General features: G+C 34.7%; 1 protein-coding gene across 2 annotated transcripts; it reads right to left on the reverse strand.

Moving 5' to 3' along the window:
• Positions 1-41,913: 41,913 nt before the first annotated feature.
• Plod2 (procollagen-lysine,2-oxoglutarate 5-dioxygenase 2) lies at positions 41,914-120,444 on the reverse strand. 2 transcript variants are annotated; one of them, XM_063249144.1, is made up of 20 exons: positions 120,012-120,444; positions 89,346-89,437; positions 87,345-87,481; positions 76,492-76,655; positions 73,395-73,507; positions 71,921-71,984; positions 70,464-70,561; positions 65,412-65,513; positions 61,248-61,373; positions 59,451-59,572; positions 57,898-58,002; positions 54,042-54,167; positions 51,216-51,357; positions 49,974-50,036; positions 48,755-48,868; positions 45,737-45,802; positions 44,970-45,074; positions 43,699-43,845; positions 43,469-43,594; positions 41,914-43,334 (listed from the first exon to the last, which is right to left on the reverse strand). In XM_063249144.1, the coding sequence occupies exons 1-20, from the start codon at positions 120,121-120,123 to the stop codon at positions 43,179-43,181; spliced, it is 2,280 nt and encodes a 759-aa protein (XP_063105214.1). In that variant the 5' UTR covers positions 120,124-120,444; the 3' UTR covers positions 41,914-43,178. The 2 variants fall into 2 exon arrangements, with proteins under 2 accessions (XP_063105214.1, XP_063105215.1); XM_063249145.1 differs by lacking the exon at positions 49,974-50,036.
• Positions 120,445-136,314: the final 15,870 nt, after the last annotated feature.

Raw genomic sequence — 136,314 nt, forward strand, 5'->3', positions numbered from 1 at the left:
TCTCAGAGAAACTCTCTGAGCCATCGCACCCCTACTGATTGGCAGGGCTGTGGCAGACCCCACTGGAAGTTTCCTGGAATAGGTCAGCCTTCTACATCATCTTTGGCCTTGTACTCATTTTCCCAATGATACCCTTGTTGACAATTTATACAGATAATAGAAGGTTCTGTTGAAGGGACAGATAATGGCTGTGCTGTACTTAGAGGTGCAGCAGAACAATCTCAGGAAAATTTCCCTCCCATCCACAGTTGAAACAAGTAACTTTCTTTCTTTCTTTCTTTCTTTCTTTCTTTCTTTCTTTCTTTCTTTCTTTCTTTCTGGCTGTGGATGAGTAACCTGGGAGATAGTTGTTTCCAAGTTCAAGAGCTCCTTGTGCTTATGAGAGGCCAATGTCCACATGCTGGATGGAAGTGCAGCTTCTCCACATGGCTTGCCTTGGGCACTCTTTGTTATTACACCAGGCTTGCCTCATCCCACCACATGTGATCAATTTCCAGCTTCATTCACTCCCAGAAAGACTGGGCAAAGCTACCTTAAAATCATAGTTATGGCTTTACCATTAAGCATGGTGGAAATTGGTCAGGAAAACACACAAGGAACTTTCCTCATTGATGGAAATTTTGTTTGCCCTTACTGTTGCAGAAATTCATCAAAATAAACAGAACCATTTATTTAATATTTAAGAATTTTATTCTGTGTTAATCAGATCTTCAGTTTTAAAATTTAGTAAACCTCCAAAGGACATTTTATTCACACCATTTTTAATAGCACTTTATTGGACAGACCTACTACCATATGCTAACTATTTCGGTATATTCAGGTTCCGTATGACGCAAATTTTAAAGGTAGTATTTTACTTTATCCAAGATATTTGGGGACACAATAATGTTTTAACAAAAAGAATAATATGAAATGTATCGACATTATTTGACAGTATTCCAAAAGACCAGAAGAGTCTTATGCCATATTTTAAAGTCTATAAAATTCAATGCATTTTACAATATTATGGCTGTTTATTCAAATTGTACTTTAAAAAAACACATGACATCAGGTAGATGCTGACATCTGGTGGGCATTTTCCTCCTTAATTACAGCAGGTATAAACCTATTAGCTTTTTGTGTGCATTACTTAGGTGAAAGCTTGTGTTTTAGATTTTATCTGAGAATGTTATCTAACTATACAATGACAGGCCAAATGAGTCTTACTCTTTTTTTCTCACTTAAGTAATACCAAAGCATTTAGAACACAATACAAAGGTAATGAGCGTCTGTTTCATTCTTATATGTGGAGGATCCTTAATAAACACATCTTTTTCCTTCTCTGCTCTTTTACTTTCTTCATCTTGCTTCTGATTCTGCTTGGCTCCTTCTTCTCTTATTTTTACCGTCTACCCATAACAAGTAGTGAGAAAGTGGAGGAAAAGATTATCTATGTTTACACACTGTCTTTTTGGATTGGCTCCTAATCTGTTTCTAAAGTGTTTTAGTTTTGAAAATAGCAACAAAAATGGAAATTATGAAAAATATATTACTGTTACAGAGTCAAAGCTAAATAATTTTAAGCACACAAATTTAAACCTAGGAGATTTTTTTCATTTGGATATAGCTTGCTTTCTTTCTGCAAATACAACATTTCAGATATTAAATTTCTTGACTGGGGAAGGAACAAGTTAGACTCTTTAGGCAGCTGTGGGCAACACACTGGGAAAAATCTGCACCCTCTACCCATTAAATCCAACCTGACGTGTTTCTTGCTCTTGTCCTTCAGCAAACAAAGGTCCTAAAGTACAAGTCCTTTACAACTTTCTTCTGCTTTGTTTTCCAAGTGACTGGATCCAAGGAAAATTATAACTGGCATCTAATCCTTTCATTCTATATTTTTTAAATGCACCGCACTTTGATTTTGTCTGCCCATCTGATATGGTTTCATAACAACAGTGCACCAAACATTTTGGGAAAGACCTTCAAGAAGAAATGCTATGTTGTCATCTTATTAAGTCATACATGACTGAACTTTACAATTGCTAGTAAATAGTTACTTTTATTTTTTAAACTTTATGTTCATTCTTTTGTCATTTAAACTTAACTGGTGAAATATATTGGGATTTATTGAATTTTCACCCATAGTTTTAGTATTCACCAATATATCTTGGCTGAATTAATCATTATTATGATTGTTATCTATTTGTGATTTTTTTCTGTCCCTTTTACTCTTATATATATTTTAGTTAACTTTGTAAGAAAGCAAACTCTATATCTTTTTCTTTATTATATTAGGATTCACTAACAATCACTTAATTTCACTAAGTATAATCCACTTTATCAATCTTATCCCAAAACTGTTTCAAACTTGGTCAGCTGGAATCTGATTGGCTTCTTCATCCTTTAGAAATGGCCCTGTCATTCTTTGAAATTTTCTTACTTTCTGACAAAAAATAACACTTAAGACAGCTTTCCTTTTTCCAGTTCTAGAAGCGGCCTCAAAGAGCCTTCTTCCTTTAATGAACAATATTTAAGAGGAAGTAACCTACACAATGCATATTTATTGGGGTATCATTATAGAGGTATTCTCAGGCACTCTGTTTTACATGAAAACATTCATAGCTACATGTTTCACACTGAAAACTCTCAGTTTTCACTAAAAATCCCAGCACCACAAATTTTATATAACATACTCCTTCTCTACATTTTAAATCCCTGCTTCTGACAGAAGCAGCTGGATTCTCACTGTTATGGATTGAGAACTGGTGGTCAACTTAACACCAGCTGGATTACATCAGCATGCATTGAGAGAAGATGCTCCACCTGAGGAGGGTTGCCAGGATAAATAGGTGGAGAAGAAGGGAGGTGTTGAGGGTTGAGGTGTTAAGGAGGCATTGTGGGTTCTCCTACGAGCTGTTGTCTGAGCTGTTGTTTTTCCTGGAGAAGCTTTGGTCCTCACATCCAGCATTGCTTCCTGGCTCCGGAGGGGAAGACATGTGCTGCTTGGTCTCCCAGATGAACTCGTCACACTGCTTCCTGGCACGTACCCGACTGTGCTTGTCGTCGGAGGAGCTCGGGGCCTCTGTGTCACTGAGGACAGCTGTGGTGCCTTTCAGGATAGCCCTGGTCTTTGTTGTGAGTATGACTTCTCTGCTCCAACATAGAACCCTCCTCCCACTAACAGAGCTCCTTCATCCTGCTGGCATGGACTTTCTGGCTTCCACCGCTGACCCTTGGGTCTTCCCGGCATGGATCCGTAAAAGAGACTGGCGTGAGTCCTTCTTGTGGGCTCTGGACTTCCAGTTGGACTCGTGGGAGGTATTATCCTGAGCTCTGGGTTTTTATCTGGACTCATGTGGGACATTGCCATGGGGTTTAGGCTCTTGACTAAATAATCTATGTCTTTGGTGTTGCAGACAGATTTCCTGCATTTTCCTGTGTTAACTTCCAGTGACCATTATAAAAATATTATAAACTCCATGTCCTAATCCTAATTGTTCTCTGTGTACAACACCCACTGTCCTTAGTTTATCTATCAGTTCAAATCCAACTCTAAGTAAGACATCTCTCATTAACCAACTGTCCTCCTTCCCCAGGGCCCTCTACTCCAGGCTGAACTGCCACTTCATTGTGCTCCTCTGCTAATGATCACTGAGCCCTGCTCTGACTCCAAAGCTATGCACCTGTGGAGCTTACCAGTCCCACAGGGTTCCCCAAACACACACACTGCTGTACCACTCTGCTGTGATGAGGGCATATTCCCTATCAAAAGTCCAAGACAGCCAAGTGATTCCAAGTCACTTGTATTAGTTCACCTGCTTACAAACAAGCAGGTGTTAAAAGTGGATTAAATCCATAAGGATTTTTTCTTTTTCAGGAAAACAGGAAAGAGCCAGATGACCACAGGGATACAAACAAGCCTGAGTCTAAATGAAAAAAAAAAAAAAATATGAGTAAAGTTGCATAGAAGGATAGAAAATGTTGGGCAAAACCTTCAGGAGTTCACAAGCCAAAAAGGCTTTTAGAAGAGTTCCATGATTTCCCGAACTCACTCTCGCTTAGTAAACATCCCTGACAAGATCACCTAATCACTGGGGGCAAATAGCCTGTCGGAAGTGTGGGATGATCACAAAGTTGCAAAGCTGCAGTTACACTCCCTGTAGCTGGAAAAGCGTAAGCTACATTCTTGTGGCTTCCCCAAAACTAATATGATTTTTCCCTGATTACAGTTTAATATTACAACTCAGAATAAAGTCATCACCACAATAAAATAAGCATTCTCATATAAATAAGACTTTAGGGACATACCAAATACAAAGGCATAATTTGCAAACCACAGCACCTTTTTTTAAAATCAAAATTCAGATACAAAAACAGTACCACTTAAAATCCTTTTCACATAAAAATTCCTGGAGTTATGCTCTTTAGGTTTGTGGAAAAGAGTTGTTGTTGAATTAGAAAATATTATTTATCAACTCATTAAGCCATCTGTTTAGTGTTAGGAGCCAATTCTAAACATGATGTCTTAGTCAGTTTCTCATTACTGGAATAAAATACTTGACACCCACAAAGGAGGAGAGGTTTATTTTTGTTTGTGATTTCAGTCTACAGTCCACAGTCTGTTGTCTGCAAGGCAAGAACAGGACATCAGAAGGGCATGGTTTAAAAAAAAAAGTCCTCAATCCATGGCAATCCAGAAACAAAGAGAAAAGCAAGGAGTAGCATCAAAAACATTCATAACATTCAGGCCCCCAAAACCCCAGCTCCTTACAACTCAAAACGGCTACTGAACATATTCAATATACTAACCTGCAGATGCTATAGCACCCTCCATGATCCAATTACACCTTCCAAATACAGGATTCTGCAAGACATTTCAGATCTAAACAACAACACATGGTCAACATGTGTTGGAGATAGAATAAAGACTTTTTGTGGAGAAAAGTATATTCATTATCAGTGAGCTGTATCATTTCAGAACCCTGATATTTCACTTAGAATCTTCTTTTTCTTGAATATTGTTTCAAACTCTCTCAAATAGCACAAAGGCAAGCTATTTACATTTTGGAAAATGTAAAATAAGGCATATGCAGTGACAATGCAGAACTAGTTTACACAGCAGAGTTTCATTGACAATTGTAACCCAGACCCTTGAGCAACAGTCCAGCACTCCATAGTTTCCTGTATACTACCTTTGGATTTAATCCTCACATTTCAACATCAACTTAGATGAAGGTCATATGTTTAAATGCTGTAAACACAGTTTAAAATTGGTGTAATTGTGTAAAGGCTTAAACCTTCAAAATACTAGACAAGATATATAGCAAGAAATGTTAGGTATATATATAAAACTAAATACAATGAACAGATAAATATGTAAAACTATAGGACATTTGTAAAGATTTTCAGGTGACAGTCTTGAAATCTAGTTTCAGAAATATCCCTGAAATTCAAGTAGAAAAAATACACAGAAGGAGACAATTGGAGAAAGAACAATCTTCACATGATAAAGGGAGTAAAACTTTCAATAATATTTATGGTTTATAATCAGTCAACACTTTACACATATTTACTGAGCACCTATGTGGCAGATATTGTTGGTATAGGATCTATTTGAAGAGAACTGTCTTTAGTCTCCTACATTTATTGAGCAGTTGAAATGTGGCTCATTCAAACTGAAGACAGTGGTCCAAGTAAAATTTCAGAAGCTGAAAAAAAAACCGAATGCAAAATATTCATTGACAATTTTACACTGATCATATACTAAAATGAAGTATTCTCAATATAACCAGTTAAATATTCTTAATGTTAATTTAACCTATTATCACTGTGCTTTCCTAATGTGATATGTACTAGATAATTTTAAATTACACAGGTACAAATTGCATCATATTTCTATTAGAAAAATATAATAAAATATGCATGATTTCACCAAGTAAATCTGACCTTCTTAGTGCCCTTCTTAGTGCCTAAGATGGCACTCCCTCCCCACTTTGAAGTTACGTATGGCAAAGAAGATTCCTTTAATCAAAGAATTAGAGGGAGAAGTTTTGATTCCCAGAAGAAGTGATGCAAGGCATTGTGCAATTCATGTCCCTCAGTTTTTGTTACATAGAGTTCTCTTTGTTCATTGCTGTCAAGTGATTCAGATCACTTCCACCTCCACTGTGGACATGTAGCTTGAGGGAAACATAAACTTTAATGACTACTTCTCCAGAAATGTCCAACAAAAATTAATTACCAGCATCCAAGTAAAAATAACTGTTCAAAAATTACTTGTGCCCTGATATTGGCTTATTTAATTTTAAAGTTAATTTTATTGGTAAACTTCAAATACACAAAATAATCATATTATTATAGGGAATTTGTTCCTGTACATGATTTTTCCCAGCTCCCTCTCCCTGCCCCCATCTATAAATCTTCGTTTCCATTTTCTCCATCTATTTGCTGTTTTTTCTTGTCCTTTCCTTCTTTCCTCCTCTACCCTCCTTTGCTCCCTTCCCATTTGAACACTTTCTTCCTATTTCCCAATATCTATTATACATTTTGGTCCTTAATTACCCTTCCATTTCTCCTACCAGAAAAATAATGAAACATTTAAATATGTATGTCCCGTTTATTTCACTTAAGAAATATTTGTTATAATAATGTTCCCCAATTTCTCATTGGGAAAAGGACCGATTCTGTGGATGCAGCAATATAAGCTTGCATCATCTTGCAGTGTCATAAAGCAAGAAATTGAGCAAAAGACAAAGCAATGGTAGGATCTCAAAGGGACACAAGAAAAAGTGCTCCAAACAGCACAGTTGAAGCAACTGGAACAAAAAATGATGTGGCATTTTATTATATGCCAAAGTATACATTGCATGTCCATGAATCCATATTTATATAAATAGATAAATACATGAATATAAACATAATATACAATGAAAGAGACATGCCAAATTTCCCTTATGGAAGAGTTCAAATAACTTACATTAGATGCTGTGCTCATCACTTTCATCAAAAAGGTGAAACTACATTTTTTACTGTTGAAGTATATGTCATCCTGGGCCAGGATTTAGTGAGCGGCATGAGTGCCTGCCTGGCAAGCACTGGAGTGTGAGTTCAATTCCTTTTACCAATAAATAATCAATAAAATTTAAAAAATTTATGTCATCCTTAATGATTTACTTCCAATTAGTACATGGAAAGGCAAGTGGTAAGAACAAATGACCTTCAGTAAAGAGCCTGGCAAATACTACTTTATGCACATGGTCAAAAGTTATCACCAAAGGTAAATCATATTGATAGCAGTATCATTGATATATGTAGGCAATGGCACTTTATACTGTGGTCTCCCTCCCCCCAAAAAACATATCTTGCCTAATCTGAGAAAACTTTTAGGGAAAAACAAATTGAAGGTATTTCTAAAGAATGTCTTACTAGGACTCCTCCAAACTATTGAGTTCATGAAAAATCAAGGGAAGCAGAAAAGCCATCACAGCCCCAAGTTATCTGAGGAAACACAAATAAATTTAATCTGATATCTTAAATATAATCTACAAACAGAAAAAAATAGAGGAAATAATAACACCTAAAGAACATAGGGAGTACATCCATGTTAGTTCATGAGTTGTGACCAGAGAGCCATAGTTATATAAGATGTTAACAATGGGAAATGAGTGTGATGTATATGGGAATTCACTGTACTCTGTGAGAGTTTTCAGTAAGTCTACCTACTGTAAAATAAAATATTCATTCACATTTTTAAAAAAATAGATTGTAAGCAGTTTGAAAATATCCTGTTTCTTAAGTGTAAAATAGCTAAGTCAAAATTCAGGTCTTTCAATTCCTGAATAACCTTTCCCTAACCTCAGAGAGTAACTATCAGTGAGAAGCTTCAGTCTCAAAGACAGCTGGAATTCTTTAATGCTCATATTGGAACTGACTGTGTCAGTTAGACCTGAAAAATCATTGAAGTTCTGAGTTTTTTTTTTTTTTAATTAGTAAAGCATAACTATGTTTATTACCCTTACTCTTTTGGTTGAACTGACCCTTTTAGTTTTGAATGGTTCTGGATCTAATCAAGTTTGGGTGAAAATTTTGCTGATTTCTGCATATAAAAATGAATTTTAGTTTATGTCTCTGGGGATAAATCAAAAGATGGGAGCAACTTCACTTGAATTAAATTACGAATTTGTACAAACATACATTATGTAAAGAGCTTGAATGAAAATCATTTTATATTATGAGAATAGGGATTTTTATGTACTTTTGAATCACTAATCATTCTCATAAAATTCAAATTTCAATCTAATAATGTTAGGACAATGTTCACTGTATCTTTTTTTTTTTAATTTGGTTTATTTCTCTATCCCCATCTCTTCCTTCACAAAATTTGTTCTTTTCTCCATATTTTACTCCACTTCCATATTTTACTCCACTTCTTAGTATTATGCTTTAGTTGAATAATATTCCTTAGATCCTCCTGTCTCTGAGGTGGGGCTTTGGGAAGATAATTAGATAAGGGATTCACATCAGAATGTGCTTTTAGGAGGCAGGGTGTGGTCTGACTAGGTAGTCACTGAAGGTGTGACTTGGAAAGGTATAGCTCCTTTTTTGACTCCCTCTTCCCCTCCCCCTTGCCTCTGTCTCTCTGTCTCTCTGTCTCTGTCTCTGTCTCTGTCTCTCTCTGTCTCTCTCTCTCTCTCTCTCTGGGCTGGGCTGGGCTGGGCTGACTGAGTAGTTTTTCTCTGCCAGACCCATTAATTATGCTGCTCCTTGTTTAAACCTGTGGATCAGAGACTGTAGTTTCTGAAACTAAGAGCCAAAGTAAATTTCTGGTGCTCTAAACTGAGGAGCTATGAGGTAACTGAAACACCTGATGAGACACTTCAGATAGGAGATCCCCTATTCCCTTGAGATAGGAGATTTCTAAGGAAATCAAGGTACCAATCACTGGGTAGACTGAAATTGATGGCAAACATACCCGCTACATTTCAGTGTAATGCAGGGTCTGCTTGGGATAGCATTTACCTGCACTGTGTATTCACCCAACTGCAGGGTCATTGAAATCTCCTACAGGGTCTGTAACTACATATCCTCAATCACGATTCTTTATAAATGATCCAAGAACGAACTAGCAAATGGGAAAATTACTTTACAAATGTCTTCTGTCCATCGTCTTTCTTCCTTTTACATTTAATAATTAGTCTCAGAATAGTTTTCTTTCCTAGCACTTTCTCTGTCAAATTAATGGCACTTAATGTTCTATTGTATTTTAATTGTCCCTTCCTCATTATGTCCAAACACACACACACACACACACACACACACACACACAAAGCAGAACTGCACCAATGATGCTTTCTCTGTGAAATGTTTCTTTGTTATAGACTCTTCCCTGTGTGAAATTTCTTTAAACAGTATTATGTTAGGAGCTGAGGTTGTAGCTTATTGGAAGAATATACATGAGACCCTGGACAATTCCCAGTACTACAAGAAAAAAGAATTATTTATGCAGCATTTTTAGATTTTATAAGATAAATAATTATACACTTAATATGAACATTTAGTGTTTGACTAATTTTTTAAGAATTATGTTTATGTTATTTATTTCTAGATAAGACCTAATAAATTAAAATCCCTGGGCCAGTCAGACCTTTCTACATACTAGTCAACAATGTCCACTTTGAAAATTACATGAGGTTCAAATTAATATATCATTTTAGAGTTCAGAATAGAAACATAGACACTGTCCAAAAATCAAATAATTAGAAAGAAAACAAACCAGCTGAAAATGATCTATTTTTGTCTGTCAAAGTCAGAGAGAATCATCCATACGGAAGTTCAGAGACAAATTATTTTTCCTGTTTGTAAATAAGTGGAATAAATCCCCAAAGTTACTACTCATGTATAAAGTCTGAACTCAAATATTTGGTATGTCAGTAGTTTTATCACTTAAATTTATAATACTTGCATCTTACCTGTCCTTGCGGGGGGGTGGGGGGGTTGTCATCAAAAATTTGTTTTCTCAAATCTAACATATCCACACATCCATTATTGGATTAGGTATAATTTAGGATACAGAAAATTTTAAGATACAATACATAGCTTTCAGAAGGTGACAATTCATTTATTGTATTATTGTAATCTCAAAACGGTAAAAAACAGAAAACCTACTATCATAAATGTTAACAGAGAAATACAGATAGATCGATAGAGCAAATTCTCTAGTATTTTTCCTTAAGAACACCCTTATCTATTCCCACCCTCAGTGACTCAGAAGCATCACAATATGAGGAAATATTCACTTATTTTCTTCTCCTTTACTCTGAAGCACAACATATATCCCTCTTCTTGTCTTTGTTCTGGAACTGGTAATGGGCCTCATGTTCCCTGAAATGTGCTTGGCTCTCTGTCTCAGGAAACTTTGTGACTTTAAGCAAGTTAATTCCTCCCTCTTAAGTTCAGCTTATCTAGATACTTACATCTAGATGCTAATAATAAATGTGTAGCTTTATCATAAAGGTTAATAGCGATTTAGATAACAGTGTTCAGAGTAACATCTAAGAAACATTGGCTCTTGTCATTTCTGATCCAGTGGTTAATTGCTTCAATGGACTCAGGAATGAACCTTGGGCAAGCTGCAGTACACTTCTGCAACCAGCATGCTTTTACAGAGCAGCAGCAAATAAACCTACGTAACTATGATCTGGTAAATAGGATGTACAGAACTTCAGGTGAGGTAGAATGACTTTTTAACCTAGAAGGGTCAGATAAGTGTTTACAGAAGTACAGAATGGGTTACTTTCCCAGATAAACACATAATTATATTTAAATTCTACTTATAATTCTTGCTACAAAAATTTAATATAAACTTGATGGGAGGAGGATAACTGGAATCCAACTCAGGACCTTGCACTTGCCAGGAAGGAGCTTGCTGCTGAGCTATATCCCTGGCCTGAAATAGACTTGCTTTAGCGATAGATCAAAATAATAGTCTGATTTATTGTTCCATGATTACTTTTACGAAAATAGTTCTTATAGATGATCAAGCTTAATACCTAAAATTTTGGCTGAAATTTAGTTTTGGCCATTTTTTTTTTTTTTAGTAACTTGCTTTAAATACTACATTTGTCTGTCTTTTTGCTCTAAGAGCTGTATGATGGCACTAGCTAAAGGCATCTTTAAATTCTAATCTAATGCTAGGAATCACGGAAGATGTGAATTTTAAACTTATCTCTTTATAAAGCAAAGCCATGATCATCAGCCACGAATGATGATACAAAAGAATATTCTATTTGTAAAGAACAGAAGCTCTTTAAACATCTAAAATCAAGAAAAGCTACACAAAGTAGAAGGCAGACTTCGCTAAAAAAGACATGCTTTGCTTTGAATGACAAAGGTAATTTATATCAGTTTACAAATTAACTACCAGTATGACAAACTTGAAGCTAGTCAGTATGTGACATGGGGTATTATTAAATAAGTGTTATCTTGCAGAATGTTTAAATTAGTGTCAATTGATTAATTTTTAAATTAATCAGTTCTATATGTTCTTTGGCAGGAAAAAAAGAAAGGCTTTCCTACAGCTCAACATTGCCCTCCTATGGACTAACGGCCATAATGTGGCATTTCCTGTATTTGAAAATAAGTAGGAAAATTACACTACTGTAGCGTAAGTTTGAGCTCTCAGTATCCTGAATAGTAGCACATATACCTGTCTCCAACATCCTTAACTTCATTATATCATATTTGATCCCTTCCTTCAATGGGTCAGTCAACCCTGGAAAGAGTTGTTAACTTTAGATTAGCCCATGGTCTTGTAAATGGACAATTATTACACAAAAATGCACAAAATCATGACAGGTCAGTAGTTATTTCACAGAGTCTGTCCAATACTCAAACATTCCAAGGTGATTTTCTTTGCAGGCCACTGGATATAATCTAAGCTAAATAGTTACAAAACCTGTTAGATCTTTGAGTGGTATGACATTTAATAATAAAGGAATTTCCCATTGATGAGAAAGGGAATACAGTGGTTGGTAGCTTTATAGACAAGGTTGCCAGATATAAATAAGCCAGATTTCTGGTATGAATGCATTTGGACCTCTGGACAGACTTGTACAGATGAACATCATAGCTGTTATGAGGGTTAGAAATAATTGAGACCACTTGCTGCAAGATGGTATTGAGTCAAGGCAAGTAAAAACAAAAGGGGATCAAAGATTTATTTTTTAAAGGGCCATTATTTTTTGAAATTACAACAAAGATAAGGAAAGGTGATACCACTGGTGAAGAATATATGCCCTTTGTAGCAGTCTTTTTGCCTAACGTGCATGGAAAGAATTTTATTCAACCAGCATAAACTAAATAAATAATTTGTCTGAAAAGTTTTTTTTACCTCTCTGAGATTCAGTTTCCTAATATTTAAAAAGATATTTTTACTCTTATTTTGTAAGTGTGACTATACCGATAAGAAATAACATGAGTAAAATCTGTAATTCAGCATACATCTTACTATATTAGTAGTTTAATTAAAAAGTGGATGATATATAAATTATAGTCATAATTACCACCTTGGATTTTAGAGTTTGTGATGCCCTTTCACATGTATTATTTAAAGTTACTTTATTAAGTGGGGAAAATCTCAAATAACTTTATGAAAGTAGATGACAAACTCTCACCATTTCAAGGCCAACTCACCAGAGCAAAAACTTTCATCAAAGGTTTATGAATTAAAATGCACAACCACAGTGGAACACACTTTCAATTGTCCCTCATTTTAAGTCTTTTTTAGACCATAAAAATTTGCATTCCAGGAAAACAAAATGAGAATCATTTGTAAAACAAGCTGAAAAGATGATTCCAAAAGTTTTAATTTTTGGTCAAAGCACATATTCGTTCCAAAGAGTATTTTCAGTAACTCCGTTATTTTTCTCCCTGTGGGTTTTTGGTATGCACAGCCTCCCTTTGGCCTACCAGGATTCATTCACTTTGATTTCAAATATATCATTTATGTCCATCTGTGTCCTCTTCATCATCTATCCTGTTTAGGTAAATCAAACATCAGCTACAATCAAAGAAGGGAAGCTAGTGATTCCAATCACTTAATTATTTTGCAGTTATAGAAAAGATGTCAGAGTCAAAAGAGAATTTAGCTTGTTGCCTGTGGCATTCACCAGAAATAAATTCAAAATGTTAGTGTATATGTTAGATTAGAGAATACTACACAAGAAAACAAAAGGAGCCAGGTGGTGTGCTCAAAGTTACAATCTGGGAGGCTGAGGCAGGATTTTGAGTTGTACCTCAGCCTGGGCAATTTAGGGACTCACTCAGATTTTAAGTTAAGTAATGATATGAGGATGCAGCTCATTGCAGAGTGTGGATTCAAGTCTAAGTAAAGGTAAAAAAGAGGAGAGAGAGAGAGAGAGAGAGAGAATGCTGCTTAAGGACTGAAATGTAGTCCATTATTGTTTTGAGACCAAAAAAAAAAAAAAAGTAATCATGTGTTATTCAGTGATGGCAAGGGACAGACACTGTCAGCACCTACAGAAATCACACTTTCCAATGGGAAGAACACTAGCACCATTAGATTACCTGTGCTAGGCTCAAGGTGGAAACAGTGAGATCTTACTTGACATGACTTTCTTGTTTGTGTGATATACACTAATAGGCCTCTTTTCCTAAAGCAGAAGTCATGTGTAATAATAAAAAAGAACAAAGAGAAACAGTAATTTACTTCAGATGGGGAAATGATTTATCTCAAATAGAGAAATGATGTTTCTTCAAAGAATCAGCATTCAGAAACAAAGAAAAGTCATCATTTCGAACATGTAAGCCTCAGACACAGAAGCAGAGAAACTCCCACAAGATTCGAGCTCTAAACAGTAATCTTGCTTCCAGAAATAAGCTTTACGCCACAAAGGATTTCTTCTATAAAAATGTATTTGAAAAATGATAACAAAAAAATCTCACCTTCAGAAATACTTTTCATAACTTCAATTAAAATTGTAACATTGCAGGGAATATTGTCTAAGCAGAAAGCATTTTTAAAATGTTTAACATTCCTGTGTCCTTGAATTTAACAAGAAACAAGGAAAACTACTGGAAATTAGGCTCCTTGTAACTGCTTTTTGTTTCTTCTTTGACCTTTCTGTGATTTAGGAAGATGAGAAGCTAAACTAAATAAAGGGAAGACAGGTCATCAGAAGAGGAGGAATGGAGCATACAGACTTTAATAGACATTTGGAAATAAAAAAAGAAGACAAAGAAAGAAAGAATGAAGAGTGTATTCAAATGAAGACTAGGGGAGAAGTAGGTGACAAATAGATTTAAAAAAAGAAGAAGTAAGGGGAAAACCTAATGACTTTTTTCATTCATTCATTTCTTTTTCCCTTACAAGATTTGGATATAATATTGGGGTTATAAGAGCTATAGTTAGCTGAATTTTCATGCTATAGCATTTGTAAGTTGCAAAAGTTGCATATCTTGTCAGTTCCAAAGAAGAATTAGTTCTAACGGAGGGCAAGAGGCCAGTATTTTTTAAGTAAATCTTCTGATTCTGAGTATATGATGGTTAAAAGGGAAAGCCAGCACTTAAGATGTGGAAAGATACATATATAGGAAGTCTGCCATTTACAAGAAAAATCTGAAGGAGAAGAAAATTGTGGTTATGCTAATTAAGTCTGGTCTTGTCCTAAGGTTTTTCCAGATTATTTTCCAGGCTGCTGAAAAAGCACAGAAATAAGATGTAATTACTAGTTTGCCCATTGAGAATTATAGACCCACTGAGATGAGTATCTTCACGATCACAAGGCTAACACCAGTAAGTCACAAATCTAAAGAGCTTACTGAGTTCAGGGACAAGTATACTCCAGGCTGCCCTGTGGCTACTGTGACAACTGAAAGAGTGCACCCCATGTAAAAAAGGACAGTATCATGGTCCCTTAAGGTCTGCTTTTGCTGCAAATGTACCTAGACTCTATACTGCCAGATTTTTTAATATCTGATGAGAAGTAGAAAATATAAAGGATATGTAAAATTATCTAATTTTTAAGTATTCAAGTTTATTGATCACAACAAAAGGAGGAAGAAAGAAAGGGAGGGTACCTGACTGCACTGTGAATCAAACTACAGCTTTGGGCTAGCAGAGAGAGCTCTGATATTACATGCTTCACAGGTGAGTTTAGCCCTAGGAAAAGAAAGGACATGGCTAAGGTCACACAGTGAGCTAATGCAAGGGCTCAGTGTGTTATGATGAATTTCCCATACTCCTAATTCATCCCAGCCTGACTTGAGCAGATTCCACTATTCTCCCAAATTCTCACTAAAATTCATATTGCTCTTAGAGCTTAGCAGTTGCCTAGTTTGTGTGCCTCCTGATCTTTAGTAGCATGGTTGAAAAATCTCAAGATAAACTCCAGCCCCGCAGACAACACTGCTCTGGTCCATCAAGTAAATCTTGATTTGGGAGGCCAATTGGAAGAGAAGACTTGACACTTTAATGTTTTACGGCCATCCAAGAGCTGGAGTCAGCTCAACTGAAATGTTTACTACATGCTGAGCCTAATGTTTTGTAATCTACATCTTTTCTTTCCATTAAACACGTCCAAAGTGATGGTGCTGAGCTAAATATAAAAGCAGACCCAGGAATGTAAAGCTTATGTATTCTGCCTTAACTTCTACACTGTCAGCAAGGAACTAAAGATTCTTGAAAAGAAGCCAAGTGCTAATAGTTGGACTGTCTAATAGAGATGCTGTATGAAATGAAGTGTATAAAAGGCAAAAGGGACAGAAAGGGTATGAAAAATGAAAGGAAAATGGCATATACCCAAATAAACAGAAATTTCACACTATTATGAAGTTGCATTATTTTATTGTATTATAAATAACCGTTGAAAGGTATTGTTTAGTAAGAAATTCCTCCAATACCTTTGATCATACAGAAGAAAAAAGTTTTCTGATAGTATTTGAAAAATAATAATGTAAAACAAATGGAAAAATATTTATAGCTTTTGCTTATTCAATGTCAAAACTCACAATCACCCAGCTCCACATATGTGTATTTATACTCTAAAAATACCTTCTACAAAATAGTTGGTTTGGTGATTTTTTCAGAGACATTATGCTTTCTCTGAGAATCACAACTGTGATTAAGAATGATGACAAAAGTTGAAAACAAATATTTATATTATATTTGCTTTTATACCAAAGATGTTTATGTTGGGGGCTGCAGAAGCTGGAAACTGAACCCACAGGGCTGCAGCATGCCAGGTATGGCCTACCCAGGAACAAAGAGATGCCTCAAAGGGCAAGATAAGGCCACAGCTGAAGATACCTGGCTCCAACCCCAGTTAACAAGATATAGCTGCAGGCATTTCACTCCTGTAGTCTAAGACAATTTGGAGACTTTTTCCTAAAATAGTTCTCCTAAATTAACATAAGATACTTCTCCTAAATTAACATAAGACAGTTCTCCTAAATCAAGATAGTTTCTTACTTGGAAAAGGCCTTGAACCACTCCCAAGGTCCTGCTCAGTTTCCTGGGCTTTCCACTCTAACCCCATCTTTGCTTGGAAACCTAATAAATATGGGCCACCTAGATGTTATACTATAGCACTACCATACTGTTCTTTATGCGCCATCACCCTGGTAACCTGTCTGCTGCGTTAACCTTTGTTCCCTTTGTTAAGGAAAATTGTTCCTGGAATTAGTCAACCTCAAATTACCTATATTCCTCTCTGCCTTTGTTCCCCTTTTGTAAAAGATAGTTGATCCTAAAATTAGTAGACAAAGGGCTGTAAATTTTTGTAAAGAAGAAAATGGCTGACCAACAACTGCGAAACTTCTCTGCCCTCAAGCAAAGGGAAACAGTTTTCTTCATTCTTGTTCCCCCACCCAATATTTACTTTGTTACTGTTCCTTCTATAAAAGTCTGTCAAAATTTTAAGCCAGTTACATAGCTTTCCAAACTCCAACTGCACTGTGTCACTGGTGCCAGCTTAAATAAAGAGCTCCTTTTTCTTTACCAAAAGATGTCTTGCCCTGTTTTTTTGGACAACCTTTGTGGTCTCGTTTTTGGGGTACAACACTTAGAGAAGCTCTCTGTCTCAGCCCTTAGAGTCTCAAACTCTGCTTAAGGGTTTTGATCCTTCTGGAGCCCTAAAATCATACCACTTGTCTCATTTATTTAAGCCTTCACTGTACACCCATTTGGGAGACTGGGGATCTTGGCCGAGTCCCTGATATATTTAATATTTTATAACATAAAAAAACAAGGAGGAAAATGGTTGGTAATACTGAAAAAGAATTGATGACCCTTGGAACCATACAGCACTATTTTCTTCTTGGAATCTGATGTGGTTATTGCCACCAGCAATCTCCTTCAGAAGTTTAAAAATTCAATAAAAGCAATAAGGAGCTGAACTTAAATGTGAAAATTTTTCATTTGCTTTCATGTAATAGAGTTTAATTAAATATGATTCATATGTCAGGTAGTTGTTACAGCTTCTAACTTGTCAGCAGTTATTGATAGCTTCAGTAACAAGACCAGAAAGCTTTGGGAAGAAGACATTTGAGTAGTGTTCATTATTAAAATAGAGGAAAAGAAAAGTCAAAATAATAATGAATGGGCTTTCAATTGTTGTGCTCTATCACTATTAGTAAACCTTATGGTTTTTGTTACTCAAATTCATTTCAAGGAATTTCATGATCACAGAATGAATATAATCAGTGAATGCACTTCAAAACTCAGAGTAATGTTTCTCATTCTTCTTTAGTGAAGTGTGTTCCTCCTGTCTTGTTTTCGTGTTAAAGAGCCTTGAGGCATAAAGATGCTGTACCCAGCATCTCCTGAGGTGTGGAAGGCATATGACCTCCCAATGTGACTGACAAGCAAAAGACTCTCCCATAGCTGCTACATTATTGAGAAACTTATTTCTCCCTCCTATAATTCCTGAACTCTATCATTACATCAGAACCTTTGGAGATACTACATATATGTATTTTACTAATATATGGAATTATTTTTTAAAATGCAGATGGGAGAAAAGGAAAGAAGAGGAAGGGAATAAGGCAGGAAATGGAGTGAGGGTTAATGGAGGAACATATCTGGTCAAAACGTATGTGTGCACAAAAATACCATGAAGAAAACCAATGCTTTGTAAAAATCAGCATGCACTGATTTTACATATGTATCTGCAAAGTGGTACCACAGGTACTTGGCAAAGGAAAAACATATAAGTGGCCACTGGACATATATAAAAATACACCAATCCTTTGGTTATCAGAAAAATGAAAATTAAAGACACAATGAGATACAATTACATATCAACTAGATTGGCTGAAATAAAAAAGGCAATAAATGTTGGCAAGGAAAAAGAGTCCGCCAATTAGACTTGCCAATTTGAAAAGAATAAAAGAATCTTAGATTGCACTGTTGTAGCACTAATCTCATCAATGAGTTAATTCATTGATTAATCCAAGTACAGAGCTTGATGGGCTACTGGAAGTAAATTGAGTTTTATAACAAAATAATATTCAGCAGAGAAAAATACTATCAATATCCAGTGATAGCATGTAAAAAAATCTTAGAAATAGTACACTGAATGAAAGAGACCTAAGAGATCAAGGGAATTAAGCAATAGTGAATGAAACTAAGAGTATTTGCTCTGAGATAGAAGACAGGCAGAGATTAAAAAAGAAGTGTTTCTAAAATGATGAAAATATTTTATATGTTGATATAATTATATCTATATACCTTGTATATAGATAGATGTCTATCCAAACTACTAATTCTATATTTCAAATGTATATATTTCTCTTCATGTTAGTTACACTTGTTATATTTTTTCTATTGACAAAATTATACCTTAACAAAGTTAAAAGCAATTATTTCTACCAAGCACCAAATAAAATACAAATATTCATTAGAAAACTTGAAAATACTAGTCATGTTTTTTGTTATCATCTCAGTTATCAGTTTATATTAATAAACCAGTGAATTTTTGTTAAGTCACTATGCTATTTTCATGAGCCTATACTCTGTCTTAACTGACTACAAGAAAGACAACAAAAATTCTGATGATTCAAGGGGATACTGCAGCCTGCACAGCTTCAAAGAAGATCCAAGGACCAAATGGTATCACAAACTTCTGCTGAAGACCAGAAGTTCTTCTTTCACTATTTCTAGTTTTCTACTCCTACAGCTCCTCTTGCTGATTGGCAAAGACTGACAGAAGAGATCATTCTGTGACAAAAAGCACACACATACAACGCCAACTTCTTCCAAGTACAGATTTCTTTTCTTGAAATTTTGTTGCTGCTTTGTAAAAAGGCCGCTGCTTACGTCAGTTTTAGGTCTCAGATTTCATAGGAAACTTCTGAAATAAACTCAACTTGAAGTGCAAAGCACTCCTCTTCTGCCACCCCAGAGTAAATTTCACAACCTGCAATGCAAATCTTGTCAGTTTGCTTTCTGATGCAAGCACTTTCCAAACAGCTGGTGTTTCTTACCACAGATGATTACTCTTGGAAGGACAGTTTAAAATTAAAACTGAAAGAGATATTAAAAACAAATAGGAAATGATTTATATACAAGTGTAAAGTTGACTGTCCAAAAGAAATAACCTTTTGTTTGATTAATCCTGATAATTTAAACACTGTTCCACAATACATAGAAGTAGAGAATCCAGGGCACCTCTATAATGTCTTAAAATTTCATTTTTTCCATACTAATAAGGTTTTAACCCAAGGCTGACATGGAACCTCTTCTAGGGAAGACTGGAAATTGAATATTTCCACATCCCAGTTCCAGCACAGGAAGATGAGAAATTTGAGCCTACATCTGCACACAAGCATTGACATTTTGATGACTTGATGCAACACATCTCCAAAACTCACTAGCTTTTATAATGGTAGCTTTCACAAAAATTTTGACCATAAAAAAATCAAAGTAAAATGTTTAGACAAAAATAAACTGGGTTGTTTGCAAAATGTCTGAACATAGTTCTCATAAAACATTCAGAAAGTACAGTTGAGCTCTAAATAATATAGGCCAGCTGCTGGTGAGATGCTGGATGTATCCAGACTGACCCCAAGTGTGACTGTACTGTTACCATAGGTAAGCTTGAATTGCTGTCCTCTGTGCTGTATTTAACCTAGGTGTAAACATTTTCAAATAGTGGTACTGTACTATTTAAAATGCTCAGACTGATTGTTTTGGACAGCCTACAAGCGTATGTGGGCTGATAAATTTCTCCAGGGAGAAGAAGAGTTAGACCCATAACTATAAGTTGGTTACAAATGTGATAAAATCTATAATGGCTATGTTTAAAAGTTGGTTCTTGGTCAAAGATCAAGATTTCGTGTATATAAATTATTTGACTTGTTTACTACCTCACAGAAAACGTGTATCTCAAGATATTGCCAGTTCAGTAATTCAATTGAGAATCATTTATTTATGTTAGTGAATTTGAGATTCTAATTTGTCAGCCAATATCTATACTTCATTATCAAGTTGTCAAAGTCTTCATTATATAAATCTTTATTCTTTCATTTCCTCTTTTAAGCAACACAAATTTTTCTGAATAGGCTTTGTTAAATATGAACTTAACTACACGAAAGTCTAAAGAAGAATGCAAAGTTATTTCAAATTATGCCCAATTGGAATAATTAAGCAGTAATTAAGATTCTAACAAAAGTTGAGTGTTCCCACTGAGCCCAGGAGTTTTAGATCCTTGCTCCTGGCTGGCCAGGGAACTTCATGGCTTTCTGCCACATTCTACCAGTTCAGCAGATGTTGGGCCTACCTGCACCAACTTCCCAGCTTCCTGCGGTGCTCAGCTAGCTCCAGGGATCTCTTGGGCCTGCCTGCTCCCTCAATTTTGGAAACTTGTGGCCAGAGGTGAGGTTCCCTGCACCATCCCAAACCCTGGGAGTTTGGGATCATTGCTCTCACCAACCAAGAAACTTCTCAGCTTCCTGCCACACTTGACCAACCCCTCAGGGTTTGGGCCTGCTGGCCCCAACCCCAATAACCCTCTCTCAATCTGGGGGACTGGGCAGCCAGAGTCCCAGGAGCTGAGGGCATACAAGAGTATTTCCAACAGGCCCAGGGGAAGCCTTGAAATACCATTTGAAACACAAAAATATAGGAAAATGACAAAGGAAAAGACCAAAATAAAATATCAAACCTCAAGTCCATCCCAAAACCTTAGGAGTTATGTACATAAAAGAAAATATATGCCGAACACCTGACATAATAGCAACTGAAATAAAGAAGCAACTCCGGGAGGCTTTAAAGGAATTCAAACTACAAATAATCTCCCAGGTAAAACAAGAAATGATAAAAGAAATGAAAGAGATGGTGAACATATCTAAAGAAGACACAGTTAAAAAATTGGAGAAACTAAACAAAAAGATAGAATCCCTGGATGAACAATGTAAGAAACAAACAGAATACATGAAGCAGATGCAAAGAGATATACAGGAAATCAAAAATTCCATTGAAAGCTGTAAAAATCACATCAACAAAAGTGCAGATAGAATTTCAAACATTGAGGACAAGATTGCAGCTAGTGAAGAGGAAAGATCTTTTCAAAATAACAAGGAATCAGGAAATAAGAAATCAACAACAGCAAGATGATACAAAGAAAAACAACATAAGATTGATAGGGATAAATGAAAAAGAAGGGGACAACATAAAGGATGTCAAGAGGATATTTAGAGAAGTAATAGCTGAAAATTTTCCAAACATGAGAATGGAAACTGACACCAGGATCAGTGAAGCTTATAGAACTCCAAATAGCAATAACCAAAATAAAACCACACCCAGACATATAATAATCACCATCCCAAAAATCCAATGTAAGAATAGAATATTAAAAGCTGTCAGAGAGAAAAGACAGATAACCTATAAAGGAAAGCCTATCAGAATCACAGCAGACTTCTCAGCACAAACAATAAAGCCAAGAAGAGCATGGAGTGAAGTATTTGAGGTCCTAAAGTGTACCCTGAAAAACTGTCCTTCAAAATTGATAGAGAAATAAGATACTTCCATAACAAAGAAAAGCTGAAGAACTTCATGATCACCAAGCCACCCCTGCAAAGAATACTGAAAGACAGTTTAGATACACTTAGGAAAAAATCACTAAGCAAAGCAGACAATTAAACAGAATGGAAAGATAAAGATGCAGCAGCAGAAAAATAACATGTCAACAATAAACCAATATACAACAGTTATAACCACTAATGTAAATGGTCTCAATGCACCAATTAAAAGAAACAGACTGGCAGAATGGATCAAGAAACAACATCCAGCCATAGATGCCTAAAAGAAACCCATCCAGCCCAAAAAGAACCCACAGATTGAAAGTCAAAGGATGGAAAACAATACTTAATGCATCAGGACACACCCACCCAAAAAAAGGCGGGAGTAGCTATTCTGTTTGTAGACAATGTTAATTTCAAAGCAAGAATGATCAGAAGAGATAAAGGATGTCATTACATACTGGTTAAAGAAAACTTCAAGAGGAAGAGATAACAATCTTAAATATACATGCACCAAATTCCAGAGCACCCAGTAATACAGAGCAAGTATTAATAGAAATGAAAAACTAAATCAGCAATAATTATTAGTAGAAATGAAAAACTAAATCAGCAATAACACAATTACAACAAGAGACTTTAACACACCATTGACACCAAGGGACAGATCAACTGAACAGAAAATCAGTAAAGAAATAACAGAACTGAATCACACCTGTGAATAAATGGTCTTGATAGATATATACAGAGTGTTCCATCCAACAACATCAAAATACACATTCCTCTTAAGAGTACATGGGACATTCTCTAAAATAGACCATATACTAGCCCACAGAACATATTTAAATAAATGCAAAAGAGTTGAAATTATCCCATGCATGTTATCAGATAATAGCACCATGAAATTAGAAATTAATGATAAAAGAAACTGCCAAAATCCCACAAACACATGGAAACTGAATAACACACTCTTGATCAATCAGTATGTCACAGGGGAAATTAAAGAAGAAATTAAACAATACCTACAAGCAACGGAAAATACAAATACAACTTACCAGAATATGTGGGATGCAATGAAAACTGTCCTCAGAGTAAAATTTATTGCAATGAGTTCCCAAATCAGGAAAACAGAATGAACACAAATAAACAACCTGATGCTATCCCTCAAACATCTAGAAAAAGAAGAGCAAGTCAAGCCCAAAGCCAAAAGAAGGGAGGAAATTATAAAATTCAGAGCACAAATTAATGCAATAGAGACTAAGAAAACAATTCAAGGAATCAATGAATCAAAGAGTTAGTTCTTGGAAAGAAGAAATAAAATTGATAAGCCCCTAGCCAACCTTATTTTTAAAGGGGGAAAAAAAGCTCAAATTCGTGCATTAAGAAATGAAAAAAGCGAAATCACTACAAACTCTGTAGAACTACAGAAGATCATCAATAGCTATTTCAAAAACCTCTACTCTCATAGTTTTGATAACACAGAAGAAATAGACAGATTCCTAGAAACATATGAAGTACCAAAGGTAGGATAAGAAGAAGTAACACTGAAGAATAACCCAATCTCTATTAATGAAATTGAAAATGTAATTAAGTCTTTACCTACAAAGAAGAGCACAGGCCCAAACGGATTCACTGCAGAATTCTACAAGAAATACAAACAAGACTTAATGCTGACACTCTTCAAAATTTTCAATGAAATTGAAAGGGAACAAATCATTCCTAAATCATTTCTGGAATCAAATATTAAGAAAACCCCAACTAAAATAGAGAACTATAAACCGATCTCCCTAATGAACACAGATGCAAAAACCCTCAATAAAATATTGGCAAATAGGATGCAGCAAATCATCAAGAAGATTATACACCATGACCAAGTGGGAATTATTCCAGGCATGCAGGTATGGTTCAACATATGTAAATCAATAAATGTAATACATCATATAAGTAAAGCCAAAAGTAAGAATCACATGATCATTTCTTTAGATGCAGAAAGTTTTGTAAGGTCCAACATTCATTCATGGTAAGAACCTTACAGAAAACTGGAATAGATTATCTTTATTTCAATATGATAAAGGCCATCTAGGACAAACCAACAGCCAGTATCTTACCAAATGGCCCCAAACTGAAGGCCTTTACCTTAAAATCAGGCACAAGACAAGACAAGGATGTCCCTTATCACTGCTCCTACTTAGTATAGTACTGGAAATACTAGCCAGAGCAATTAGACAAGAGAGAGAAATAAAAGGGTTAAAGATAGGAAAAGAGGAAGTTAAACTATCATTATTTGCAGATTACATGATACTCTACATAGAAGACCCCCAAAACTCAATTGAAAGACTCCTAGATATAATAAAGAAATTCAGCAATGTAGCTGGATACAAAATAAATACTCAATAATTAATAGCACTCATAACACTAACAACAAATCACAGAGAGAGAAATAAGAGAAGCCACACCATTCACACTAGCAATCAAAAAAATGAAATATTTAGGAATTATTCTCACGAAAGAAGTGAAAGATCTATATATGGAAAATTATAATACACTGAAAAAAGAAATTGAAGAGGATCTCAGAAAATGGAATGACATCCATTGCTCATGGATAGGAAGAATAAATATTGTGAAAATGGCTACTGTCCCAAAACTGTTATACAGATTCAATGCAATCCCAATAAAAATACCATCAACATACCTCATAAATCTAGAGAAATTACTCGTAAAATTTATCTGGAGCGAGAAGGGACCTGGACTAGCAAAGACAGTTCTAAGCAGCATCACAATCCCTGACTTGAAGTTATACTACAAAGCAACTGTAGTAAAATCAACATGGTACTGGAGTCAAAACAGATCTGAAGACCAATGGAATAGATTAGAACATACAACCACAACTACAAACACATTCAACCACTTTATCTTTGATAAAGGGTCCAAACATGTTCACTGGAAGGACAATCTCTTTAATAAATAGTGTTGGAAAAACCGGCTCTCTATATGCCAAAAACTAAAACTAGACCCGTGCCTATCACCATGTACTAAATTAAAATCTAAATGGATCAAAGATCTGAATATTAAAACAGAAACACTAAATTTACTGGAAGACAAATTGGGTAAAAACCTTGAAGACATAGGGGTAGGTAAAGAATTCATAAACAGGAATCAAACCTCATGGGAAATATTTCCCAGAATCAATAACTGGGATCACCTCTTATTAAAAAGTTTCTGAATGTCAAAAGAAATCTCCAGCATAGTGAAAAGAAAACCCACAAACTGGGAAAAAATCTTAGTGAACTGTCCTTCAGGCAAAGGATTTCTGTCTAAAACATATAAAGAATTTTAAAAAATCAGAACCCCAAAATTCAAAGATCCAATCCAAAAATGGGCATCGAGATGAATACATAATTCTCAGATGAAGAAATACAAATGGCAAGTAAATATATGTTGATCATCATTAGTCATTAGAGAAATGCAAATTAAAACCACACTGAGATTTCATCTCACTCCTGAAAGAATGGCCAGGATCAAGAAAACCAACAACAACAAATGCTGGAGAGGCTGTGGGGAAAAAGGAACTCTCCTGCACTGTTGGTGGGAGTGTAGTCTGGTGCAACCATTGTGGAGGTCAGTCTGGAGATTTCTCAGAAAGCTGGAATTGGAAGTCCCATTTCTTCTAGCTATTTCACTTCTACGCATATTCCCAGAAGATATGAAAACATACCACAGTGATGTATGTGCACCCATGTTTATAGCAGAACAATTTGTAATAGCCAGGTCTTGGAAACAACCTAAGTGTCCGTCAACTGAGGAATGAACAAAAAAGGTGTGGTATTTTTATACAATGGAGTACTACTCAGTTATAAAGAATGACCACATTGAGATATTTATAAATAAGTGGGCGCAGCTCGAGACCATACTCATAAGTGAAATAAATTCACATGTATAAATACCGGTTTCCCTAGTATAAGAAATAGTAACAATACATAAAAGTATGTGGTAATCATGATTCACCATTATATTGCTTTGAAGCCTTATAATGCTTTCATTTATTAGATGAAATGGTTTTATTCTGGGTTGTTTGATTTTATTGTGTTTGATGGTATGAACAGCTATTTTGAAGAAAACAAGACATTATAATAGCTAGTCCTGATTTAATATCATCTTGTTTTGAAGTCCCACCAAAACTTTGTTCTTCCGTCTCCATCAGTTTTATCATGTTGTATCTTATTGGATTTTATTATATGTGATAGTATAAACAATTTTTTTTATGGACAAGGAGATAATATAGTAATCATTGTTTGTTTTCTGTTAGTTGGTTCTGAATACCCTGTAATACTTTCATTTTCGTGAATGGTTTTACACTGTCTTGTTATGTTTGATACTATAGTATATGAAGGTATACTCAAATATTGCAAAGAAAGAGACACTATGGTAACTACTATTAAGTCGGGTTATCTTGTGGTGAAACACTATGTTGCTTAAATTGTTCTGTTCTGACCTGTGTTATGTTCTCTTTTATCTTAATCTGTTTTTTAAATAAAGAAAAAATGAGAAAAAATGTTTTTTAAATAAAGAAAAAATTCTGACAAAAATGAGGATATATAAAGGGATATATTAGGAGGATATTATGGGATGCCTCTAAATTATAAAATTATTTTTTACCTAAAAGCAGGAAATATAAAAGGATTCAAATAAAACTTTTCTAAAGATAAATTCTGTCTCTAATTTAACTTTTTTGTGCAAGATTATAGCCTAAATTCTATTAGAGATAGCGGGAGGCATTATGGTAACCATTGTTGATCACCTTGTATTATGCTTTTACATTATCTATTATGTCCACCCTTTTGATTTGATTGACTCTGTTCTGTTCTGTCACATTTGGTTCTACTCCCTTCCAAAAAAGTAGTAAGAACTGTGGGAGCAGCAAAACCCAAAATGTGTAATTGTCATTGTACAAAAGAGAGGAAAAGAAAGTGCTCTAAACGATATAACTGCATGTATATTTAAGTGTATAAGATAATGATATCACTGAGTTTTGTTGGATCATTGAACAGAACTGTTTGCAGTCTCACTATTGGAATGTCCACTTTACAAGCTTTAATTTTGTAACTTGAACAATTATTTCTAAAATGACAATATGTAATCCATTAACTAATGATTTCCTACTGTTTATTTTTTTCTGTAAATCTGTATAACTTGTACCCTTTCTCTGCTTTTTTTCTCCTTAAATAAAATTTTTAAAAAAGATTATAGCCTAGATTTTCATGTTGATACCAGATTCTGAGAATGTATCTTAACTATTCTTACACTAATAGACATTTTACCCGAATAAAACTTTAGAAAAGATATAGAGTACAATATTTTGTCTGTGTCTATATGTCACTTTAAAAGTTCTTGTTTCTCCAAAGTGTCTCTTCTTTCTATAGCCATGTCTATTTGTGAGCAAATCTTATAGATATTGAAAGGGTTAAGATTGGATCAAAGTTTACAATACTCTTACTTATATGAAAGATGCCACAGATGATTTTCTAGATACTTTACAATCCTAATTTGTATTTTGAAAACCAGCAGCAGATATAACAGTTGATACGTAAATCACTGTCTATTGAATTATCTTCTGAGAATTAAAATGTAGATTAGTCTACAGGAAGCTTCAGGAAGTCTTTACAAAACTCTTTTGGGTTTTACAGATAACAAGGTTTCCTAATTTTCAAGACAGTGGACTACTTATTAGTGTGTCAGTGCATACTTGGGGAATTGGTGAAAACCATGATATTAAAATCGTAAAAATTGTTTTCAAATTGTGTGTATTGAGAGTTCAGGATGCTACTGCCTTTGTTCAATCAGACACTTTATAACTGATGGAACACTTTCATATATACCATTTCACTTTATCTTCCTTAATATCCTGTGAATTATAGAGGGTGCATAGTAAATGTACATATTTTGAAGATGAGCAGCTACAGTGCACAGAAGTTACATGACTATTCCAGATCCAGTGAAAACAAAGCAAAGAACTCCATCCTGTCACTCTGACTAACTGGGATCAAAAGGTCTTTGCAAAATGCATGAAGTTATTGAAAAAGAATTCTAAAATAAATGATACTGAGATAGGAGAATAGGATGCAGCAAAGCTGGCTGAGATAGTGGCCTGACCTATTAATTACAAACATCTGGGACAAATGCGCAAAACAATTCCTAAAACCCTGCACCTGCATTTCTTGGGAAAACTCCAAGTTTTCAATAGGATGGGCTAGTTCTGATGTCACCCAGAGACATGGAATCCCAGCACTCAGGACCCAAATATAGTTCCGGTGGGTATCCTTGAGATTTGGACATCATACAAGGAGAGCCGAGCCATGCTGAGCTTGTTATGACTTCCCAGCCCACACTGCACTTCTGAGGCACAACATGTATTCTTATTTTCATCGGTATCTTTTCTCCTGTTCTGTCTAGGTTCGCTCTGCAGAGCTTTCTTCCATACATCTTTACTCTTTAATTTTCAAATAAACTTTTGACATGGCTTTTGACCTGTCTCATCCAAGACTTTTATAAGACTAGAAAAACCTGGAACCCCAGAAAGACAAGTGTGCAACCTAGAAAAGCAAACCAGCACCCAGTATCATTTAGTTGTCAAGTTACTTTTAGAAGCAGGCTAACTGGGAATAGTACCAAGAGGCTTGAGAAAGAAAACAAAGTGTAAGAAGTCCAGTGGAAAGCTTCCTTTTTTCTTGTTCTTTTTCCACCTTGTTTCCTTGCCTTTGAGTCAGAAGATATTCCAGAGCAGTAAATCAGGCATGAATAAAAATCCCCCAAGAGCACTTCACTTGTTCTGTCCTTGTACTGGGGAATGGAGTCTATATATGTTTGGGATCATAGGGGAGTCTCCATGGGTTTACTTGTTTGTCCTTCAGTTTTGCCTCTAGTAAGTCCTCCCAAATCCACAGTGGCAGAAGCAGCCAGGCAGGTTCTGGGGAAGGAGAAGCTTTGTTGTCCGCCAGAACTTGTGTGGCCTAAAAGAACATAAAATAAAATACCACTTTTTGTCCTTCTTATCCGTCACTTAGATCTGGAAGCAGAATGAGTCCCAAGATGTGTATGGCACTGTGAGACTTAACAAAAACAAACAAACCAAAACAGAAGGAAACATTAGAGTAAGTCAGTTTGGGGAGACTATTTGGAAAATGACCCTCAAGAAAAGAGATCCCAGAAAGTTTTATGTGAAAGATGAAATTTGAAGCAAATCCAGGATCAATACTAATTCGTTACCTGACTATCTAAGAAGGTACTGTAATGCACAGAGAGAATAGAACTCAGAGTTGAAAGTAAGATTAAATCTCTAAGTGAAAATCTAACAAGTTCCAAAAAAGCAAAAGAGTATCTGGGGAAAGAGGAATGGATATGAGGCAATATCAAAAGGTCTTTGAGTAGATAGCTTTATGTTTAAGTTGGTGATAAAGTTAGTATGTTTTGTGCAACATTACAGTAAGGTTTCTACGATTTCTAAGTATATTGACACTTATCTTCATTTTACAAGTATTAACATTATTCCTTTGGATTATATAATTCATTTAAAGTGAGCTTCACCAATGTTGTAAATATCAGTACATGACACTTTTACCCTATGAAAAAGTGTCTCAATAATTGTATGTTAACGTTATCATCAATAATGTGCTCAATATTCCAATCATGGTGGGTTTCACTTGAGGATTACTGCTTGTTTTTAAATAATGGGCTAATACATTGTCTTTTATGAAATTATATTCACTATGTTGCAACACTGACAATATTAACAGTTCTGAAACACCATGATCTTTCCAAATGACTCACAGATGAAAATTTAAATGATTGCTCCCACTTACTCTTACCCTCCCAGACTATACAAGACCTATGTGATGTGGTGAAATGAGACGAACGCTGAGTTTTCAAAGTCTATGGTTATAACTTTCAGTTGAAGATGTGACAGCAAAGCTCCACAAATTTCAGTTTCTATCTTCACAATTTCACAAAAGATGATTCATTATTTTATATATTCATAAGCTCATTATATAGTTTAAATTTGCAGTTTCACCTTTATTCTTGAAGGAAGCACTGTACTGTTACTCACTGCAATATTCAAATGGCCAACACCACTATAGACTCTTGTGTCTTGAGATCATTATTAAAAATACATAAATAGGTGTTGCTGGAAGACAAGCATTATAATACCAAGACCACTAATTTGATAGCAAAGATACCTAGCAAGTAACTAATTGGTAAGTAGTGTATATGCTATGAGATGGTTCACACCGAGGGACTGAGCAGCAAAGCCAGGTTTATATGAGGCTACTCAGAATGATACACAATTTAAAATGCATGTGTTATTTAATTTCTAATTTAATATTTTAAAGTCCACAAAGTGAATATGAGTGATTAAAACTAAAGAGGGCAAAACTGGGGGAACTCTGTAATCACTAACTCTGAAGGGTTTAGATGAGAGCATCCCAACTTTTGCTACGTATTAGAAGCACGTGGGGAATGTTTGAAATAAGTGATGGCTGGGGCTCATACTGGAGAAAATGCCAAAAGTTTTTTTAAAAAAGTCCAACACACTTCTATCAGAAGGCTAATGTTGAAACCACTAAACCACTTAATCTAGAATGTATAACATCGAGATTCTGTTTTATTTTATTTGACAGCAAATAAGTATACATCTTATTGAAATAACTTCTTAAAGATGTAATCATAATTAGGATACTGATTAGAAAGCTATGCAGAACAAGTAAACTATTCCAATTGGGTTGGTCTTTCTGGAAAATTTTATAATTTACAAAGATACAGTTATCAAATATTTGTTCACTATTTGGGTGACATAAGTGAGTAAAAAATGTTGGCTTTCGCAGAGAATCCAATAGCCTAAAGCTTTCATTTAAAACCAAGGTAAAATTTAATTTAATAGCTTCTAATATTTGGCTTGGAGAAAGAACACATTATAATAAGTACAATAAAGTGAACAGGTTTTAACATAAAGAAAAACAAAATTTAACTTACTCCATTATTATCAACAATAAAATACATCTCCCAGAAATAAAATGCCCATCTCCCACCAAAAGCAATTTGACATTAACAAAAACATAAAATTACAAATAATGTGTTTCAATACTATTTCTCCCTAGCTTTATCTAGCATATTGAATTCAGATTTGACCACCACACTTTCATGAACAAAGCACTCCAAATTGGTAAAAGAACATGCCTGAAATGAAATAAACATTTCATAAAATCAGCAAGGTACACTCAGCTGGGAAAAGAACTTCCAAAGGCTGTCATCCAAGGAGTAGCAAAGAATCAGATGTGTTTAAGGGTGGAAAAGATATTGGAGAGAATAGAAGAAATGATTCTGACTTCTACTGTTAAATACTTAATAAGCCATATTAAAGGCATTATTTCTTTCACATCATTCTCAAATGTACAACTATAAATTTTAAGAAGTTATGAAGTGGGTCACTGGGGGAACACTCAGATGACAGCCTTTTCCTGTGAGCCAGTGCCATTTGAAGACTGTGGGGGAGACAGAACAAGAAGTGAACAAGAAGCAAACCCTTCCTGTAAATCGTTGCCATGCACAGGCCATTGAGGGGACAGCCAGATGTGAGCCTTTTTCCATGAATCTGCACCATTTTCAGACTCTAGGGGAAGAGAACAAGAAGTGAACAAGACACAAGCCCTCCCTGTGAATCAGCACCATGCACGGGACACTGCGTGGAGAGTCAGATGCCTGCAGGCTGAAAAACAAGAGCTAACCCTCAACCCCCATCCCACTTAAGCCACTGGCTGATCAGAGAAACAGGCTGCGATGATAGCTACTGAGGTAAATACAATTAAATACTTGTAGTGTTTAGTGTTTCACTGATTTTGCAGGTCTAAAACTTGTAGTCTGATCTATTTATCTATTCAAAAGGTAACAATACACAGCATAGCATCTATGGGGGATCTCCTTCTGAAGGTGGTAGCCATTCTTAATTCCTTATTATCTTGTTTTTAAGTTCAGTATCATTTCATTGTTGAGTTGGGCTTTATTGCTTGATTTTGTTGTGTCCAGTGGCATGGGCAATTATTTCAAAGATTACAAGATATGGTAGCCATTTTGGATTTACTATTACCTTATTTTGAAGTCCTTTATTGAACTCATTATTTTGTTTTTATTGGTTCTATTTTGTTTCATTTTGTTTGATTTTTACTATGTCTGAAGTTACGGGCAGCTATTTTGAAGACAACAAGAGGCAATGGTAACCATTACTGATTTCTTCTTGTCTTGAAATCCTGTGTCACCAACACTGTTTGTTTTAATTGGCTTTATTCTGTTTTGTTTGGGTTGGTTTTATCTCTTTAAAATAAAAAAGGACTGGAAACCTTAAGAAGTTACAGAAGTCATATTTCAAGTTATAAAAACAAGTTTGCTGTTGGTCTGTCACTGGATTGCAATGCAGGATGGTGTTTTAAGTCATGCTTATAATTTTAGGTACACTGATAAGCATGAAATACACAGTACTAACAAGTTTTCAATTACAATCCAAATGGTCAACAGCCAAGGCAACCTGACAGGGGATTTGTTTAAGGTCAGGGGGAGGACCAAGCTTGGACTGTCTTACTTTTTCATACCACTTCCAGTATTCGGTGTCTTGTTACATGATACTAAATCATTATACCCTATGATTACTGTAGTATTTTATTTAGAACATATCTAATAACATCTTCTGCAAAAATAAAATACTTGTTCCAATAACAATGGAATTATATCCAAGCCCACCATAAAGCTGAAAATATCCTAAGTTAAAAATTCACCAAATACACAACACACTCACATCTACTATAGCAACACTGTTCACTGCAGTGTTAGTTGTTTGCCTTTATGATCACATGGTTGACTGGGACTTGCAGCACCCTCCTGCTGTTTGGCATAGGAAGTAGTATACATTGTGTCATTAGTTCAGGGAAGGATAAAAACTCAAAAATATAAAGTACAGTTTCTACAGATTACGTATTACTTTCATACCAGGTAGAACATGAAAATCCTTAAGACAAACTATTAAACATTAGGGACTCTATTTCTCATACCTATGATTGTGATGTTAGGTCAACATAAGCTGTCTTGGAAACTTTGAAACTTCAGGGCCTTAATAAAACTTCACTTATCAAACAAATTTGTTATGGGTCTAGAAGCTCTTAAGGGCAGCTCTCTTCCAAACAGATCCAAGTACCTCTATATGCTTGCTTTGGGAGTCTCTAAAATGGGTTTTGTCCTTGGCTCTGGGAATGATCCTATCACTTCTGTTGATTGGCCACTAGCCAAAGAAAGTCATATGGGTCCACCTAAATGTACAGGGTAAGAAAGCTGGAAAGCATATGTGACCTCAGAACATATAAAAATTACAAAGGCAACCATCCTTGAATATTCATATCCAGGACTACAAACATCTGAGAGTGGATGCATAATTAACTATGTCAGGAAGACAAGTACATATTTTGTAATTTGTGTTCCATCTTCATTTACATCACAGAAAACAGTGTAATACTGGACTGAATATTTGCAAGAAAATCTGTAGAAGGATGAAATCATCTAAAATGTAGTATAAACACTGCACTGTCCAAAAGTAATAGAATATTCTGAAACCAGTGCCAAAACAAATGTCTCAAATTAGATGAAACCATTATAACCAATGGCAAGTTAGATGTGGGCTTATTATTTCCACCTTACTATAAAACATAATTATTCTAACACATAAATCTCCTTTGATTATCATATTTTTGTTATTACTTTACACATGTTAACTTGCTGTTTGTAACCTCTTAACTGCTTTAAATTAGCCTATTTGCTTACCAACTTTGAAAGTTAAAAAATCTCTTCTCCCTGGATATGGTGGCATATGGCTGCAATTGCAAGCACTCAGGAGTGTAAGACAGAAGTACCCAAGTTTGAGGCCAAACTAGGCAATAGGGAGACCCTAACTCAACATAAAATGAAAGAAAGTAAAATAAAATAAAATAGTTAAGTGGTAAAGTAGTTATCTAGCAGGTGTGAGTCCTGGCTTTAATCTTTGGTATCAGAAACACAACAGCAACAACAACAACAATAAAAAAATTATATACTTTCGCAAGTCTATATTATTCATCATATTTAACTATAGTTAAAAAGCTTTAGTTTTTTCCTAATATCACATCAGTTGTAACTTTTAAATAACTTACTTTTGAATAGATTCACAAAATCCATATTTCTGATATTATAAAATTTAAACTCTATTCTTAATCCTATTTTCAGACCATACTGAACAGATGTTAAAATGGTATTTGGTCAAAGGAACAAGCCACGCCTAGTGAGCAATACAGTGTGTCACCAGGGTAACAGCAGTAGTTTCAGTGTAAATATGTATCAAGACTGCATTTTTCCTAGGCACTTCAAATTGAGACTTCACAAGTAAAATACTTCACAAGTATTTTATTTTTATTTTAGTTTAAAACTGGGAAATAAAATATGCAGTTTTAAAGTCAGTATATACACATAACAATTTTTAAACACATTTTTAAAGCTTTTAAAATGAATAAAACCAATTCCTTTAATTCTAAATACTGATTCAAAGTCTCTAATACACTTACAGTCCTGAGGAGGTTACCCATAAATTGAACAAAATGATGAGGATAATAGCAGTTTCTTCCTGTAATTTCAATTCGTACCTTTATCCAATTCAGAGCCACCTACATATCCATTGATTTACTGAGGAACAAACTGTACTGTCTTCCTCAAATCTTTCACATTATAAATATTTTTTTATTTTTCTGTCCACCTGTCAAATTTAGAATTTCTGCTCTCTCTCAGGGAACATTTTGTCTCAGACATAAAACCAATTCCCAATTATTCATGACCACATATGTACACAGCACATGCCAGACTGATGCTAGGTGTGTTGATTACTTTTCTCTTTCCTGAGACAAAATACCTGAAACCCAATAATTTAAGGAAGGAAAGGTTTATTTAGCTCATAGTTTGTGGAGGTTTCGGTCTATACTCGGCTAGCTTCAAGGCACAGTGGCACAGAGCACAGGGCAACAATTTAGAGCAATGGAAAACCGCAAGAGCAACAAGGAGCAGGGAGACAAGACTTATTTCTGTCCTTTATATTGCATGTAGGCTACCCAATCTGGAGTGAGTGTAGCACTCACACCCACAATCTTAGTAATGGACCAGGAATCAATCACAAATTCTAGAACCCTGCCCCTGTGACTGTATGAAGCTTTGGGGGAATATCCAGACCAAATTATAACGTTCTTCTCCTGGATCCCCAAAGACTCATGCACATCCTTTATGCAAAAGTATTTAGTCCACCTCCAAGAGTGGACTAAAATTATAACAGTTTCACACTGCTGAAAAGTCCGAGTCCAAAGTCTCCTGTGAGACTTAAGACAAACTCTTGACTGTCAGCCCCTGTACAAGTGGAAAGTTAAACACTTTCAACATACAATGGTGCAAGATAAACATTTCCATTCCAAAAGTTACAAACAGGAATACAAAGAATGGGACCAAAATGAGTGTAAAATCTAGCAGGGCAAAGTCCTGTACTTTCATATGGAACACTCAAAGCAATCTACAGTAGACTGTGAGATCCACAAGGGCTTGCATGGCTCTGACCCTATGGCACTTCCAGTGGTTGTAGCTCCCATGGCTTCTGTCTTGGGCCTACTTTGCTTCCTCCTTGCAGGTTTCCTCAAATGATCCACATACCTGGCTCCTCCAAACTTCTGGGATCTCCACTGAACCTCTACCTCACCCTCATAACTTCACACACTGCCCTCTCAGTGTCACACTGTCACACCATCTGGCCTCCCTGGTCTTAAGTCTCAAATTTCGGTAAAGGCCTTTTTAACCTCAAAACTTGCATTCTTCATGCACCTAAAAGCCGTGCCATGTGGATGATGTCACGGTCTGCTGTCTACTAGAGCAGTAGCCAGTAGACAGGGATCAAGTGCTTGAATTATACTCAATTAAAAGAGGAAATGTTTTAGACTGCCTCCATTCTGGAACACAGTGTGGCTGCTGCCATTCTGGAACACGGTGCTCTGTGGCTTTCTCCTCCGAGTCTTTCACTTTTGCAGGTGTGAGGCTATAAAGGGTGAAGAACTGCTGCTGCTTATGATGGCCCCAGGCTACCTTTCAATTTTCTTGTTCCTTCTCAACAATCAAGTCTCCTCAGCTCTATCTTTGCAGTCCAAAGCTTTACTGGAGGCCAAACTCACAAAATTTTAAATCATTCTGCTGTGGTCAGTGATCTTGATTTTCAACATAAACCTCGCTAAAAGCCCCCGACAGCCATGCCATACTCAACATTCGACTGCCTTAAAAATTGTTCTGCCAGATTAATTAATCTGCCGTCTTTTATCTTAAGTCTTAGGCAAATTTTCTGGACACAAGTAAAATGCAGATTAAATTTTCACCAAACCATAACACACATCATCTGAAATCCAACAACCAATGCAGTCCTTCTTCCCAGCAGAAACTTCCTGAGCCTAGCCTTTACCAGCAGGATTTCTGTTAGCCTTCTGGTCTTCTGAGCTTTGACTAGAATCTCCCATAAACAGTCTAAGATGTTCCAATGCTACTTTTTCAGGTGATACCTCTAAACCTCTCCAAACTCTTCTCATAAGGTATAGTCATAGCAACAACACTTCTCTGGTACCAACCTGTGTTGGTTACTTTTGTCTTCTTGCTGGGAGGAGTGCTGGAGAGAAGATTCTCTCCATCCTTACATTGTATGTAGGCTGCCCACTATAGTGTCAGTATAGCATTTACACCCATAATCCCAGTTTTGGACCATGGATCAATTACAAACTCCAGAAACATGCCCCCATGACTGTACAAGGCTTTGGGGCGACCTCCAGATATAAACCGTAACACTAGGCTTTAAGACCTGAGACTGAAAAGGTTTAGCTCCAGCCCTCAAGGAGAACATGGCATTCTATGTGCTAAATGCTTGGGGAAGGAGACCTATTAGAGCTTTGGTGTAGCCAATTATTTTCTGTGATAATTCCTGGTTTCTGTGTAGGAAACCACTGTAAAATGTAGTGACTTCATACAATGTGGTCACTCTCAATTCTATAGGGTTGAGGGGCTCACCTTGGCGGTTCCCACTTTGAGGTTCCACAGAGGGGCAGGTAGCTGTTTACAGAGACCGTATTCATCTGAAGGTCTGGGTGGACTTTCTGCTCACATTCACTCGCAAGGGAGACCTAGCATCAGCTGTTGGCCAGAGTGCTTGAACATAGCCTTCCCCTGTGGTACTATCTTTTAGTAGTATGGCACCTAGATTCTTTAAGGACAGTCCTAAGGGTGAATGTCCCAAAAGTTCACACCACAAAATCTCTCATAACTCAATTTGGATGCCACGCAATCACATGTATTGCATTCCTTTGGTAACAAAGAGATCACATGAATTCACTGTGGGAGAGGAAACACCCAAGAGTATGAATGACTGACAATGATCCCTTAAGATTTGTTATCAACAACATAAAATCATTTCAGTATTTTTTAAAAAAATTCCCTCTCCTATAGCTAATAGATTAGGGAGAAAGTTGCTCTTGCACAATATGAAAATCAGTGATACCACTCTAAAATTAGTTGAAGATCCCCTTGATTCAGTCAAGCAACCAGGTCAAAGGCATCCCTAATGACAGTAAGTGTAACCAAGAAGGATATGCAGACAAAACGAGAATACAGAGTGGCATCAATTAGAGCTACCTTAGTGTACTTGTCTTCAGTAACATCACCAAAAATAAAACTTCATCAACTCTCAAAAATAAATTATAATTTTTAGTTTCTGAATCACCCCAAACATTTTTCTACACAGGAATCTTGTGGCAGAATTGAAATGCCAATGCCAACTCTGCATTACAAACAAAAATTATTTTCGTTTACTTCCTGACACAAAAATAAAAAAATTTTACAATAGAACTCTATGGAATTGTTCTTCTGTAAGTTATTGTTATAACTCAGTCTCCTTTAACACTAACTTTATTAATTCATGTATTTCCCTGAACTGGACACATGTTAAAACTTTACAGAATAGATGTGAATAAAAAATCAGTTCATCAGTACGAATTGGAACTGTATCATCTATTCTTCTCTGAAATGTTGCAATTCCTTTTAATAACTACATTATCCCTTGCAACAAAAATTCAAAATGAATTTCTAAAAGTATTCCAATTGTTATCATTTTTATTTGTATTAGATTTCAAAACTTTTTTTTTTTTTTTTTTTGGTACAGAGAATCAAACTCACAATCTCACACTTTTCAGGCAGACACTGACACTGCTGAGCTAAATCCCAGTACTCTCAAAACAATTTTGAAGCACAACAAACAAAAAATGCTCTTGAAATTTTGCTTAAAATTTAGACTTTATTCAAACAGTTTTGACCACAAGGTGGGGCTGTGATGTCATGATTTGGAAATATTTATAAAATTATGTAAATATAAATGACAGCTTAATAAAACAAAGTTTGATACACTTATTTTTCAAATATGCATTATTGTAATCAATTAACTAATCATTAATGCTCAGGAGAAAAAATGATGCTTTAACTTGTCCAATTCTCATGCAGAAGTTACCTGTCAAATATAGAACTGTCCTGAGTAGTGACACAATTACATATCATTATGTAATTTCTCGTGAGTCTGACAGTTCCCACTGCATTGCTAATGAGACTTACTGAATTTTTAAACTGTTAAGAATGTCTTTAATTTTAAAAAATTATTCATATTTAAACACAGAATAATTCACTATCATGTAAAATTTTCTCCTTCATGCATTAATTCTATTTTGTAATCTAACATTTCCTTTAGGATGACGATTTGGAAGAAATTATGTAACTTTTTCTTTATGGCTTGTATGATCTTTTCCATTTCTTATGTTAAAATTAATTTTAAATTGATTTGTGTTGTATACTGTTAAATAGGCAGAGCATTTGTAATTTTGTAACTTTCAAAGAGTATCAATATTTAGTTTTTAACAGTCAACCATTTATCAGGGATGAGAAGACCATGCAAAACTAATCAGTTTCTTGATCTATCAAATAACTATTAATATCTCAACAATTTCTATCAGCAATAAAATCAATTTTACAAGTGTTTTCTAAATCATTTAAATACAATAAAAATTTATAATAAATCATATCCAATGAAATCAATTCCATAAATTAAACAAAGAGCTCCTAGGAAAATAAGTTCTATGAAACCCGAAATCCCAAACCTGTACTTTTGCCTGCACAATTTTTCTAGTTTATCAAAATAATTTTTATATACTTTGCAGTTTAAGTATATTCACATGTACAGTTTTGAATCTCTTAATTGTAATCCAAAACTCACTTCCTTTAAAAAGATTCATGTTCTCCTTTATTTTTCACTCTAATGACCTCTTTGACAAGTCTATACCTGATATTTTGTAAAACACGATGAAAGAGTGCTGTTTATCAAACGCTGCTCTCATGAAGTCTTAAAGATCTTAATTTTGTAAAACAGCAGACGTGGTCAAATACAGTTACTTACACAGTCTGTAAATTATGAACAGAATTTAAAAATTCTGTTGACCATTTCTGCAACTCAAAATTTGAATATATTATTCCCTATCTGGATGAATGAGAAGTCCAAAAAGTATCATAGAAAATTGGCTTCAATGCTAAGCAAGCAGGGAAATTTAAAAGTATACACACAGAAAAATATGAAGTGATTCTATCACTAAGATAAGCCATTCCTCTCATGTATGTGTTTTGTTCATTTTTATTCCAAAGAGGATGTACTTCCCAAGTAAATTACCAACACAGTAAATCCTAGTATTTTTCAAAAACAGTAGAATGGGTATTAAAAATTGGACTATTACTGAAGTATCTCTGGTGGGCAAACAGTCACAGTAATAGAATTCTATGTACATTAGTAATTAGGAAAAGCAAAAGATCAGTATGCTTAGCATGTGGGAGGCCCTGGGTTTAATCTCCAGCACGAGAGAGAGAGACAGAATGTAAAGCCCTCTAATAATACATATGCTACCATGAAGCACTTAAAGTCCTCTGATAATACACATGCATTTATACACATAATACACATACCTGGTTACTACTGACACCAACAAATTTTCATTTACTCAAATTCCCTAAGGGAACTTCCTCTTTAAATAACCAAATGTTTCCAAAGTAAAAGTTTCAGTAACAAGGAAAGTATAAAATATAAAATGCATAAATTGCATTTACTGCTCTACAACTTCATAACACTATTCAGAGAACATCCCTCTCTGGAGAATTCTTGGTAAATGCATCACACGTATCTTTTTGTACATAGCACAGGATAACATAATATTCTAAATAAACATAATATTCTAAATAAATGACTTTTATCAGGCTTGCCTCTCATGCAGACACCTGGTTATTGGTTTCATGCGTGTAATTCATTTGAAAAGTTTTTTTTTTTAATATTCCACAAAAGTGAATGAATCACACCAGTGCTTCCTGGACCAGGCTACTGAGCCTGCAGTTTTCTGTATTCATCCAATTGTTTTCCATGTTTCCAATTTTCTAACATACTTACGGGAATTTTCCTAACTATGAATCTTTCTTTTTAAAAGTATGTCATGGAATCTGAGATAAGAGGGAACATGGAAAATTGTGCTAAGTTAAATACTTGATCCAACTTCTAGAAACACAGTATTAACAGGTAACCACCTGTGTATGAATGACCAAAGAAGAGTATGTTTAAAGCTTAAATAAAAAATTACAGTAAGAGACACTGCGATTATTCTCCTTCAAAGTATTCCCCCCACATCAAAATTACTTTTCTCACTGTTCTTGCCACTTTCTGAACCGTTCCACTAGTCCTCTTTAACGACTGTCTCAATAAGGTATGATCAGAAAACACGGTGACTGCAACTGCCACCTGCCGTCCAATAACGTGTGAAAACATTATTATGTATCTTTATCTACCTTATGCCACCATATGACATCCAGATATTTCACGAAGTAAAAATGACCGTAAAAGTTAAAACACTTTGAATTGATTTGGGACACTGAGAGAGCCCATACAGCACAAGAAAGTCATGAAAATAAATTTGCAGAACTGCTTCAGAAAGTGCCAAGAATGACAGGATAAGCATATTCCAAGAAAGAGGGAGTATCTTGAGACAATGTGTTTTACCATTAAGTTTTTAAAATTTAAACACTCACCTGTATCTTTTAGGGACACCTCCAATGCTACAAATAACTAGCATCTGGTAGATACTTTTCCTCTGAACTCTATCACAAAGGCAATTGAGTGGCTTGCACTGGTATGTTTTATAGCCAGGCCATATCAGTTGCAACATATTTTGAACACTATCCCTGAAGGACAATAATATAACTAACAAATTATAACTAAAAGTTTCCCTCATCCTATTTGATGGATGCAAATTTACTCTGGATATTAAGTCCACCAAAGAAGAAAGAGAACTAGAACTCAACTTCCTTGTTTATTGATTACATTTCCCGATACCATCATTTTTTCCATCACTACATCTTCAGTACTTGGAACAACACCGGTTCCTTAGCAGACACAAAAAGAACCACAAAAGAAATGTACAATACATATATGTGACAAAGAAATGTGTGGCCTCTATTTCCCTACTTAAAAAAATGAGTTAGATCAAATCACCTTTAGCTTTAAATTTATAATTAAATTTATAATTTTATAGAATTTGTTACATTATGGTATTAATAGATCTAATACACAAAATGAAAAAAATTATACTTTAAATCCAGATTTTCTTTCAGCAACTCCATCATTCATTTACCTCTAAAAATAAATTAGTAAAGCAGTTAATACTTAGTAAATAAATTAATAAATTAATAAAGAAATGACAATTTTTTATTTTAAATTATTTTATTTTTATCAAAATTTCCTAACACACAGTGTTAGAAAAATGAATTTTGGCACCATGATCAAGAATTTCAAGTTTAACCTTTAAATTAAAAACAGTAGCTACAATAAGGACATTTAGATCTCACTACAGTAAGGACATTTAGATCTCACTCAGAGAAACAGAAACACTGAAGTCTATGATTTTCTTTTTGGTGGGAAGTTTTTTAAAAGTAGGATAGATGAAAAATAATAAAGAGCCTAAGAAGGATAAAATAGAATTTCCAGAAGAAAAAAAATGAATAACCCTCCCACAAAAATAAAGGAGGGAGACAAAAGGTAAAGAAACAAGGCTCAACAACTTTATCTTCCTGATATAAAATTCAAGTACTTACGAGGTTTTTCAAAGTCATAAAATGCACTACTAGTCTCAAAGAAATTTTTCTTTTCCTTATTTTCTACAATTAAAAAAAAGTAAAGAAAGAAAAATCCTATTTTGATTTAAGGACACTTGCTTTGAGGAACGAAAAAGGCTGGTAAGCTTTCCTCCATCTAATATCAACTAGTGAGTAATTCACTGTGAAAAGTTCATCTGAAGGAACATAAGGTTTAATATCTAATACAAATGAAGAACTCATCTCTAACACTCTAGTGAAAAATTCTTCACTGATAAAGCTCCATGATTGTATTGATATTGCATCTCTTGGGGGAAAACAATGTGTAAAATAATCTTTTCTTTATGTTCCCTTAGTAATTACTATAAAAGAGACTGTATAGGTGGTACTGACACAGTCACATACAAATTAGGTTAGAATCAGATTTCCAAGCTTTCAAAACTTGCCAGTCTTCATTTATATCTATTTTTCTACATTTACCTTACATGTTGATAAATAAAACTCTTCTCAGCTTTCTTAAATAAAAAAATATTAGGCTAATCACTTTATATTTGTACCTGAATATTTTATCAATTTGAAACACAAACTCAGAAAACTAGCACTATTCTCAGAGATAGTGAAGCGTAGAAATAAATATTTTCTTGTATTGCTTGTCTTTCTTTCCTTCTTCAAATTGTTTTAAGGCTCAGAGCAGACATTAAGAAACATCAAACAATTTTTTTTATAAAATCTTTTTCAAATGTTTGGTCCAAAGAGAATCTGTTGCATTCTGTTGCAGTTATTTATATATTCTTCCCATCTTCTTGAGCACAACTTCAAGACATGTTCATGTCAGTCATCCATTCCAAAAGAAAATTCAATAAAAAGCAAGTAACTTAGGGATCTATAAATGATACTGCAATATATCTTGTTCCATTTTTAACAGGAAGTCCTTCGTGCAAATGTGTAAGTCTCCCAGGATGCATGAAGCTCCAGCCTTTTCTTGGTGACTCAATAGAGCAATTGTACCTTAGAAATTTACATCCACCTCCCTAAAAAAGTTAAACAAATACATCAGCTTACGATTTTCAACTTTTAATAAATTAGGCCATCTGAGCAGAATCTAAAAAGGAAAGTTGGCAAAGCCCTTTCATTCATACCATATTTCTTCATGAGTTGTAATTACCTGAAAATCCTCTCCCACATTGTTGAGGGCAATGTTGATGGTAAATGTGGAAGCGTCATGATGAGGACGAAGTGACCGTTGCCTCTCTGGGGAGTATTTTACTACAAAATTCAACAATGCAAACCCCTAAAAAAATGTGAAAAGTTAAGCCAGTAGATTTGCTTAAAACCCCTATACTTATGCAGAAATTGGTAGAGAACAGGCAGGAGGGGTGGGAGAAATATAACTACCTTTGTGTAATAGCCTGCAAAGACCTTCAGCGTAACTGGAGCAATAAACTCCCGGATAAAATGAAGCCATACATTCTCCAGGCCAATTTGCTTCATGTGGATATCATCAGTTGGGACATTTTCATAACCACCAGATATACGGCTGTCCTGGAAATAGCATTAATGCATCATAAAATCTAGTCCTTGTGTAATTCACATCCCCATTACTTGGCACTTTTTCAACCACAGTTCATAATACACAATAAAAATAACAGTTGTTCAATTATGGTATATCATCTGCTTTATTATAAAATGATCAAAATAGATTAACACAGCTTTTCAAATTTATCAATGAAGAGACAAAGTGTTGCAGTCAGTGGCCTCCTTCACTTCTGAAGCATATATGAGAGGCTTAACTTTAAATAAAACTGACCTTCTAAGCCCTCATCTCCCACTCATCTACAAAGTGGCTTTTTTTAAACATGACCCTCTGGTCTTAGCTGTTCTGTGAACACAGACTTCACTTATTTGTCCTTTATATAATCAATTACTGAAAACAAGCTTTTCCTGTGATGTCCTCACTATTACTCTTTGAAAACTGAATTTTTTCACAGGCTGTTTGTGTTATCCTGCAACATACTGTCTTCAAGTTCTTCCTTGTACTTTTAACTTCCCTCTCCCAGATCAACTAATTAGCATGGGGCAGTGGTCATTAGCTGGGCATCCTGCAGCAATGTTCCTGTGTATTTTACTAAACTCCTTAGTGCTGTTAAGCAGTTGGTATCTATGGGCTCAAAGGAAAACAAACACACTGAACCAACAGAAGCAGCTGCTTCCTGCCAACTCTTTGTAGCTGAATTACAACGAAGTCATTCTAAATAGATCCCTCTTGCCTATGTTTACCAAAAAACAGTTCTGACAGTCAATTAGATAAAGTCTGTCTTATTTTCACAACTTACTGTGACATACAAAAAATAAAATGTGGATTGAAGAAGAGCTGGCATTAATCTGGCATGTTTAACTGAACTACCTCTAATCCCAGGCACTGGCACTTAGGTAGCACTGTATAACCCCACAGATAAACGAAACTGGAGTCCAGACAGATAACTGACTTATGTGTTAAAAATTAGCTAGCAATAAAATTAGACAATGGCATTAGGTAGTTAGATGAAGGACTCAAGAATGTCTGACAAAAAGTCATACTCTCTGATAGCCACCCCTACCTAAAGTACGCATGAGCACACACACACACACACGCACATTTTAGTTCTTTGTGTAAAATTGCAACTTACATGATGTTTTCCCCCAGACCACTGGCCATAATTCTCCATTTCTTCCACCAATTCATCACAGGCTTTTTCAGAAAATATAGGAAACCAAAAGACATCTGGACAAGGCTATAAGAGTGGTATCATGAGAAGGCATAACACATTTGAATCTTAGAGCAAAATGACTTTTGAGGCACATAAAAATTTAAAATAAATAACATTATCATAGTTTATTTGGGAATATTTTTTCTTCTTCATGGTACACTAAAAATATGCAACTCAGAATTCAAGATACCTTATATTTTGTGCAAGGTTTTGGAAGATATATAAGAGTTTATATTTTGGGGCCGGGGATTTAGCTCAGCGGCATAAGCGCCTGCCTGGCAAGTGAGAGGTCGGGAGTTCGATTCCCAGTACCGCAAAAAAAAAAAAAAAAAAAAAAGAGAGTTTATATTTTATAAGATCTATCTAAAACAAAGACCCTGTACCCTCAAAGAGAAATTTTCTTTGAAAGAGATCTACATCAGAAATCTGTCAATGGCTCCTTATTTTTAGTGCTTTTAGAAAACCATAACATGTAGGAGCAGTTTTTAAGAAAAGTATGATCCTAAATTGTTATTCTCCATTTTAATACTGTGTGGTTCTATAAGACCATATAATCAGCAAGTAACCCATATAAATTTTACCTATAGTTTCTCTAATTTCACATTTTCCACTAACATAGATGGAATAACAACATTTCCTTCTGAAACATCAAAAATGTCCAAGAGAGCTCAATAATTAATACAAACCTGCTCAACTAGGTTTTCAGTGAAAATTTTTGAGTAATCACGGTTTATATATTGCTCCTTCCAGTCCTACCAAAGAAAGAGGTGCATATATTAAAGCAAATACATTCTAGTATACACTGGGGCAAGTATACAGTACAAATATTTTTCAGAAATTAAACAATTTGTAAGTGACTATGTGCAGCAGACAAGGTAGTAATTTTATAACTAGTTTATATTTTATTCTTTGCCTGACTCTGTACACTCACATCATTCTAGGAAACATATTCTTTTTCAGTACTGAACTCAGGACCTTGAGTATGCCAGGAAAGCACTCTACCACTGAGCTGCATCACTTAGTCTCACAAAATGTTTATTTACAACATATCTGGAGGTATAACCTCTAGATACTGTACTTCAAGCAACTTACAATGTCTACATCTAGCTGCTTTATTTTATGAATTACTCAAGAATAATTTAAGTGAAAATATTTTAAAGTGAAAAATAAGGAAGAAAATCCTAACAAATAATAGTAAAAATAATAATAAACTAAAGTCTTGTTTAAATTTCTAAAATGACACACTAAACTTTTTTGATTTTTAAAATAAATTTAAAATTTTTGTCCTTTTTTTTTTTTTTTTTTCTTTTTCCTTTTTTATCGGTAGCAGGGATCGAACTCACGACTGCCCGCTTGCAAGGCAGGAGCTTGTGCCGCTGAGCTAAATCTCCAGCCCCTTGTCTTCTCTTTAAATTTCAATATTTATCAAAGCTTCATGTTAGGGTTAGAAACACTTTTACACTTATTAATCAGCAAAATTAAGGACTGGAGATTACAGTGAAAATGATTCCTCTTCATGCTAATTTATGAATCTTGCTCTCTTTGTCCAGTGTCTGGCTCATAAACCACAGATGAAGATGCCTCATTTTTTTTTCTCAACATTAGCTAAGAAATCCTTTTTCTAGGTCAAGTGCTTTATTTAAAATCCCTATATTAAGAAGGCATATATTAAAATTTAGAGTAATTTAAATGACTTCCAGTATCTTATTACATGCTTAACAAAACAATAATAGAAAATACAGGCCCAGGTTTTAGCTCAGCAGCACATGCCTGCCTGGCAAGCACAAGGTCCTGAGTTCAACTCCCAGAACTCCCTTGCAAAAAGATAACAGACAGACACACAGAAAGAAAGAATGAATGAAAATATAGGAATGGGGCTGGGGATTTAGCTCAGAGGCATAAGCGCCTGCCTTGCAAGCAGGCAGTCGTGAGTTCGATCCCTGGTACCGATAAAAACAAAAAACACACACAAAAAAAAGAAAGAAAATATAGGAAGCGAAAAAGAATGAGATGAGGCATGGACTCAAAATAACCCGAATCCAAGTGTTTGTCAAAAAAAATAATCTGAAATATATCTTTGAGGCTCAATTTCAGAAGGGCTGATGATTATAGCATGTTAATTTATAATTTATTATGTTTAAATTTTCATGTTTATAATTTTAGTGCATAGGACTCAAACAATTAATGCTAAGTAAACACTCTATCATTAAGTCACACTCCCAGTTGCTGAAATCTATTTTTGATGTGGAAAATCAAACCTATCATCAGATTCTTTAAGGAGTACCACTTAAATACAGTATCTAATTATGAAGGGTAGATTTCTAAGTTATTTATTTCCTCTGTTCATTAGTTTTATTCTAATATGTAAGAAAAAATAAAATTAAATATCCATAAGGTTAATCTTATAACTTTTTCATTTCAGACTGCATTTCAGGTCACTGAACAAACTGAACTCACGACCTCGTGCTTGCCAGGCAGGCATTTGTGCCACTGATGAGCTAAATCCCCAGCCTTTACAAATACCTTACAAATTCGGATAATGGGAAAATCTTTAAGCATTTTGGCATGGGACATCCATAAACATATAGATGAGACTAATTTGTCAAAGAATGAATTTCTCAAATTTATGGAGAAAAAAGTACTTTCTACCCAATTTTTATGTTTTATCTCATACTTTTTATTTCAAAGACCTGAATTTTATCTCACACTCTTGAATCTAAAGGCTTGAATTTTTCCCTAAATGTCTAAAATTCAGAATATAACTTGCCAGGAATCTGATATTATTGAAGAAGACAAATAATTCTGTCCCTTAAAATAGGAAGAGCTCCACTACCAAAGTAAAATACATAATTCTCCTTGACCACACAAAAGCTTTGTTTTAATTCTACTCCTGTCCAAGATGAAGATATGTAGGTAAAATAGGATGGAAGTATCTTTAAGATACCAAAATATAAAAAGATAATCTTCTAGTCAACAAAAGTATTCAGAGTATTACATTTATTATTCTGGAATATGCTGTCCCTGTAAAATAAAAAACAAATTTCATCAGTAACTGATTCTTTATAACTGAAAAGTTTTACTGTTGGAAGGGGGAAAATCTTAAGTAGCACTGTAGCAGTTTATTAAAAGAAGTATATTCCCATGTAAAAATGCCAGCTTTACTAAGGAAAGTGATCTATGCACAAGAAAAAAAATGAGCTAATTATTATTTGACTCACATTGAAAAAAGAATTTACGACTTTAAAAACAGGCTGTTTAAAGACTTTCCTATTATCCCACATTAGTTTACCCTGAAATTTTCTTTGTTTTTATATAATTGAGGGGAAAAAGGAAGAAATATATATAAAATGATAAAATAGTGTTTCCCTAACTCCTTGAATTTTCTTAATGAAATCAAAATATCAACATATATGATCTATTTGCTAATATTTTTCTGAAACTGTGACGAAAATTTAGATGTTACTTTTGAATACACTAGACAAAAATAGAGAAACCAAAAAAATAAAAATTTCCTTATTCACACCTAATACATATCTTAATACAAAGTAATCTCAGACAAGTTCAGATCTACCCTATCCAACATAAAGTACAACTGTTATTTTTAAAAGCCCCTAATCACATTTTCATGTTAACACTCATCTGATTTACAGCCTTACAATTTTAAGAAAATAAGTAAAAAATAAAGCTGAACATGAAACACATACCACAGGATTTTCAAATATCTGCCAGAGGTCATTGTTATAATGAGAAGTATTGTAATTAGCAGTTGATAACAGTCGTCCAAATTCATGCCTATTGGAAATGTACATAAACACACCCTATATGCCAAAAAACAATGTATTAATCTTACAGGAAAGTATAAAAAATAAATCTAGCCAGAGGAAAATGTATTACTTTCAACTTTTATATTTCAGTTATGAACATGCATATTTATTTTCATATAAAATGTGCATGATTATAAATTTTTAATTATTATGAATTTACACACCACACATATTAATAGATAGCACTGACACTCAACTGAAAAAGAGAAGAGGAAGAATGGGATTTTTTGTCCCTTTTTCACTGATTATAGGTGTAAACTTCTAGAAAAAAAATTCCTGTTTGAAAGCAGAAATATTTTTGAGACACCAAAATGCAATAAATTGTATCTTCTTGTGGCTTCTTTTCCTTTCAAAGAAGACAACATTTTTTAAAAACATGAATCCAAAATACATTATTTCCTCAGTATACTTCACCCTTTTATTGTTCTATGGTAAGCACAGAATTCAGTCATATATTTTAAAGGCAGCTAAAAAAGAAAAATCAGTCCCGATCTTTAATCCAAATAAAGTAAATGTGGCAAACAAAATTAAAGCAAAAAATGTTTCTTGTACCTGTTTTAATGAGAAAAGTTAATAAAACATAGTACCCATACCTATTTACTGCTTTTATATTTTTTGCCTGTGTGTATGTGTGTATGTGTGTTTGTGTGTGCGCAGGTGCATGCATGTGTGTTTGTGGGAGTAAGGACTGAACCACAGGCCTCTTTTTCTTGTTTTGGGACAAGGACTCAGTAAATGGCCTGAAATGCCTGGGGCTCACAATGCTGATGCTTCACTTTCTCCCTCTCTCAGTAGGAATACCTAACCCCATTTCTTTAATCAAGATGCACTTTATACCTACCCTTGTTTTTGCTCCCCCCCCAAACCCTATAAAATATGAGCAAAAGTGACTTAGTTGTAACTTCCTTATCTGTCAACCACAAAATGTACATTAGCTCCATCTCCCCCTCCAAAACCATAAAAAAACAGACTGGAAAATATACAGATTGCTCACCTATGAATACCAACATTTTACCAAGCTAAATGCAGAGACTTACATTAGATCAGGCAGTATACCATTAGTATTAATTACATAAGTAAAAATAAATAAAAATAACACCTTTGGGGGGCTGAGCATTTGGAATGTTTCCGGAGTAGGGGAGTCTTTTTCCCTTTGTAAAGTCTAAAATGAAGAGAAGCACTAGTTAAGTTGACCTGCACACCCACTTTCTCAGGTATTCTTTGATTAAACAAACAATAGCAGCTCTTGGTGAAAAGCTAATGCTGTAAAATATCCTTCACAGACCACATGCAGAACAAGCAAAGCTTATAGCGCACACAAAGAAATATCTCCAGCCTTTCAGCCTCTTTTTCCCTTTTATTTTCTTGGGGGAGTGAGGGAGCAGATCAGACACATCAAGCTCATTCCTTAGCAAAACGATTAGACATATAATTTAGACAAAGAAAAAAAAAATGTGTGTAACAGGCCATTCCAGGATGCACTGTAGAGTGAAATTAGCCAAACATGAGCACATAATACAATCACAGGTACTGAGACTATACAATAATGACAATGCACATAGAGTTATAGAAAAAACAAACATATTCAAATACATGCCTTGTTAAACTAAGAAGAAAATACTTGCCAACTTTTCTGATTTCAACAAAAACCACAATAGCTTATATAAACTTATAATTTTAAAAATATTCCTCAATCACTCACAAACCAAAAAATCATATAAATATGCTTTAAGAAATATATTTATTCATTTGAAGAAAAAACTATATTCTGTAGTCATTTATATTTTACACTGAAAGTATATTTGTAAAATGGGAATGTCTCATTACTTCTCACATAGATTAAATAGACTTCATATCTCAATTTTTCTCTTAATTTTGTGGTAAGGAACCTGCTTTTCAAGAATGCCAGGTTAATAATGTCATAAGGTACACACAAGTTAAGAGAAATATGGATATTGATTTCAGAACAAAGTATGTATTTCTTTATGTGCAATGACCATTTCATTCACACTTTAAAAGTAAATTTAATTAGGATGAGTTTTCACTATAGATTCAAGAGGAAGTAAAATGTATTCTTAAAAGAGCCAGCTTGAAAGAGTAAACAATTCCATCTTTATTATTCAAATCTAACTATATTGCTATTAGTCATCCTAATGTCCAAACATTTTTACAGTAAATGTTGACAAATCATTCACCAAAACTTCTTCAAATTTTTCAATACAGAACCAAAAAAATTGGCTAGTACTTAAAAATTAGAAAAAAAAAGGCATCAAAATATAATAACTATAAAGCAAGCCATCTTATAAAAAACATTTAATCAAGCCCACAATGTATATCTTACCATTTCTCTAGCATTTCGACAAAGAGCCATATCAGGATCCAATCTGTCGCGAACAAAATAGTTCCTTTCATTCATCTCTGAGCGAAGTGTTTTCCCTTTAATTAAATATACGTTAGCCATGTATGGAACATTCCATATGCCTCTGAAAGTAAAAAAAAAAAAAATTCCAAAATAATAGAAATACAATTTTTTTGTTTTTAAAAAATACAGTTTAAATTATATATATTACTGAATCAGAACAGGCATTTGACATATTTATGAGATTATTTCATATATATTCATGAGATTTAAGAGATTTATCTGTTGATTAAATTCAATAGAGTTGGTATGTGCTTATCATCTTTGGCTACCATGTTACAGTTGTTGTAGTTAGAGCATAATATTCCATTATACAAAGTATGTTTTCATTTAAGGTTAAAATTTTGATAGCAATAATAACAACATACAACCAGCAATGTCCTGCTGCTGGCTTACAGTGCTTCTTAGAGCTGAAATCAAGTGCTGTGTCTCACTGAGGCCTAACTCCACACAGGAAACTTGCCACAGATACTAGTAAACATTATTAAGTCAAGGGATTTCCCTGTTCTCAAGAGCCAGCTGTTACTAGCATACCAAGGAATACAGCATAAAAAGCCCTTAAATCATATGCTCTTTAAATGAAACCATATCAAATACTTTGTAGATAAAGTAAGATATGAAGAAATACAGCTGTTAAGTACTTGAGTGTTGGGAGAAATTTATCCTCATTTTTCCCATATCTACCTCCTCCTCTGAACATGACTCATTTCCTGAGAATGGCAAAAGTTATTCATGATGAATATACACACTGCTTTTAGAAAACAGAAAGGAAAGAATGAAATGTACCAAACATTATTGAGAGAATAGGGCATCGCCACTTTATTTGATGACACCAGTCTAAAACAAAACTACCTTAAAAACATGGGATGAGTCAGCTGAACTCAGGAAAGAATCACTGTTGGTGTCTGTGATGTTTAAATTTTTAAAGGGAAACATACGTGTAGGTCATAAGCTATCATTTCTTATATTAACTATTAGATCAAAGGCCTCTACCATATTTACTCTTAAGACAAAAATATAGGAAATTAGTATTGCTCATTCCTAAAGCAAAATCAGTAACATAAAACCATAAATCTATTTTAAAAGTTTTCAAAGCAATCAAAACAATACTTTATCATAGGCATATGTACATTCACAAATGTGAATTCTGTGGTCTGTATCCAATATTTGTAAATCTTCATTTCTGTGTGGCCACAGATAGTATCAGACTTATGGTCTCATCTCAGAATAACAGTCCTTTGAAATATAAGTATTTTCTTAATAATGTTTCAACTATATATTTTAATTACAGCCCACAAACATTTACAACACATATATTTAAAATCTATATACCAATTACTATTTTCATAAGGAAAACACCTTTTACCTATTTAAAGAAACTTTGTAATGTTTTGTAAGCTGAAGGGAAGATCCTTTTACGTAAGAAGGGTCTCCTTTTGAGTTAGGCTAACACATTTGAAAAGCCAAGGGGAAGCATGTAATGGCTCAGTCACTCTGATCTCTCATCACATTCTTCCCTTGAATTAGCAAAACTATTTCAATGTGACTACTTTTCAGCTTTGAAAAACACACATTATTGTCTCCAAATTAAATATCACTCATTCATGTACACCCTATGTAACATGTGTATTCTTTCTAAAAATTAGAACTAGAAATCAGGTATCAGTGGAAAAACTTTCCTTAAACCAAAAGATGAGCTACTGTTTTATAAAAGTATATGTATACATTATTTTTCTGTGTTATTACTTATTTATTTTATTTTTTGGTTTATAATAATTTAATTTTTTCATTTAAAAATAATTTAATTTTAATAATAAATATAATAATTTTACTTTAACAATTTCATTTTATAATTCTAGTAAGTTTGGAGCTCTTCCATGACAGAGCATCAGATTAGCAGTGTACCAGGATCCGTTACTACTCCTCATTGGCCAAGCTCATTACTGTAAGAACAGTCTATCTCTTTTTGTTTCTTGGATCAAACTAGTGGTGTCAGGAGGTAAGGAAGAAGGGAATAGACATGAAAGAAATAGTTTTCTGATTTTTCACAAATGGAAATTATAAAACAAAACTTACTTAATTGGCTCTAGACAGAGACCAATTTTATTCACTTATTAAAAATCCATGAATTTAGATTTTAAAATATTGCATTCAGTAAATATCCTAGGAACAATATATATGTCCCTCTTCTTCCCTTTCTGTTTCTTTTGTAAAATGTCACTCTGTAATCATCTACAGAGCTACATTCTAAAGAGGAAAACATATTTCCATTAAAATATACTCTTTTTCAATTTATTTTATATTTGGCTGGAAGATGTTCATCTTTTTTTATCCCAGTTACAAGTTCTTCAAAATAACTATAGCAAAGAAGAGCCCTGGAAGTATTACTTATTAATTTTAAAAGTTACCCAAACAACCCTTTATTTATTACAGTTACTAAAGAAATGTGCTAAAATAAATTCCTTGCTCAGAGTTTTAACTAGATTACTCTTCAGCCAACTGTAAGATGGGTACATCTGGAAACAGCATATTCTCTCTTAGTATTTCCCACAATATGCCTGTTAAAGATTTAGAAATTATTAAACAATATTTTTAAAATATTAGCTTTACACTTGTATTTCAGGTTCTAAGTGATCTCCAAGTACTGAAACTGCCTTCAAATATACATAGGAAAGAGACACATGTCAAATAAAACTATATCCTTGGATTATGGTGTTTTACATTAAAAGATTAAATTACATGACTTACACTCTCTTCCCTTGAACAATATCCACATAATCTTCAGATCTAGCGTAATATCCATCAGGACTCAGTGCTCCCCAGAAGTTGGACCACAACTTTCCATGACGAGTTACAAGAGGAGCAATGATCTTTCTACAGAAAGAAATTCACATCATCATTCTAAAATTACCACAGAGTTATTACTGTTTTTGGACACAGCATGGCCCCTCATTAATAAATTTCATTTAGAATATATGATTATCTAAAAACCAGAATAAAATGAGAAATTATTTCATCTTTTCATCTTTTCTCAAAATGGCACACTGCTAATTTTCCATGTTCCATTATGCTTTTTTTTTTTTTTTGATCTTTTGAGACAGGGTCTCGCTATGCAGTTCAGGCTGGTCTTGGGCTCACTTTGTAGCCCAGGCTGGTCTCCAACTCGCATCGATCCTCTTGTCTCAGTCTCCCGAGTGCTGGGATTACAGGAGTGAGCCACCACACTCGGCTTCCATTATATTTTTTAAAAACAGAAATTAACAGAAAAAAATTACAGAAAACGTTGATAAAAATATAAGAACTCAGCAATGGAACTGATATCCAATAAAGTGAAACTACCTTAATTATGACATTATACTTAAATGTTATTCATATTTCAGAAATAATAAAAAATAAAAAAAGTATTTTCCTTATTAGTGGGTAGATATAACTGGCTCTCATCTATTAAAGCACCAATAAGCACTTACTGAATAAATAAAAATAAAGATGAGTTCAAAGACTTATAAATAGAACAATTTTCCTAAAATTAAGTCACAAACTAATTTAAAGTATTTTCACCTTTTAGGAATTTTAAACTGGCCTAGCTAGTCCCAGTGGTGTATTATTCAGTCCCTGCCCTCTGGGAGGCCATGGTAGAGGACTGCAAGTTTGAGCCCAGCCTGGGAAATTTACTGAGATCCCATTTTAAAATAGAAAGTTAGAAAAAGATGGGTGATGCAGCTCAATTACAAGGCTCTGGGTTCAAGTCTCAGTACCACAAACACTAATAATAAAAATTAGAACTGGAAACACTGAACTTTTTTTGGTTCTTTAACCATTTTAGAAAAAAAAAAAAAATAAGAGGTTAACTGAAACCCTGAACGTCCCTTACAATCTAATTGAAACTTAATTGTCATTGTGACAGTATTGAGGGGTGGAACTTTGAAGAAGTGATCAGGGCACGTGGACATCACCCTTAAGGATGAATTTCATCTCAGGAAGTTGGTGTCTCTTCTTTTTCTCCTTCCTGTCCCCTTTCTCAGTCTCTCAAGTAGTAGCTCTCACCAAGTTATGAAGAAGCAAGAAGGCCCTCATCAGATTCAACAAGTGAACCCCAAGCTTCCCAGCACCCAGGGCTGTAACGGAATAAACTCCCATTGTTTATAGTTACCCAGTCTGTGGGATTTTGTTAGAGGAGCAGAAAACAGACTGCAGCACTGCCACTGTCCCTGAGTGACAGTACATTACAAGCATGGGGGAACAAACTGAAAACATGCCAGACTTTCCCAATGGAAATACAATTAACAGGGTCACCATTTTCCACATGAGAAAAGGAAATATGAGGTCTCTGGCATTACTTTAAAAAACAGTGATGCCACACAGGTTTTAAGAAAAGCTAATACAAACGTTCAAGATATATCACGTAGAGTATAAATTCTCTATAATGAATGTGATCATTATGTATATCTAAAATGCACCAATATAATCTGATTGAAGAAAATAAATAAATAAATAATAAAAAAGCTTACACAACCCCTCCAAGAAGTCCATGGACCAAACATTCCCCGCACAAAATCTTACTTCACAATACATTAATCTTATGAAGACCAACTCTGTTTCTTTTATATAAATAAAAGTGAAGTCAAAGAAATCATATACAATTAACATATACAAATAAATCATATACAATCAAATCATATACAATTAAAATTTTTTTGTTTTATTTTTCCCAGTTCCTGTTTTTTTTTCCCCCTTTTTTGTATCAGAAATTTAACTCAGGACCTTGTGCTTCTCAGGCAGATGCTTATGCCACTGGACTATACCCCTGGCTTTTCCTAGGTCCTATAAAACTAAAATATTAGCCAGAAAGCTGGATGTGGTGACTCACACCTGCCTCAGGAGGCTGAGGCAGGAAGATCACCATAGGTTCAAGGCCAGTGGACTATATAGAATGAGTTCAAAGCCATTGTAAATTGTAAAAGAAGACCTTGTCTCAAAAAAAAAAAAAAAAAAAAAAAAAAAAGCCAAAAACATTTCATATTGTTCAGAATACCTATGATACTAAAAAGAACATTATAAATTATAATCTGTATTAATTTAGAGAATGTTATGAATAACTGATAAGACCAAATAGAAAAAATTCTTATCATTTACAATCTCAGCTGCCTCCTAAAAAAGGATGGATCAAGAAATTGAGAGAGGGCTGAGGACATAGCTCAGCGGCCTGCCTGGCAAGCATGAGGTTGTGAGTTCGATCCCTGGTTCCAGAAAGAAAAAAGAAAAAGAAATTGAAAGAACCAAAATCTCTCTGCTATATAAAATCTCAGTGTTTTTGAGAATGAAATCTATGGCTATCAGCTGATGAGGAATGAAGAGTATTATGTAACTGAAAGAGTAAAATCTGGAGCCAGGCAGAGATGGAAAGAGGAGAAGGAAAAGGGAGCCAAAGATATGCTGAAAAGCACACATGGTAAAGATATATCACAATATTGGTCCCTTCAACCTTCACTCATGCCTTCTATGACTAACAATAGTTCAGTCTGTGTAAATTTCTGTATAACTACACATTTAGATACAGAAACTAGCACCATGATATTGCATGAACTTGAACCTTTGGTGACTAACAAGAATCCATGACAATGAAGACAAAAGCTGTTTTACTGGCTACTTCAAAAGGTTTAAAATGATAACATTAATGAGAATATATGTTAAATACAAGTTTTTAATATACAAGTATATTCTTTAAGTAACTAAGAAAACTACTAAGTATCATAAAATTAAAAATTATAAATATTATTAAATGTATTACTGCATTTCAATTAAAGTAAGAAAACTGAAAATGAAAATTCAAGAAAACATCATTGAATTTTAGTAGGTTTTAAGACTTACAAACCATACCCTTTATCTCTAGGATGGCCCACCTGCTATTTCTTATAACATTTCATCTGTTAAATATTGTATTATTTAATTTTGTAAATGCAGAAAAACATATTTAAAAATAGTTGGCACTTAATTAATGTTCATTAAACGTGAGCTATTAGCAACAATAGCTTCTGGGCCTCGGCTAAGATTAAGTATATTAGTAGTAGCAATAATGATATTAGTAGTAATATTAATAAATGCAGATTAATATTATAAATGGCTTTCTTTATTCCATTTCAATTCAATTAAAACACTCTGTGCCAGTTGATAATTAGTTCAACAGTAAATGAAATTACAAATTTTGCTGCAAAATAGTTTCTACCTCTGAAATTTCTTCCAGATTGTTAGAACTACAGCTCTTTAACTTTTTCAGTCAGAAGTTTTATGCAGTAAAAATCTACGAATAAAAATATTTCAAATTACAATTGTATCAGATATATCAGAACTCTACTTGCTTTATATAGAAACATAGACCAAAATAACACATCACACAACCGAATATTATATGCTTCTATCTTAAGATCTTTGTCAAAAAAGAATTTGTCTATATGACTACTTTAAACAAAAGTTAATTAGAATTAAAAATTAGCAAGTTGTAGAAAATAATTTAATATGATCTAACTCAATTCACTACGTATATGTAAGTACAGTGACAATTAATATGGAAATAATAATAAAATTTTTATGAAAACTCAGACAATACCTGTTTTGTTCAATCAAAAGTTTTAAAGTTCTTGGGTTTGTCAAAACAACATCTGCATCCAGACTAAAATAATAATCACACTTTTCATCCTGACGGCAAAAATCCCTAACATTAAAAAAAATGAAATGAGTTAGATAAAGTAAGTATCTCTTGATTGAAAATGTTAACATAAAATATATGTATAGTTTAGGTTTCTCTCAAACATTTTTCAATTAAGACTGCATTTCAAAACGGTCAATTTATCAACATGTTTATAGATAGTTCAACACTAAAACTTCTTTAGGCCAAGAAAAATATATTTAAGCCACTAAATATTTCAAGGCATAAAACAGTCAAAATAGTACTTATCAAGTTAGTAGCTGATGTTTTCTAAGCCTGGAAGATATTTTACTTCAATGCATTTATTATTTTTTTTATTTTTTATCTTTTTTCACATTTAAAATTTTTTGCATATACAAAGGTAGAATATGAAATGATATACTGTCAACAACTCAGTCCTAAGAGACTCTTGGAGATACCAAGTGTATGACTTTAGGTACTATTTTTTAAACTTGATTTGCACGGCTTAGCAGGGGCCACTGAGTAGGGTAGAGGAGTACTAGCAGCAGGCATACCAAGGAGTGAGTCACTGCTGATGCCATGATGCCCTGGAAATGGTCCATACATCACAGCTTGGGGTTATCGCTTAGTTCTGAGCTGCTTCCCTCTCTGCTGGTCCAATTTACCACTTTCTGCCTTTGTCTCTGTGAATCTCTATACTGTATTTCTTTCCTAAACCATGGCCAAACAATATGCCAGACAGAAAAACTTGTTACAACTGTGCCAGAAACTAGAGAAAATGAGTTTTGAATGTATACCCAAGGAATTCTCCATCTCTTAGCTTTCTCAGAGGCTTTTTTTCGAAGTACCCCAACAGCTCTACCCCAGGCAGCACTCACTGCTTTACCCTTAACCTTCCACAGCCAGCACAAGGCATGGGTCAGAAGTAGACAAGAAAATCTAGTGATCTGAGGGCACCCATGTCCTCCTTTTTACCTGAATAAGTGATAGTTTTTAATATTACCAAAGTTGTACTAGCAATCTACACTACTAAAGGAGCTACACAAAGAACCCAAAATATCTGCTCTATACTATTACATCAGCAGGCAACAAGAAAGTGGCAGCACCCCTTCCTCCCTACAGTCTAAAATTGTGTGGTTTTACCTGTACAACCAGAAGACAGCGGACTTGTTACTGGATTTTATTTTTTCCATCTTGATATGTAATTAGATTCATGGTTTAATTAACTATGCCAAGTCTTTATTTAAAGAAAAGCTATCAAAAGCTTCCAGGACCCTTCATAAGCAGACACAAATGAATACACAGTCTGCAAAAGGCTCTTGCCCCTATGTATCCACAGAGCGGGTACACAGTACACACACACACACACACACACACACACACACACACACACCCGTAGTAGAGACAAGTGCAGCAGACTATTTTGGGAAAAGTTTGCTTGCTCTTGAATCTTGTTTAATAGGATAAGTTAATTTACATTCATTAAAACATACATTCCCATGTTTCTGGCTTTAGCTTGACTTAGATCTTCTTCTGGTCCAACTATTTTTATAGTACTGATCTCATGTTTTGCTTTATCAAAAAATGCCTTGATATCTTTTTCATGATAAACTTCCTGTAACATATTTTAAAAGTTAAAAAATTAGGAAATAAGACAAAAATGAACAAAGTTTATATATTTAAAGCATATTACATTCAAAGTCAAATTCCACAACTCACACATTCAATTAAACAAAAATAATATGAAAATTTTATAAATAAAAATTGTATGAAGAATCTAAACCATATACACATCAACATTCTTAGAAAATACTTCAAAATTATTTCAACATCTACTCATAGACAAGTTCATGCAGTTAAGCCCACCACAGCTCCTTGTGGTAATATTTAAATCCTGATTACTAAAAATATTCCTACCTCAAAGGGAAAACAATGGCTTAAAGCCTGAGAATTTTAGATGTGTGCTGTATTCAAAAAAAAGGTCAATAAAATGTAACAGCTTTTTATCTGAGTAATAATGAGTTATCACATTTTATAAAATAAAATGTTACAATATTCTTTGAAGGCAGAATAATACAATTGATCATATTAAAAAGTCATTAATAAAAAAGATGAAAAATTAACAAAATTTTATGGTCATAATGTTACCAATTCAGTGTTAAACTATGCTAAAATTGAGACAAGAATATCCATCTTCATTACAAGAGCACTTCTGAACTTTTATATTATGTCATTACATTTTCTAAGAAGCCAGTTTTATTCACATCTTATTAAAAATTACTTATGAAAAAGGTGCAGTCAGCCTTAAAAAGATGAAAAGATAAGAAATTCCTCACCAACAAAGCCTTATAAAGACAGAGAAAATAACAATAAAAGCCACCCTACATAAAATGTAATTTTTATGTAAATATTACATAATGATAAATTTTATATTTCACTGTTCCAAACTTAACTAGGCAGTTTTACTTTTCTTGCTTTTTCTTTTTGGCATCGGGGATTGAACTCAGGATCTTACACTTGCCAGGCAGGCACTTACATCACAGAGTTAAATGCCCGGCCCCATTAGGTTGCTTTTCTAAAAATTTACAATATTTTCTGGAAAATTTTAGATACTAGCTGGCATGAACATGAGGAGAAAAAAATGATATACTAAAAGCACTAGGTAAAAAAGAGACAAATGAAGTATTTCACATTTTCTAGGTTTTTCAATATGATGTTAAATGCAAACTTTTAAAAAGAAAAAGATAAATAAATACAAACATATTGATTAATAATGTCTTTAAGTTTAACTTATATGTAGGGAAGCGCATGTAGAGGCTTTGAATATTTTTGAAGGAAACAACAATTACAAACTTCTTTGCAGAAGAGCATGCCATTGAAATTTATCAAAACAATATCTAGAAGCGATTTCAAATTCTAATATTATGGTATCATTAGAAATAACAAAAATTTAAATGGCAGCTCTATTAAAGAAAGTACCAAACTAACTCAAACACAAAGAAACATAAAGCTCTTTGACACACCCTTCATATATACTGAGCTACCTAAAAATCACTAATATTTAGCAATTTTTGATCTATAAAAATTGGTAGCTCGTGGGTTTCTTGCTTCTATTGTGATATTTCCTAGATCCAAAATCTTTAGTTCTTAAAAAGGTAGAGCAATAATTATTCCAAAACTCAGCTGATGAATTTAGACCAATAGATTTCTTTTTAGAAACAGCAAGTAGTCCCCCACAAGAAACATCAAAAATAGTTTTCACATAAAACAGTCATTTCTCAAATGCTTACTTTGTTATGAATGAAGAGTTTAAGTGCTTCTTTTGGGTAATCCAGTGTCAACAGCCTGTCCAGAAATTGAGGTAGGAAGGGGGTTGGTTGCTCAATAAAAACACCTATTGTGACATTTGGATAGACCTTTGTTTTATAGCAAACATAAAAATAAATTATCATTAGTGTGGCTTTATTTGAAATTCTATTCAAATCTTAATCTGTACAACAGAAAAAAAATAAATACTAGAATCTCGGTTTTAACATAATCTACTAAAACCTGAATTGCCCTATGACAGTTCTCTGTAACAGTTTTCTACTGCCCTATGTCAATAGAAATAAAGTTTTGAATCTAATTTAGGCTTTGCAAGGAAACTATCATATTTACCATATTTTATAGATGTAACTAAGAATAAAGTTTACTCTTCTAATCAGTTCTTCCTTCTTAATAGCCCTTAAAATATCCTTTCAGACTTCAATGCTATTTTGAAAGTTTCATTTGTGAAATTTGGGAAAACAGAAACACAATTACCAGTAACACTGTTAATATCAGAATTATATGAAGATTTCCTTACACTGTCTTTCATAGAACACAGAACATGTAAGGACTGTAGTATTAAGGGGGGTTAATAATGGAGATCAGACCTAGGATCTATCCCCTATTAGGCAAAGGTTCTAATTCTGAACTATAAGTGAAGCGTAAAGAATACAATTTTAAAAAAAATACATATGTTTAAAGTATTGAATCACGTATCATTCCTATCTTTTCAAACATAGTATCTCACATATTCCTTCATTATCTAAAGTTTATCAGTCTTTATTTGTATAGAAGTATTGTTTGTACAGTGTTGTACTTCTTTATCAATTCATTCACTCACTCAAATATTTACTATTAAATGAATAACCAAATTCAAACAGGTAAAAACAAAATACCCAGTAGGAGTTCTCAATTAAACATAGGAAATAAGTAAGAGCAGATCACAAGCCTCCCTTATCCACAGTAGATCACATTATCCTATCTGCATTTCACTTACATTACTTAAATGCTTACAAATTTTTTATTATTATAAATTTACACATATGTAACAATGAAATTTAAAGAAAGTTATACAGAATCTATAACTGGTCAATAAACAACTGGGCTTTTACTTATGACATCTCATCATTAATTTAAGATTATTAAAGATAAGAATATAGCAATTCACATTTATTAAATACTAAAATTATGTAAAGTGCATAGATAGATACAGATAGAGTGTAAAATTTCACTTACCCCTCTTTGCAACACTCTGAGGCATCCACTACTATTTTTACCTATAAAGAAGTTGCCTGCAGCCTACATTTAAATTATGGTACCTATTATGGTTTGTATGTAGATGTCCCCACGAAGCCTCACGGCAATCACAGATAAAGCTTTTCAAAGGTGAGTGGTTCTAGGATGTATGATTATGGGATTAAAGATGTGATGATGGAATTAATGGTGCAATATGGGTAGTCTGGATAGACTATAAGGGACAGAAGGGAACTGCTGCCTTCATTTGCTGCTCCTGTTCTGCTATTTTGCTGCTTTGCTGCCTTCTGCCCACCATGAACTGTTTCTCCGCCTCAGTGCCCCCATGTCAAGCCACCCTGCATTGGAGCTAGCTAGCTAGGAATTGAAACCTCTACTAACTGTCAGCTACAATAAATCTGTTCTCCTTTAACTTTGAGCAACAAGAAAAAGTAACTATGACACAACTCTTGGAAAATCAACTACTACTCACTCACCTCTACTCTTCACACCCCTATTGCATAATTACTAAATACATAGAAAACACAGAATTTTATTTTGCACTTAAGACAGAGTCTATTTCCTAGCATATTTAACAGGCTATTAAAAATCAAGTGATTTTGAATGCAAATAAATAAATATTTTAATACAAGTATTTTTTTCTATCTTTGGACTAAAAAGTTTATATAAAACGAAACTTTAAAAGTGGAAACTATTACTTCTCCCTCCAGAGAATGACAACCACTGTCTGTAAAAAATATCAAGAGGAATTTTTAAACATCTTCATCATGCAACTTCATTCAGAAACATTCTGGCATTCTTTCCAGATAGGAAACATTAGTTGTTATTTAACGGGCTTGCCAAAAAGTCTTATTTGCAAGTAATATAAGGCTTTACTCAGAAGCTCCTGAATATAAACAAGTCATTTTTTATCCTCTCTTTAAACAGTGATTAAGTATAGAAAGTATTTCAGGAGTTTGAGTGGGCTAAACTGAAAATATTTTGCATGTGTATGGTTTTAGGACTTAACATAATTATAGTATTTGGAGTTACATATTTGTCAATATTGCTTTTACTTTATCTAGCAAGCTGTAGGTGCTCAATAAAGCTTAAGGTCAAGGAGGGAAAAACTTAGCTTCAATGACAAAACTGTTCCTTGGAATCTCATTGAATACAGTCACAGGCTGGAAATGTAGCTCAGTGGTACTGCAGACAGTACCTATCTAGCAAGTGTAAGCTCCTGAGTTCAACTCCCAGTACAAAAAAAAAAGAATACTCCAAATTACAAGAGCAATTTTATAAACGAATAATATTACTACAGGACATTGTAAAACTGCTCAGATGACAGAACAACCAAAAAACTGTTTCATTACTAAATAACAGTCATCCCAACTGCTTATTCAGCTTCAAAGTATACGTAGTTTTATTTCTCTATGAAATACATGTAACACCATACATGATGTATAGTACATACACACTACGAAGATAAACCACCAGTGATCAAGAGCACAGGGGTTGGAGCTAGATTACCTAAATTCAAGTCCCTACTTTGAAGATTAAAAATTGTGTGGCCTTGAGCAAGTGACTTAACTTTAGGTACCCATATCGTCTCATCTGTAAAAACAAGTCAAAAGTGCCATCTACTTTAGGAGATTTTTGAAATGGATTAGGTGGTAAAGAACTTAGTATCAGGCAGTAAGTTAGACATTAACAGGTCTGCAGATAGGCAGCTGGGGATGCATAAAAACCAAAGAAAGCATAATGTTTCCATTCCTTTGATTTTTTTTCCCTTCATTTTCTTAATCCTTAGCTACAGATAATATACAATTGTATATTGTATATTACACTTGTGGTTTCAAACTTTAGCCCAAGAGAATTTAACATTCTCTGAGCAGGGGGACAAGGTACAGGCCTGTACAAAGTTTATACTATGACTGAGGTGTTGGTAAAAACTAGTGTACTCAGTAAACAAGAACTTTCCTCTCTGAAGTATGTCAACATAGAGACCATTTTCCTTTAAGAGAACAATGAACTTTCTTTGAGAAAAAAAGAAAGAAAGAAAGAAAGAAAGAAAGAAAGAAAGAAAGAAAGAAAGAAAGAAAGAAAAAAAGAAAGAGGATATTCCTTGAAAGGCCCAGTTAATATAATGTAACCAGAGATCTTACTAGGTAGAACTACCACCTTTGCCTTGTGCATTTCAACCCTGAAGGTGTATTCTCTCTCACGCACTTTGAAAAATCTATTATTCTGCAATAAAATCTACCTATATATTAGCCTATGTGTCTTGTCGGAAATCTTTTATAAAAGACACAAAGAACCAAGGTATAGTATGGCTGATTCTTGCTATATAAAGGCATCATGGTAGTAGTAACCAACTTCTCAAAAGTATTTAATCATATATTACTCTTGCCAGGCATGATGACACAAACCTCTAATCCCAGCATTCAAGAGGCTAACACAGGAGGAGGCTAGCCTGAGCTACATAGTGAGCTCAAGGCCAACCTGAACTACAGAGTGAAGTCATGTCTCAAACAATAAAATAAAAGTTATTCTAAAATCATCAACTTCAAAAACTGAGCATGAATAATATTAATCAATAAAAATACTGAAGCAATATAATTATTTTTCTCAATGTTCTGACAAAGCCAACACTAAAATAATAAAAGATCACCCAATCACATTAAACAGTTGCCACCCAAACTTCTTTTACTGAGTACCAGTATTAGTTGGTTTTGCCTTCAAAAAGTTTAGAAACACACAAATCCAGCAATTTTCTAAATCACTCTTTTAACACCATAAATCCATTATCTAACATACAGTCAAAATGTAAAATATGGCTTTTTCCTATGAATAGCTGCATTTTAGGACAGTGTGTTTTCTATTACTACATTTCACACATGTTTAATGCCACTTACATCTACTGCAGACAAGTCAATGGTATCAAATTCACACAAAGTGCATCCATTATCCTGGGTCCATGAATTAGGTACATAGTTTCCAAAATAATTTAGGAGAATCTAGTAAATGAAGGAAATTTTTATGAGCAAAAATAAGCCTCTTTCAGTAATATACTTTCATTCTATAATCACCTAATTGTGTTGAAAGCATATCTTTGGCACTAGGTACATTTACTTACCACTCAGTATTTACCATTTAGAACTACACACTGAACAACATTTTCTGTAGACTTTAAATCATTAAGCAGGGTAAATCATGTCTAGTAATGCCAAAATGTGTTATAAACCCTTAACGTCACTTTATTTCATAAAAAGAGTAATCTTGGTAAAGACAGTTTTTAAAAAAAACATTAAACAATGAGAAAGCTTTAAATAAGCAAGTGAGACTTACTGGCAAAGACAAAACCAGTCAAGGGAATAATAATTTAGTATTAAGCTACAGGTATTTAAAGGTCCAACATAAGACAGCTATAACAAAAAGGGCAGTGGTAAAGTGATTTTACTAACCTATCATCTACAAAACAAACAATGAGTAAACTGTATCACTGAAAGGCACTAAGTTCTTCTTGGAAACTATCCCATTATAAACTAGGATTCCAGAATCAAGAAAAGATAATTTGCAGATTAAAGCAGATCCTACCAATAAATCCTAGCAGCAAAAAAACTGTAATACTGCTTCCCCACCCAATCCCTCTGAGATCTCTCAAAGGATCTGTTTATTTATCTTGTCGCTCTTTAAACGTCTATTAGCATTCATTTTGTCTGTGAAATCTGGTGAATTTTGTCTACCAGGGGGTCAGCGAGAGAATACAGAGGGAGTGCGGTAAACACATTAAGATTTTTCTGAGTCTTCAACAAATTTTCAACATCCTTAAAGTCTGAATATTTTAAGAAAAAAATCTAAGTTATAAGTAAGTAATACATAAAGTTACAACATCTTCTGTAATGTTAATATCTACTTGGCAGTAGGTGCACTTGTAGATTTTTTGTTGTTGTTTTCTTTCCACATATTATAATTTTGCCTTAAGACAGTGAAGCTTCAAAACAAGTTTGGTTAGAATTTCATACTGTTTTCAAAAAAGCATCTAAAATCCTCATTATATTTATATAATCAACTTTTCATTTGAAAGCTATATGAAATAATAAGATAGAAATACCAAGTCAATTTTTCTAGCTTCCTAAAGTAATCAAAAAGGATCCTGCATAAAGTAATTAGTCTGGTATCATTTTACTAGATCCTTCACACATTCAGGATTCTGTCAAACACTTCCAATGTACTGACACTTTTAAATGTTACTGAAATAAGTACACTATAAATTAAAATGGGAAAAGCTCTGTGTTAAGCAGGTACTGAAGATACAGCTACATTTAATTACAGCAAAATCAAAAGATGTAGACAAGTAACTCATTTACACTTCTTTTAGATTACATGGTAATTCAAGAAACAAATTGCAAGGTAGAAAATAGGTACTCGTCACATTTAATGATGGCAACGTAGTCACTTTAGTGAGTCTCCAACAAAAACAGAAATAAAAGTACAATTAATTCGACAAATGACAAATGCAAACACTAATTTAATCACCCATTTTTAAGGAAAAAATAATTTATTTGAAAATAACTCATTAAGAGTTATTTTAAAAAGCAATAGGAAATAGTTTTTCTAAAGAAAAGACAATTTTCTCAAACACTTGGCCATATTTAAAAATTTCCATTACATTATAAATGACTAACACTTTCTCTTCAGAAATATCTTAAAAATTTAATGTTAATTTTGTATAATATTGATAAGTACAGTAGAATCCTTATTTGAATATGAAATTGACCAATATTTTAAAGAGGCTAAATATGAAAGGCATTAGTTTTAGTTTTCAGAATTAAAACTTAATTGTGTAACTCTTCCACTTTCTGCTATTCACTTTGTTTCATAAGTAATTAAGATTTTTAGAAACATTCCTATTGACTAGATTTCTCACTACACAGGCAGAGGTTGTATCTACTACTGCCATCCCTATTGACATCTGATCTCTTCATAAAACTTGCAGAAATTTCCTCTGGCAGCTATCGTTAAGCTGCTCCGGGAACTAGATGGCAGTATTTTCCCATTTCTTTCACAAGAAATATTTCCAACTATGATGCCATTTCATTGGGAGAAACTTTACCAGCCAAACCTTTTTTCTTAAAAAAAAAAAAAAAGAATCATGCTTTATTCAAAGTCACAGCGATTCTAACACTGTGGTTTTTATACATAAATTAAAGTCACCATGTTAATTACAAGTCAAATTAGTTGCAGAAATGATGATTTAATATGCAAAACAAGAGAGGTGATCTCTACTTCTAATTTTCTATATTAATTATAGCACCAATTTTATAATGATTATCTTTGATATTTAGATGAAATGTCTCCACATCAAAATAAGAATCTTAAAGGCTTGGAATAGTCCCCAGTAGAATGCTTGTCTAGCAAATGTAAAGCCTTGGAGTTGTGCTCTCAAAACCAAAACTAAATAAATAAGGCACTTTATGACATATAATTAAAAATAAATAGTCTTCAAGAATGAAAAGTAAAGCTTCAAACCAGAGATTCTACAAAAATTTTATTTATAATACAAGTCATTTAGACAAGTTTGAAAATAAAATTATTTAGAATGAACACAGAAGTCTGTTTCAAATAAAATGCAAAGTTTAAAAATTTCTTCATATACAATTATAAAAATACAAGTGCCCAGACATAAACTGAAGGGATGAAAACTGAAAATAGTGCTACATGAAAACAATAGGGGAGCACAAGAGATTATAAATAATCTGTAAAATTATTTTGAATTTAAAAGTTCTAATGTCAGATTTAGAGGAAATAAAAATAAATTTATTTTTATGTACTTCAGCATGGTTTCTCTTAGGTGAAAAATTACAGTTTAAATGAAAAGCAAAATAAAAGATAATAGGAAATGCAGAGATAAATCTTTTACCAATGAAAGTTAATTATAAATTTTATAATAAAATCTATCACTTTTTTGTGGTCAAATAGAATCAAAGTATATTAGGTAGGTTCATATTACAGAAAATGTAACTTGAAATGCCAGAAACAATTATTGTCCAAATTAAATACATTTCCTAGAATACTTAGATTTTTATAGTACACATGTGCCACTCTAAATACAGAAGAGGCAGTGTGCTCTTTTTCTTGTGGTAAGTCCTTAGCCTCTTTTTAAAACTCCTGTCAGCATCATTCTAGAAATTTGGAAGGAAATGACAGTTACTATTAGGTCTTACTCAAAGTATCTGAATTCTTAGCACCAAGCTCACTCTTTAAGAATATGTAAATCTGATTAAAATATCTTTTTCACAAAGAAGAAATAGGATACTATTTAGTCATGGAAGATGCTGAGCTCTTGCCTAGCTGGCATTGAAAGTATCGCAAGCAAAGATTTAAAAAAAAAATGCACAAACAGTAAATGATTTTACAAGCAAAGTTGGTCCATTTAACAAGCTTCCATACACAGTAGACAGTTACAGTGACAGAGTAATTTTATAACATTCTTGCCCTACCAAAATGAACTATCTGTCTACTCATTACCATGCATAAGGCTACACCATTAGATTGTTTATACACTTTAGAACATTCAACTGGGGCTGGGGATTTAGCTCAGCTGAGCAAGTGCCTGCCTTCCAAGTGCACGGTCATGAGTTTGATCCCCGGTATTGATTAAATAAATAAATAAATAACATTCAACTAAGATTTCTTAAAAACCTAGTATGTGTTACAGGTATGTTGGACCTGGGGGAAACAAAGGTGAGTGTTAGTTAATATTCCCGTAATTCCTAAACTAAAGGCTCAATGAATAAGAGAGAAAAAAACAACATTCTCTGCCCAGTATCTGGTATACCCTGTGACAGCAGTATCAAATACTTAAGGTTGTCATGAAAGACCTAAATAGAATCCTTCTCTTGTAGAAAAATCAGTAGTGGTGACACTGAACTGTCTGCTTTAAAAAGGAGAAAAGAGAGGAGCAGAAAGGAAATAAGGGCTAAAGAGGATGTTTTACTTTAAGCTTGCTTTTTGTTTTGCTTACAAAATAGAAAGATTTATAGATATTTACAATAGTGATACAAAGTTGAAAATAGTTTAAAAGCTTGATTGGCAATTTGCAAAAGATTGCTCTGTAGAAAGCCTGCAATGGGCAAAAAGCAAGGTGAAAAGATTAATTAGAGAAGGGAATCTACATCCATTTCAACTGAGGGAAATTTTCTTTCCACGCATATAGCTTCTAATCAAAATTAAATCAATCACTACACTGCAACAGTAAGTTACAACCATCTTTTCTTCCTACAATGCAAATCTACCTATTAATCTTTTCTAGGTACTTACGAGTAAACCAGGCATCTCAACAAATAAGAACCTTGTTTTAAACATACTGTTAATATGTACATTTTTTCAGTGAAATTTATGTTACATTTTCATTGGATATATGCAGTGTAAAATGTTCATATATAAATTCATGAACTTAATTTGTCCCACTATTTTAGAAAAGTCAACCTTGTTAGTGTTCATGTTGGAAAGATATTCATAGTCCTGATTGTAACCCGATAAAGAATTTGCAAACAAAAGCAAGATTTTGTTTACAATTTGGTTTACAAACAGAAAATGCAAAAGCATTCATGAACAGAATTATCAGTGCATTAGAAACAGAAAAGCATCCAAAATTTCACTAATCAAATTATGTCTGTCATTTACATTGCTGTAAAGTATGTTTAAGAAAAATAAAATCCGCCCATATAGTTATGCCTCAATTGTTAATAGTACTGTTACTTTAGAAAACAGTAAACCATGTAATTCCTTAGAAAGTGAACAAATGATTCCCTTAGTGATCAGAACAATACCCATTCAGAGGGAATTCTGAGCATTAGAGAAATGTGATTCCTTCTCAACTATGCTAAAGATGATATTCTAGTTATTTTTTCATAGTCTACCTCTACAAAAAAGAGACCAAGATATAAGTCATTGTGACTCACCTTAGTGGGTCCATTTCCATTAATTGCCACTGGTAATGTTTCATAAAATGTATTTTTAGCTCTGGTTTTGCCATTTTCAAATTTTAAAACAACTTCATCTGAGTTAAAAAAAAGAAAGTAGGTTTTAATAATTTAAAACGTGTCTGTATGAATGTGTATTATCAAATTTCTTAGAATTAATACTTAATATGTTATATGTTATAATACTTAGAAACTGCACACACCAAGCTGGCAGACACTCCAATGCAGAATAACACTGATACAAATTCCAGCACACCTCCAGGTACCAGTAGGTACCAGTTCCAGCACACCTCCCTCCCTTTACCCTAGAACTAGCAAAACAATGATAGTGTTTAGCCACTGTGCTGTCCAGTGGCAAGAACAATGTGTTCCATCTAGGCTGGGCTCCTTGATGATATTGTGATGCCAGTCAAGTTAATTTTCTTCTTCTTCTTTATTTTTATATTTCAGTGAGTGTGACACTGAGGATTGAACTGATGGCTTTCACACTGATTTACATCCCCAGCACCTTTTTTATTTTTATCTCGAGATAAGGTCTTACTAAATAATTACAGACACAGGCTCCTAGAGCGGTGGTATTACAAGCAAGAACCACTACACCCATTCTACTTCAAGTATTGATTCAATTTACTCATTTCAGAATCCAAGTCATTGTAGGGTGAATAGAACACTACTTGGCATAAGCAAATTTTTCTAACTGTCATTTATAGATAGTATTTCCAGTTCTTAAAAATCAAATGCAGTACAACAATACAGAAATACACAAGTCAGGAACAAAATCATGTTTTAGTTTTCAGGTTCCTTTCTTCACACTTCCATAGCAATCCAAACTGAATGCCTTCTAAGATTTACCCTAGAAAGTGTCATGTAGAATTGTATTGTGTCATAAATTTTAAATTTCTGATGTAACAATGTATTCATGAATTATTTTCATTTTTAATATACTAATATATTTTCATGAAGTATATTATCTCTGGATTAACATACAGGCACATACGCACAGACACAGGAGAATGTACACATGAGTATGCATGCATGAACATATACATACACAGTCTTTCACAGTTGTCACTAATTACTTTTCAGCTGAGTATAAAGCAGTTATTCTAATACTTCTGGATTTGCACTTAGATTGAAAATTTATGACAATGAGATATAATTAATTCATATATATATCTAAAATTTACAGATTATAAGATATTCAATTTTAAGTTACTTAAAGTCAGAAGCTTATCTCACATTACTTTTGGGGAACAATACTAACTGAATGAACTGAACTATACCAAATTTAAATTAAAGTTCAATAATTTTTAAATCTTAATATATATATTGAGTATCTTGGGTCACAGCTCAAAAACAGATACAACAAAGGAAAGATAGTTGAAAACACAGTTGTTCATTTGTATACATAGCTATCCATGATTTACAAAGCATACCAGTAGCTCCATTTAAGGCCTGGAAAATTTTGCATTTGTGATCCAATGTGATGTTAAAAGCTTCCTAAAATATAAAAATAGAGATATTATTGGAAATGATAGCAAAAACTGCAAACACCACTATCATATTAAAACAATTTTTTATTTGGAAGAATTTGTAGTTTAAAAGTCTTATGTTAAGTTTAATAAAATTATTTACGTGACAAATGTTCAGTTAAAACAGAGAAAGCTGTAAGTATAACTTACTGTAAAATATATTTTAAGCAAATTTTTATTTCCACATAACACACACACATTTCAAGAAATCTTTAGAACTGTGTCTTCTTTGTATATAAAATTTATAGAACATTAACTTATATTACTTGAACATTATTATAAAAATAGTTTCAAGTTAAAGTTAACTGCAAAACTTCACTTAACTTTAGGAATGTTCTAAGGCCTATAGCTGATTATTTATTGTTTCCAACATTCTCCCCTTTAAGAACAGAACTCAAATTTTCAATATAGCATATGTGCTTGACATAAGAAGCAACATTTTATTTATGTCCTGTATGCGACCACATACATGTTCTGGTCACAGGAAAGTATTAGAAAACATCCTGGGAAATGTCTAGAAGGGTTACTTAGAGACGTGATGAAACTGAGATGGCTCATTTTTTATAATCTTGCATTTTGGCTGCTCAGAATACAGACACATTGGTTGTATACAGAAATCATCCAGGACAAAATAACTGCAGAATACCTTCAGTGAAAAAACTTTCCTAAGACAGAGGAAATAAAAGAACATACAAATCTTCTGTTGTGTGTCTTAAGAAATGACAGCTCTAGGGGGCTGGGGATTTAGCTCAGCGGCATAAGTGCCTGCCTTGAAGCAGGCAGTTGTGAGTTCGATCCCTGGTACCGATAAAAAGGAAAAAGACAAAAAAAAAAAAAAAAAAAAAAAAAAAAGAAATGACAGCTCTCTGTTCTAAAATCTGACAAAAACCATTTGCTAGACCAGTGGTGGTGAATCTATGGGTATGTGCCGGAGACCACTGTCTGCTACATCAAACATTTTAAAGGGTTTGCCATCATCTAGAGTCATTGGGACTTTATCACTGCCTCTTCAAGTCTCCAGGCTCAAAAATTTTAGTGACATAATTTACTCTTTTATTGTGAAGCAGCCTGTAAGTGGGTACACAGCAATGGGTAATAACTCTGGTGTAAGGACTGCCATTCCTTTTTCTATCCGTTGCTTTAACACATGTTTCAATATATGTAACTTCTGGGAAAAAACAAGGCCTCACATCATTGCTCATTCTTTTGGATATTATACTGATGTCAACTATTTAAAGTACGTCGTTGTTAAGAACAATTCAGTTTTCTACATCTCATACTATTACTAAAATCACCTGTTTCTGATCACTTCATATTAATTTGAAATTAACAAAGCAATCAAAACAATAGAACAGAGAAAATGCAGCCCATTACTTACTCTTTGTAATGGATCAATGTAAATTTTAGTATAAAAAAGCTGATCATCATCATTATCCTGGAGATTCCATCTTTGAACTATACGATTGATATATGGAGCATAGCCAATAAATCCTGCAACAAAGCAAAGGTAGAGTACAGAACTTAGGATACGAAGACCAAAATTTGATCTGTGTTAAATCCATTGAATCACTGCACAGAACTAAGAAGCTGTGAGACCTAACCCTTAGGTTGCAAGTTCACAGATGATGATGAAAAAAAAAAAAAAAAAAAAAAGAATGGTATCTATTTTGTATACAAACTATGACAGTGTTACTACCAATTACAAAACAGAAAATAATCAAAGACTTTTAAATAAACACATTTCCCAAGTTAACTGACACAAAAGGGAAACACATTTTCCAAGGCTTCTAAAGGAAAAGGACTTACTAGAAAAGGAATATAGTAAGATAGAAGAATTTTCTCTGACCTTCTAAAATGTTCTTCTTGGATCTTCTGCAAAGGATTCAGAATTTCTGAAAGGAGAAAACCTCTACTAGAGTGGTTTTAATGTCAGGCCAGAGATGCTAATGCAATCAAAAGAATGTTAGATCTGTCAGTGACTACAAAAATCCCACAGAAATTTTATATGTAGGACATTTGGAGAATTTTTCCATTACTTGAACCAGTCATTACTGTGCCTGCTAAAGCATTTTTTGGCTAAGTTTTATGTGTCACTGTCTGGAAAAGGAAGTCTAAAATTGGACTGTTCCCTTTGGCCTTAGAGGAAAAGCATTAAACTTGCCAATAATATCTGTCTACAAACGACATAGACAATAAGGTCATTTTTCCCACTGAATCTTCCTCTGATTCAGAAGTGCAGCCAAGCTACTATGTTGCACTGACATAAAGTAATTTTTAAAAGGGATCAATGTTATTCCTATTAATTAAAATAAACCTAAGTTTTTATATTAAAAAATAAAAATTTTCCCATAGGAACAAAATAATTGAAATTAACAAGTCTAAGAATATCACTGTTACCTAGAGGAAACAAGACGAAGGGAAAACATGACAAAGCCAGTCACTGATGGGTCCTTTTTTGTTATTTTACCAAATAAAAAGCCCTAAAAAAACTGAAAGATAATATAATTTCAATTTCTATGAGTAATCTCACATGATAAAACTATACTAATATATATACTAAGTAGTAGCGGTACATAACATTTTTCAAAGATTTATACTATTTACCAAAAATTAATTTCCTTGTGCTTCTCATAAACCTAAATGTCCTCAAATAACTACATCTGTTTTCATAGTATCTGACAAACATTTTATACAATCTATGTATTTTCTAAAAATATTTTTTAAAATGAAATGATCCATCTTAATTCATATTCCTCAAATAACTCTCAGCATATCAATCATAAAATACCACATATTTTTACCAAACATATTTATGCCTTCTATCATTTCTCTAATCATTTTGACTACAGAAAGGATAAAGTTGGTGATTTGATAACCCTGTATAGTTCCTGTCCCATTTATAAATCCTTTGCTTAATGGCACTTATTTGCTAATATTTGTGGTTTCCACAGCACCATAAATCTCTGAGATTCAGTCTCTGAGTTGATATATCACTATCTAGATGAATTTATATATGAGATTTCACTATGCATGCTATTTTGGGGGAATAAATAATAAATACAAAATAAAAACTCAAGAGTTTGATAGCTTAATTTTGCCTTTGAAAACCTAGGCTTTGATCTACATAAGACATAGGATGAAATTGCTTCTGAGGCTTTGATAGCTCAAGGGCTATGATATGGAAGCAGCACCAACCCAATTTCAGGGGTGCTCTAGCATAGAAGTGACAGTAGCAGCCCCCTAGCTAGAGAATAAAGGTTCACAGCTATGGGAAAATAGTGCCAAGATAGTGAGAACACAGCAGCCAATAAAATAAACCTTAGATACTGACTGGAACATGAAAGTAAAATCCAAAGGCTATAAATAGACTGAAGGAAAAAAAACTCAAGAGTTTTTGCATAAACCATTTCTACACTAAAATGAAAGTGAAAAAAAAAAATGAGCTAAACTAAGCAGTGGAATTTGGAAAGTAAAGTTTCAATGCTCATTATCTGTACAGGCTAACAAATTTCCAAGTACAACTATGAAAATGGCTTGCTAAAATAGTGTGGATGCAAAGAAATGAATTCACGGCATCAAGAGAAATGAAATTACTTGCCCCAGATTTTATTTACCATAAGTGGCTAAACAGAGTCTAGAGTGCAGATACACTGCTACCCTAAACACCACTTATTTTAACTATCTCAAACAGTACCAGTTATGTTCTTGTAACTTATACACAAATATCCACTCTTCAAATGTGTTTGCAGATAAAGCCAACTTCTTTCTCTAATATCTTTCATCCTATCTGGTTTATCTTCTGCTCATTTTTACACTAATCAGCCTTGGACTAAGAGAAACGCTTTAGCACCATAGCAATATTCAATGTCAAACTTTATTTTATTTTTAAAAAGGTGGGAGATAACTTGTTTTATAATTCACAATGGCACAATACAGTAATGCTTTCAGTATATGTAGATACAATGTAAGATTTACTGATTTCAAGATAAATCACTTATTTATTTAAATATATTTCAAATTATAACAAAAGAACCATTACCCATTTATAAATCACACAGTAATAGTTAAAAATGGACTTTTACTTATATTAGGAACTTACTAAACCTGTTTACCTCAGTCAGAAAATTCTCGCTAACGCTATATGCAGTATTGAACATATTTGAATGCATGCTAATTTTTCCTTTAAAAAAACTGAAAGTCTTTAGAAGTCACTTGAATTTGAGCAACTTGAGTTTCCTTGATTACAACGTGAAAATTAAAACATCTACACTGCCTAGTCTCTCAGGAGAATCATCTGTGAAAATCTTTTGTCAACTTCAAACTGTATTGTGGATTTTAGACATATTTTGATAACAATAATTTAATAACATTTAAAACTTCACATCTACAATTACTATGTTTTTAAAAAGTTGCTTCATTAGTATTTAAAATTTACTAAAACTTGAATTAAACTTTTCTTTCCATAGTTTACCCACCTCCTGAATTCAGGTAGCGTTTCCCAATGTGCACAACTGGATACCTGTCTGCCAGTCTTTTATCTGGCCACAGAATTCCATCTGCTGCAAAGACCACTTTGTGGTTTGTCTTTTGGAACTTTTTTAGGACTTCTTCTGGACCACCAGCAAATATAACATCAAAGCTGTTTAATGAAGGAAAAGCAAGTTTTAACACTCACATGTTATGTTAGGCACATAAATCAGAAAAAGTCCCTAATAAAAATCAGAATTTAAAATTCGGGCATGGTGGTGCATGCCTGTAATCCCAGCACTCAAGAGGCTGAATCAGGAAGACTGCTGCAAGTTTGAGGCTAGCCTGGACTACAAAGTGAGTTCAAGGTCAGCAGGAACTGCACAGCAAAACTCTGTCCTCAAATAGACCAAAGTTAATTGATTAATAAAATTCAATATAAGACAAATACCAGCTATTTACAGAGGACATCAATTTCCCCAAACTTATTTTAGTATTTAGTATACATCAGCCAAATAAAAGTCAAAATAAAAGACAGTTTTTGCAATGGTCTCTTCTGCTTTGCCTTTTGCTTCTTCTGATGTCTTAATATTTTTTCAATAACTGCCTACAAATCAAATTCTGAAAGTGTTGAAATGTTAGAAATAGTTATTTGTCACACAGCTGAGTAATTCAGATATAATCTTTTACAAAATTCACCATTAAAACTGCCTAATATTTCAATTCAAGTCTTAACTATCCTCTATCATTTTTGAAGAACTCATTCTCTTTTACAAATAAACTTAAATACTAAGTATCATTAATATACACCTGAGTCATTTGTAGCCTGAAATCTGAAAATAAATGTGTTCAAACAAGTGTATCTTTCTAAAGATAGTAAATCTGACAAATGTAAAAACTGGTAATGTAAATTTAATGCCAGAATTTTATTGATTCTCGTCATTTTATTTCTTGCAGCTAATTCACAGAATTGCAACGACTTAACCAAGCATTAAATGTAAAAGCTTCTACCTAAAATATTTCCTCTAAGCAATATATTCTCTATTCTTTACAACCTCAAATTATTCTGCATTTCTTACATCAGTGTACCACAAGCCCAAACATTTCTGAAAATGATAACTTAATGAATTATTCCAGGCAGCAAACAAGAGTAAACCAATGCTCTACATTCAGCACAAGAACTGCCTAATGGCTGTTATTCTGAATATAATGCTATTATAACTAATCAGAGGAATCAAAAGGCTTCTTTACATGCGTTGTTCAGCTAGATTTAAGCACAAGAAACTTGCTAATATTCTAAGATAATAGGTACAATTCAGGTCAGATTTATAACTTATGATTACCATATATAAATTATTTTATCAAAATAAAACACATGTTATCTTCCTCAAAGTAAAACTCCAAGAAATTTTTTTCATTTAAATATGTTAGTGAAACACTGTAGTTTATATTCATTATTTAGACTTGTGGCAGAGATGCTAACTCCTCCCAAATATGTGCCATGCCTTTATTTTAGTAATGAAATCCCCCAAGTGTAAAATGGATACATAGCCATTAGGCTTAGAAACTACTGTGAAGCTAGGTGTGGCTGTATGACTAATTTTGTCCAGAAGAGCATGAGCCAAACTAACATATGTAACCTCCAGATTTTACACAAGGCTCCTATTGCCTATTTCCTCTCCTTCTTTTCACTCCATGTGAACCAATGTACAAGTGAAAAATACTGGACACACACACCCTCGTCATATTTTTCGTGGTTAAAGAAACTAATAAGAGATTAAAATGTTGAGAATGCACAAATGAAACATAATTTTGTCTAATTTTTAAATCATAGTAAGAGTAATAATGGGTGCTTATGAGAGATAATTTCATTTCAAATTATTTTAGAGGAATTATATTTTATCATTTGTTTTTATTTCAATCAAAAAACACTGTAAAATTAAAATATCTAAGTAAGTAGATAGGTATTAAAAGTGATTTTGGTTTTCAGATTTATTTTTGATTTCCAGGATCATCAGGCAAGAAGCTGTTAACACCATTAAAAGCGTAATAGTAAAGTCACTCAGCCACATATCTGAAGTTTTCCATAGGGGTTTCTAATCCCTGCTCTCTCACTTACTATCAGGGTAATTCATATACAAATTATTCAAAGTATTTACGCTTTAGTCTCTCTATCAAGCAGGTGAAAGTACTTATTACACCAAGTAATTGTGAAAAATTAACTGAAAGTTAACAGGATATACACTGTAAACATTCAAAAAAGAAAAAGTAACATTCTCACTAAATAAAGGAAATGTGCTAGTGTGAGGAGAGAGAGAGAGCATAACTCATTTTTAAATTTCGACAAATTTGTAAATTGAAGTTATTTTATCTTTAGCTAGAGACACATTTCTAAAATAAAACTTTAGATCTGGATAACAGTGTTCTGATAAACCTCAAGCCAACTTTTTCATGCTTATTTATTTACAAATCAATTGAGTTAATCTGACTTCATAAAATACCAGTTTCTCTTTTTCTTCTAAGTATAACTGATTTCCTGTAATAGAAGCATTTTCTCCTAATTGTTGACCTTTTTTTACTGTAGATTAGGAAAGGAGTCTAGATTCTGTGGGAAACTGAACCATGAGAAGCAAGACAAAGTCTCGAAGACAAGACACTGCCTGGGAATTATAGAGAAACTCAATCTATTTTTTGGAAATGTGAAAAATATACCACATATTATGTCAGAGAAATCAATGACTGTGAGCTTAGGTCAAACTTAAAAATTTTACAGGTAGTGTCACATATTCAAAAGTTACAGAAACAAACTTTGGCAGATAGCATGCTCAATGGTAGAACACTTGTCTCGCATATGAGAAGCAAAATAGTCACTTTTCTAAGGCTTCTCACACTTGGGGTTCAACCATCAACCCCAGAAAAAAATATTATACATGCAACTTTGGAAAGTGATTGTTTTCCATCTTTAAAGGGTTAGTGATGGCTACAGAAAGTCAGTGGCTTACAAAAGCAGAGTTGTGGCAATTTATTTCTACAAATTAGTATTTTATAAGCATGCATTCATCTTAAATCACAGTGCAATTGTCTTAAAGCAAAAGGGAAGGAAAAATTATTTATATAATGCAAATAAGAATTTGACTCTGAATAGAAATGTAAAGTTGTTGAAACTTCCCCAATTCATTCTAGTAGCCACTGTTATTTCGGTGTTTCAATGCTTCAGAAAAATCTTTGAATCTACTTAAAATTTCTCAAAAGGCAAGAAAGTTTTTCTACTTAAAATTATTTGGGACACAAAAACTCAAAGTTAAAAAATTTTTTAAAACAGAAGAATGCACATAGGTCATAAAAATAGTTCTCATGGGAACTCAGTGTATTTAAATGTGAAAAATGAAATAAAATTTTCCATATTTTTCTATGGTAAATACTCCTAAGTCCTGCAAAAGCCATAAGATTCCGCCTCAATATGTCAGAGTTCTGTCTCCAACAGGTCATTGAGATTTTTATAAGCATTTGTCCTGTGTTCTGTTGCTGTGGTACCATCAAGCACAGTCAACCAGATTGAAAATCTTTTATTCAGACTGGACTCCTCCTAGCCAACCTTTTACCCTTCACATCTAATCTTTTACCAAAGCCTATTGACTCCATCTACTCAATCTGTTTAGCATTCCAATCCTCTAGTATAAAAAATTTTATACTAGAAATTACCTAGTATAAAATGAGTTCACAATCACTAGAAGGCACTAGCCTAAATTAATGAAAAATTCTATAGGCTTCCCCATTACTCAAGTCCTTCCCATTTCTAAATAGGACTGACAAACTCTTCAGTACTAGATGCTAGACTAAATCAGTGGTTTGGGAATATGGCATAAAGCAGGAGTCAGCAGATATTTATTTTCTTATCTTTTACAGAAAATTATTTAAACTGGAAGGTCATTTGTACTGTCAAATAACTGAACTCCACATCCACTGTGCAGAAGTCACCACAGACAATAGGTAAACACATAAGCACAGCTGTGTTACAATAAAACTTTCTGCAAAAACAACTGATGGGCTGGAGCACAGTTCACTGACCTCTGGACTACAGAATAAAATCTAAATGAAGAAGTATCATGTTAATAATCTTCTATTTAAAAAGCTGTTCTGAAGTCAAACTCAATTATTTCATCTGTCATCTACAAATTTCCTTCTAAGGTTATCCCTCCCCTTATAAGAGCCATTTTCCCAATTTGGCCCAAATTACCAACCCTCAAAGAACATTTTCAATGTCACTTACTCTACAAACCTTTTCTTGGTCAACTTTACTGGAAAACACTTTTTCCTTCCACTTAACTCTCATAACTCTTTTCCTTTTCCCTTTCATCAAATGTTTTACTTTCTGCTCTTCATTCTAAAAGTCTATCTTATACTTCCCCCTTCATATGCTAGATCCATATCTTCATTCATCTGCATATCCCCTTAGCCTTGGATTTTTGAAGATGACCAATAAATATCTGTTGAACAAGTGAGTGAATCAGTGAATGACCCCATGCCTAAACAAGAAGCAGAGTTACTGGATAGCCAGAAAAGAAAGCAACAGACATGTTCCCTAATCCTATTTGCTGTTCCTTTACAATTAGATACTTTCATATACATCTCTGGTATAAACTTAAAAGTTGATAATCATCCAAACTAGTAGTAATGTCCATATTTGAAGTCTAATGAAACAGAAGTAACACCACACCTGATAATTTTATCCTACATAACATCTTCACCTCTTTATTCCCAGAAATAATTATCACCACAAAAACTCTGTAACTATGCTTTAACATCCCTTTCCATATGTGTGTGCAAACCTACACACACACACACACACACTACTAGCTGAATACATCCATTCAACAGAATGTGGAAAATAAAAGGTGAAGTCGCAATGGAAAATGATTATAAATTTTAGGAATTCTGGAGGGAAAAACTAGTGTAAAAAGAGCATGATTTTAAACCAGAAATTACCTAGTATAAAATGAGTACTATTCTAAAAGCTAAATAAGACTTAGTGAATTCTCCTTCAAATGCTATGGCATTTTATTTGCTGATTATAAGATGATCCTTACTAAGGTTGAGCAGGGAGAGTCAATGAAAACACTGTCAAGCTGGAAAGACATCTCTACAGGCCATTTACAGAGAGGGGTCCAGCACTGGAACAACACCTCACCAAGAGAGAGAAAACAGTGACAAAGAGAGAAGCCACTGACTGACTGTCAAGTTGAGTCTCCGTGCATTTATGTATCACACTATTTATAAAATGGTAATGAGTTAAATAACAATTTCCCTCTGGTTTCAAAATAGAAATTCATAGTATTTCTGATACATTAGAACTTTCACAATCTAACATGCATTTAATGCACAGTAAGTGTGTACTGAACCATTTAAAACATCAACGTTTATTATACCTGTTCAGTGTCCCAGGAATAACATATATGAAGGACTTTTGTCCCTGTCAGCTGTCCCACCAAAACAAGCTATTACCATATTTTACATGTAATATACACTTAGTATATATTAAGCAAGAGAAAATTCAAGGACTAGACAAATCGGTTTAGGAATATATGCACACAAAAGATAGTTAAACTAAGTAAGCAAACAATCAGTCACACAACCCTGATCACCAAGCCCTTCTTTTACGTATCAGCTGCTTCCTCCTCACTCCCAACATGTCTACCAATCATTCCAAAGTCAGCAACAGTAACAAACATGTGAATATTTTTTTAAAAATAACATTTCCCAACTAATTCCTAAACACATTTTACACTGTTCTAGGTGAAATAAAAGCAGTGCAATATATGGGACAGTTAATGATTTCAATTTTTTCTTCAGAAAAAAAGTATAGAAATAAAAAAAAAATGTGTTTCAGCTTTCCTTCATACTAATAATGTAATGCTGCCCATCATTAATGACTAGGTTCTTTGTGTTTGCACTTAAAACTGTCATGACTGCCAGAGAAGATGAGTCCATCAAATAAATCTGCCATTCCTAGTTCAAATTACATAGTACTTGAAAAGCTTTGCTTTCAGAAAATTTTTATTCTACTCTGTTTTTTGTATAACCTACATAAAAATATAAACGACAAGCATATGGGTTATGTAGTGGTAACCTGAATTACATGACTTATGAAATGTTCATTTCACAGAACACAATGAAGACTAGTCATCCTCAGAAAAATAAATGTAAGTTGTATTTAATAACAACAATAAAATTAGACAAATGATATTTTCACAAACAATTAGCAAATTCTTTCACTATATTTTTTGGTAGAACAGTGTTAAGTTCAAAACCTAAATCATATTTTGGGCTCAATACATGCATGCTGAATACAAAATGAAAAACTTGCCCAATGATCCCACTTTTTCAGAAAAAAATTCTGTGTGTTGACAAGCCAAAATAAACAAACAGATCATAATACTGTCATATAGAGGGATCGGGAGAACATGGCGGACAGACAACAGCAACTTCTGAACGCTCTCTAAAGGCTCGGCTCAGAGGCCAGGAATGCTGCGGACTAAGGAGATACGAACCAGTAGAGATATGCTCTGCTGACTCAGGAACAAACTGGGCTGAGAGAATCCAACTTGGAATACAGTCCTGGCGCTAAAATAGGAACAGAAAAATCTCGGTGTGGAGGCTCGACTCCGCGCCATTGGAAACCGCGGTTTGGATTTCCCGCCGCCGCCCAGCGGCCGGCTACCTCCACAGCGGCTCAGCAAGGAGAGACGCGACCGCCGAGCTCTGGGAACGGGAGTCCCCGAACGGAGTCCCCACGCCATCGGAAACCGCGGTTTAGACTTCCCGCCGCCAGGCGCCTGGCTACCTCCATAGGGGCTTGGCAAGGAGAGACACGCAGAGGCTTGGGAACGGGAATCTGCGAACGGAGTCGGAAACGCGACGGACAGGGAGGAAGGCTGACTGGTGGCGAGGTAAGCGAGGAACTGACTCCCTACCGCAGTTTGACTCCAGCGGAGGTTTTTCTGGGCGCGGGCAGTCCTGTAAGAGCAGGGCGCGGTGGCAACTGCAGCCGCACGGTTCCCTCTCGGACGGGATTGGTGAAAGGTGCCTGGCCGGAGGGACGCTGCTCGCGGACTCCCTAGGCTGGCCTAACCCAGATCCCAGAGCCTGACGGTGGCCCGGAGGAGCGACCGACTCCCGCATAGGCTGCCTCCTCCGCAACTCCCTGGGGCGCAGCGGTGAGCGGGAACAACTAGCCAGCGCAATTTGATCAAGCTGTGGCTGGCAGGCAGGGAAGCCGGGCCTCCTGTGTAAGATTACATTTTATAAGGAACAGAAAATATGGGGAAGGGAAGCAACAAAAAAGGCTCCTCGACCCCCAATCCTGAGAATCAGGCAATTGTGGACACTGCACCATTATACATTAAGCGCCATTTAGAGAGCCTCATAGACCAATTCAGGAATGAAGTTATCAATGACCTGAAGCTAGAAGTATGCAGAATAGTTAGAGAAATGCTAAGCACCACCCAGGAAAAAGCGGATGGTGGAATGGAAGAACAGAAAAAGAAGGGAGAATTGCTTGATGGAGAAAACAGAGAAAGCATTGAGTATGTGAAGCAGGTGCAAAGGGACTATCAAGAAATTAAGAAGTCTACCCAAGACTGGCATAACAGCTTGAAAGAAACTAAGGACAGACTATCTGAATTGGAGGGCAGACTTGAAACATGGGAGAATGAAATGAAAAACTTCTTAAAAATAACAAAGAAACACACAGCAATAATACAAAGACAAGAAGATGATAAGAGGAGCCATAACTTAAGGATTAAGAACATAAAAGAAGAAGTAGGGACACAAACAAGTGAACTACAAAAGCTACTCACAGAAATAATCCAGGAGAATTTTCCTAATTTAGCAAAAGGTAAAGATACTCAAATGTATGAGGCATACAGGACCCCAGCTACCTACAACCCTAACAGAGAAACACCCAGGCATATAATAATAAAAATTCCAGAAATTCAATACAAGAACAGAATATTAAAAGCTGTAAGAGACAAGAAACAGATCACTTACAAGGGAAGACCCATCAGAATTACAGCAGATTTCTCTTCACAAACCATCAAATCACGAAGAGCATGGGGAGAAATAATTCAAGCTTTGAAAGATAATAATCTACAGCCAAGATTGAGATATCCTGCACAACTGTCCCTGGAAATTGATGGAAACACGAGGTGCTTCCAGGATAAAGAGGAACTGGGGGAATTTGCAACCACCAATTCAACCCTACAGAAAGTATTGCAGGATATTCTAAAAAAAGAAAAATACAAAGAACCCAGAAATAGGGGTGGGGAGGCCACAACGAATGGAGCAGAGAACAAAATGAAGAAGACAAACTGACAGCTACTGACAGAAAAAGAGCTCAACAGAAATGAGACAGAAGATTGGATGATAGGAACAGCTTTTCTGTGGAGAAAATGACATCTTAAAAGTTAATACTGATTTAGTACCATCTTGTTTTGAAGTCTCATCTAGCTTTTGTTCTTCTGTCTCCAATGGTCTAAACAGGTTGTATCTTATTGGATTTTGTTATGTATGATAGTATAAGAAAAAACCTTTTAAAGACAAGGAGATTATACAGAGACCATTGTTCATTTTCTGTTAGTCGATTCTAAATACTCTATAATGCTGTCATTCTCTTAAATGGATTTACATTGTTTTGATATACTTAATGCTACAGTATATGAAGTTGTACTCAAGGACTTCAGGGAGGGAGTCAATATGGTAACTATTTTTGGGTCAGGATTAGCTGGTGGTGAAACACTATTCTGCTTAAATGGTTATGTTTTGATCTGCCCTGTTTCGCTGTTATGCCCTCCTTTTTCTCAATCTCCACTCCATTATTTACTTTTTTATTTTTATCCATTTAATTAAAGGGAAAAATATAGCAGGATATAATATAGTAACCCACTTTGACTTTCTATTATCTCGATTTGAAGCCCTGTATTACTCTCACCATCTTGTTTTTGACTGAGGTTCCTATATTCTGTTTTGCTGGACAGTATCAGGTTCGAAAGTTTAGGCATCAGCTGAGAAGATAATGAGATTCATTATAACGCCCATTCTCGTTGACTTTTATCTACTTTTGAAGACCTACAATATCTCCAATGTTTTGGTTTTGTCGGTTTTATTCTTTACGGTTTTGTTCAATTGTATTACAACTAATGATATAGGCAATTCTATTAGAAATAGCGGGAGGCATTATGGTAACCATTGTTGATCACCTTGTATTATGTTTTTTATATTATCTATTATGTCCACCCTTTTGACTTGACCGATTCTGTTCTGGTATGTCACATTTGGTTTTACTCTCTTCCAAAAAAGCAACAAGAACCGTGGGAGCAATGAAACCCAAAATGTGTAATAGTCACTGTACAAAAGAGAGGAAAAGAAAGTGCTCTAAACTATATAACTGCATGTATATTTAAATGTATAAGATAGAAAATGATATCACAGAGTTTTATTGGATCATTGAACAGAACTGTTTGCAGTATCATTGTTGGAATGTCCACTCTACAAGCTTTAATTTTGTGACTTAAACAATTATTTCTAAGATGGCAATATGTAATCCATTAACTAGTGATTTCCTACTGCGCATTTTTTTATTCTGTAAATCTGTATAACTTGTACCCCTTCACTGTTTTTTTTTTCCTTTCTTTTCTTTTCTCCTTAAATAAAAATTAAAAAATTAAAAAAAAAAATAATAATACTGTCATATTCGTAGATTCTGGTTCAAATTCAGTATTTTAGTAGTTTTAATTCTTTGAGATTCAAACATTTGGATGGTTTCCTGCTTTTAGAATTCATTTTATTTCTTCAAATGAACAACACAAAGCAATCTTTAAAAACAGTTTCAAAGTATTTACCATATTTCTTCTTGCAAGGTCTCTTTTTGATGCAATTCACATTGGCAAGTTCCCTGCTATTGTGTCCTGAAAACATGTAAATAATGCACGGTACGAAGCTCCACTGTGTGGAACACATGAAAACTAAATTCAGTCATACGCAGAATAACTGAAGTACTAAGGAACACTAGTGTACAGCACAGGTTTGTGATTAGATTATTCTTCCATTTCTAGCCAATGTTTATCTTGGACCAATCTCCCAGAGTAGTCATCTCAAAAACTGCTACAATAATAATTTCACTTGTGTGTTTATTTAATTGTATACATCAGCTGTTACAATATAGTTATGACTACTATTCTTAAGTTTATATGTTTTTACTACTATCTTTAGTTGGTAACTGCCAATTTTTTTTATCTTAAAGTCTAATTATGTTTAAACAAAAATATCAATAAACTTACAAGTATTCTGAATGCTTTTGTTTTCCTTTCTGTTTTTGTTTTTTGAGGGAGGTTCTTACCATGTCATCCAATCTGGCCCTGAACTCACGATAGAGACCAAGCTGGCCTCAAAATCATGACAATCCTGCCTCAGATTCCCCAGTGCTAGGATCACAGGTATGCATCACTGCATCTGGATCTATATTCTTTAAATAGGTATTTTCACAACTAAAATCCACTGGGTTAACTACTCAAAATGTAAGTTTAATGCACTCATACTTCAGTTTTAACTCAATGTTAAAATATATATTTCATATAAATGTTAATTTATATCATGTTTTCTCTTAAGGCTTACAATAACTCATCAACTTTGATCATATGATGTGATTATGTCAGATTATGATTTTGCAACTATGAGTAAAATCTACTTTTTAAAATGATTCCTAGTGAACAAGGTAATTTACTATATAGTATAATCTACAGATAAAAATGTCCACTTTTTTAAAATAACAGTATACTTTGAAAAATCCATAAAGCATTTCTCTTACCATTCAGTAAATAAGATAACCATATCTTCTTGATTGGCATAATGTTCCATGACTTCTTTCATTAATCTTACTTTTTGGCCCCCTCCAATACTATTAAAACCATCACCACCTTTCCATTCTTCTCCTTGACCAAGAACCTATAAATGAAATTACCATTTCATCCTTCAGCAAATTAGTAATATGACAGTTCTTTCAAAACCAGCAGCAATTAAAAGCATCATACCACAGTCTCATATGCACATCCACACTTATAGTGGCACAGTTTGTAATAGCTAAATCTTGGAAACAATTGAAATGTCCATCCACTGATGAACAGATAAAGAATGTGTGTGTATGTGTGTGGTTTTTTTTTTTTTTTTTAAAATAGAGTACTACACTCAGCCATATACATATATATTGAAGGATAAACCTGAGACATTTCTAGGTAAATAGAAGCACCTTGAGATCATACCATGAAGTGAAGTAACTGGACACACGTTGTATAAATACCATATTGCTTCTTTGGTGTGAGAAACTGAAAGTATAAATAAGGACCAAAAGGTATAACTGATATTGTGAAATAAGAAAAAGTATTCAAATGTGAAGGGTAACTAGGAATGGGGGAGAGGGAAAGGGAGGAAGGGAAAGGAGAAATATGAGAAAGAAAAATGAAAAAGTTTTTGTATAAGGAGGAAAAGGCAGGCTAAAGGGAGAATTGAAGGGTAGGGGAAAAAATCAAAATATATCATGTACAAGTACAAACTCCCCATGTTGAATGTGATCACTTTGCATACTGAAAATGTAGCAATAAAATTAATTTTTAAAAAAAGAAATAGATCTTTTGCAAAAGGGAAGGTGACCAAGAAATGGAGGTAGGGAAAGATATGAGAAAAGAAAGATGTGCTATATACACACACAACAATTCCCTAAGATGAATGTAATCATTATGTACTGCTAACACACACTAATAAAAATAAATTTAACTTTAAAAAGTATTTAGCCTCCTTAATAGTCTTTGTTTTAATTACATGTTTGTGGTACTTAATGAATACACTCATTATGGGTAGTTGGCAATTGTGCAAGACATACCTTTTTTTCTCTTTCCCTTTCCATCTCTTAGTCCACTTCCCATTTGCCAAAGATCTACCTCCCCATTTCTTGTCTTTTATTTTGCTCTGTATTTATTCTTTGGTTTTCTCACATAGGAGAAACTATGGTTTTTAAACTTGTGGGTCTCACTCACTTCATTTAATGTTCAAAGTATTTCCGTTTTCCTATAAATTTATCCTTCTTCACAGCAGAGTACTACTTCAGTGTATAAAAACCACATTTTCATCACCCATTCCATCTGTGTGATGGACATATAGGTCACATGCATGATTTTATTATAAATTATGCTGCTGCAAACATGGGTACACATGTATTACTAAATAATAATAACTGTGGATTCAGTTTGAATGAGAGACACCTGATTAGTTTAACACAGTTCTGGAGGTATCTGGATGACTTACTCAAGGAAGAAGGAAAATTGACCCTGAGTTGGGGAGCACCAACCAAAAGACTTGATAAAAAGGGATAGAACAAACAGCTTGTCCATTTATTGTTTGTCTAAGTGTGTCCATTAAAAGATGCACATGCATGCGCACACACACACACATACACACATGCATATACACCATAACAATAAAACTTAAAAATTACTCAAAGTCAGTAAAAAAAGAAACCTGCTGGCAAATCTTAATTATATCATGTTTTTACACAACCCTCCAAAAGAAATCACATCATATATATTATAATGCAAATTGAAATTTCAATATATCTCATATTTTTCTGTTGCTGATAGAAGCATTAGCACAATTTAAGAATTGCTGAGTGGCATTGTTAATAGTGCTAAACTGCATCTTTAAAACTATATAAATAGCAATTATGTAACCAAATTTCATCTTTCTGGATGATTATAAATTGTGCTGATGTTGTGGATGCTATATGACACATATCTCTATAGATTAAAATATACCATACCTTCACAGTATAATTGAAATACTTGGCTGACTGCATAAATCGATGATATCCATCATTTTCTTTTGTAGCTACAGTTATGACTAATAACTTATCTGCAAAGACAGAAAATAATAACATAAGGAGGTTTACCAAGAGGTTAAATGCTTACACTTTACAATATACTATGGTGATTAAAGACCTCATTAAACCTACAGGAATGTTCTAGTTTGTTAAGATACATAAGACTAAATTAAGAACTACTGAAAAATTGGCAATTAAACTGCTCAAATGAAAGAACTACTCAGATGGAGGAACAGACAAGAGGAAAGAGGGGAAAAAATATATATGATAGTTCACTGAAAGGAATGGATATACTGAAAGGAATGCTTATACTGTGTGACAAATTTTGAATGCCTATATCTAGTAATCTGAGCAGCTACTTTGAGGACAACAATATGCTGGGGATGTGGCTCAGCGGCATAAGCACCTGTCTGACAAGCACTAGGTTGTGAGTTCAATCCCTGGTACCAAAAAAAAAAAAAAAGTATAAATGAAGACAACAATATGTAATATAATAATCTCTGTTAATTTCCTATCATTTGTTTTGAAATTCTTTATAATTTTATTGCTTTTTTAATTCTCTTTAAAACAAAAACTGGCAATTCAAATAAATTATGTTACTGTCAACTGATGAACACATCGAATAACATTAAGAGTTTAAAATGTTTCTCACATTTAAAGAAAAGTGTATAACCAATAAAGTACCTTAACAGTAAGATAAAAGCTTTTTAAATACACATTTTAAAATCTATAATGACTAGAATTCTTGAAGATATTACCTAATCAACTAGCTTCTTTTGCATGTATAAAACAACGAACTAAAGAAGTCCTGTAGTACATCACAGTCATAAAAACAGTGATGTGCCAAAAAGGAAAGGGGGATTTAATCTTAAGAATTATCTTAATCCTCTAAAATAAAGTGTGACAAACTAGAAGCAACTGCTCAGAAAAATATCTTAATTATTTTGTATTTCTATTTTTATTTTATACTGTCCTAAAAGTTGGAACATTTATAACATTCATTTTTCTGTGTGTTGTTTTCCTAATTTAAAGAACTTAGCACCATCTGAATTATATTACTAAAAGGAAGACAAAATATAAAAAGGAGAGATTCTATGAACATACAGTATTACAATTCAAATAACTAATTACTACCTTACACAATCCACCTTTGATAACACAGTATAATAGTGAGAGGTCTGAAGAGACAGGATTCAATGACAGTCACTCACCACTTAATCTCTAATAGTAGCTCATCACTTTTCTGGGTTTCAGTCAGATGTCTAGCAATATGGTGTCAAAAAAAAGACAAATGCAAGCCCAAACATAACCAAATTAACCTCTGTCTCCAGCTTTTGATTCTGAGGAAATATGTTTAAAACATGCAACACATCTGTAAAATGTAGTGGGTTCAAAAAACCACTTAAGAAATCAAGTCACTTCATCACAAAAAGCAAAAGCAAATCTCTATATTCATTCCACAGTCCCTCAACATGACTAAAATGATAAAAGAATCCTTTTATGCCTAGTATTTCATTGGTTGCAATAGAAAATACACTTCTCTATTCTATGCTAACAGTTCTTATTCCCTTCAAATAATTCTTAATATCTGAGCAAGAATATTCACTGATGACCTAATTGTCCTTTCCAAAAACGGTTTAGTTTAATGCCAAAAGACATTTTGCTAATATATAGCCTGTCATCAGACAAGCTGCAAATAAAATTCATCTGAAACCCATTGTCTTAACCACAGTATCACATTAAGTAACAGCACTAACTAGACTATCTTTGATACCTAAATCTTTCAAAAAAACTTACTCATAATTCTTAATCTTAAATTTATAGAAATCAAGAGAAAACAAATTACCACAGGAGTTCTAAGTAGACAGTTTTCACTATGCAACTAACTGATTTTTATGACCAGATAACTAGACAGCTCCTTTATCTGTAATGACTGGTAGTTCTTAATTTTCTAATTAAGGAACATGTTTTCTTAGCAATGATTAGCACAGTGGTAGGGGATAATCAAACCTCACTACAAAAGAACCAATAACTATTTCAAGTTTTGTTGATCACATACATTCTCACATTTTCAACTCCCTACTGTTTCTCCCATTCCCCTCTCTTCCTTCTTTTCCTTTTAATTCTGACATTCTTTTCAAATTAAAAAAAGAAAAAAAAATCTGAGGAGGAGATCCCAGCCTGGATATCAGTGCCATGCACAGGCTACTGCCTGCTTGGGAAGAGTCAGACCCAAGCCTCTCTCTGTGAGTCAGCGCCATTTATAGACTGTGAAGGGACAGAACCACGACCTAAAGGGAGGAGATGCCCTCCCCCTGGAAACCATATCATTTTCATTGGATTTTTTTGGGGGGAGGGTATTTTCTTTTGTTTTATGTTAACTCTGATGGCATGAGTAGCTATTTGAAAGACAGCACATGGCAGATGTTATGGAAGCCACTATGTATTTACTACTGGCTTGTTTTGAGGTTCTTTATTGCATTCATTGTTCTTATTATTTCTATTCTATCCTGTTCTATTTGATTTTTAATGTCCGAAAGTGGTATCTGCAGGTATTCTGAAGACAATAAAGGCATTGTGTTAACAATTGTTGATTTCAAAAGATTTGGAAGTCTTGTATCACCTATTCTGGTTTATTTTGATTGACTTTATTGTTTTATTTTCCTTGGTTTTTTTCCTCTTTAAAAAAAAAGTTTTGTTGTTAGCCCTCTTTTATCTCAATCTCCTTTTTATATTATTTACGTTTTCATTTTTATCCTTTTAATTAAGGGAAAAATAAAAAATAGCAGGATATATTATAGTAACCCACTGTGATTTCCTATTAACTTGATTTGAAACCCTGTATTGCTCTCACCATCTTGTTTTGACTGATTTTACTCTATTCTGTTTTGCTTGATAGTACCAAGTTCGAAAGTATAGGCAACAACTATGAAGACAATAAGATTCATTATGACGCCAATTCTAGTTGACTATTATCTTCTTTTGAAGTCCTCTAATGTCTCCAATGTTTTGGTTTTATTGGTTTTGTTTTTTACTGTTTTGTTCAATTTTATTACAACTGATGATATAGGCAATTCTTTTTAAGATAGCAAGAGGCATTATGGTAACCATTGTTGATCACCTTGTATTTTGCTTTTACAGTATGTATTATGTCCATCCTTTTGATTTGACTGACTCTGTCCTGTTATGTCACATTTGGTTTTACTCTCTTCAAAAAAAGTAGTAAGAACTGTGAGAGTAATAAAACCCAAAATGTGTAATTGTCATTGTACAAAAGAGAGGAAAAGAAAGTGCTCTAAAGGACATAACTGCATGTATACTTAAGTGTATAAGGTAGATAACCATATTACTGAGTTCTGTTGGATCACTGAACAGAACTGTTTACAATCTCACTGTTTGAATACTCTCTTCAAAAAAAGTAGTAAGAACTGTGAGAGTAATAAAACCCAAAATGTGTAATTGTCATTGTACAAAAGAGAGGAAAAGAAAGTGCTCTAAAGGACATAACTGCATGTATATTTAAGTGTATAAGGTAGATAACCATATTACTGAGTTCTGTTGGATCACTGAACAGAACTGTTTACAATCTCACTGTTTGAATGTCCACTCTATATGCTTTAATTTTGTAACTTGAACAACTATTTCTAAGATGACAATATGTAATCTATTAACTAGTGATTTCATACTGTATATTTTTTCTGAAATTCTGTATAACTTGTACCCTTTTTTTCTCCTTGAATAAAATTTTAAAAAATAAAATTAATTAATTAATTAATTTTTAAAGATTCTTAGTTCTGTGGTTGGCTGTTGAAAAAACAGCTTGGACCAGATGTGACCTACAGGTCATTTTGCTAATATAGTTCATGTAGATCCAACCACAAATTACTTCCTTTCAAAACTAACTTTAATATTTATCATTTGTTTCTAATGTTCTAGCATCTCCTGATAGTTTCCTGTTTGACTTAGGTGAAAGAAGGATGACTGATCATTCAAAATCCTGCATGTTACACAGGGCCTACTTTTTATTTCTATTCAAAAGTTGCATGGGTGTGACAGGTTGTGGCTGATATGTAAACATCAGCAAATTGTGATTCAACCTTTTCCCCTTACCACAAATGCTTTTAGGATTTAAAAAACTTCAAAAACAACCTTAAAGCTATTCATTTAAATAATTTACCAAGTAGCAATAGCTAGATCTTTCTCAAGTTTTGCATCTCTCCATCATAAAAATTCTAACTCAAATTATAAACACTATTTGCCTATAGTCCTGCCATAGCCACTCATAGTCATTTTGCTAACTCTAATTGAAAGGCTTAAATAAAACCTGCTCTACCAGCCCCAATCTGTTTGCCAGCGAATGCATTATTCTCAGGAAGGAACTTGGCTTGGCACCCAGGCTGTCATCCACAAACACATATCATAAAATAGATAAAGATAGACCCAGATCCTGCAGATTCCAGGACATCTGGAGACACCAGAAAATTTAAACCAGATCCTCAAAGACTTTGCCCACTGAGGTGCAAGGCTGCCAGAGAACTCTGACCACAGATGTTTATTAAAATCTTCCCACCTAATGTCCCTTTCCTTCTTTCAGTCCCTATAAAAGGCCCGCTTCCCTCTGTTCCCTACAGACAGCCTTTCCACTCTCTGCCTGCCTGCAATATACAAGTCTGGTTAACTCCAATAGTCTCCACCTTTTATCCTTCCTTACACTGATCACATCTCTTAGTGATCAATTCAAAATACTTAGGACTGCTGATCATGTTACACATTGTTAACCACCACTGAGGGCACAAACTCTATTACCACAGTGTGAATCTTAACTACCTCCCTCTCCAATTTCACCCACTTCATCTCTCACCTTTGATATTTGTTCCAAACACACTGGCCTTTTTCTCTCTCCCTAATATTGCCTGCATGTTCCCGTCCACAGAAAACAGCCAATGCAAAATTGTTAACTAATGTCTGTCCCTGATCTCTTGATGTAGCGAGGCATATTCAAGTTTCAAACATATGCCATTCTCTCAGGAGACTCCTTCCTGATTTGCTAGAGTACTATGTACTCTCTCAGAGCACTAATCATAAACTGTAATCAACATGTCAACATGCACAATTAATATTTAAGATTAACGTTTCTCTCTCCAAAATGAATACTAACTCAAGAAAGGATGTCATTTTGCTTACTGTAAGATGTTCACTGCTTATTAAACTATTACTACATCATACTTTTAGGTAAGATTTTGTGCTTCAATATTTTAACTGATACCTAAAAGCATAAAAATTTTACATATTAATGACATTCTGTGTACAATGTTTTAATACATTTGTACACTATACAACATTTAAATATCACTGAATGAGTGGATTCAGGGAGATATAATACTATAGATCTCATGTATTCATGTGATAATTTATTTTGGATAAAATTCCTACATAGTTTTAGCATTATCTCAAATTCACAGATGAAGAATAAGATTTTTAACAGGCTACGCAATTTAGTCAAAGACACTTCATAAGTTCTTAGAATTGTCACAATCTTGCTGCAAAGTCCATTTCTTCCAATATTTCAGGTGGCCTCATAAGATAGCAAAGGTCAGGGGTCTAGAAGCAAATTTATGAAACTTATTCTGCGTACAATAAAGAGACATGAAGCCTGAAACTTCTGTCTTCAGAAAAACCTGCTTGCAAGTTTGGACTTTGGTTGGAACCTAAAAAGTTGTATTCCAGACATTTACAGGTGTTTTTCCAAAAAGAAAAATTAGATTCTCTCACTCCAATAAGAAGGGCTCGCTGTGCCTAATTGTACAAACAATGTACACTTCCTTCTAGGCAGCTGGAACCGTACAGAAGTTACCTACATGACCATTGCTCAAAAAAAAAAAAAAAAAAAAAAAAAAAAAAAAAAAAACTGTGGACACTGAATCTCCAATGAGGTTCTCTGATAGTCAATACCTCACATGGGATGCCACAGCCAGGTATTTGAGGAATTATGCATATTTTGTTTTGTATGAAGAGGCTGTAGAAATTCATACATGGTTTCCCCAGACCTCCTCTATTTGCCTTTTCCCTTTGCTGATTTTGCTTTTCATCATTCCACTTGAATAACAGACATGATTATAATTTACAACAAGTTCTCTCAGTCCTAGTGAAGCAGTCAATGTAAGAGTAGTCTGGAGCAAGTTTGATATATTCTTCTAGCTACAGGCAGGCATTAAGTCTTCAACTGAAAGAGGCACCACAGTGCTTGCTGGTTACATACACGATATGTGGTTAATTATGGTCAGGTTAGACTTCAGCTAAACTCCAGAAAAAGAAAATCTGACACAGAATTTGATCTTCTACAGACAGTCATTTCACCTTAATGTAAATTATTATTACCTCAGGAACAGCCTAAAAAACCTAAGCTTGTCCAGGATTTTGCAGTTAGGAGGTAGCCAATTTAAAAATAAACTCAAGATTTACAATTCAAAAACAAATTTGTTTTCCTAGATCTTTTCATACTATTTTCCTGCTTTATTAAATACTGAGTCACTCATACACATTATTTAAGAAATAAAATCCACACAGTGTAGGAGGAAAGAGAACAATATTATTTTGTGGAATCTTTGAAAGATATTCAACACAAAATTTCTTAAAGAGCAATTCATGTCATAATTTCAACAAGGACAAAATTCTAAAACAATTGTGTCAAACAGTTATCAGCAGATTATCTAACGATTTTTTAGAAAGGTATAAGAAAAATAAATTCTTTAAAAAAGAAAATTCTAACCTCTAGTACAATATACAGGGCATTTTCACACCTTCGCATCCAAGCAGGTGCCTGGATCTCCACAGGCACTCTGACAACACATACAGAAAAGGAAAATAAAGAAATGTGCTAAGAAGTGAAGATTATGCTGATGGTCCCAATCTGCCAAAGGTTAAAGAAGTTTCCAGAAAACTGGGCTTTCAGTTTTAAAATTGGTAAGTTCTGGCAAGCCACAATGAGTTGGTAAACATTAACAGTAAGTAGAGTAGACAAATATTGCCACTTATTTAAAGAAAGGCTTCATGACAAACGATCCTATATGGGTGGCATTAATGATAAACTTTTGAAACAAAAAGGTAAAAACCAGATAAGTGAAGAAGATCCGACTAGGAAATCTACAAGTGATGGATATTTAAAAGATTACTGTGACCATCTCCATCCTTCACACGTACTTCAAACCACAACATATTTTGTAAATTTTAATTTCAAATAAAAATTGAACGTTCAAAAGTGAATTTTTTAAAGATTTTCTGACTTTTCTTTGGGAATCCATGTTTTCTTTGTAATACATGCACTTTTTTATCTATATTTACATATGCATGTATTAATTTTTTAAAATTTTATCAGTATGTTTGCAATACAATAATTAGATACACCATGTGAAGTGACATGTGCATAACACAACTCACATGTAATTTTAGTTTGTCTATTTAATAGTCTAATAATGAATGAAAGACAAATCCCAAGTCAAAGTACAAAGAGACACTACAATCAAGAAATCCCAATAGCTAGTAACTTCCACAGTACTATAAAGTTAAAGACATTCAAGAAAAAAAAATTCAAGTAAATCACTTTACTGTGAAATACATCAAAACAAGTATATTTATAATAAATGAAACAAATAATGATTAGGCAAAGACTTAAAATTTAAAAGGCTTGATTTTAGTGTAAGGTACAATTTTTTTTTTTTTTTGGTCTTTTTCATTTTTATCGGTACCGGGAATCGAACTCACAACTGCCTGCTTGCAAGGCAGGTGCTTATGCCACTGAGCTAAACCTCCAGCCCCATGGTACAATTTTTAATATAAAATATAATAGCCATTTTATAATCATATTAATTACAGAAATCATTGATGAAGAAAAGTATATTGAGAAAACTTTGATATAATACACATTTAAATAAATTTGTATACTAATTGTAACAATATGCATATATTTATATATGGATATCATTTAATCTGTAAAAAATATACTTTATTCAGAATGACTTTATAATACCTCTCTTCTATAATATCTTGCTCCTTCTTGACACCCCTACAAATTCCAACTTCTGCTACTCAACTCCTCAGTGCTTAAATGTTAGGAATGGAGCTAAACATGATAAACAGTAAAAAGCAAAATAAAAAGAACCCCTTCTTCCACATGCATATCAGTCCCCTCCCAGAAACATGCAGATAAAAATGCAAACTGGAATGGAGCCAAAAATTATATACTGAGATTCCACAAATTACCCTCTAACATCAAAGCATGATCATGCTAAAGCATGCTGTAATCAGAATAAATAAAACTACAGCTGAAAGTTTTAAAAAAGAAAAAAAAGGTTCTATTTTAAGTAATGTGTTCCTTACTTGAACATAGCTCAAAATGACGCAGAATATCATTTGGCCAGAGAAAGCTGGCCAAAACAAAGCAAAAGCAATCTTAGCAAGAAATACGATGATTCCAGTGCAATCTGCACAGCGCATGTGAAAATTAGGAGATTCTTGGTGTACTATATTAAGGGGAACCCTTACGACACAGATTTTGGGCAGTATAATTAGAAGTCTGGAAATTGCATTATATACTGAATAGCTGAGGGACTGAGAATTGTGTGAAAAAAAGAACTCACCAATTTCTCATAATTCATCCTATTTGAAGAGAAGGAAGTTTGATTTTCTCTACATTATTTTGGAAAAGACAATTGACTGATGTACTGGGAGGGGAACTAATTGAGAGGAGGTAGATTTTGTATCAATATCAGATACAATAAATGGCACCCAAAATGAACAAGCTCTGTTGGAAAAGCAGTATGTTTCATATGTTTACTAATATTAAAGCAAAGTATGTAAAATTATTTTCCAGAATTTATGACATGGAAAGTACACATTATCCTTCAAAATATTATGAAACTTGTATACTATATATTAATGTCAAAAGAAAATCTGCCCCCTGCATAGAAAAAAAAAATGGATTTATATCTGTCAAATTCCAAGGGTTCAAAGATTGAGCAACCTCCAAAATGGAAAGATGTACAGTAATAAGAACTTCCTTGGAATTAGCTGGCATATTCCATCTGTTGACCACATGTTTTATCAGACACTATGAACTGCCTGCCAGAAATCTGGTAGCAAGACTATGTAGCTTGTTGAAACACACTTGATCTATTACTATTTTCTATTTCATTTTTTACATAGGCACTAACAGTATTTCCTATGCTCAACCACGAATGACATTAATAGTAAAGTCAGAAACCAGGATAAAACAACAGTCTAAATTAATACACATTTCTGTTAATTAACATAAGAATTGTCCCAGAATAGAGGTCACTTTCAATTGTACTTGTATTTAGGCACTCTGCCTCTAAGAGAAAATTCTAAGGTAAGGTACCTGAACCAAGACAACCTTTACTTCTCCATGTAAATACTTTTTTTTTTATATACAAGTCTGCCAAATCTAAAGGAATGAATCTGGGAAGCAAATTAAAAGTGGATATGAAAAAGTATGATGTACACTCAATAAGGATAAAAGTTCGAACTTTCATTTATTATCATCAGTTATAGTGAAACATTTGCTCATTCTATGCCACACTGCTGTAACACATGCCACACTGCTATAACACATCATAAAATTATTTTTAAACTATGACATTGGCCATCGCTACCTTTCGTAAAATGAACATGTTTAAACTAAGCAGCAGCTCATTCTTACCCTGTCTTGAAAGTTTTACGGCACCTACTTTGGCAGCTGGAAATCTCCCCTTGACAATATTCTGATGATGTTCTGTCTCACCATAGGCCCAGAAATAAAACAGGCAAGTAACTATACCCTGACACCTGTAAACCATGATCCAAAACACATCTTTCTTCAAGTTGTTTTTTTCAGGCATTCTCAGGCACAGTCACATAAAGCTGCCTAACACAAAAAACTGGTAACCAAAAGTGGACGTATTGTGACTATACCTGATTGTGTGGTTCATTATTCTTTGTAGGAGGAATTTGGAAAACTCTGGAGAAATAGGCTAGAAAAATTCAGAATGCTGCTAAAGAATCTTAATAGGAGATTCTGGTAGTAACTCTGAAAAACAATGCTTATTAGGAATCTGGATAGAAAGACTGTACTGGTGAGATTTTACATGGAAATGAAGACTATTGGGAACTGAAGTAGAGGTCATCCACGGCAGTGAATACAGCTGTTTTACTCATGCACTGAGACTAGAAGTGAGACTTGAGTTTAAGGGAGATGAATTAATTAATCTGGAGGAGAAAAATTTCAATTCAACACAGTACTCAAGCAGCAGCACAAATACTGCTGGCTGCATTTATCCACATTTAAAGTGCGAGCAAAAATCAGATTGGCAAGAATTTTTTAAAAGCCTAGCAGCTTGACCTGAAAAGAAGCTTGTTTACAGTTGCAGCCAAGGATGCTGTCCTTGTTGAAGAGACGAGCACCATTAAAAAAGAAGCCAAGTAATCTGCCTGGGATCAACAAGAAAAGACACCTTAAGGTCAACAGGATACTTCCCTTGCCGGGTTCAAGAGTATAAAATAATAAATATTTCATCTGAGAAGAAAATGCCAGGGCACCCTGCTCCCACAGAGCTACCTACAAAGTTGTTTTCCCAGGATTCATTTCAGCTTACCTAGCTATCCAGCTACCTAGGTAATCAGTCAACTACAGTCATGGTCAAAGAGGGTACTATTTCTGAAAGCAGTGGTCAACACAGGCATTTCCACATGATGCAGGTTTTGTGGGCGTACATGTGCAAGAATTATGGGATCAGGGAAGTTTCTGTCAAAATTTCAGAGAAAGGCCAATGAGGCCGGATGTGGTAGGGCCTGGGTTACTTCATTAATCCTTTCAAAGAGTAATATGTGCAGCTGTGACAGTGAAGCAGGACTGTAAGGAGAGTCTACAAGCATGGACGACCAGGCTATCACACTGGGGTTTTCTGAGCGTGTTTTATTTTGTTTCATTGGTACTGGGAATTAATTCCAGGGTCCTCACTCTGAGCTACATATCAGCCTTTTAAATTCTGTTTTGAAACAGAATCTGCCTAAGTCACTGAATTGCCCAAGGTGGGGTCAAATTCTCAACCCTCCTGCCTCAACCACCTGGGTGCTGTGAATAAGATAATACAATGTCAATTGAACAACCGAAATACTAAATGGGTTTGGAGAGAAAGAAGAATGAAGAGCTTCAAATTATTTAACATGACTAATCTTTAAAAATGAGTGTTCTACATGGATAAAATCACAAGAAACAGTTTAAATTAAAATATTTATTGTGCCCTTCTAGATAATATAAAATCCAAATGTTCACATTTTCTATCCCTAAGGAGACTCTGTCACCATAACTACTCTTGTATTGATATTTTCTGGCTCTTGGAAGAGTTATGAACACCAATGAGCAGACAACCTAATTATAGCACTGAAGATTTTCTTTTAATACGTAAGACAAGATAATGACCTAAAATGCAGAGCTTCTCTGCACTTCTCAATATCTCACTGGACTGAAGCAGCAATCAATATACAGAGACTTCTGTCTCTTTTTAAAACCAATTTGTAAACTATGCAACCCAGTTGTACATTCCTGTTTAAATGCTATCACTTTAAGTCACTGGTAAAAAAAATTTGTGCAAGGATAAGAACATGTACAATGAAACACAACTGGGGGAAAGAAATGGTCTGCACCAAAGAGCATGGTTAGAAAGTCACTATGAAAAACTTGATCCATTCCTCCCTCCCTTCTATTACTTGCACAATCATAAGTTAATTCTTAGCTGCAACACATCAGAAATGAATGGCTCACCAAATGGTAACTCAACTTATCATTGCTCCATAAAAATATAGCAAGGCATTAATTTAGTCATAAACAAGAGATATATTTTAAGCAGATGTTCATAAAACAACTTTCTTTTACATGCAAACTAAGATAAACAGTATAAATTTACACAGGGGTAGGACACCGCATATCCTGGACCAGGTAAACTGAACAAAAGAGTCAACAGTTATTTAGGGAACTAGCGTAACAGGTAGTGACGGTGCCCTTTAATAGAAAGCTCAGCCAATGTCCTATGTGGCCAATTTTTCCAAGGAATCTTCAAACATTCAAGTACTTGAAAAGTTTCTGCCCTAGAGTCAAGAGAGCTGAAAGGCTTCATAATATTACTCAACAAGTGACTACTGCCCAGAGACATCTCATTTCAATATGACCTAAAAGCTGGAACAAGAATTCATTATCTTCTCAAACTGATGACCTCTCCAACACTCCTCACTCGCTCTTAATTTCAGAATTTCTCAAAGTAGAAGACAACACACAATAAATTCTCACACACACACACAATCACAAACATTAAAGAGACTGAACTATACTGAATGTTCTTTTTCTGAAATATACAACATGGTATAAAATAAGAACCAAAACATTTGCTTAAATCAACAAATTACATTTTTAGTTATAAACACTGCAGTCAGTTAAAAATTCTTTTGATTTTTTTTCTCTAAATAATGCATAAGAGAAGTCATTCTGTATCTGACTACTGCTCAGTAAAGACTGCAAGTAAAACCTTTTCTTGAGGTCTCATGATAACTTTAACTGTACTATCCAGTGACAAAGTAGTTCCCTGGAACACATCTAATTCTGCAGAATGTTTCCTCCTACAATAGGATATCATAGAGAAATCTTTGTCAAATGCTGTTTCAGACCTTTAATTTAATATATCTCTATTTCAATGTATGAGTGTCAGTGAGCCAGTATATTTCTTTCTTTACTGTATCCTGAAGATTTTTATAACACATTATGTTCTGTTAGACAGAAAGCTGGATGTGGAGTTACAGACAAAAAACGACATACTTAACCACATTAAAATTAAAGTTAAAATTGCTATGTTCCATATGTGTTCACCAATAACAGACCACTATCAAATGAAGTCTTTGCAGATTTATCTTGCAGTTTACTCAAACTGTAAAAATCTCCCAAGAGGTACCTCCTTATTATGTCAGGCAGTTTGTAGTTTTTATCCAAAGAAAAGTCAGGCTGACCTAAAGCTTCCAGCTGACCCAGTGAAAAATATCTCAGGCTTCCATGGTATTTAGTGATACACTTTGGTAATTACAAGAACAGGGAAAACTGCTCAGCAAATTGCCTTCTGGAGAAACACACACATACACACACACACACACACACACACACACACACACACACACTCTTTATCTACAAATTCCTCTGTCAACATAAAACAAATGGTATTTCAAGAAGAGGATTCTTATGAACATCACCATATTTTTCTACCTTCAGTTGTAATTTTGAAACTGCATACACAATACAGATGCCTAAAGAAACTTTTTAAAACACTGATATGTAAGATCTATCCCACAGTGATTCATAATTCAAACTCTGGGCTGTTGTTATTTCTCTTTCCTGTAAGGAAAGTCACTGTGCTCAGAGAGAAACTCAAGTATACCAAGGAGTATCAGAGGAGCAGAAACACTTCAAAATTTCAGTCTGTGACAGACAAAAGTTCTCAGTCTCAAGAGACATTTATATTCCTCAACTCCAGATTTAACACCTGATTTCACTTTACCCTGCATAATCCTCAATGAAAGTTTATCTTTATTCTCTCAAAAAACAGTTACAGATATTCACTGTGCAATAAGCAGTGTTTCATACTGGAGATATGACAGTAAACATAACAGTAAAATATAATTACTAATGGACCACAAATTCTTACCTGACACATAATAAGCATTCAAGAATTATTTCAAGAAGAAATTCATTCCATAGATATATTTGGAAGAATCACTCCCTGACTTCATAGACTGTATAATATAGTGGAGATAGCACATAGTAAGCAAATTACTTGCACAAATAATTACAAGGAGAAAATGCTAAGTGCCAAGAAGGAACTTATAAACAAGAGGTAAGAGATGAGAGATTTCAACAGCAGAAACTGTAATAAATTGCAAAGTTAAGAATGAATTCTAAGGAATTCATATTAACTGAGACTTTAAAGAAAGACAGATCATATAAACCAGCAATACTGATGTCCCAGGGCCCCACCATTTTGTCATATATTATAGACTTTACCATTTCTGTCCCTAGAGTTGGAGGATTACGAACCTTGTCCCTTACCATGCCACTGATGAAATGCTGCTGTCAGAAAATCAAGTACCAAGTTACTATTTAACATTTTTGTTTTTACTTTAAAGAAGACGAAGATGATGTTCATACTTTCTGCTACTATAAATATACTGCAACTAATGCTATTGTCTATTATTTTTTTTTTACAAAAAGAAGCAATTTCTTCCATTTTTGTCACCGAGAAAAGTTATTTCCTAAATCAATATGAAGTTTTCTTTCTTTTCAGTAAATAAAAATTATCTAATGCAATAAATTCCCTTGATTAACTTAACAAAGTTTAATGCCAAATTCAGTGTCCAGCTGTACTATTTGTTCATGATGTTTCTCTTTTCCAATTTTTCCATCTCCCTGCCTATCCATTCTCAGTCTTTTATTTTTTTCATCAATTCCTAAAAACACAGGTTAACACACACATCGAAATCACTAAAGATCCTTTTACAACTGTACTTTGTTGAACTTTTCTGCAAAGGATGGTCAGTTAACATACTACGAAAGAACCCTCACCTCCTATATTACAAGATTAGTTATCCTGTTGAACTAAATAGATAATGAAGAAGGAGGGGAATATTTTCCGGGCACCTAACTCTCCTGTTTGCCCTTATACAAAATTTAAGCACATAAATCTCCCACTGTTTCAAATGCAGTGAAAAACTACATGAAAAAACTAAATTTAAATAAAGCTTTCTAATGAATATACTGCACCAAATCATGACAGGGTATCACTAGCACATTCCAATCTTTTGTCACATCACATACACTTGATGCTTCGGTATAAACCATAGCTGATGCAGGGACTCTGCAGCAGTACTGATTTTTAAGTATCATGCAGCCAGATTTTCCCCTATTTGTTGTTATCTTTCTTGCTTTGATTATACAAAAATTTCTATACACATTAAGTCTGTTTCAAGAGGCTCTGTAATTTTTCAGCAGTATAACCAATACTTTGCAGAATGCTGGCTCCCAAACTCACAGCTCAGTGAATCACAGCAGCAGTTTTGGCCTTTTTCCTAGAGTTTCACACTCCAGTTTCTCTTGCAAAAATTCTGTTTTAAAGGACTGTTATTCAACACTAACTCTCTCCTGAATAAGTACTTGAATTACATTATAGACAAAAATATAAATGTTAATAACACTGACTATTAAAGTAACAGTAAAGTAACAGCCAAAGTCCCCCAAAATGGCTCCAATCCATGTGAGTATATTTCTAAATGGTGAAGACTGGTAACTTTAAACTTCTAACGTATTTTTATATATAAAATTATGAATTATTCATCACTACTGTGTTATTCTCAAAATTCCCAATCTGAGCTATTTGCAAACCCTACCAGTATTACAGAATTTAACCTTTCTAAGAAAGGTGACTGGCCTGTAGCTAGCACCATCATTTCCTCCCTGGACTACTAAAAATACCTCCTAGGATCTCCCTCCATTCACCTCTGGCCCTTAGCAGTCTATTCTTTACACCACCACCAAAATGTTGTGACTGCAACTGTATCAATTTAGGATCAAAGATGCAGCATGTAACAACTGTACTGCACACAGTTCCCTAGCAGTGAAGTCAGGAGACCACAGGCTAAGACCTGGCCCATACACATTCATCATCCTAAATCCAGAGAATGTAATATCCTAATTTATCTCTTTTCTCCAAAATTTTTCAATGATTTTCCTCTTGTCTCAAAATCCTTACAGGTTTTCCCTGTGAACAAGTCCATAAGTGATCTGTTCCTGTCAATCTGGTCTCCTTTTTCCAATAATTGTTACACATAATTTTGTTATAGTCCCTCTGCTCAAGACACCTAAAATAGATTACCTCTCCTGAAAGGAGCCCTGAGCAGCACAGGTGCCCACTCCTCTTCTTATTTACAGCTGGAGTAACCTGACTGCCTCTCTGTAGGATTAAATAGCCGAAAATGCTTCCAGAGACTTAGAGTTCTGAAGCATAACAATTCACATATTTTTGGGTCCAACAACAGAGAACATTGTTTATACCTTTTTGCATGTTAAAATCCAGCTAAGAATATGGTAGTAATTCGTTCAAAAAGACTGAAAGTAACTTACAATGTAATTAAAAGACAAATTATGTATTAGAAAATAATACTGCAGTTCAACATGAAAGGGGAAGAAAATCAGAAAAAAAAAAAAAAACCTTGCATGTATCAATTGACATCTCCAGATTCAGTTTCTTGGAACAGAGAAGCAGAGACTGTAGTACAGGAAAGTGTTAAAATAGATTGCTTAAGAAATATTCCAGTCACCGGGGTGTAGATCAGTGGCATAGCCCCTGCCCTAGATAAAGCCCTAGATTTGACCCTCATCTTGCAGAAAGTAGCATGGGTGACTTTTAGTTCTAATAAATGATTCTCTGGGAAAAGTGTGACAAAGTGTTATCAAAAATTGCTTCATGAATGGACTAAACAGATGGCTTAAAAATGGTAAGTAGGATCCTGACAGTTAAAGGACCTAATAATATATAACCAAAAGAGTGAGAGTAAATGGTAAAACCATCAAATCCTAGCCCGAACATGAAGAATTAACTATAAACATATACCCAGTATCAATATCAAACTCGGAAACAATGAAAAACACATCTGTAAACAGAGAAGACACCAGAAACCAGGCAATAAAATCAGAAACAGGCTATCAAACTGGATTAGAGTTTCTCAGCCTCAGTACTACTGACATATGAAGCAGGTCATTCTTTCTTGGGAGGTGGGGATATGCTATATATTCTAGGATATTTAAGCAGAAAGCCCGGCCTCTACCAACAAGATGTCAGCAGGCCCATGACTCAACCAGAAAAGCAGTCTCCAGTCATTACTTAATACCCTATAAGTGGGAACGAGGGGATCTAGTCAAGAGCCATTTGACTAAAAAAAAAAAAAAAAAAAAGAGGCAAGAGAAGCATTATAATTGTCTAATTCATCACTGTCTAATTCAGTGATATACACTCACAATAAAGACCAGAAACATACTTTATTAAAGAGACCAGAAGGGAGCTACAATGACCGGAGGTGATCTACAGTGCACAAGTACCATCCCCAAGGAAAGTCCTCAGAGTCAGCCAGCTTTTATTACCATGTGGAAAAGCAAGTCTAGGGTTTCCAGGCCCTCCTTTCCTTTTTTTTCCCCACAAAGAAAAAATAAACATATTTTTAAGCAAATTTTTCTTATGCTTTTTAAAAGCATAAGAAATGTGAGTTTTCTGAAATACGGTAAGCAGACCAGATTTGACTCACAAGCTGCCAGTCTGAAGCTTAGACTAAGGTGATAATAGCAAAGAGAAAGAGATATTGAAGAAAAGAAATCAATGGATCCTGACAAACAAACCAGATCGAAACAAACCAGATATGAAAAGGAACTGTTGAAAAATGACTGCAAAAGTGAATGTGAATAGGTATCAGATGATTAAGTAAAGAATATCTGTTGGTGTGATGCGTTATGTTTCTGAAGAAGTCCTCACCTGTTCAACATATTCAAATATAGACATGCCTATATTTTCCATTATAGATGAAACAAAAAGAAGAAAATAAGAGGGAAACATGTTTAAATAGGAATTAGAAAAAATCATTTTAATTCTGAATTTAAGTAATTGATCAAAGAACATCACCAGAGAGTCTATGATTTCACCACTCCACTTATTCTTTATTTCTTCTGAGTTCCCCTGGAAATAGTGTCTTTATAACTTACCTTGTTACCAATTTTTTCTAGAATTTATTGATGGTCTATATTTTACTTCCCATTAGCAAAACATAAGAATTAATTCTACTCATTTAGGTACCATGTTGGAACAATGCTAATTAGAAATTTGTTGTTTAAAATGATAGCAAGAGTACATACCAAATAACTTAGGTTTATAGGCATTGTGCCATGTTTTTTAAAGGCATTAATTATCACATTTAATACTCAAATCAACTTTGGCAAGAAATTACTATTATAAAGAATCAATGATAATTCAGAGAGCTTAAGTAGCACTTTCCGAGTGGTAGCCATGAATTTAAGACTTGTTCTATAATTTCATCCTTTCTTAACTAACACCTTACACTGTCTCCCACAGGGTATCTTTCATAAATAGCATGCAAATAGTTTGGGAACATTTGACCTTAAAATAAATTATGTACCAGTAATCCAGACAAGAATTTGTATCTTTAATTCACAATTAGAGATTTCTAGCCTCACTGTTTTATAGTAACCTACTCTGGCTACATTCAAAAAATACTATCCTCTGTATTCATCCTAATATCTCTCTTAAACTCTCATTTAATCAGAATGGAAGGGGAAGTGTTTTAATTTTCTCTCATTGGTAAGATAAAATACCAGACACCCAAAATTAAACAGGGAAAGGTTTATTTACTCACAGTTTGTAGACGTTTCGGTTTATAATGGACAGGCTTCCAAGCAGGGTGGCACATGGCAGAGGGGCAACAATTTATGCAAAACAAAAAAGCAACAAGACAGAGACAAGCCTCTTTTTGTCTCTTATATAGCATGCAGAGTATCCACCCTATGTGGGTTTAACACCCACATCCTTAATCCCAGCACTGGACCATGAATCAATCACAAACTCTATATTCAGCCACCTCTAAATAGCCTGCCTGCCCCCATGATTGCATGAGGGTTTGAGGGACATCTAGACACAAACCATAACAGGACCCACCACAGCTTTTCATATAACTAAAAGTACAACAGATTTGTATGTCAATTTGTCAGAAATACCACGAAATGTGAAGTGCCCTTATACAGCATAGAATTCATCCATACAGACATGGTTCTACAGTATCTATACTTCTGAATCTCTACAGATCACCAAAGGAATCAGTGATTTCCTGCAAGTAAATGAAAATGAAAAGGAAACAGTGTATCACATTTTATCTCAGTGCAACTGTCATGCCAAGGCTCACCCACACTGAACCACAGGATGAGTGTCATGGTAAGGCAAGAAGAACTGGGATAGTCCCTTTGTTACAGTTAACCATAACTTAGATAAACAAATCCCGAAACTAGACAAAACATTTCTGAATAGGACAGAATTAGGTATTCAATTATTTAAAAGTAAAAATCCTCTTTCCCAACACTTGGCAGTTGGATTTTTTTTTTCTTTTGGCAGTGGTAATACTGGGGTTTGAACTCTGGGCCTACATGCTAAGCTCCATTCCCAGCCCTGTTTAATTTTTTCTTTTCTCTTCTTTTCTTTTCTTCTGAGATAGGTTGCCGACATAAAGCTAGAACATGTAATCCTCCTGGCTCAGCTTCCCATATGCTGGGATTTCACATGTGCTGGGATTTTAGATGTATACCACTACACTCAGGTGACAGTTACTTCTCATCCAGATTTTTCTTAATTATTTTAATCTATACAATTTAAATAAAAGGAAAACAGAATATGCAGTTATATTCATTTTTTAAAATAGTTTACAATACTTAAAAGTATTATAGACTATAATTTCTCTCAGATTATTTATAAAAACACTTGGATATTTAACACGTAAAGTTAATAATAGTTATTCTTGGCTTTACTTTCTTACCTCTAAATCAAAAGACAAGAGAAAAACAGTATCAAATTCTGTTACAATAACTAGAATCAAAAGTAGAATTCAAAACATAGAACAAGCATGTCTCTGTTTCCTTTGGTCTAAGAAATAAATTAAGAGTAAACTTTTTTTTTTTTTTTTTTTTTGTCTTTTTCCTTTTTATCGGTACCAGACGACTGCCTGCTTGCAAGGCAGGCACTTATGCTGCTGAGCTAAATCCCCAGCCCAAGAGTAAACTTCTTTGAGATTGATTTTTTGATTTCTGCTTCATTCTAAGAGATTGCTGATTTCATCCAAAAAGATTGTTTTCTTCAGTTTCATATATACATTATTTTCCTCTTAAAAATCAAAGTTCAATGTGAAGCAGGAACTGAGTCTACTGTATTTTTTGTTGGATTAGTCATTCTTTTAAATACTCAAATTTTGATTGAGGGGTGGCAGTACCAATCCATAGGCACTCCCCTCTGAACTACACACCCAATCCTTTTTATTTGTTAAGACAGAGTCTCACTGAGATTCCCAGGCAGGACTTGAACTTGTTATCCTCCTCCCTCTACCTCCAAATTTCTGGGACTACAGGCCTGCCCCACTGTGCCTACATCAAAGTTTTAAATATTAATTTTCATACAACAGACTATTTACACAATGGGAATAATTCTTGGCATACATTTACATCTAAGAAGTTAAAATACCATTAGTTACCTCTAGAACAAGTATATATCACCGGAGAATTTTTAAAGTAATTAATTAAATAGATGTATATTTATTAAATTACATATTCATAAAAGCAGTTACAAATTACCATACTCAAAACCAAAAGTTAATCGCAACACTAAGTTACAGACAAAAATACAAAAAACTTTCACCCACTGAAGAAAATGGAATGCCTAACTGCTAAGTTTGTGTGGGTATGTTCCCAAGAAACAAAATTAACCCGTATCTATCAATGAACCTCATGGACTCCATCCATGAGGAATAACTGTCCATACAAAAGAAAGTGGTAAGAAAAAATGAAGAGTGAGATGGAAAAGAAGAGAAGACAAAGCTAGGGCAAGGACTCAGATTTTACATACACTCAAGAGTATGCCAAGAGTAAGAAAGAGATCTAACTACATTGAAGTCTCTGAGAAGAGCAAAAACTCATGACTACTTTTTAAGTTTGTCCATTTCTTTGCTTTGGTGATTTTCCAGTTTGGGATTTTGTTTTGTTTTGCTCTTGGTTACCTAGTAAGGTCACTGTTTAAAAAATTCCAGCCTTGTCTAAACTAAACTAAGAAGAAAAGGAGAACTGTCTTCCTCCAGACATGGCTGAAAGGAATTTCAGAGGGTCTGGACAAGCAGGGCATTCTGGTCAGTTGTGGTGCCAGCTGGAGGCCAGAAAAGAACAGCATGGCTAAAGCCAGAGAAGGGGACCTCAGAAGACAGGAGGCCTCAGAGCTGGCTTGGGCAGAACTGGAAAAATCCTATCAATGAATCAATTTGTCCTTTGCATAGTAGCTCTGCAACACTTTTACAGGAGATTGAACTGGGGAGGTTGTTTTGGTTTACTACAAACTGTCAGCCAGTTTGTTCCTCCTCCAACTTTTCTTCCTCTTTCTCCTCCTCCTCCTCCTTCAAGAAATAATTTAAATTCTACATCTATATATTTTTTAGATGGAATACTTGCTGGTGTTTATTATACTGCTAAAATGAGGAAGAAAGTTTAAATGTGTAAAGAACCTGTGAGAGAATGCATTTAAAATATCTGAAAGTAACTGACTCCTTTGATATCCTCATGTGCATCTATAAGTAATTACACTCTTAAATCCAGTAAAAGCTGTGACTTCAACTAAAGCTTAGAATTCCTGACAGAGATTTACGAATGGAATACTTTTTGCTGGGACTCTGCATGTTTTTTCTCTAAGTGCTAGTATGACATCCTAGTCCAGGAAGCTAAGTTTACCAGGTCACAAACCTCTTTTACTTGCTGATGAGGCCATGGAAGGATCAAGCTGTATAGTAGGGTGCATATTTAAGATTTCTTTAGTTTACTTATATGTCTGGAACTCACCAGGCAGGGTTACTGGAAAAAGCAATGAATAATACGCTTGAAAGTTCTTTTGTCCCATAAAGAATGTACTTGTCCATGCCTGGGAGTAGAATCAAAGCATTTAAACTGAAGGAAAATCCTATCTCTCTCTCATGCCTTTCAGATAGAAAGTTTAGAAAAGTTTAGCCATAACTGGAAAGCAAATGAGGATATTCCTCCTAAAAAACTGTGAATGTAGCCCTAAAGAAAATAAACTTATCAATTAATAATAAACATCACGATGTCATCATCTTTAAAATAATGAAATGGGTATCAAAATCTCTAAAATGGGCTGGGCATGATGGCATATGCCTGTAGTCCCAGTATACGGGAGGTTGAGGTGGGAAGATCACTGAGTTTGAGTTCACTCTGAACTACATAGTGAGTTTAAGACCAGCCTGGAATACATAACAAGACACTTTCTCACAAAAATCTAAAAAGAATGGATATAACAAATGTGATTTAATTAACTCTAGCCTATTTTAGAAACTCATCCATGTTTGTCTGGCTATACTCTTACCTAGCCATTCATTTCATCTGTATGTTCATTAAAAAAAAACCTATTTTTATTTAAAGTTTTATAGAGTATATTTACATTAATGACCATGTTCTTTAAATTGTATTCATTTTTTTCACAGCAAGTGCAGATTTTCATTATAAATACAATGGTTCTCCAAAAACAGAAAACCCTGGAAAGAACACTCAGACACAGCAGACCTCTATCACTCTGCCTTGGTAACACAGCTCGGAGTGCCCCCATTACTCATTAACTCTCATAGAAACTGCTATTTCTGTACAAAGAATAACAATAACAAAGAATAGGGAATGAAAAGCTATCAGTGCTGACCTCTTTTAAAGGGAAAGCAAAGATTATCTGTTCGTAAGTATCTCACTGGTTGGCCAGAATTTTTAAGGCTATACAAACTAAATTTTAAACCAAATTCCTTATAGTATATTTTCCTTAAGAAATGAATTCAAGAAGGATGAGAGAATATACTCATAAGCTAATAAAAACTTTTAAAATGACTATTATTTTCCTAAAACTGCTGTTACTAAAACTATCATGGTTTGAAATGTAACTAAATATGTAAATGTCCTAATCTAATTAAATAAGATTTGTATTTTAAAAACTATTACAGTTTGTGTCTGGATATCCTGCCAAAGTCTCATGCAGTCATGGGTGCAGGCTTCTAGAATCCGTGACTGATTCGTTGTCCAGTGCTAGCATTACGGGTGTGAGTGCTACACCCATCAGAGGGTAGGTAGCCTACACACAATATAAGGAACAGAAACAGTCTTCTCTTGTGCGCTTCCCCTTTTGCTCTTGTTGCTTTTGCTATCTTCCACCATCGTAAACTGCTGCCTTCACCATGAACCATTATGCCTTGCACTCAGCAAGTTATGGACTGAAATATCCACACCTACTTTTCCTTTCTTAATTTGGGGCACTGGGTATTTTATCCCAACAACACGAGAAAGAAGGAACCAACACAGACCCTGGTACCAGAGAAGTCGGGTGCTGTTACTATACTTGAACATGTGGTTTTAGAGCCTTTGGGAATGGCCTATGGGAAGAGTTTGCCAAGATTTAGAGATGCTGCCTGAAAGAGTCACATTGGAACACCTTAGGTTGTTCTGTATGGGAGATTCTGGACAGAGCTCAGAGGACTGACAAAACTCCTGCCAGTAAAGACCACGCTCGGGAGGTTTCTGCTGGGAAGGACTACATTGGCTATTGGACTCCAGATGAAGTGTTATGGTTTGGCTAAAGTTCATCTGCATTCTGCTAATGTTTAGAGATTTTGACTAAAACTAAAATCAATGGTGGCAGACTAATTAATCTGGCAGAAGAAATTTCGAGACAGTCAAATGTTGAGAAAGTTGTACAGCTATTGTTGGGAGCTTTTAGCCAGATTTGCAAATCAAAAGCAAAGGACCCTGCAGGATGATCAAAATGCTGTGACTTTGGCCAAAAAGGATGTTCCTATGGACTGCAAAGATAGAACTGAGGAAATATTGATTGCTGAGGAGCAAAACTGAAAAAATGGCCTGAGGATATCACAAAAGGTAGCAAGTATTTACCCTTTGTAGCTATAAAACTGCAAAAGTGAAAGGCTTTGCTTTGAGGAGAAAGGTGTAGAGCACCATGTTCCAGAATGGCAGCAGCCACACCAGGTTCCAGAATGGTGGCAGGATACAGAAGTTGTTCCTCAGAATCAGGTTCAGAATACCCAGTGATCCAGGTACTTGACCCTTACAGCTAACAAAGGGGTAACACTGGCTACTACTCCAGCTGGAGGCAGACTTTAGCATCATATCATCTTGATGTTAGGTGCATACAGAATGCAAGAGTTCTGAGGTTAAGAGGATTTCCACCTAGATTTCAGAAAAAAGGTCTGGGAGGCCAGGTAGTGTGATCCTGAGAGGGCAATGTGTGCAGCTGTAAGGATGAAGCCAAAAGTGAAGTAGAGACTCCAGGAGTTTAGAAAATCCAGGAATGTGGATCGTCTAAGGAAAGCTGGAAGGATTGAGCAGAATAGGCCTAAGAGAGAAGCTGTGGGAGTTACAAACACTGGACCTGCCATAGGGGTGGAGTTACACAATCCTTTTGGATCTCACAATTTACACAGATTTCTTTGAATGTTCCACATAGAACCTCAGGACTTAATGTTTGCCCTACTGGACTCTGAACTGGCTTTGGTCCAAATCTTTTGTATCCTCCTGTTTGTACCTTTTGGGAATGGCAATGTTTATCTTGTGCCACTGAATGCTGGAAATGTTTAACTTTGCACTTGTACGGGGGCTCATAGCTAAGAATTTGCCTTAGATTTTCGAGGGGACTTGGGACTTGGCCTTTTCAGACTTGGCCTGTTAGAATTTTAGCAACTCTTAGAAATGAACTAAGTGTGTTTTGCATAAAGAGTGTACATGAATCTTTGGAAGGCTAGGGGCAAAATGTTATGGTTTACATCTGGATGTCCCCCCAAAGCTTCACACAGTCATGGTAGCAGGTTTCTAGAATTTATGACTGATTTATGGTCAAATGCTGGGATTATGGGTGTGAAAGCTACACTCACCCTAACATGCATAGCCTTATACAATATAAAGAACAAAAACAGTCTTCTCTTATGCTCCTTCCTTTTTGCTCTGCTTGCTTTTGCTGTCTTCCACCATCATGAACTGTTGACCTTTCCATGAGGCACCCTGCCTTGGGCCATGCAGATTATGACTGAAAAGTGCACAAACTGCAAAATAAATAAACTTTTCCTTCCTTAATTTTGGGCATCAGGTATTTTGTTTTAGCAATGAGAGAGAAAAGTAATCAAGACAAAAACTAAACTAAAATTTTGAACAGAAATAATTTCCCTCTTTCATGTAAAAGTAAATACCTGATAAAAATCCTCCATTTCACCAAGAGTTGGAGGGAGAAGGGGAGAGGAAAGGGAACACAGAAGTAATTAAGATGTGTTATATACATACACCAACTCTCCACAACAAAGGTAATCAATACGTACTGCAAACATGTACCAATAAAACTTCATTAAAAATCTGTACCAATTTCCACTTCCATTCCAGTGCCTATTTCTTCAAAGAAAAAGGGAAGATGGATAGCCTACATCCAATTTAATGGGTGAAATCTCTCTCATGGCTGTTTTAATTTGTATACTTCTATATACAAATTGCTGTGTAATTTGATTACTTGTAAAGTTAAACAGCATGTTATGTACAGTTATGGATTTCAAAGATTAGCATTATTAAAGAGAAATAAAATTTTGTTCAGCATAAAAAAAATCTTCCCTCTTTGTATGCAAACAGCATCCCTCCACTCTGAATTTTTGGAATTAATCTTGATTAAGAAATATAAAAATTCATTAGAAATCAGTATTTTTTTAAATTATAAGTAGTAAGTATAAACAGCATCCTAGTGATGTCTTAGGAGGATGGTGATCAACTCAGTAGCACTAAAGCATCTTTGGCAGCATCCTTACCAAACATAGATTGCAATATTTAGATCTCAAGGTAGTCAAATGAGGACAATAAATAACATATCACTTATAATTCTACTACTCTATGTCTTAATTAACTACAATTTCAATAAATTTAAAAATTAATTAGGTAAAGTTTATTGACAAAAAGAACACAGTAAATGCAAAACATTTAAGTATAAACAAAAGGAATATGTCCATCAATTTCTCTATTTAGCCTAGAATATAGCAATAGTTAAAGAAAAATAAAAATCTTGGGGAAAAATGCACTGATTACTTCCTCCACGCCACTAAACCACAAATTCATAACCAAGTTTCTAGAACAGGTGTCTGGAATATACACAAACTTGGAAATAATGAATCTTCTTTACAAATGGCCATCAGAGTACATAATTCTTTTTTTTTTTTTCATACACCAAAGAACATATCTAAGTAGCTCCAAATGCTATGTTTTAAATGATGCAACTGAGAAACTCTGTGTTTGAATTCAGAACAAGGAATCACTGGCAAAGTCCAAAATGAAAAACAGGCTTCTGACTTTCCAAGAGCCAGCTGCTACTGTCCAAAATCTGGCTCTTTCCAACAGAGCAGCAGATCTGCGTGAGCCACTACTTAACTGGGAATGTCTTCTCCTAAGGCAAGGAGCAGCAAAGGTTTGCCTCACTGAGCAAGAGTAAATATTTTAGACACTGTGGATGTCAGCCAATGAAACTTTAATTTCATATAATTTTCAAATGTCCCAATATATTAGTTTTCTTTTGATATTTTCCAATCATTTTAAAATATCAGAACCACTGTCAGCCTGTAAGCTGAGAAAGATACACAGTTGGTCTAGACCTGCTGGATTCCATCCATGGGCCACAGTCTGCCCCTGGCCTCGAGGCTACTTTGCTTCAGCCTATGACTATTACAAATGATGTGCTTTTCCTTTTAGCAAGGCATTCCTTTTGCTTCTCTAAGCCATGATGCCTGGTTGCTTTCTTTCCCATAGATCCCAAAAGTCCAACAAAATAATGAAGATAGAGAAGACATACAGAATAGCCTGAAACAAGGGAATAATCCCCTTTTTACTGTTATCCAACTCTGACCCTGTGGAAGTTATCTAATATCCTAAATCTCCATTTCACCACGTGTAAAAAAAGGATTACCACACCCAACCACCAGAAGGTAAAAGTGAAGGTGCCACGTAACATCAAGTAAGGCACGTATGTGGTAGAGCTTAAACTACAGAAGACTCCACATACAACTCACAACTGTCCGATTATTCATTTTTTATTCACAAATTGCTACATTATGGCACTATATGGGTCCCCACAGAAAAAAAAAGCTTGGCAAAGTTAGCTGAAGTCCTAGAAAAAGAAGCAACTAGTAGTCTGATTGACTGCATGCCACTTTTCATGGTTCTGAAGAGTAGGGCTTCAACTCAGTAAAGTTGAGAATTTCACTGTGGCAGAAGAACAAAGAGAAGACACTCAGGACAGCATAAGAATAAATAAAATTTATTCATCATTTCAGAGAATTTACTGTTAACTGAACATAAAACATCTATAATAAAAAGCAGGATTGATCTGTATAAACCCAAACTATTAAGAAGTTAGAAAGAGTAGGAGCCAAACGAGATAGTAAAGGGAAAGCATTTCAAAGAGCTAGACTTAAACAATGAGTCAATTTCAAAGACAGACAGGGAAAGCACTCATTAGACAAACTCATTTTTCTTTTAGCATTTCTCCAGGGCATTACTCTTTCCCTCTCCACCCTGTAAATTGCTAGTTTGCAGCAGGAGATAGGGTCAACCCTTTGCTTTCCTCCCTCAATGTACCAAAGCAAATTAAAGAGCTTATAAATGAACATGGTTTAAAAATACTAGTCTTGACAGAAACATCCGAAACCACTTCCCTCCTTTTTGTCCAAAGCTTGGTTTCTACACACTTTAGATCATAAAATAGTCAAGGTGCACATACAGATTTTGATCCAGCTCTGGAAACCTAGATGCAAAAACTTGGCCGAAATATATGCATCCCTTACTGAGAGTGCTAGAAAGATAAATCAGTTGATAACCTCACCAACACTGATGACAGTTTTGTCTGGGAAAGCACCCATAAGCAGAAAATTTTTAGTAAAAACTCCAATAAATGATTTTAAGAGCAAAGTATTATTTTCAAGTGAAATCCTATTTAGAGTTACTCAACACTAAGAATAAAATGGCAAGCAAGGAAATAAACACAGGTCACTGCAGAACTCAGTAAATGTAAGAAATGTAAATGCTCTAGTCACAGCATCAAAGCTGGAAACCACTACATTCCAAATACTGATAACTTGTGATTCAAAGATCATATTTCCTTACTACAGAGGAAAAATAAAAAAATCACTAAAAATATGTTTGAGAAAGAGACAGAGACAGACAGACAGAGACTTGACTCCAAGAGTTCAATAGTTCAAGACCAACCTGATTAACACAATAAGAACTCATTTCAAAAACAGAGAAAGGGAGTTGCCATAATCATTCCAGTAACAGTTGGGGGCACTGGAATGCTTGTGTCATTTCAGTGCCCACAAAATATTTAGCTAATGCAGTGATTTTCAAATCTGGACAATTATGCTTCTCAGGGGACATCTGGCCATTTTTCCTTTAGATTTCTCCCCCACCACCACCCACACACACGCACACACACAATCTGGAAGTAGGTAATTCTTGACATTTAGTGGGTAGAGGTAAAAGGTAGTAATTAACAGTCTACAATCCATAGGACAGCCTGCAATAACAGAGGAGTCTCTGGGTCAAAATGTCAATAGGGTCAAGAAATGCTGACTTAATCTATTTCTCAATGACTATGTGGGATAGACTGTCAAATATAGTGAGTCTGAAACAGCTAACATTCTTCTTAAAAATCGCTAAAATGAATCTAGACAATTTAAGAGTGCTAAAAGACGACATGCGTCATTCATATTTATACACTCATTATAATATTTAAGGTATAAAACGAATAGAATCCATGATTATGACCATCAAACTGTATACCTTAAGCACTTATTAAATGCTCATCACCTAAGTTGTCAGAACTCATACCCTATGAGGAAGTTTGATATCAAACTAGCAACCACAGTTGAGTGTGAGGTTACATGCCTGTAATCCCAGCACTTGGGTGGCTGAGGTAGGAAGATCCTTGCAAGTTCAAGACCAGCCTGAGCTACAACGTGAGCTCAAGGCCAGCCTGAACTGCATTGCGAAACCCTATCTCAAAAAAAAAAAAAAAAAGAAGGCCTGGCAAACACTGACTCTCCCTTACAAATTATTATTTTCCCACATTTAGGCAGCACCTGAATTCCGTATGCCCACATGCCAAAAGTAACCAATTCTCAGATCTCAATAGTGGGATTTGTGTGATCTTTTGGAGAGTAAAGTATTTATATTTGAAATTCCTTTTCTCTGATGTTACAATCCATTGAGTTTACTGTTCAACTCCATGAAAATTATAAACCAGACAGAGAAGCAGCTGATTTTACTATAAACTTACAGACAGCCAAGAAGGCTTCTACAAAAAAGTAAAAAGTGTTGGTAATGAAGTGGAATAACATATACAACAGATAGAGAGGTCCCTCTAAAACTAACACAGCCTTCTGAGGTTATTTTATTTCCCAATAAGTTTCCATGAGTGTTTCAAGAAAGAAATTGGACAAGTTTATGATACACGTACACTTATACATACATTTTGTTTTCGTTTGCCAAAGGTATCTACTTATCTATGTTTTAGATATTATCCTAAAAGAAGTATTTTTTTAAATTATGACACAATTTAGTTGAATGTATTTTTAAATTATAATTCAACTCAATTAAAATTTAGAGGAATCACTACTGTTCAGATAGCCATTTTTGAACCACCAGCATATTTATAGAAAGAAAAGCAACCCATAACAGCCAGAAATCCATCTGAATTCAAAGATTCTCAAGCTAACAAAGCAAGTACTGTTCCACAGAGATGTAGAAAGATAAGTTTAGTTCAGTGAAATTTTCTGAAACACTCAAAGATAAAGACAAAACTTGCTACATGGATTAGCTAAACTCTGTCAAATGTCACCTGAAATGTCTGTTCTCAGGATTGAGTAAAGTTGAAGCAAAAAAGCACTTAGTTAACTAATGGGGGAAGGGGTACAAAAAAATCCTAACAATAACAAGACAATACATTAGAAAGTCATTTAAATCCAAGATCCAATTTAAATTTAAATCCAACAAAAGGCACAAAACTAGAAAACCTCAAGGTTTGTTCAAGTGCAGCAAATGGCAGCAAAGTACACAAACATGTGGTAAGGCTCTTTAACTGTAAAAAGTTTTGTTTTACAGGATCTGAACCACACTATCTGTTGCAGTTCCAGCTTCAGGACACAAGAAACAGCTGAGGGTTTAGGAAAGTGCGGATCCCACACTCAAAACAACAAACGTTGTTTTTGGCAAGAGGTGAGTGTTACCGGTTGCTTTCTGGGCCGCAGTTAGGAATGTGTCCCCATTAATTAGAAACCACACTGAGCCTGTGTTTAGGTCACAGAAAGCATCCTGCCTCGTCCCACACGGATCAGGCATGCTTACTCCCAGAAGGGAAAAAAGAAGAGCTGCTGGAAAGGTGTTGGTCCCCAGGGACCTGCAAGAGCAAAAACAAACCCTAACTTATTGTGAAGGTGAAGCTGGGCGTTCTCAGTTTACGGAGAACTCCGAGAACCCTCGAAACGAGTGCCCCACGCCTCCCCGGAGACCCCACGCCCAGCACAGTGCCGAGGACGGCGCTGGGAGCAGTCGGTCCCGCCGCGGTCATTTGGCGTCCGGGAGACACCTGGGCCCTGCCATTTCCACCTGGGCGGCCCGCCCGGGGCGGCGGGAATGCTTACCTGTGGGGATACTGGCGGGCTTTTCCGCGTTCTCGCCCACGCAGGGATCCCAGGGGCGCAGAACGAGCGCCAAAAGCAGCAGCTGGGGCTTCACCTCGTACCACCTCATCATCTTCGGCCCCCGGCCGCCCCGCGTGGGTTCGGGGACCTACTGCCCGCGGCGGCGCACTTCTCGCGAGAGCGCGGCGACCCCCTGGTTCCTCCCCGGCAGACCACGGCGCGCGGGAGCTAGCGAGCGGGAAGCGCACGCGGGTGCGCGGACGGAGCCAGGCAAGGGCAGCGGCGCGGCGCGGTGGGCGCCACGGCCTTATAGCCTCCCCGAGGGGAGTGACGGGGCGGGCCGCGCCCTGGCCATTGGCCGCCGGCTGACCCAACGCCGCCGCTAGCTCCGGGGCGGTCGCCTGCCCGCGCTTCCCCAGTCTCACGTCCGAGGGTGTTTGCGCCAGTCAGACCCTATTTAAGGAGCGTCTGCGGCTACGTGTGGAGGCTCACGCAGCGCTTCTGGCTGGAACGCGACGTGCGCCCTGCGAGGGGCCTCGAGGGGAGGAGGGGCGGCTGCGGCCGGGCTGGCGGGCCGTGCGCCCCTTCGCGACCCTTTTCTGTGCCTGAGCCCCTGGAGCTTCCCGCAGCCCCAGAAGGTGAGAAGGTGCCTCTCTGCACTCAGGCTAGTCCTCCCATTCAGAAGTGGCTGCAGTTCCTCCCGAGGCTTGGCCGCATGGCGTCTCGTTAGACTTTATTTACTACGCCTTGGAAGTGGATCCCCCTGCCCGCGTCGACTGAGATGGAGTTTCATCACCCCGTAAAAGGAAGGCTATGTTTTTATTTTACTCTGCAAATAGAAAGTTTTTATTGTCTAGTGAACATTTCGTCGTCTTCCACTACAGCCAGACAGGAGAGCTTGTACACTCTCCAACAACGAGGCTTGTAAATCCTGTGTAATCGGAGCCCAGCATGTGTAACCTGGGGCTGTGCCTTACAAGAACGTCCTCCAGTCCACATGGAAAATTACTCCCGGAGATGTATTCAGAGCCATCTCTGGATCCTTGGCGCCTCCCTCGCTGTTTCCAGTTGTGACTGAATGGAAAAAAAAAAAAATCCCTTTTACATCTTAGCTAGTCCATGGTTTAATCTGTTAAAATAAGCAGGAGCAAAGGCTTAAATTAAGGCAAAATTTTGACAATTTTGCCTCAAACAGTCCAAGACGTGAACTATTCTATAGAAGTGCAAATCAAACTTCGTAGCACTCTGCCATCTTTCACCTAAATCTTCCTGAAATACAGAAGGAACAACAAGCCAAATAAATTTTTTTAGAAAGTGTTGGCAAATAACCTTTCAAATTAATATTGTTGAAAATGCTATTATAATCACATTTGTCTAAAAACATGATGATAAGCACTATATATGATTTTTTTTAAAGGTAGAAAAATGTTTGGGGTGTGACATTTTAAAAAACAGTCATTTCTGTGCCCAGAGCTAAGATAGTTATTACTCTTTTGAAGATTTGGTCTTTTTTTTTTTTAATAGAATTGGAAAAAATTCAGAGAAAACTAGAAATAAGATAAAGTGGAAAGTAAGACCTGTAAGAAAAATAAAAAAAAATTATTTAATCTGAAGAAGAAAAGGCTAAGTATTGGATTCTTGAATAACATCCTTCAATGGGTGTCAAATGCAGCTCCGTAAAACAGCAAAAGGCAAACAGCAGTAATCCTCAAGTTGTAGTAGTTGGACAAGCATAGCTAGTCTTGTTGCAGAATTCCAAACCTGCCTCTGACAAATTCCTTAAACTTGATTTCTTGCTTCTCCAGTACCTTCAAGAACTCGCTTCTCTAGAGCCTGGACTTATGTTCTCCAGTCCCCTTTCTTTGCCCCCATGCACTCACTCATGCAGCTTCTCCACATCACAAATGTGTAGATTTATACTCCACAGTCCACCAAAAATTGTAGGTTACTGTGATAGTCCTTTTCGTTTGAGTTATGAGGGTAAGACACTATGAAGTGAGTGTTTCTTTGGGATTTTGAAAATAACCAGACACTTCAATTGCAGACTGAAAGTGTCCTGATTCTGAAACCAAATCTTCTTGCCTCCTCACATTTCCAGCTGCTGTCTGCTGAACATTTCCCCTTAGCTGTTCCACTGGCTGAAATGTATCATTTCTTTAACTCATCAAATTTAGTTCCCACTCCAAGCTCCTTCATCTCTGGTAATGACAGATATTGTTCCTTTCTAATTTGTATGTGTTTGGGCCTTTTTTTTCCTGCTCTCATGCCTGCCAACTCCCAGAGCTGGCTTCCAAATCTCGTCATTTTTTCCCCTTCACGTTTTGTCTTTTTCACTTTTACTGTTACCTCAGGAGCAACGCACTCCTAAATATATTCTAATAGTGCTTCGTGAGCTGTTTTCTAACTGACCAACCTCCATATAGACATTCCCTGCTCCAAAACAATACTACCATGTACTACAGCTACGAATCATGATGCTCTGATAGCTTCTTGATAATTTCTACCTCAAATTTCAAGGATTTCACAAAGGATTTGAAAATAATCCAAACTACATGACCCAGCATTCAAATTTTTTCACTATCAAACTAAACTAACTGTATATACCAACCCGACCGATATAGTTCACTGTATCATCTCCCAAAGGAAATTGAGTACTTGTCATTTTTTATTCTCTAGAGTTTGCAAAGAAATCATTGCCTTCGGTTGGGTACCTGCAAAGACCAATCCTGAAGCAACATTCAATGAATAGCAGTTTATGAGATATTTAACTGAAACAAGGTAGATAGGTGTACAGTGACAAAAGAAAGGAAAGATAGCCAGTAGTAGATGCAGTTTTAAATCTAACAGTGGGTAAGAAGCATAGTCCCACAAAATTGATGTACGGTTTGTCTACCGTAAATATGCTGGCTAAGGAATAAGAGAATTAAGGTAATTATATCCCCACCACCCAGCAGTCACTGAATTGAGGGCTGACCAGCAATAGTTAATTTCTGGGCTTTCCTAGTCTACTGTGCTAAAAAATGTACAGCAACTCTCCAATAATAATGTAAATCCTCATGGTGAGAAGTCAGAAGTCAGGTTGTCATGCTCAGAAATGTGAAAGAGAGCTGAGGAGAAATGAGAGAATTGTCATTAGCATCTGCTAAGCCACTATGCCTTTGCTCAAGTTATTCCTTTACATAAAACGTGATTATAAATTCCCTCTCCTCTCCTAATTTCTATCATGAATAGGGATCACATGCTGTGAAATGGTCTATTGAATACCTTGTTTACCTCAGTCATTGTAGATGACCATATTCCTGATCTCTAAATCCTTATGTAAATCTCTCCTCTGAAGAATTATTATTATTATTATTATTATTATTATTGTTAAACAAATTTTTTAAATAGCAGTTTAAAAACCTCTTTTACGGAGCTTTTATTCTCAAGTGAATAAAGACATAGTAAGCATGCAATGGTAATAAGTGATCAGGAAAATAAATGAAGAAAGGTAAATAGAAAATACCAAGGAGGGAGTAAATTGAAACCTTTAGTAAAGGGTTCTGAGACAACACCACTGAAAAGATGGTACTTCCAAACCTGAAAGTTGTGAAAAACAGATGTGAATGCTGAAAGCAGATTATATTCGAGTAGAAGAAACAGGATATGCAGAGACCCTAAATCTGGAACATATCTAGAGTACTGTGAAAAGCCAAGAGGGCATCAAGAGTTCAGTGACTGGACAAGAATACAAGATGAAGACTGAGAGGTGACAAACGGGGCAGAGGAAAACATGAGCAGACGAATGATGAGTGTACAACCTGTGTTCTTTGTGCTGAATGATTCAGACCATTATTTGGGTGGCTTGTAGTTTACGCCATTTGAAGTAGGGTATGAAAAGCATCATAGACCAGCTGCCAGATTAGACAAAGAACTAGGAGAGAACCAAATGCAAAGCTTGGAAAATAATTTGAGACTAATGCTGTGGTCCAGGAAAAATGATGGTAGGCTTTAACCAAGTTGGCAGCAGAAAACTTACAATAGGTTTCTAGATAAGTTCTACTGTACAGTCAAACTGCTTTGATGGTTTAAATATGCATATAAGAAAAAAATCAAGAAATGTTTATTTGTTATCTGTTGAGTGAATGAGAAGTAATGCCCTGGAAACACATACAATAATCCTAGAAGTGGAGAGAGAAGGAAAAGTCAAATGAAATATATGAGCAGGACAATTAGCCAGACAGCCAAGAATAAAACTCAAACCCAACCTTTTTGAAAAGGGAAGAAAAAAGGAGTCTGTAAAGGAGACTGACTGATCGAGTCAGACGGGTAAGAAAAGTATCTCCTTAAGAAATAGGAAGATTCCTGAGGGAGGGTCACTGAATTTAACATTAGTGATACAGGTTTAGGATACACTTTAAATACACTTTAAGTAGGAGCATAAACTACAGTGAAGATAGAAGCTGCAGGTTATGACAAGGATACAGAGAAACAAATTTTCTGCTATGTTTAAATCTGCCCTGTCCTGCAGATGTCAGGGTGTGGTCTTTCTAATTTTAGGGCGATCAAGTTGCTGAAACTGCCCTTTATATATGAGTTTTGTACTATTGTCGATGTCCGCTCCCGGCCGGCAGGAAGGACACACGACAAAGTCTGGCAGTGGACAACCTTTTCTTTTATTTTTCTTCTCCGTACAGCCTGCCCTGGGATCGCTCCCAGCCGAAGCCTCCTCTGGTCCGCTCCCCGCGGCTCCTTTTGGGCTTCTACTTCTGGGCTTCTTCTTCCCCCCCAGGGGTGGCACCAGTATATATACGGATACAGTGTCCAATCATGTTAAAGTAAGCAAGGCAAGCTGATTGGCTAACATCATCAGTTGCCAGGCAGACTATATTGTTGAGCGGGTTGCTTACGCGGTAAGCAGGAAACTAACGTGCTCGATGGGAGGGGTAATCTACCTCAGGCTTTACTCTTTACCACAGGCCTCACGTCCGCCAAGTGAGGCGACCGGGCTCGGGGCTGCGGCTCCCAACATACTATTTCATGGACTATAGTAGTTTTCAAGCTCTTTAAGCTACTACTTGAGGAGAATAATTTACCAGGTGACTTTTTCAAGGTTGGCTATCCATTCAAACAGAACAAGAGAAACTGCTGAACATGTGATAAGCAAAATCTCTTTCTTCAGCAATGAAGCCAATTACTTACCAGGAGTGGCATGAAGTTTTCACATCTCTAGTTTCTTATTTGTCTCTAGGGGGAAAATATGAACACACTTTTAAAAATTCTAGTTCTAGGGCTGGGGATTCAGCTCGGAGGCGTAAGTGCCTGCCTGACAAACACAAGGTAATGAGTTCAATCTACCACCACCCCCAAATTCTAGTTCTCAATACATACTTTTATATTAAATATCTTTTCTTTCTAACGTTGAGTATTTTTAGTCATCCTAGCATTCTTATATGGAATCCACTCTAGATTATATTATTTATAAAATCTGTACACCTAACAAAATGATGTCAGATACTAAACTCAGCCAAATTCAAATAAGAGAAAGCTAGGATGACTGAGACAGCCAGAGAATGCATAAGTGTTCTGGAGATGATTCTAGCAGATGTTTAATGACTACTTGAAATGATTGAGACAGAGCTGCCTAGTCCATGAGTCACCCTACATGGTCAGCAGCAGACATTTGTGGCGTTTGCATTCAGACTTCCAAATATGTTTCACTAAAATTCTATGCTACAGCATATTTGTTGACAAAGCTTACACCAAGATGCCATTAATTATGATTAACCACAATATTCTGTCAACATTTTCCTGTTCAACAGGAGTTTCTGATGACTACTTTTTGGCTTCCTGTTCTTACAGTTTCTCATTCTCCTACTTCAACACTGCCCAGAGACATATTTGCCCTGAAGCTTGTGAAGTTATTCTATCAATGAAAGCCCTGTAAGTTTTAGCGCCTGGGAGTTGTACAATATTCTAGGTTAGGGCCAGGTTGTAATAAGGAGGCATCTTTAAGAAAGTATTTCTCAGAAACTGCCTACTGAGCTATTAGAAGGAAAGGGCCTAAGCTCCAGGAATACAATAAATCATTAGGGTTTTTTAATAACCCTAAATAGTGACTTCTTACTTGGTTTTATATTTGGACCTCATGACATTTCTAAAGATCTGTAAAATGATATAAACAGTAGGCCCCCACCTAATACCTCTTTAACAATAGATTAAGTTGTAATCCTTAAGCGTCATTATGGAAGCATTTGTCAAAAGGTTTTTATGAGATGATGGGAAGGCCTAAGCCCCACCCATGCAGTACATTATCACATTTTCTTTTATTACTCTAAACAAGTACTCACTTCTTTACCTTGCTTGTTTATAATTTGTGATATTTTCAACAATCTCTAAAATATTATAAACAATAAATCTCATTTTTGTTTGGTTGACTCTTTGTCCTTGAATCTACAACTGAGCTTTTTGATAAGTACTGAGTATAAGGATTCTATGATTAATTCTTCCTGACTTCAACACAGAATTGCATCTTCTTGTATCAGCTCTTATATGATATATTCAGTTTTCAATAATAGCATTGTTTCTTTATTCTTTTGTAAGTGCTTTTTTACGTCTTAGATAAAGTTTCTTAGTCCCTATCTTGGACCCCTGTCTGATAAACCAGTTCATCTCATACTGTGATTTCAGCATCACATAAATTTCCAAATATTGGAGATCTGAGGCTTCTCTGAACTTCCAAATGTTCTCAAGATCTTCTGCAGTCACTATGATTCTACCTGATGGGTAGTTCCTTACATGTTGTGGCCCATGATCCATGGTCTGATGGTTCTAGACATTCTTATTCTGTTAGAAGTGGTCATAGCAGATTGGAACAAATTACAAGAGTTTGGTTTAGCCAAAATACTTTGAAATAAACATTTGCATTGTATTGCCCATTGATAAAATCACAAAAGTTGATGACTTGAAAGGAAATACAGCCCAACCAAGAATATACAGAGATACTTTATGTAATAAAAATGAATGTAGAGTGATCACCACAGTCACTTTCTTGTGACTAGGACAAAATACCTGACACATGCAACATAAAGGAAGAGAGGTTTACTTTGAATCGAGTTTTTAGACTGTAGTAAACTGGCACTTAGGCAGAAACAGCATTGCAGAGGAACGTGGTAGAGGAAAGTTGTTTGCATCATGACAGCCAAGAGAGAAGAGAGGAGGCAGAGAGCAAGATATGGCCATTCCAGATCATGCTACAAGCTACTGGCCTCCAACCAGGCCTCACCTCCTAACAACAGATTTACTGCAGAAGTCATTCCTAGAATCTGAAATATGCATTCTGTGTTACCTTTCTGGTTACCTTTCCCTAATGGGAAAAATACCTGACATTTACAAGTTAAAAAAGAAAATCTTTACTTTGGCTCCCAATTTCAAAGCTTTTGGTTCATGGTCAGTTCACTCCAGTGCAGAAACATCATGGCCGAAGGGCATGTTGAAGCAGATTCTTACCTCCTAGCAGCCAGAAAATAAAAGAGAGCAAAGAAATTCAGAGACAGAAGAAAGACAGGAGACAAAAATCATACCTTTTAGGTTATGCAGTGATTCCCAAACAGCTCAAGCAACACATTCAGCTATAAGCTCATCAGTGGTCTAATCGATTGTCGAGGTTATTAGCCCCATGATCCAGTTGCCTTCCAATAAAGGCCCTCCTCTGAACACTATTCTGTTGGGGATCAAACCTTCAATAAAATGAGTTTTGGTGGACATATTATATTTTAGCTACAACACATTCTGTGATACTCAACTGAAGCAAAACTCAAAGAAAGGAGAATTTACTTGAAAGGTATGCTGGTACAACAAAGCATGTCATTGGCCAACCCGCCATTTCCTTGCCCAGTCTGAATACACCACCTCAGAGCTAGGTGTTATCTTCTTTAGAGTATTTTCTATTACAGGTTTCCAAAAGGCATGCATTTCGCAAGGTATAATTTTCTGTATTATAGGCGCAGATCACAATAGACAGAGCCATTTCAAACGTTTTGAAGTTTGCCATAATGATCATGTAGCCCTTTTACTCACGTCACGGGAAGTGAGAAGCACCAAACTTTTTATAAAGTTGTCTGCCATTTTCACCATACCACATTGGCATCAGAAAGTAGATATTTAGAGACTGCCTTTTAATTTATCTTTTAGTATATCACAGGGTTTTTGCTTAATTACCACTGCACAGTTGCTTTGTGAATGTGTGTGGTCCCTCTTATTTTTGAAGCCATTAAATCAGAGTCTTAAGAATCACAATATAGGGGTAACTAACATGGACTTTATTTAAAAGTAAAAAACACTAAGTCCAAAGGATAATAAATATCATAAAAAGCATTATATATAGACAATGAAAGCTTAATCATGTAAATAATAAGTTTTTAAACAAGAATTGTTTTTTCTTACAAATTTTAAAGCTCTGTAAGTGGGAAAAATAATGATTGGTTATTTTTATGCCTGCTTTAAATTAATCTGGTTTTAAATAATGATTAATCATTGGCTAATTCAAAACAAATAATGGTTATCACTTATCTCCCCATATAAAGATTACTCAAGAATCAACCATAAATTTGGAAAAAAATCTCTTTTTCTCTTCATTCCATTGGTGGTTGTTCAGTCAACAAATAGTTAATGTGTGAGTACTAAATTCTAGACACTTTCAGGATCCCAAGATGAATTAGACATTTCTCTCTTGCATAAGAGAATTACTGAGGTAAGTAATATATTAAATCATAGTTTCTTTATAAGATATCTACATAAATATTAGAGAAAAATAAATATTCTCAATTTTAGATCATAAAATACTTTAATACATTTAAATTTATCATATAAAATAATAATTCAAGTTATCCTTTAAAATAGCATTGTTATTTCTTTTCTGTAATGATGAAGTTATTGAAAACAGTATGCAATCATTGAATTTGTTCTTTTGTGCATTTTTATTTTTCACATGTTAAATATGAGTATCAATTTTTTCAAAATTATAGTGCAAACCAAGAAAATAATCAATTTTGCTATTTTAGTTACTTAAAAAACAAATCTATGTTTCATGGCCTGTACTAACATGTTTGCAGCACTTCTAGGCATTATGTGGAAAGGTACTTACTTACAAAAAAGATGGGAACTGTTTTCATTCCTGTCTTTGTCAAGAAAGTGCCCAAAAGACTTACCTTTGTGTATTGGGCTAGAACTAGATTACATGGACATTGCTAAACCAGTTGTAGCAGCGAAAACCCTGTTACTCATGTTTAGCTTATTCAGAGCTTCTGCTGGAGTTGCAGATGAGACTCAACGTTCTCTGAGTCAAATAGGAAAAGTTCATTTTAGACACTTAAAGAAAAATTTAGGTTACATTGGAAGACTATATAAATGATTGGTAACCAAGTCCACTGCTAATTTGTTGACTACTTATTACTCTTATAACAGACACACACACATGCACACACACAATAACACAATGTCAATCTCCAGTCGTCTCAGTGTGTCACAGTGTTATTTAGGATAATATCTAAGATTTGCATGATTATGACTATGAAAATAATGTTGACTGTTACACTACATAATTTAATATTATTTAATTTCCTTTTTTTTATACTTTCTGCTTTTCCTGGAGTTAATAACTGCTAATTTTTATTTTCATGGCACTCAATAAATTACAATTAAATTCTTTATTATAGTAGATGTTGACCTATGTAGCCCAAGCTGGCCTTGAGCTCTTAATCTTCTTGCCTCAGATTCTTAAGTACTGGGTTTACAGGTATATGCCACCATGCTGGACTAGGTTGCATAACTTCTGTATGCCATTATTAGACATTTATTCACTAGGAAGAATGAACTGTAAAATTTGCATTACTGTGGTCAGTCATATCAGGAAACTTCTTTTTGTTTTTCTTTTTCTTTTTATACACAACTATCCTAGAGCAAACCTTTATTCTGCTGCCCTGTTCACCATACAGAATGTTTTGACCTTGCTCATTTATTAGTTCCTTATCCCCTTAGTTTATTCCTTTGCTTTTATGGACTACACCCTTCATTAACTTCTCACAAAAAGGTGCATGAATATGCCTAAAGCTCTCTTCAATTATTTTTATAGTTTAAATGTCAATTTTGTAACATAGAATTTTAGATTAGATGGTATTTTTCTCTAGAATTTGGCAATGACAGCCACATTTTTACAGTGATTTTTGATCAGTCTGATAGAACGTTTTCCCCCTCTCTCTTTTCCCACTCTGAAATCATCTGTTGTTCATAGTGTTCTAAAATTTACAGTGACACAATAATGCATTCTGAAGTAAGGCTTTTTATCATATTCAGTGACATTTCTTTGAAAGTCTTTCCAGTCTGTTTCCTTTCCTCCTACATTGATAGTCTAATTTCTTTATGCTCTTTTTCCTACTTTTTATTCTGTTTGCATTTTTGTTCAAGTTTCAAAGCTTTATTAAATTTATGTACCACTTTGGAAGCTTTGATGTCCTCATTTAAATTTTAGGAGCTCTTATTTTCTGAATGTTTATTTTTAAACGTGCTCTTACATATGCATACATTTTTGACACTTTTCTTATATTTCATGCCTTCACTGTTTCTGCCAGTTCCTTTGTTGATTTGGCGACAATATTTAAGTGCAGATTTACCTCAAGTTTTTGTTTCTGTGTGAGAGAAGTGCTCAGAGCACAGAGCATTCTACTTGCATAGGGAACTTGTCAACCTACAGACATAGTAAGGAAATGGAAAGAGGAAATCAAATATTTTGTTTGAGAAAGATTTCAGATGTTAGTGTCCTGTTTTTCCTCTTATTCTAATTTCTTTATAGTAGAAATTTCCAATGTCCTGAATGTAGACGAGATGTGGATTTTAAGCCTTGTTTTTATATTACAATTCTGAATAGGGTAGAAGAACCACCTTGTTGTTATTCTTCATTGTGTACACATTCATTTAACTGTCATGTTTAGGTGTGTTGCTGTATATTGATTTTTGTGTAGGTGGCTAACTGTATATTCATCTCTTCCACATTATACAAGGAATAAACTTCTATGTTGCTGAGCAATGGATTTAATGGAAGGAGAGTGTGTTAGTAACTTTTTGTCTGGGACACAATATCTGACACCCATAAACATAAAGAAGGAGAGAAATTTATTTTGGCTTTTATTGTCCATGTTTGGCTGGCTCAAATGCAGACCAGTATAACACAGCAACATAGTGTAGGAAAAGCTGCTTATTTCATGGCAGCCTGCAAGCAGACAGACAGTAAGGATCCAGGGAGAGAGATGCACCCTATCAGGTCACACCACCCTGACCTTCCTCTTCTGACCAGGCCACACCTCCTAACCTCACAGTTAGCTGTAGGGTCCTCAAGGTCTAATCACTTTTCAAAAAGTCTCACCTTTGGGGACTTTGGGGGGACCTCTATGTATGGAAACCCCAAGAGTTTTCTAGCCATGCCAGTGGGACAGGAGATCTGAGGGGCACACCTCTTCCTGCATAGACTTTAGACAGTCTTTTTGCATGTAGTTCTGTCGTTAAATCTCACATTTCAAAGCATTTTGTTATTTCAAATTATAATAGCTTTTCTATCAAGAATGTCTTTGTTTCTCACTGGAGAGGAAATAGACTGGATAGATTTCAGAAAGCTAAAATCTGACTGGAATGTTGTTTTGTAGGTAGTCAAGTTTTAGCTTTCTGACATCTATCCAGTCTATTTCCTCTTCTGAGAGATCAACATATTAAACATATATTCTTTAAAAACTGTAGCAAGATGAAATTTATCACTAAGAAAACATTTGGTGTTGTTGATAAAAAAATTTGGTGTGAAAAAATGAAGCAATTAGCTTATCACTAAAAGTGTTTTCAGATCTCTGCAATTGCAGAAGATTCTCTCCATCTCTGTTTTGCCTGGCATGTCATCTGTATCTCTTAGTGACACCGGCTCTCTCAGAATGCCTATCGTTCCTCACATAAGGATTGTATTTTCATTTGAGGCAGCAGCATGTCTGCTTCATTTTGTGTTACCCAAAGCCTTGGCAGAATGCCTTGGAAACTGCAGGCATCTAGCTGATGAATGAGTACATTTAACTCCTCTCTTTTCTATCACAGACAAAGACCCAATTCATTGGTTGTCATTTCTACTCAGGATACAGTAGTTGACACATATCTATTTTGCTTACTATTCTATGAGCAATAAAAATAATATTAAGTCTCAATATAATTTCAAACCCCAATTCCTAATCTAAAAGTTTTAATTGAATTTTTCTTTTAAACTGTTTCTCTGTTTGGCATCATTATATGAATCTCTGCTTCTCCACATTTTTTTTTTTTTTTTTTTTTTTTTTTTTTTTGGTCACCAGTGGTGAGAAGTAGGTGTTAAACCAGTCATAAAATCTTGCTTGCCATCACGTGATGTTACTGGAAGAGACAAACTACTATGAACTGGACCTTTTCATTCCAGTGAGAGGTGTTCATTTAAGCCACAATTTTTTTCCTGACAAATCTGAAATCTTTACTGTAAGTGAAAACTAATTGTACTTTGAAGTTTTATATTCTGACTTGTGCATTTTATCCAAATTAATCATTAAAACTCACATTTCAAAAAAGAATTCTTTTGGCCACACACCTGTAATCTCAGGACCCTGCCTCCTGAGGCAGGAGAATCATTGTGTTTGAGGTCAGCCTGGGCTACATCATGAGACCTTGTCTCAAAGGAAAAGAAAAAAGGTGGATTACCTCTCCTATTTGGTAATAGAAGTCAATAGGAAACCAAAAGAACTTGATTTTTACTAAGTTGCTTTACAAAACCAATTTTGACACGATAATCAGCTCATCATCCATTTATTTTATGTTGGTGAACTATATAATAACATTTTGTGGAAGTTAATTTTAGATGAACATTAATTTCCTCAAAAAATATTCATTTTCTTATAAACATCTTATTATAAAATATTTGCCATTGTACTGATATGCTGATTTGTGAGTTTTTATTTTTTTAAAGACAGCAAATTACTTTGAAGGATAAAATAAAAATTTACTTGGGGCACCTGGAATTTAAACATTTGCTTGGCTTCCTTTTGTTGTAGATAGGTAGATCTTTGTGTACATTACAGACATAATTATATGAATTATATGAATTATATGAATTAATTATATGAATAATTGAACTCAGAGCCAGAAAAAATTTTTAAAAGGTACAGTATATTGAATAAAACTTGAAAGAATAATAATTTGACAAAAAATTTAAATTCAACATCTTGCTTGTAATTTTAAAATAATGCATTTAAAAATATAATTGTTCTTGACTCCAAGTCCATAGAGCTAGAATTTCTTGTGTCTATTTGAAACATAAAATCCGTCTCAGCACAGGGTGGCAGTCAGAGTTGTACTGAAGAAACCCATTTCCTTTCTTTCTTTCTTTCTTTCTTTCTTTCTTTCTTTCTTTCTTTCTTTTCATTGTCAGGACTTTCAGCTTGCCAGGCAGGTGCTTATGCTGGTGAGCTAAATCCCCAGCCCCTTGAAGAAAGCATTTCAAAATTTGGTAATCATAGAAATGTAGTCTTACTATGTGCTCTTTCATGTCCATCCACTTTCACACATGACATTTTTGACATTCATCCAAATGGCTTCCTGTGTCAACAGCTCTTTCTTTTGTGTTGTTGAATAATAATCTACTGGAAACTGAAATCAGGACTTTAGCTGTTTCAGAGATAAAAGAGGAATTACCCAAAAAGGAATATGAGGGAATTCTCTTGAAAGTGGGATATCTAAATCTTGATCTGTGTGCTAATCACACAAGTATATATATTTGATAACATATAAAGATATGTACATTTTAATGTATCCATACAATTATACCAAGATAAAATTTAAACTTGATTTGTGAGAAGGAGGTGATCCAGGAAATGTTTCTAAAGAAGTTTTAATAGCTAGTCTATATCCTAATAAGAATATTATTGGTTTTGGCTAAGCTACCTACTTTGTTCACCATACCCTCTTAGCACACATAATGTGCTGAGAGTGTTTTAAATCAGTACATGAACTCTCAGGAACTGGATAACAATATCTTTCAGTAAGCCACTTTAATGGCTTATTAATTAGTAAGTGCATTACTTCATTTGTTAAACATTGATAAAAGGAGTTCCATGCAAAGGAGTTCCAAGCATGATAAATTGATGAAAAGAAGCACAACTTGGCTAGATTGAGGTAAGTGTGGAGAATTATCTTAAGGAAGACTTTGATAAGGAAATGTTTAAACAAATATCTGAAGCCAAAGGAAGTTTTTTAGACAGAAGAGGAATTGAAGAGAGGATATTTCAGGCATTTGAAGGTCATTAAGCAGAAGAACAAATGCTCATTGCTGAGTATAGTAAACAAAGTACAGTGTGAAAGGAGATGAGACAGAGTGAAGATGGAATTGTGGTTGGCAGAGATTTGGTCTTTATATCAATGTAAATTGAAAATCATTGAATAATTTGAAATAAGAGAAGGACAAGACCAAACTTGATACTGAAAAATAACCTTCCACCTCCCATATAGAGACTGAATTGGGGGAGACACTAAATTTTGGATACAGTCCAAAGAGACAAAAAACTCATTCTTTTTATTTTTCCATAAAATTTTGTTATTTTCCATTCTGGTAGAAAATAGTTATGAGTTCAGGATATAGCACAATGTCACAGCACCTGCATGGCAAAGCACATGGTTATAAGTTTGATCCCAGGCAAGGAAAGAAAGAAAGAAAGGAAGAAAGAAAGAAAGAAAGAAAGAAAGAAGAAAATAATTACTTTTCAGTTGTTATAATTTATGCTCACAGAAAAAAGGTTTGACATATTGTCAGGACAGGGAATACAGGACAAGCAATCTAGGCAACCTAATTTGTACTGGCACAAAATATTATCAAAATTGAAGAGAATTAAAATGCATCTATAATATTGTGAATCAATCTTATGTGTGATATATAAAACATTGATAATAATATAGGGGAGCATCCAAATTTGAAAATAAAATATTACCAAGTGCCACATGTCAATTAGAATTTCACATTCAACATTCAGTCACCAGTGCCTTAGTTTTTGAATGAGAACACATCCTCTATTTATCGCATTTTGCAAAAAAAAAAAAGTCTTCACAAAATAGGATTTTATAGCATGAAAAATGTTCCTGTGTATACTTAACATAATTTGCTCACAAAATACCAAGGAGATTCACAGACAATAAAGCAACACAAAGGGCACATTGTGAAAAACTCTCTTGGGCTTCTTGAAAGCACAAGGTTTTATAAATGCAGTAGAAATAATTAAGTTTTATGCATAAAAGCTAGCTGGAACTTAGTGATTTTAATTATTGCCTTGCTAAAAGTGTTCTTAATAAGATTTAAATTGAGAATCGATGTAATGTAAAATTTTAAAACTCAAATACAAAATATTTTCAAAAATTTCTCATAAAGAAAATGAAACCTTCAAGTTTTTAAAATCTCCATAGCTTAATATTAAGGACAGTTGCAGTCCATGGGCTACTAATATATGAAAGCTTGCATTACCAACCTCTGCATAGTGAAAACTACAGAACTCTGAAAAGTCATATTGTTTACTTGTTAGTTTTGTGATAAATGATCATAAACTGTGCATATACTGTGTTAATATAAAGACATCACCACAACTTGAAATTCCATTATATAAAAAAATGACTGAAGTTTTCTAGGCATGCCTGATTTATAACTATACTGAAATATTCTGAAATGTGTACAGTGTATTTAGGTTATTTTGAACATAAATTTCATTTAGCTTTAAATCACAAGCTTTAACTGAAAGGCATAACTACAGTTAGTGACTCAAACTCAGTATCAGTTTTACCAAAAACTATTTCTCAAAATATATGATTTTCACAATGAATGGAACCCAGTTTTCCTTAGCCTAAACTCAGTCTAGAATTATTACAAGATTCTGCCAATGAAATTTGCAAAATTGATGTCACCAATCGCTTCATGTACTTCAGCAAAAAACACTACTGATCTCTCTTGTTGGAATGTAACACATTGTTAAAAGTAAGATAATCCTATAATGATGTGTAATATCCTTTTTATGCCTAGAGATCTGCTTCTGTAGTGAGTTCTCATCAGAAAGTACTTCCTTCCACCATCTGGCCCCTTCACATTTCGAAACCCAGAGCTGTCCCAAAGCATTTCACCTGCTTTGGTCTGAGTAACTGCCAATTGATTACATTCATTAAAACAAATTTTATTAAACTAAGCAGTAAATTAGGTTGGTATAACATTATTTGATATTTTCATAAAATTGAGAAG

Source organism: Cavia porcellus, unplaced genomic scaffold, assembly GCF_034190915.1.
Source record: "Cavia porcellus strain 051 isolate PalLab524CR breed Dunkin Hartley unplaced genomic scaffold, mCavPor4.1 scaffold_5, whole genome shotgun sequence".
NCBI lineage: Eukaryota > Metazoa > Chordata > Mammalia > Rodentia > Caviidae > Cavia > Cavia porcellus.

Excerpts from the sequence above, each read along its gene's own strand:
- Plod2 (XM_063249144.1), bottom strand. The coding sequence starts at position 120,123 with ATGATGAGGTGGTACGAGGTGAAGCCCCAGCTGCTGCTTTTGGCGCTC. Across the intron at positions 89,438-120,011 it reads GCCCGCCAGTATCCCCACAG|ATAAGTTATTAGTCATAACT; the intron begins GTAAGCATTCCC and ends CTGTCTTTGCAG. Across the intron at positions 61,374-65,411 it reads TTGACTTGTCTGCAGTAGAT|GTCTATCCAAATGTCACAAT; the intron begins GTAAGTGGCATT and ends TATAAAACAAAG.